The sequence below is a fragment of the Phyllopteryx taeniolatus genome, chromosome 3 (genome assembly GCF_024500385.1).
Source record: "Phyllopteryx taeniolatus isolate TA_2022b chromosome 3, UOR_Ptae_1.2, whole genome shotgun sequence".
Lineage (NCBI taxonomy): Eukaryota > Metazoa > Chordata > Actinopteri > Syngnathiformes > Syngnathidae > Phyllopteryx > Phyllopteryx taeniolatus.
The window spans coordinates 22,438,541-22,558,007 of NC_084504.1; the positions used below are offsets into that span (position 1 = coordinate 22,438,541).

The following is a 119,467-nucleotide window of genomic DNA, read 5'->3' on the forward strand; positions in this document are numbered from 1 at the left end:
AAGAAGAAAGTGCGAGAGAAAGAAAACTGATGATGATGATGACGATGATGATGATGAGCTTTCCCGGATTCTCCTGCTCACAAAAATAAAATTTCTTTGTGTACATTCTACTGTACATTCCCCCCCCCCCCCACACACACACACTTCCTGTAAACCGTTAAAATTACTGCTTGTTTGCATCCTGGGCTGTGAATTTGAAAATCGAAATCGTTCAATAAAAAAATCCTCAAGATATGTAATGATAATATATCAGTCTAGTTAGTTATGTATTGTATTTATAACACATCTTTAACGTCATGTTTACATTTATTTATTTATATGGATCTAAATTGGATGTTGTATTATTATTATTTTATATTTATTTGTGCATTTGCATTTCATTTACATCCTTTCATTTTTCTTTGTAGTTATTTATGTAACCCTTATATCCTATATTTTATGTCAATGTAAACAGATCAAACAAGTTCAGTGTTATATATTATATATTTTTTTACGAAAATTACATTTGTTTTAATTAACACTCAAGATGAAATAAAAAAATATAGTTACAATTCTTAAATACTTAAAAATAATAAATATTTAAAAATAATAAAACAACAGGCATATTAAATAACATAAAATAAAATAATCAGTAAGAAAAATAATCTAATTTAATTACTTAGAAAGTATTCTTTTAAACAATAAATTACAAAAATATTATTCATTATTGGGTAAGTGATGTACACTCAGCTGACTTCAGTGCAGGTAGCGCATCCATTGAAATGAATGGATGGATAAAATGAAAATCCTTCAAGAATAAAACAATATAAAATTAATAATAAGAAAATATTTAAATAGTTTTTGTTTGAAATTATTATATTTTGCTTTTTATCCATATTATTGATTTAAAGAATAAATTCAATTCTAAAAATGTTTTGAATTATGAAAAAAATACAAACCCATCCATCCATCTTCTGTCACGCTTAGGGTCACAGGTTCACATTATAGAACTGTGTCATTTTCCGATAGTTGCCATGGGAGTGCAGTTATACACAAATTACGTTTTTTAAGTGGTTTATAAATAAAGCTATGGCACGGTATTCTGTGGATGCTCAAAACAAGGCATTTAACTTTTTTAATTTTCTCTCCGAAGGTGGCTTTCTGTATGTGGGTTTTGCATGACATCACACAGAGAAGGCATTACTGACAGGATGCACAAAAACCCATACTTTAACTTCCTCTTCTGCATGTGTGTGTTCCACTTTATCACCACAAGCCACATCCCAAAAAAAAATAAAATAAATAAACTAACTCCCCTCCAAGCTGACTGTTCAGTTTCCTTTTTTGGGGGCCGATGAGTCACGCCCTGCCTGGCATTGACTGCATGTGGACGGTCCAGCCTTTGTGTCATTTTGATCTTTTAGGGCTTCCTCTTTCCTCACTACTCATGTGTTTTTGCTTGGTGAGAACACTGTGGGAGGTTTTGTGAGTGTATGTGTGGACATGAGTGAGGAGGCAGTGGGAAACCTAACTTGGGTGGTGAGAAGACACAGCAAGGAAGTTCCACTGCGCCATGATGCCATTTGTGATGCATGGTGCTCAGAGATAAACATGCGTTTCTGTGCTGGAGCTTCAATTATACGTACATAAATTATGTCAGAGTTGTTTGAGAAGCTGTACATTTGGCTTTAAGATGTGAAAAAGGAAAAAAAAAATACAAATTAAAGCTGAATCTATTACTTTTGGTTGCAGGGTCTTGGGAGGGGGAGAGTTTCTGGTGGCTCACTCTTTTCCATGCTGGGGAAAGAGTTGTATAGTGGAAAAAAACAGGAGACATGAATTATAGTTAATGACAACACTAGTACACAAATGACAATCAATATACAGGTAAGTGTCAATATAAAATGCCTTTAGTGTGCTCATCCAATAATTCAGTCTTCAAGAAAATGAATGATAGATTAGGTATATATATATTTATTTTATGAATTTTTTTGTTCATCTATCTATACAATTAGATGTTCTTCCACTAGATGGTAGATGCTACAATCGTCCTATTGCCATTTATTCAACACAGCACATAGACCCATGAACATTTTCTAAATATATTTGTATATATGCTCATGGAGCGAGACTGAAGAAACGCTTTGCTACGATGTAAAGTAATCAATGTACAACACTGTACAATTACTGTCCTCTCAAAATAAGACAACACACAGCCAAACACGTCTAAAATGCTGGCAACAAAAGTGAGTACACCCCTAAGTGAAAATTGGCCCCTTAGCCGTTTTCACTCTGGAGTGTCATGTGACTTGTTAGTCTTACAAAGTCTGAGTTTTGAATGGAAGCAGGTGTGTTAAATTTCAGGTTGTTGCTCTCAGGCTTTCTCATACTTGTCACTGGGAATTCAACGTGTCACCTCATAGCAAAGACCTCTCTGAGGATCTACAAAAAAAAAATTGTGTATAATATGTGACTGCATTATGACACGTGGCAAAAAAAATCGATAGAGGTCATTACTTTGTGCAGGTGTACTTAATGAAGTGGCCAACTTTCTCAACTATTCCAGGCAAACACAGTGGAGATGTTCTTACTGTATTTGGTCATCTTATACGAAGCTCAAAGTTGGACCACACAAATGTTTAGCTCATTTGCTTTCAGGGCTTTTATTTATGTAACCATCTTCTTCCATTCATGTCAACATATTACTCACAAATGTGAGGGAACGATTGCAGTGACTCATCCTGCACGAATCGCAACCTGTATCCGCTCAGCTATGCAGCTGGGCGGGCCAAGATAAACACAACGCGGACACGCAGGAGACTTCAAGACTGGTGCTGGGAATGGATTCCCGGCGGTTACTAGGAGATGAGGACAAACAAAAATCACTTAATACACACCACACACACCAGGATAATAACAACAAGATAATCTTTCGGACACATTCGACGACAGGCCTTTGATCAAAGGCCAGATTATAGGTACAATTTAAGAGAAGGTCTCTGACATTCTTTGGTCGAATTCAATAAAGGATACATAATTCACAGTGGGGGAAATCACTTTGTTTTGGAGGTGAGGGGCAGTTCTGTCTCATGCAAATGAACCACTGTTCACGCTGCCCTCTGTAGACAAGTACGGCTTTTGTTACCATGATGAACGGGTGACGCGGAGCGAAGGCGACAAAGCAAGAGCGACTACGAGCCCAGAGTGTGGAGAAGAAAAAGCAAAGGCCCCCAAAAAGTTGATTTTATTTTCACTCGTGGAGGCAGCCCTTCATCACCATGATGATGGCGAATTACACGAATCAGTTAGTGTAGTGCCGTGGTTCTCAAACATTTTACACCATGTACCCTCTAAAAAAAACCTGTCATGACCAATATTAAAATGCAGTAGTGTAGTAAGCCCAAGTGTTCATAAGAAACAAAACAAGACAGGTTTTAATCCATCCATCCATTTTCTGAGCCGCTTCTCGTCACTAAGGTCGCGGGCATGCTGGAGCCTATCCCAGCTATTATCGGGCAGGAGGGCACATTCACAGCTACGGGCAATTTAGAGTTGCCAATTAACCTACAATGCATGTTTTTGGGATGTGGGAGGAAACCGGAGTGCCTGGAAAAAACCCACGCAGGCATGGGGAGAACAAGCAAACTCCACACAGGCAGGGCCGGGGATTGAACCCCGGTCCTCAGAACTGTGAGGCATACGCTCTAACCAGTTGTTCACCGTGCCGGAGGTTTTAATCAAATTTTAAAAATTACAATTATTAATTATTATTAATTATTAATTTTTATAATTATTAATTATTAATTAAAAATTATATTTAAGATTATTGTAAACCACTGTAAGCTTAAACAGTTTGAAAATTTCCACTGTGCTTAAATATAGGTAGAAATACATAATTAATGATTCAATTAAAATGCGTTGCACATAAAAGGTAAATTAAAATTGTATATAAATAAATGTTTCAAAACAAACCGTGCTTAAAAATTAAATGCAAATGTATTGAATTGAAAAGTTAAATACAACTGAAATGTACTTAGGCATTCTTTTACGTACCAATAGAGGGAGCTACCACAGTTTGAGAATCACTGTGTGGCAGATCCGTGCATGTGGCGCATGCAGCGAACATATCACCAAATACTAATACCCCCCGCCACCCAGTAGAAATACAATGACAACACTGATAAAGCAAAGTTTTAAGGTGGTTATGTAAAATGTTGTCCATTAATGTTCACCTCACTTCCTTTATTTAAACTGTTTTAAAGAGGATTAAAGCAAATGTGATGAAACTACCCAAGGGTGGGGATTTTGTCTGATTTTGTAATTTACAACCTCAGCTCTTTAAATACATCAATAATATATTGTTTACATCAGATTGTACGTGCCTTTTGTGTATATATTTGAAAGCAGAAATGATAGTAACGTTGAACATGACTGGGGTTAATTTCTTTTCCTCATTCAAAAAATATTACACCATTTTCATCAACATCATTTTTGCAGATATATACCATTTTTAGTCATGACAGGACTTGAGTCGCAGAATTTTCAGAGTAAGGTAAAAACTATAAATGGTTGACAATATAGTCATAGTTTTAAGAGAATAAACTTGTTACAATAAAATTGTCATATGATGACGGGGATAAGTTTTTATATTACAAGAATAAAATAAAGTTGAAATTACTAGAGAAAAATATGTTTCTGTTGTGTTTTTTGGGGGTTTTTTTGTTTATTGTTTTGTCATTTTGGTTTTTGAGAACAGCCGTACTAAACATGGCCGTAACTAGAAATTTATGATTACAGTGATGTGCCCATCATTCTTTTTTTTCTTTTTTTTTAGCTTGGAAATGTAATAGTCAATGCCGGAAAAAATATACTTTAGATTTTAGATTTCAGATTGGCTTGATAAAATTAATACAGCGATAACAAATATGTAAAACCCCCAACTACCTTGTTGAGAACCTTTTTTTTCCCCAATACAGCCACTTTTTTTCTAACTTTCTGATTAATACTGATTCTGTATAGCTACAAGTGTATTGATACATCAAACATCATCAAGGTTCCACATTTTCAATCAAGTTCATTTGTTGGAGGAGAGACAGCAGGTACTGACAAATATGTACTAAAGCGCCCTCCTGTGGCCCATTTATATATTTGCACTTGTATAAATTGGTCAACCTCCATTTCGTTTGGATTTCAAAACAATTTATCCCACAGGAAACAATGAAAATCAAAATAAATATGTTAAAAATAACTTTTTGACTATAAAGCCAATGCTATAAGTAACATTTTAGATCCTTCATTAAAAATGTAAAAACAAGTTACCACTATTAATATTAAAATGTGTGTACTCACATAACTGGGATATGTAGTGTCTCGGGGAGTCCACTTCATGCATACATTTTTCTGTGCAAAAAAGTCCTGTATAAAAAAAGTCACCAGTGTATAATAACACATGTGACATTCCATTTTTAGTTCTATGGTTATTACTGTATCACACTTCCGCGTGGCCGTCAATGATACTGATATACTGATCACAATACAACCCAACAGAAAAGCACTTATGCAGTTAGTTGTTTGATGGGGGAGGGATCCTCCTTCTAGGATGACTAGGCTGCAATGGATGCCAAGCAGGCAACATTAATCACGTTATGATGCAATACGATGTTAGTTTAAACAGCATGATGAGAGTCAATTTAATGAAGTAGAGCCCCTCAGGTAGACATCTCCGCGAAAGTGGTTCTCCTCAGGACCTGTCCCGGTCAGTCGATGCAGAATCCTACACAGCAACAGTGTCACTTTACTCATCACCACCTAGCCCGCTATCCGAGCAGGAGAACAAGGGGGGAGGAAAGAGGAGAAGTGGCAGTGAAACAGGCCAAAATCCAGATGTCAGGGGATGAGGCAGGGCAAGAAACTAATTGCATACGAGGTGTGGTTTGACCAAATCCGACTTAAATCAAGATTTAAACATTTCTACAGAGGTAGCCACTCTAATTTCCGTGGGTAGAGCATTCCAGAGTATTGGAGCGCAAATAGAGATTGCACTAGAACCCGCTGACTTCTTCTCTGAGTCAACAAAAGACCAGCATGTTGTGAGCGTAAGGCTCGGGACAGAATACAAGGTACAAGATAGGAAGGTAGGAAGGTGTTAAACCATGTAATAGTTTATAAGTAACACAACCTTGAAATCACATTTCAGATGGGCCGTACCACACTGCACGGTATTTTAATTTTTTTTTTTCTTCTTCAGATCCTCAGAGTTATTAGCTATGAGGTGTCATTTTGAACTCCCAGTGATGAGTGTGCCCATGCACACCAAGGACCTCGCAACACAAACAAGTCATGGCACGGCCAAGGGAACATGTCTATGGGGCCAATTTCTACATTTTCACGTTGGGGTGTACTCACTTTTGTTGCTATTGGTTTAGACATGAATGACTCTGTGTTGAGTTATTTTGAGGGCACAGTAAATCTAAACTGTGATAGAAGCTGCACATTGACTACTTAACATTGTAGCCAAGTGTCAGTTCGTCAATGTTGTCCCATGAAAAGATATATTAAAATATTTATTAAAATGTGAGGTGTGTAATCACCTTTGTGAAATACTTCCAGTGGTGGTTTCTGGTATGTGCAATATGTGCGGCTGCACACGGTGGCTTTAATCTAGGCCCGCCACTGAATGCTGTATATCGTATGAATGGCAGCAGGTGAACACACAGGTTAATTGTACCGCCTGTCATCGAGTGGAAAAGCATTTCATTGCTCTACCTGTCACTATACATGTCGCTGGGATAAATTGATTAACAAGGATATATTATTTGTAGAAAATAGGTATTTTCAGAGCAATTAAGAGAAATTGGATAGTTTCCCGCAGGTACCTTATGACCTCTCACGGCACAGTGGTTTGGAATCACCGTATTACACATTAGGCCTTATCTATTTTACCACAGCCGCGGTCTATTTGTTACAAGCATCGCTTTTATTGTTTTACTGAGGACAATAGCGATAAGAATGTTGCAAAATAACACATTTGTCCACAGAGGGCGCTTACTCTCGCTCTCTTTTCCCCCGCTCATGAACTTAATGCCTTTCTCCTCATTTGGCCTTTGGTGGTCAACCAATCCACAAAATATGGGCAGTTTGTTGTGCAACTTGAGCTGTGATTGGACCAGACAAGGGCGTGGGGGGTAAATAGTGGCTCACAGAACGAAGCAACACTAATAGAACACAATAAACAGTAACTAAGACCCGCTGTGATACATACAGGAGAATTGTGCAGATGCAAAGTGAGATGCAATGGTTGTTTCGTTTGTTTGTTTTTTGCAGGACAAGTGCATGTCTTTTGCTATCAAGAGAGCATGTGACAAGCCAGAAGGCTGAATTTTATCATTCGGGAGTAAAAAGTTAACCACGACTTTATCAGCTTGTCAAAAGTGTTTCCACACAGTCAAACTCTTTTCTGCACACGTCCACGCTTTCTGGCTCAAACTGTGTATTTTCTGTTTTGTTTGCTTACTTGTTTGTTACCCAACTTCAACCCTAACTCCTCCCTTTTCCCTGTAGTGATCACCCAGTGCACCAGCTCACCCATTTCAAAGCTTTCTTTAATCTTTACCCTCTGGCCCCTTTCTAACTGCCCTGGCTTTATCCTTTTCCAGTCACAGCCAGTGATAACTCGCCGTGGCTACAAATAATGATTAAAAAATATCACTCAACATTGCAGCATCAGGGCCAAGAAAAGTAAAACAATACAAAAATAAAATACTACCCAAATCAAAATAAAGCCAAAGAATAACGAAAAGAAAGTTGTAGTTACACAAATAAAGTCAAAATATTACTTTTTTTGGACTAAAAAATTCATAATATCACAAGAATAAAGTTATAATGTGACATGAATAAACTCAAAATATAACAAGAATAAAGTCATAATGTTCACCCATCCATCCATCCATTTTCTTTACCGCTTATCCTCACAAGGGTCACGGGCTGCTGGAGCCTATCCCAGCTATCTTCGGGTGGGAGGCGGGGTACACCCTAAACCGGTGGCCAGCCAATCGCAGGGCACATAGAAACAAACAACCATTCGTAGTCACATTCACACCTACGGGCAATTTAGAGTCTGCAATTAACCTACCACGCATGTTTTGGGGATGTGGGAGGAAACCGGAGTGCCCAGAGAAAACCCACCCAGGCACGGGGAGAACGTGCAAACTCCACACAGTCGGGGCCGGGATTTGAACCCCGGTACCCAGAGCTGTGAGGCAGATTTGCTAACCAGTCGTCCATCGTGCCGGCTTCATAATGTTCATGATTAATTGTAATACTATAATTTAATGAGAATGAAGTCCTAATATCGGAATAATATTATGCGGATAAAGGCGTCATTGCACATGACTAAAGAAGTAATATATATATATATATATATATATTTTACAACGCTAAAATTGTAATATTAGAGGAATAAGAGAATTGTAACTTCAAAATACAAAATCTAGCTGTCTAGTTAGCTAGCTATGTAGCTAGCTATCATATAGCACAGCTAAGAGACGTGAGTTTAGATGTATAATTTATGAAAATGTTCACTCAAATGCCAAATATTCACAATGGTAGGCAACAGTCAACACTTCGTACGAAGTTTATGAGGCCAAAGAGGACTCTGCATCTTTTTGCACAATTGTGAAAATAAATAAATCAATAAAAATAAAATGTACCGGCATTACCAGATAGCTAGCAACCCTTTATTGCTCAGTGACTGTTTTTCTCAATGTCTTTATGTCTCAAAAGTGTTCTCTGTCAATTGACTGTCTGTTGTTGTACTAGAGCGGCTCCAATTACCAGAAACAAATTCCTTGTGTGTTTTTTGGACATACTTGGCAAGTAAAGATGATTCTGATTCTGATTCTGAAAGGAAGATTTCAAGTAGAGGAAAAGCCTTAGGTAGAACCATAAACGGAGTATTGAAGAGCCTCGGGGTAGGTCCATGTGATGTTATATAGGTTGCAGTAGAACTTTGGAGCCTCGTGTCAAGGTTCTCTGCAAACAGAGTGGCCGTTAACCCCGTGAGGACGAGATCAGCGCCATCGTGACCCTTGAAATATCAGAGTCGCCTCTAAAGTTACACATACATGGACGCAAATATCCGTGCCATGTCACACTACTATTTTACACAGGAAACAGGAACTTTGTGCGTTGTGTGCTATTACTGAACAAAAAACAGCATAATGTTCCAGCATTTTTTCTCAACACAAAAACATGAATCAATGACATTTCGATTGCTGCAATACATTGTGCTACAATCAGGTCATTTCCCCGATACATTTAAACATCACGGATGAGATCCTCCCGTTAACTGTAGACTGGAGGTGTTTTTTTCTGGACTTTGACTCTGTTGATAAATTCAGTGGAGGAGGTGTACCGCTAATCTCTCTCGAACTGGATCGACCCAGAACTGACAGCTCTGTGCTGAAGGTCAATAAACCATATCTAGTGTGTGCGTGCGTGCGTGCGTGTGTGTGTGTGTGTGTGTGTGTGTGTGCGCGTGTGTGCGTGCATATTAATGAATTTAAGGACAGGAAGGTGTTACAGGTTAACCCCCCGTGCCCTCCCCCCCCAAAAAAAAACCACAATGATCGAGCAGGAGTGTTAAAGTCTCGTCGAGCCTGACCTCACCAAACTTTTGAAGCCTTTTGCATGTTTTTTAGCACGCTGGTTCACATCATGCTAACATATTATGGCAACTTGGCAGAAGTGCATGTGTCTTTTATTAATAAATAATAATTATTGGTGCTATAATGCGGCACGGTGGATAACTGGTTACAGTGTCTGCCTCACAGTTCTGAGGACCGGGGTTCAATCCCCGGCCCCGCCTGTGTGGAGTTTACATGTTCTCCCCGTGCCTGCGTGGGTTTTCTCCGGGCATTCCGGTTTCCTGACATTCTTATCGCTATTGTCCTCAAACGTGTGGTAGGTTAATTGAAGACTCTAAATTGCCTGTAGGTGTGAATGTGAGTGCGGATGGTTGTTTGTTTGTATGTGCCCTGCGATTGGCTGGCAACCAGTTCAGGGTGTACCCCGCCTCCTGCCCGATGATAGCTGGGATAGGCTCCTGCACTCCCGCAACCCTTGTGTGGATAGGTGGCTCAGAAAATGTTATGGATGGATGGATGGTGCTATAATGATTTAACTGAAAGATCTCTGTGAACTTCCTAACAGGTGTCAAAAGATTTTAATTACTTTATCAATTGGCGTGCCAGACTGTGTGGGAATACGACACTGGCATGGGTACAAAATCCTCCCATTATTCTTCTCGGGTATAAAAAGTGGAAAACAATTGACCTTCAGTGGGATTTGCGATAAACAAATTCAGGGTTTGCTATTGCTGCCACTGGAAGAAGACGTAGCACCGGTCAAGAAGGTCAGGACAGCTTTTGTTTTGTGATTGTTTTTTGTTTTAATTATAAATGACATTAGGTACATCTGAACTCTCTATCTCGGAAGAGCCAATACAAGAACCGTATCAAGAACTCTGCAAACTCTATTGCTGGTCTAAAAGTGTACTGCAACATAGTGAGAGGTGTGCTTACTATTTTGACCCTGTCTCTTTTAGTTAAATACAGTAGAGGTCGAGCTCAAACCACAACAAAAGTCAACTATTAGTTAACAAGTATAATTAACTTACAGATTTGATCCAGCTCATGTATTGGTTCTGGTTTGATTGTGTAAGTGTGCCTGTTCTCATGAGTGAGTTCAATATGTTGACATCTTGCAGTGTAACTGACTAGCGTGCTGACTGTGCTGTTGCAACACGCGGGGCTCGAAGCGTAAAAGTGCCTTTTTTATCATGGCACCTTTGGACCCAGCGCCGCAGTTTGCATTTCTCTCATAAAAGCACTCATAAACATGAAATCTTCACTCCACCGACATATTTGTTAAGCCTTGTATACAAAACCGCATGACACATACACATATTTCTAGGCCAGAACCACCAAAATTGCCCATTAAGCCATTATAACCCATTCTTCCATCCATTTTCTATTGTGTTATGGAGCACTTCTCCCTTGCTGAGATAATCCATCCACATATTCTTGTCCTCATTAGTTGAATCTTGGTTGCCAGCCAATCACGGGGAACATAGAAAATAACCATTCATACTCACACTCATGCCTCTGGATAATTTTGAGTCTTCCATTCCATAACTCATGCAGCTCAATTATATTCAGGGACCCTTGTGTTTACACAGGGTTTCATTGAGCGTCTGAATTCGGGCGAGGTGGTGTTCGGCGATGGGGGCTTTGTGATGGTCCGAGAGAAGCGGAGCTACGTCAAGGCCGGGCCATGGACCCCCGAAGCCACTGTTACCCATCCAGAGGCCGGTAAGGCTCGCCGAATGCGCACACAGATGCATAAAAACTTCATGTGACAATGCTGAATGATGCTCTCAGTCAGGCAGCTCCACAGGGAGTTCTTGAGACGTTATGCAGACTTTTCACTTTCTACTTGAGTGACGACAAACTGGTGAACAGGGGTCAGAGACTACAACTGACGGTGGGCAACCTAACGAAACAAATCCTACGCGATCCCACAGTTAAATGTATCATGCCAAGTCACGTGATTGGCTGGTTCTCAAATCATTCAGGGGGCCCAAATCAACGACGCAGCGTGCGATCTTGCCCGCAAGGTGTCTCAAGACGCCATCCTACATGAGCTGCAAGAGTGAGGCTCACGTAAAGGTCATCTTCAAGAAGCAACTTGAGGTTTTCATTAAGAAGAACGTGAACTTCCTGATTGGTGAAGTAGATAGTGAGTGAACAACTGAGAACTAGAGAGGGATAACTCCATTTGAATAGAGAAAAGGCATAGCTTTCAGATAAATACTGGAATAAATCAAGGTTTAGTTCCAATTTTGACATACTGTATACCACTTGTAGCACTTTTTTGGATGCAACAGTGCAACACTGTGCCAACTCCCATTTTCAAGATGGCCACACCCATGAAACCAGGCTTTATCTCCTGCAAAAACATGCCAGAAAGTGAGATTCAGAAATTAATAGAAGAGTCAGAAAGTAAGTCGTGCATTGGCTTGTGTGCCATTGCATCTGCATGTTAGTGTAGGTGAATGTTATTTATCATCCTTTATGAAATATTGCTAGATTTGACGTTCATTTGGACTTAGATTGCTAACTATTGCGCTAAACTTTTTTTGTAATCTCAGTTTGCTTCTTCTCTTAAGGCAACCTACAGTAGATGATACCTACCAGGAACCAACCTATGAAACTGAAGATGATGACAGTACCTCAGTTATAGAGTGCCAGCAATATGATCCAATATGAATGAATAATATGATCCAAAATGTCAAAATCTAAGGAAAAGCAATTTTTTTCTAAAAACAATTATCAAGAAAATGTAGTCATTGCCGTATAAATCACCAAGCTATAAACCCCCTGATTTTATTGCAGCCATAAAACTCTCACACTGAAAAAAAATGACAGAAACTGAGTTACCCCTACTCAAGTACTGAGTGTCTCTATTGACTCATTGTGCAGCTGTGTGTTACATTCAGTTACCAAACAACACTGAGGCGTAAGAAAGGGAAGTTTTGAACTGAAAACAGATGTAAATGCCGTCGTTTTGGCCTTAGTGATGACTCGTGTGTCATGCACAGTACTTCAAACACGTCGAGGAGGCCATGTGGGCAGTGGAGATGCTGAAGACGAGTGGAAATCTGGTGGCCGACCACGCTGTGTGCCGGTCCTGAGGGCGACATGCATGGAGTCTCGCCTGGGGAGTGCGAGGCCAGGCTTGTGAAGGCTGCTACGCTTTTCACCGCACCTGAACCAGCTCATGGATGTCTAACAATTTAATGTACACTGTGGATAATAATTGACGTGGAAAAAAAATCCCACAGAAACATGCCTACATCTAGCCAGGTGTCTTAAAACTATTGTTTCTGCGGTGTACAGTATTTGGCCATGCATCTACTTGCGGCGGTGCCCAGATTGTGGGTGTCAAAGCCATTTCGACCCACTGACCTGTGTGGAGGCTGTCAAGATGATGAAGGATGGCGTGGAGAAGGCTGGACTGAAGGCTCACTACATGGTGCAACCTCTGGCCTACCACACCCCCGACTGCAACTGCAAGGGATTCGCCGACCTGCCAGAATTCCCATTCGGTACAATCTAAAAATGTACACTCCAAAGCATTGTACCTTGAGTGACCACCGGCTGCTTTAAGCTATGGAGCCCAGGGCCCTGACCCGCTGGGACATGCACAAGTACGCAAAGGAGGCCGGAATCCGCTTCATTGGCGGCTGCTGCGGATTTGAGCCATACCACATCAGGGCAGTGGCGGTCGAGAGGGGGATGTTGTCTGCAGCCTCAGACAAACATGGAAGTGGGTTGCCGGTCTGGGGATGCACACCAAACCCTGGGTCAGACCCATGTAAAGCATCATTAAAAAATGTTTCATGCTTTTAATGGTATACCAATGGGATAAATTGGATTTATAGACTTTTGTCCCCCTCAAAGATTGTTTGTTTGCGCGACATGGGTCTTATTTGGAACGTGCAATTTAATCCATCCATCCATCCATTTTCTATAGCGCGTGTCCTCAAACACCCTAGACTGGTTGTCTGTCCATTGCCGAGCACATATAGACAACCATTCACCCTCACATTTACCCCAATGGAAAATTCAAAATCTTCAAACTTCAGGAGGGCCTGAACGCAGATTTGAACCTTGGAACTCTTGACTATGTTGGTTTTATTGTATCTACCTACCACTGCCATTGCAAATATTTTAAAAAAAATAATAATAATAAGAAGATATATATATATATATATATATATATATATATATATACATATTTTGATCATTATCATGTTTAAATGTGCTTTGCTTTCATTTTTTAGGGTGGTTGGGCGATAGGGGGGTGCGCAATCTCTGCGTGGATGTTGACGGGGGGGGGGGGCATGATTTAAAATGTTTGGGAAAGGCTAACGCAACCACAACACACCCTAACCCTAATTGTACTTTCAGAAGATGCCTGGTTTTCATCCAAGACCATGCATTTCCAGCTAATTAAGTCTAGTAAGTGTGTAAATATTTGTTATTTTTTCAGGGCTCGCCGTGACTACTGGGAAAATCTCTTACCTGCATCTGCTCGCCCCAAATTTCCATCCATGTCCACTCCAGACTGCTGGGGTATGTCGAGGGGCCACGCTGAGCTCATGCAGCACAAAGAGCCTACTAGCGCCCAGGAAATGACACGTGTGACGGAACTGCGAGACAAAGTGGAAAAATCTAAGCAATGAAATGAAACAAATAAGAGAGACGTAGCTTGGTCATACAACAACAAACTGTGATGCATTCTGAAATATTTTGTAAACCTCAAAACAAACTCAAACATGATAAGTTTGACTTTTTTTTTTTAATCATCTCTGCCAATATTACATTTGCTTGTATGGTGTTAAGTTCGGTGGTGGAATTGATTAACTTTTGAACTGCATCTGGATCATTTGTGGAACATTTGTATGAAGGACAAATTGATCAACGTTGTACCTAGATCTAGAATCTGTATCCAGACTATTTTTGGATCTCGCATTAATCTAGATCCAGATCTGTTTTGGAACATGTACAAAACTTCAGTATTACCAAGTGATTGAGCTGATGATCTGAATTTAGATTTCACTCTGTTTTATTTATAATTAAAGAATGGATTGACTTTTCATCATGATCTAGATCAGGATCTGGATGTGATCTCTGGATTCAGATTGTAAGACACACTGTACAGTATAACTAAGGACCACTAATAGATTTTGATGAAATGGGTTGTTTTGCTTTTGAATAGTTACACAAATGAGTTGCTGTGATTGAAAAACACTTTTGGTCATTATCTGGATCCTAAAATCAAGATCCAGATAATTTTGGTAACAAAAACATACAGTAAGTCAATATGGTCATGATTGGATTTTGATTGCATTTGTTGTGTAGCTATTTGTATAACCCTTTTGACTGACAAACACATTTTTGATCAGAATGCAGAACAGAGCAGAGATTATGCAACTCAATTGATTGGACTGAAAACAGACCAGTCAGACTGGATCCAAAATTAAAATCCAAATATTTTTTGTAACACAGAAATGACAAATAAACAGATTGTGTTGTAAAATTGTTTGTGGTGTAGCTTTTAGAAAATATTTTTCACTGACAAATTCACTTGATTATGATTCAGATAAGCCCTTTCAGCAGTATATCATTATATAACACATAAAAGTCAGTACAAAGACTCCAGGTTTAATCATTCTCCGTCGAGTTTACAGTTCTACAAGAATGTTCTCTGTATCACTTGTTTGCATTGAATGACTTCAACAGTTGTGAAGTGTTTTTGTAAAAAACAGCCACGGCTGTTGTGTATGTGTATCTTGTCAAAGTGTCTCGTCAGCAATACTCACGCTTAAAACGAGACGCACAAACAAACCAAAAAAGCTTAATTATTCCGGACTAAACTGGTAATGTGCACTGACAACGGACTCATTCATCTTGAAAGGTGAGGGGTGCAGTTGTTGTGTAACCTGTGCTTTTCCAATCAGAGCGTCTCTGGCTTAGACCCCTCCCCTGTTTGCAATGGATTTAAAGAAGTGTTCTGGCCCAATTTAAGGTCTGTTTCAACCTGTCAAAGTCTGAGCAGTCAGGGGTCCACACAGCTCTAAGAATATGGCACCAGTAAAGAAGGTAAGCAACAGGAAGTATGGCTCTGAAAATGCATATGTGACATATGCATGAAGAATATTTGAAATAGTTCTTTAAAGCGCACAAAAAGTAAAAATCCTTTAAACTGGAGTGGTACAAATGAAAATATTTGGCCAAACATGAAGGGCATTGCATTTTATGGATCATGGTTTTTATTTTATCATCACAAGCAGCTACTCATGTAATTAAAAAACCTTACACAGATTCTTATATTTAACCAGAAGACAACATTTAGTTGGAGGATCATGCGGAGTCAAAGATCCCAAAAACAACAAAAAAATGCTGAGACTAAATAACTGTTTGGAGGTTTATCAGTTTTACACTGCCGTTAAGGTCAAAAGTTGCTTTTGATGATTCAACCATTGTCACCCTGGCTCCAGTGCACAGGAATGCATTAGTATTCATTCCAAGTATCACTTTTGCAGTAAAATGCTGCTGGAAGGAAAAACCTGGATTGAAAAACTTTCACCTACTGGCTACACTTCGACCCCACTAACCCGGCGGGGGTGTTTTTAAATATGAAAGTGGGTCTTGTGTCTGTGTTTGCGTTTTTTATTATCATTCCTAAGATGTCATCCATCCCTTGTTTCTTTCTCTCAGGGAATCTTGGAGCGCCTCAACGCTGGGGAGGTGGTGATCGGCGATGGCGGCTTCGTGTTCGCCCTGGAGAAGAGAGGCTACGTGAAGGCGGGTCCCTGGACCCCCGAGGCCGCTGTCGAGCACCCCGAATCAGGTGAGGCCCAGGAGTGCGCTCAGCGGGCAGAGAGTAATCAGAGCCAATACAATCATTTGATTTTTTTGGGGGGGGGGGGGGGGGGGGGGGGTTCAGGGGGTGGGCAGCGTGAAAAGTGTGAGTGTCAAAAAAGTGATGGGTTGCGATACCTACATCCCCCATGGGCCCACCTATAAATACTATTCCTAATAAAGTGGTTTTATATACAGTAGAGATTTTGTAGATATGCAAAGCCTCCTTTAAACTACAGGGGGCCCCCACTATTCACAGGGGATAGGGACTGGTCCTGAACATCAATAGCGAAATTCATACTCATTTTAATTGCCTTGAAACAACCATACTGCTTTTAAAAAAATTGTCAGCCTCCTACAGATTGCTCCTGTTTTGGTTCTGAATGTGAAGTTGGGATTCAGCTGCTGCTCAGTGCAGGGGCGGATCTATTCTAATGGGATACAGGGCTGCAAGCCATATGAAAATCCAGAGAAATCCTCAACTATTTGCTTTATCATAACTAATATACTGTGTATCAAACCAATATATCACCGCTAGATTAATTGGTTTTAACATGTTTAATGAATTAAAGTTGAAAAATGTCAAGTGGCCCTTTGAGGAATAAATTTGGCCACCCCTGCGTTTCTTTCTCTGGTTCTCTTTTTTTTGGTGTTTGTCTTCTAACGCAATCATGTTTGCCCTTCCAGTGCGCCAGCTGCACAGGGAGTTCTTGAGGGCAGGGTCCAATGTCATGCAGACCTTCACCTTCTACGCTAGTGACGACAAGCTGGAGAACAGGGGCAACAAGCTCACCTACACCGTACGTTCAATAAAACCAGTGTAGTATTTTTGTCTACTCCTCTAACTCCACCAGGAGCAGGTCAATGAAGCCGCATTTTAGCATTGCGTCAAAAAGCTTTTCGGTTTCATCGCACAGGGCGCCCAAATCAACGAGGCCGCCTGCGATCTGGCCCGCGAGGTGGCCAACGAGGGCGACGCCTTGGTGGCGGGAGGTGTGTCTCAGACGCCATCCTACCTGAGCTGCAAGAGCGAGGCCGACGTGAAGGCCATCTTCAAGAAGCAACTGGACGTTTTCATCAAGAAGAACGTGGACTTCCTGATTGCTGAGGTAGAGGCGACTCCGTGTTTCTGCATGCATTGTCAAGTTTCTGTTGTCACACATTGAGGCTGTCACGTTTGCTCCTCCTGCAGTACTTTGAGCACGTTGAGGAGGCCGTGTGGGCTGTGGAGGTGCTGAAGGGGACAGGGAAGCCGGTGGCCGCTTCTCTGTGCATCGGGCCACAAGGCGACATGCACGGTGTCTCAGCTGGAGACTGTGCTGTCAGGCTGGTCAAAGCTGGTTGGTGAAATTTTACACGTAAACAAATGATTCCATATTTGCTCCAGTGGAATTTGTTTCTGTGACCATGCTCGTAATTCAAAACTCTCATCATTAACCACTGAAATGGAAAATGCCACTAATCCGTTCCAGCCATTGCGCTCATTTTGGTGTGCAAACGTTGGCCACCAGGGGTCAGTATAATACAGACAGAGACAAACACAAAGAAGAGTTCACGGCGACCCGGTAAGCTGCAAAAATATTTAGCATTTTTCCGCAGGGGATAAAGAATATATGCCGGCAAATTATTATATTGTCTGTCTAAATGTGTTCCTTCGCCGTTTGTGTTCAAATATCCGTTCATCAAAGGTTTATTATACCGCGACTATCGCTGCTATTCCTTAACCTGTCTATGGTGTTTTTCGTTGTGCGTTAGCATTAAGCTACCGGAGATTCCTAAGGCAAAGTTGTGTGGTTGTTTTAAATACATGTCTAATTTTTCTTTGTTTTGTGTTTACTTTGACAGTAAACTGTAACTGGGAGTAGCATTAAACAGCTTAAAGCCTCTTTTTGTAAGATTTGTTCACTATTTGCCAAACTGTTGCTTGTTGTGAAGTGAGTTGAGGTCAGTGCCACCATTGAGCGCGTGTGTCTTAAATTTTTGTTAGGAAGTCAAGGCAAAATATCGTCCAAACAACAGCTCCTATCTAAAAAAAAAACCTCACTCATATCTCAAGGCACCACTGTGTATTAAATGCTTGCATATTTCTTAATTAGCATGCTACTTCCTGGTCTAAGGTGACAGAATCTAAGCATTTTTTAGCGTGCGGGGGGATGATACCATTTTGTGACTCAAATGCCCAAATGAGTGTTTTCCCATAATTAGCAGGTTACTTCCTGGTTCAAGGCGACAAGATCGAACCATTTTTGATTTGAGAAATGGCGTGCGGGGTTGCATTATGACTGAGAGGCCAAAAAGAGAGAATTCCTCAAACGAAAGTGGAAAAAAAAATATATCCATATTTATGTTTGGGGAGGGGGCATTTCGCAATGATAACTAAATTAACCAATGACATTACAGTGCATTTTCATTTGCCGGAATTGCTCTTTTCTGGTGGGTTCATGAACAACAAATGTCGCAGCAACAAGTTGCCTTCCTGTGAGTTTTGTGAGTTCACACCAGTGTGCCGTGTTTCTTCGCAGGTGCCCAGATTGTGGGTATCAACTGCCACTTTGACCCTCTGACCTGTGTGGAGACTGTCAAGATGATGAAGGAGGGCGTGGAGAAGGCCGGCCTGAAGGCTCACTACATGGTCCAGCCTCTGGCCTACCACACCCCTGACTGCAACTGCCAGGGATTCATCAACCTGCCAGAATTCCCCTTCGGTAGTCACACACAAAAAAAGAGACATTACGCTTTTAACCCTTATTTAATGTTCATTTTCCATGCACCTAGTATGTACAGTGTAATAATTTTCAATATCAAATTATGAACTACAGCTCTTTTTAAACATGTTTTCATAGACTGACTGGTAGTAATAAACTGAAAATGTAATGATAATAGCAATAATTCGGCTTAGACTTAGTCAGGTGACCTGATGTACTGAGCAGGAGTGTGGGGATGGAGCAGCTCAGAGATGCAAGGCCATTTCGAGATTCGGAAATAGCAGAATCTAAAAATGAACTCCAAAGTACAGAGGCAGCAGTGGTGAGAGGCCAGAAAAGGAGTTACGTGTTCCAGTTAAGAGGCGAGAGGCAGAATTTTGAATAGACGTCATAGAATTTGTTGACCAACAGGTGCATGTTTCTCTGGGAATGTGCAAAAGTGATGGAAACACTGTTTTAAGCTCCCTCTTTGACACTGTTACCACTGTTCCATAAAAAATACATACAATTATACAGTACAGTTTTGCAGTTTCTAGATTCCCATCATTACCACCTTCTTCTTGATTTCACACACATTGTAATATCTAAAAATCTGTTTTAATAAACATGACCGAAAAGCTTCAGTGTACACAAACTTTGTAGCAGTTGTACAATGTATTTTGGGTCACTTTAAGAAGAATCTATTCTTCAGGGTGAAAGAATGACATTTAGTTTAGTTTAGTTTTGGGGGTTTTTTTGCCATCAAATGAGAATTACAATTATGTAATGGTCAACAGAGTAAAATGTAACAGCAAAAAAAATCACAAGTCAGCAATTTGCAGTAAATCGTATCCTTGTCTAGCTCTGGAGCCGAGGACCCTGACCCGCTGGGACATGCACAAGTACGCCAGGGAAGCCTACAACGCCGGCATCCGCTTCATCGGTGGCTGCTGCGGATATGAGCCATACCACATCAGGGCCGTGGCAGAGGAGCTGGCGGCCGAGAGGGGAATTCTGCCCACCGGATCAGAAAAACATGGCATGTGGGGTACCGGTCTGGAGATGCACACCAAACCCTGGGTCAGAGCCAGGTAATCCATACTCATGGACTTGTATGCCACTGGGATGCATTTGGATTTATAGTCATTTTTCACCCGCAGAGGTCATTGATCTTATTTAAAACATGTACATCCATTGTATTATTATTTTTTTTTTTTTTTGCTTCCTAGCTCAAGGGTAAAAGGTTTTGTGCTGACAGTAACTGGTATTTGGAACTGTTCATTATAATTCTCTCAGCCTTGACTAAGGTTCCAGTTTCAGCTGAAGAAAAGCAGCCTCAAAGCATGATGCTGCCACCACCATTCTACTCTGTATGAAAGGTGTTCTTTTGGTCAAATGCAGTGTTGTGTTTGCGCCCAAGATAACTTTTGAAATTAGGCCAAAAGTTTCAATGTTGGTTTCCTCAAACCATAACACATTTTCCCATGTGCGTTTGTGAGATTTCAAGTGTGTGTTTTTTTTCTCTCTGTAAGATAAGGCTTCCATCTTGCCACCCTACCTCAAAGCCTAGACATATGAAGAAAAAGTGGGAGATTGTTGTCACGTGTACTAAAGAGCCAATACATGCCAGACATTCCATTTTGCTGTCGGCCTCTTAGCAGCCTCCCTGACCAGTTTTCTTCTCTTCTGTCAATCAATTTTGGAAGGACAGGCAATGTCACTGTTGTGCCATATTTTCTCCCCTTGGTGATAACTGTCCTCACTGCGTTGCATGATATATTTAATGCCTTGGAAATTGTTCTGTACCCTTCTCCTGACTGATACCTTTGAAGAAGGAGATCCCTCTACCAGGGCTTGTGCTGGAAGATGTGACAACAAAAATGTCAGGGAAACCCACGATAACATCTCAACTTTATTTGGGGTTAATAAGAGGCACTTTAAATTGCGGCAGACGTGTACTGATTCTCATGAATTTGGATGTGACTGCCACATTCCCCAGTGTGTTCACTTGTTCAACCACATTATCTCAGTTGTTTATTTTTACTTCCCCACTTTTTTTTCCCCCAATTGAGTACAAATTATAGGTCACATTAATGGTGGAAAATGTTTTGAGATTGTATATCTTGGTCTTGTTGTTTTATATCACAAAAACCTGGCATTTGAACAGGGGTGTGTAGACTTTTTATACCCACTGTATCAGCCACTTTTTAAACCCACAAAAATGTAAAAGCGTCTCTTGTATGCAGCTTAATGTATTCCTGTCCCTTTGTGTGATTTAGAGCCCGTCGTGACTACTGGGAGAACCTGAAGCCGGCTTCTGGCCGTCCACTGTCTTCCTCCCTGTCCACCCCGGCGAGCTGGGGTGTCACCAAAGGCAGCACTGAGCTCATGCAGCAGAAAGAAGCCACTTCTAAGCAACAACTCAAGGAGCTGTTTGACCGCTCAAAGAGCCACTGAGTTAACTGGTGCCGCCCCGACTCAGACCTGACAGTAAAGATTCACGTAAACAGCCGTGGACTAACACACGTGTGCAAATCTCAGCATTTTCACCCTGTTGACCACTCAGGGGCCCTATCCTCACTTGAAACTGCCACTGTTGTGTTCATCTTTTGATTATAAACTGCTATCGAGTTTATGTGAAGCCACAGTGGCAGCTCAGGTTTGGAGCCGGCCCCTTTAAGATCAGGAACTTTTATTTTCCAAGACACAGGACCACTTTGTAAAATAAAAAGAGACCTAATGCAACGTGAATCGGTGTCTTGACTGTGGCTGTGGGATGGGTGCATAAAATAATACACATTAAGAAGACCAAAGAAATGGTCACAAATATAAACATCAGTGGCGGCTGATCAACTGAGAGCACTAGGGGTGCTGCCCCAACACGCACAGTGGTAACAACATTACTTTCCTTGAAGACAGATATTAAATACAAGTATTGATAATAAAATTGAAATAGAGTACATTATGTATATTATTATTATTAATCAGTTTATTTGAAAGGGGAAAATGCAATTTCATAAAACACATGAAGTACACATGGTTAAAAAAGCCAGAATTAGCCAGAAGGCTAGTTTTCATCTGTAGTGGCCATGATGTAAAAAAGCAGTAAAATACATCTACAAGACAATATAATACGGGATACATAATCAAAGACCTACTATACTCAATTTTTTTATTTATAGCTTGCTATCTGCTTTAAGGTAATTACAAAACATTGTAAATCATTATTTTTTTATAATAACACATAATCTATCACAAATATAAACTAGACTGACACAGTAGTCATAATTACAACACGTATTTGATTGGGAAACACTTTTGGGCCATAAATATAAAACAATTAAATGAAAAACGAAGTAATTGAGCGTGCCGTCTTGTGCCGCGTGAAGACGTATTCGTACACCGCTGTGCAAACTACTGCAGAGGTGACGGAACAACTTGTGGAGTGGAGGGGCACTTCCAAAAAAGAGGGCAACTATGCTCACTTGTTCATGTTACCCTTTGATGGGATGCTACATGTAATTATGATACTGACATACTGTATGCTCAGATAAGCACCATCCAGTGCAATGAATAAGGTGTGTGAAAACAAATGTGATTTTTAAAAATTAATAATAATAATACATTATATATATTTTTTTTTGGGGGGGGGGACTTTTCTACTTTATTGACGAGCGACGAGCGCTGCAATTTACCGCGTTGCCTATTGGACGATATGTATCACGTGACGACTGTATCATTTCCTGGGTAATCTGAAAATAAAACATATGGTTTCTATTTTTCACTCGTATAGACAAGTCGGACAGTATTATATCCGACACTAACATTTCCTTTAAATTCTGGACGTCATGTGTGCCATTTAACATCTGAATTAATCCTCTTGGAGCGCAAGAGACTGGCGGATTTAAATCTTTAATTAGGCTGTGTGCCTATGACCGGAAGCTAACTCGCCAGAGTGTTTTTTAGCCTGTGCTTCATTGTTGACACGGAGAATGTTGCTTATCTGACAGGTAACGTAATATCTAGCTAATAGTGTCTAGTTATTTAAACGCGCCCATACATTGTGGCGTACCCTGCATATGTCATTTACCTTGTGGGCCGTGGGCTCGTGAAATCACCTTGCAGGACCTTTCTAGGCATCGCTGCGTGTTGAGGGCGGCGCCATCTTGTGGCGTGTGAGAAGAAGCGCCATTGGCTTTCAACCCGGAAGTAAAAGTGCGCAGGTCGTCATGGGGAGCAAAGTGAGCACCAAAATGGCTGCTCCCACCGCCAGAGTTATTCAGGTACCGTCTCAACAACTAACTTACCTTTGAGCTACTATACATGTAATTTTGGTGTAGGTTTGTAATCCATAATGTGGCTTTTTAGTTGACGTGAATGCTTGAGGAATTATCACGGGGAGGGAAGCCTCTTGCGGTGACTATAGCTAGCTGGCCGTACCCTTGTTGGTGTCCTTCTTTTTCGACGTCAACAATATCGGGTTTTTTGACCACATTGAAACAGCTTTAAAGTATAAATGCGTTAATTTCAATTTCCTTGTTGATCCGAGTGTCTTCGTGCTCGGGAGGCTGCTCTCAGGATAATCACCTTAACCGGGGAAAATGCTTTAAATAATGCCCACAGTTTAGTTATGGGACGTTTCCCTGTCTAAAATGTTTTAATTTATTACGGAATGTCTTTTTTTTTTTTTAAGTGAGCAAGGCTGGAAAAAAAGTTGGCTTTTATTCCTTCCTCTTTTTCCAATAATGACTAACAGGCCACTTAAAAAGGAATAAATCAGTAATTACCATTTAAGTTCCTCAAATAAATAGTGTGCCCCCATGTTTTAAGCAGCAGTATCATTTGAACAATCTGTTTTCCATGACATCGGTTGTTTTTGCGTTCCTCAGGCTGTGCGGCCACATGCGCCCATGATCAAATTTCCGAGCAGACAAGGCATCTCTAAGCCCAATGGTGAGTGGCATTGTCTTTTACCATAATTAGACATTAGAAGAAAAAACTAATTTTTATTAAAAAATGTAGCCTTTTTCACACAGGCTTTCTATTAGACCAGTAATGTGTGGTACTAGTAACACTTGTATACTGGCTCCCTCTTGTGGTATACGAAATAATTACTGCCCGGGTACAGTAAAGTTGTAGATATTTAACTTTTTAGTACAATATATTTGCATTTAATCTTTAAGAAAAGTTCATTTTTAATAGTTCTTGGACTTTTCAGGGGCACAATTGGACTTCAAGGCTGTGAATTTCCTGCATATTCTGATAACCATATTTTGTTTTCTTGCTCAAGACGAAGTATTGAAAACATTATTAGTCAACACCCCACAACCCAACAATCCCAGTTTGGTGTCGGCTTCAGCTCCGCCACAAATATCAAGTCGTGTAACTTTGCCGCCCATCCCTGGCACACCTGACACCATGGCATCCATTCAGCTACTCCCTGCAAGGTATCGCCGGAGACCACTGGTGGTAGAAGAGATGGAGTACATTCAGGTAAATTTGCCAGTTATTAAATATGAGCAGTTATGAGTACAACGGTGTATTTTAACTGACTGTGTTTTCTTGTTGTTCCAGCGTGGTGGACCTGAGTGATGGGATGCATTTAATTAACAATAACTAAAGTCCTCATCTATGGAGGTCATCATCCTGATGTATTTTCCATTCTTGGCACACACAAAAAAGAGACACAATGTAGAATAAAATATACTTTTGCTTGCATTTGTACATATTTTTATTATTCCAGATGTTAATGTGTATAAGACCTTTTGAAGGACATTTCTAATGAACAATGGATGTTTTCTTGCATTGGCATCCTACACCAGACTTCTTTTTGCCTCAACTGACTTAACTCACATGCCATTGCCATGGCCTGTATTTATCATACTGAACACTGAGTCAGTTTGTGTTTGTTCCAATGCTGCATCCAAGCCATTAAAGCAATATTCTGTTGTGATCTTCTGGTGTGTGTGATGTAGACACAAAACAAGAAAACGTTATATTTAGCATAAATGCGGTTATTTATTGTTGCCAACATGCTCTCTATGCTAACACTGAATATTCACTATAGTGTGACATGATCATTCACATCCAAGTAACAGGCTTATAAACAGCGTGTGCTAGAAAGAATTCCTCAAATAGTGGCAACTAAACGAGGAGAGACAGTATTTATAATATTGGCACATGTGACTGACCTTGTATAACGGAGAAAAGATCAGATTGTAGACAATTTGCAGTTGTGAGGTTAGTCCTTTCAGTCTAAAATTAAAAGTTCATTTGATGGTTTTGCTAAAAGCAAAAAAAAAAAAAAAAAAAATTCTCATTCAGAGCTAAGCTCATGAACAAGTGCAATAAAAATGACAAATCACAAATGGCCACAACACTGAGGTATGCTTGAAATTACAGTAATCCCCCCCCCACATTCGCAGTTCACTATTGGAGGATTCACCCATTTTTTCCAACCTAGCCCTCATTTGCTTGAAAAAAAAAAACTAGATTTTTGTGCCCTTTCTGAGACAACCCTAGATGCCACAAGCTACTGCCAAAACTCTCTTCTCCATGTAGGGGGCTAGTATTTTACAGTAATTGGTCCAAGGAAGTATGTTAAACTGAAAAATCTTGACAGAGAAACTTTGTATGTCTGGGAGGAGCTAGTTTTAACCTGGGCTGTTGTGGAGTCTTTAGTGCCTGAGCATGTACACATGCACTTTGGGTGAATTTTTTTCAAAAGCAAATAAACTGTAGGCCATTTTTTTTTTTTTAGAGTAGTGTTGTAAGATCAGTTTAAATTGATAAACTTTGGGGGAATTGTAGTTTGTGGTATATTTTTTTAAACTATGACTATAACCAATTATAAAAAATTGTGTGGTCGGATGTCAGTTTCTTGCACTTTTTCCCCCCGCTATTCGTGGCACGGCTGTCCCGATACCCCGCAAATAGAAATGCTGCATTGGTCAATTGCTCTGCTCTTCCAGTTCCTCAAACGCAGGCAAGAAGTCAGCGATGGTGTCCACCACGTAGTCTGGCACAAGGTTCTGATCGGACGACACCTCGCTATTCCCGTACTGGTGGGCATCCTCCATCTGTGACACCCCGGTGAGGGTGAGCATGGTGTCCAGGCCGCAGTTGGAGCCGAACAACATGTCGGTCTCCAGGCGGTCGCCCACCATTAGGCAGTGTGCAGGGTCCATGCCCGGGAACTGGCTGGAGATGCACTCGAACATGAAGCGGCTCGGCTTGCCGATCACCGTAGCCTTGCGGCCCGAGGCCACCTCCAGGGCTGCCATGAGGGAACCGGAACCTACCGGGGAAGACAAACACTGAGATGGATGAAGGTGAAACTTGCCAACGTTGGCTCTCTGAATGAGTCAGCTGAGAATCTGGGATTCCCCTTATGTTTATGATACTGTATAACAAAACAATCATTATGATACTGTATATGTATAACAAAATCAGGTTCCTATAATAAGGTACTGGTTTTGTGCGTTTTATTTGAAATATTTTAATTCCAAGTGTCTCAATTGGACAACGCCTTTTTCAACGTGTGTGTGTGTGTGTGTGGCTGTACAAGACAAATACAAAGACACGACTAAACTCACGCTTCTGTGGACCTTCCCAATGCAGGCATTGTCATCCAGAATTAAACAACGCCTTGACAGGCGTGTTAGAAAGCTATCGGGGGAGGCGCTGGCATCCTGAATTATATCACGGATTCAAAGAATGACAAGCATGTGACAAATTTCAAAGACTTGTATTCAAGTCAAACGAGTGAATTATGTTGCAATAAGCAATCTTTGTTCTGACTGGTTGCATTTGACCAAGTAATTAACAGGAAGGTCTAGAAATACTGGGACATAGTCAATTCTCATCTTTTTTTTGGCTCTAAACACCACCACAATTTGTGATGAAACCAACGAGATTTGTTTTACCTACAAACTTTCAACTTTAATTTGAGGGGATTTACACGTGTAGGAATTACAAGTTTGTATAAGTGCCCGAAGGGACCAAAAGGTAAGGGGACAAATTAACAATCACAAATCAAGCTTTAAGTTTGTAATGCTACGCTCGTGATGGTTCTAACTATACACAATTTTATGTCGTTGTTTCTAATGAGCTATTGCAATGACGATGCCCGGAGCACCACGGTCGTACCTGGCAGTATCCTTCCGCTCGACAGCGGGTGCCAGGGGTCGTTGTCGGTGGCCAGGAACAAGCAGTCTGGGTCCTTCAGGTAGCACGACGCCTTGGCCAGCTTGAGGAAAGTCAGTTTGTCGTCGTGGCCCACCAGAACCGCCTTGACGTCCGCGGCCAGGGCGCAGTCGTAAATGGTGGCGTCCGGCTCGTCCGCCTCCTCCACGCAGGCGATCCCAGCCTCCCGGAGCTCGTCCCGGAGCCCGTCGCAGCCGACGACGAACACCTGGCCGCGGAGCTTGGCCACGTCCCGCAGGTAGAGGGCCGAGCAGTAGGACGAGCTGAAGATGTGCTCCAGCGCGACGGCCGTGAAGCCCAGCCGGTAGAACTTGTGCAGGTATTTCTCGCGCGGCCTGGTCGAGTTGTTGGTGACGAACACGACGTTTTTGCCCTGCCTCGTGAGCGAGTTGACCACCTGCGCCGCGCCGGCCACCGCCTTCTCGCCGTGCCACAGGACCCCGTCGCAGTCGAACAGGAAGAACTCCTTCGCCTCCAGGAGACCTCGTATCTGCGCACCGCCTATTTTCCGGCAGGTGGCCGCCATGGCGGCGTTGTCCTCGGCCTCTTCCGTCTTTCACTTCCTAGCACGTCGCCGTGCTTGTTAGGAGCCGAAAGTATGCCGTTCTCACATCATTTTTCATCATTTGTCGAGAGGACCTTGGCGACTGGCGAGGTTAACCACGATTTACGTACCATCACAGACAGGAAGGAAGCTCGACGTCTGGCCACGCCCACCTGGTCAAATTCCTACCAATGGGGTTGCAGTGCAGCTTCGCCCAATCAAGAACGTAATTTGAAATAAATCCATCTGGAGTAAACAGTGCACTTAGTTGGTGGTCTGCTTTGCTGGCATAAATGAGGGTTAGGGTTAGCCCTAACCTAACCCTTCGAGGCATCTTTCCTAAGCATTTTTAGATTTGGAACAACATTTCCTCTTGCAAGGAAGTCCTTGCATGATGTACAGTGTTTTCAAAGTATGGAAGCTTTCAGCATTCATGTCCGTCAGAGTCTTGTACATTCAATGTATTGTATCTGTACAATTACATTTTCCTGCATTTGCTTTCGTGTCATTTTTCTGAAGTACACACTGTAGACTGCTAGATGGCCCAATACCCCTCCATTTGAGGATTGGAATTTCTTTTTCAGAGTAAAACGGGCCCCCTAGTGGTTAGCACGTCTGCCTTAATGTTCTAAGATTCTGAGTTCAAATCTCAGCTCAAACCTTCCTGTGTGTAGTTTTGCATGTTCTCCCCGTGCATGTCAAAAACGTCCACATTGACTTCATTGAGGACTCTTTACAAACCAGAACCTGACTCTTAAACATTGTAAGTAAATCATGTCACGTTTTTTCATTTAAAAAAATAAAATGGATCGATCTTGCCTATTCTTGATCCGAAAGGCTGGAAAGAGCATGTCTCTTAGTGGGAAAGTGAAAAACACTTTGGAAGTAACAAACCGTATAGAACGGTAAATATCGGGAAGAATACATATATACAGTGTCTCTGCATTAACATTATTTGTTATTTGCATTCTGTAATTGTTTTATTATGAATGCTTTATGACGTAAATACAGCAGAGCCTCCAAAGTCAAACAAAATCCATAAATCAATGAGTGCTAATTCCACTTCAATGGTTAGTTAAATATACACTAGTTGGTTAGTTAAATATACACTACTGCTTGTTTTGTTTTTTTAAGTTTTCATGGAGTGCAGCTCATCAGAAGTAAAGCTAACACCAATCCGTTCATCGGGGGGGGGGGGGGGGGGGAACCAACAACAACAAAAACGGCTCCATTTACCATTTGGCTTTGATGTAGTGTTTCACCCCTCTGCGTCCAGATTGCAGCTAAATAACGTTTGCTCCGAATAATCATTATTATTTCAGCTCAATTTGCTCACATATGTCCTTACCCAGTGTGAAATCTATCCCTATTCTGTTGTAAAAATGGCAACAGGTGGCTACACAGGTTAACTGTTCCATATGACATCTTATTGGAATTATTTTTTAATTGTTCTGCCTGGCACTATATGTCACTGGCATAGATAGAGGAACAAAAACATAATTTGCCATAAATATTTACTTTATAATACATAATATATATATATTTCTTTCTAAACAACACACTAATGTGCCGTGACATAGTGATTGGGAATCACTGCTTTAGACGCACACTGAGGTCAAGTCTCCCAAGAGTCACGGCATCACAAATGGTGATGCTTTGAACTCCCATGTTTCAATGTTCGAAGACATTCCCCCCCAACCCCACCAGAAAATTCTCTATAAAACTCTATAAATTGTACCACTTTTGAGATGTTCCACTGTCGAAATTTATCAGTATTAGGGTTGGTAACTTAGTGATTTGCACAGTAGACATGATGATTGGGGACCCTGTAAAGTGACTTCAGAGATTTGCTTCTAAATACATTATATGTGTTTGAAGATAATTGCTGAAAGTGTGCAAAGACTGAAAACTATGTAGTCATCAATTGTGGAGGTATAGCTTTAAACAGTTTTTCATCATTTCAGTTGTCCAGATTTTTTGGAGCATCGATAAAACAGTGGCCAGTGATGCACTTTGGAGTCTGGCTTGAGCGTTTACATCACTCGCTTACATCAGTGGTTATCCGGCACAGTTGCAAGTCCCTTAGTTATTATTACTTCACCCATTTCTACCGCTACAGCGTGTAGTTAGCTAGCTAGCTATGCCTACGCCTCAAAAAGGCATCTTCCCTGGATGCAACAATATACAGAATGGCTTGGTGTCATTTTTTTTTTTTAAATTCCCAAGTGAGGAGGTGACACGGCAGACAAGCTCACTGCCTGTCAAAAGTTTGATTACATCACTCTCTTTCATATGATATTGAAAAAACAAGTTGTCTCTTAAGTTAAACACTGTGGGCGTGTCTGCTGAATTTGTGAAACCACTCCTCGCTGAAAAATGGATGATACTTCGTTTAGCAACTTTTTTATGCCTACACGTCCCTACATGTTTGACCTGTGAAAATATAGCCACTTATAGCCTCCAGTGGCTGAAATATAGCCCAACAGGCCATCACAGGGCTTTCCATGGATCAACAACAGTTGCTCGCGAACTAACAGAAACAAACAAAAAAAACTACAACAATTGAGCAGTATCATACAAAAGAGAGTGATGGGAATTACAGTCTCTCAGGACCTGAAGTGGGAGACCAACATCAACTCCATCCTCAAAAAGGCACAGGAGAGGATGTGCTTCCTGCGGCTTCTGAGGAAGCAGGGCCTGCCACAGGAGCTATTGAGGCAGTTATACACAGCAGTCATTTAATCAGTCCTGAGTCCTGTGTTCATCCATCACAGTCTGGTTTGGTACTGCCACAAAAAAGGCCACAAACTCCGACTGCAACGACCAATCAGGACTGCCGAGAAAATTGTCAGTACCTCCTTACCCACCCTGAAGGACTTGCACGCTCCCAGAACTAAAACAAGAGAATGCAAAATCTTCTTGGACCCTCCACATCCTGGTCACCACCTCTTCTAGCTCCTTCCCTCAGGTACGCGCTATCGAACAATGCAAACTAAAACTACCGGTAGCACACATTCCAACAGCTTCTTCCCTCTTGCCATTAAATTGGTAGAGGACTGTGTCATTTGCACAACTGTAATTGTATCAGCATTACCACATTACCGGTAACCTCTCATTGTTCAGTGATTCTCCGTAGTGTGTTTTGATGTCTCAAAAGTATTAAAATGGCTGTCTACTGTCTTACTAGAGGCGGCACGGTGACCAACTGGTTAGCATATCTGACTCACAGTTCTGAGGACCCGGGTTCAAATCCGGCCTCGCCTGTGTGGAGTTTGCATGTTCTCCCAGTGCCATGCGTGGGCTTTCTCCGGGTACTCCGGTTTCCTCCCACATTCCTAAAACATGCATTGTAGGTTAATTGAAGACAGTAAGTTGCCCTTAGGTGTGAATGAGTGCGAATAGTTGTTTGTTTCTATGTGCCCTGCGATTGGCTGGCGACCAGTTCAGGGTGTACCCCGCCTCTCACCCGAAGATAGCTGGGATAGGCTCCAGCACGCCCGCGACCCTAGTGAGGATAAGCGGTACGGAAAATGAATGAATGAATGAATGAATGAATGTCGTACAAGAGCGACTCCAACTATCGGAGACAAATTCCTTGTGTTTTTGACATACTTGGCAAATAAAGATGAATCTGATTCTGAGTTTGATGTACAAGTCTGAGACTGTTTCAAGTTCAAATGCACGTCAATTACAATTAATTTGGTAATACAATAAACTGACACTTTTTTCCATAAATTATTTTGATTCAGTTACTGGTTTGGTCCATAATATGTCAGAAAATATGGAAAATGTTGATCATTGCTTTCCAAAATCAAAACAGATGATTTTGATTGAACACAAAGATAATCCGTCTTCTTTCATGGAGGACTACAGAAATCTGAGAATATTTACTGTTGAGAGGCTGAAATCAGAGGATTTGGAAAACATTAAGTAAAAAAATGCCTCAAACCGATTAATCGATTAATTTGATATTGAATTAGTCGACTAATTGTTGCACTGCTATTAACAATACTTCTCTCTCTTGTGTGTCAAATTTAGAAGACATGTATTTTCACTTAACTGAGACTTAAAATGAACGAGGAGTGTTAATCCCACGATTAAATTATTAGCTGTGTTGTAATGCAGGCAATGAAACACTGCACATAACCACACTGATTTTACTGCCTCTGTAAAGTACCTGATTATAGACGTGTGAATGTGTTGTTTCACACCGAATTGTACTGTTTTCCTTTTTTAACATTTCATGCCAACTGCTCGTCAGATTCTTCCCCTCCTCTCGTCTAACTTGTTTGCTTCCATTCCTCTTCTGCTTCAGCGCCTTCTTCATCTTTTGTGTTTTTTCTCCTTCGCCATTATTATCTGTCCCCTCACTTGCTGTTATATTATGCTTGGTCCCGCTTCGCCCTGCCCACTTGGGATTGCGTGCGAGGCAGAGGAAGACATACTGGCACCTACAACTGCCAGACAAATGAAAGGAAGAGATGGCATGAAGGATTGGACAGCTGAATGGGGGAGAGAACATGCCGTTCTAATTGGTCTTTTCTTTGCTTGCTAATTTATCTTTTCCCCCCAACACAGATGTAAGGGGTGGGAAGAAGGGCAGTGGAAGGGGAGGAGGGAGGTCCTCCAAGACCTTTTCTGCTCTCCACTGCGGAGTGAGCGCTGACCGTGAACATTGCTGAGCCTCGTGTAGGAGTGGGAAGCAGACTGCGCCAACAAGCAGGAGGCCGCGCGGGTCAGAGTTGAGGCCTGCAGGTGTGGGTGCCAAAATAAGACCCTAGAGGCCACAAGGCTAGCCGCCCCCCAAACTCACGTGCACTCATACACAATAGTACGCACTGGTGTGCTTACGTGGGTAATGGCACAATAAGTCTGTTTGAATATGCCCCCCTGCTTGTAGCACAGTCAGGTCAAAACAGCATGGAGGTGTGGGACAATGCGGCAGTGTTGTACAAAGACGTCTGTGTCCAGTAGTGGGAAGAAACAAAACACAAATACTTAATTAAAAGTTTTGTCAAAGCTATCTACAGTATCTCTTAAAAAAACACAACAGCATGCGACACTGAATGTGATTTTTTTTTTTTTTCCCACTGTAGCATTTCATCGATACACCTTCCCATGAGGAAGCAGAGTCTGGGTTCTCTGAGGCGGGCTCTCCTATCCCTGGCGTTGAGATCACAGAGGTGGTTAAAAAGCTCCTCGGTGGCAAGGCCCCGGGGGTGGATGAGATTCGCCCGGAGTTCCTAAAGGCTCTGGATGTTGTGGGGATGTCCTGGTTGACACGCCTCTGCAACATCGCGTGGACATCGGGGACAGTGCCTCTGGATTGGCAGACTAGGGTGGTGGTCCAACTACAGGGTGTTTTCAAAGTACAGGGGGATCACACTCCTCAGCCTCCCTGGTAAGGTCTATTTAGGGGTGCTGGAGAGGAGGGTCCGTCGGGAAGTAGAATCTCAGATCCAGGAGGAACAGTGTGGTTTTCGTCCTGGCCGTGGAACAGTTGACCAGCTCTACACCGTCGGCAGGGTCCTCGAGGGTGCATGGGAGTTTGCCCAAACTTTTTTTTGTTGGCTTCATCAAGCCGTGATCTTCAACTCTCACTGGAGCAGTTCGCAGCCGAGTGGTCGGGGATGAGATCCTGCCCCAAGTGGAGGAGTTCAAGTATCTTGGGGTCTTGTTCACGAGTGAGGGAAGAATGGAACGGGAGATCGACAGGCGGATCGGTGCAGCGTCTGCAGTGATGCGGACTTTGTATCGGTCCATTGTGGTAAAGAAGGGGCTAAGCCGAAAGGCGAAGCTCTCAATTTACCGGTCGATCTACGTTCCTACCCTCACCTATGGCCACGAGCTGTGGGTCGTGACCGAAAGAAAAAGATCCCAGATACAAGGGGCCGAAATGAGTTTCCTCCGCAGCGTGTCCGGGCTCTCCCTTAGAGATAGGGTGAGAAGCTCGGTCATCCGGGAGGATCTCAGAGTAGAGCCGCTACTCCTCTACATCGAGAGGACTCCGATGAGGTGGCTGGGGTATCTGATTCCCGGTGAGGTGTTCCGGGCACATGCCAACGGGAGGAGACCCAGGGGACGACCCAGGACACGCTGGAGAGACTACGTCGGGATCCCCCACGGAAGAGCTGGATGAAGTGGCTGGGTAGAGGGAAGTCTGGGCGTCCCTGCTAAAGCTACTGCCCCTGCGAACCGACCTCGGATAAGCGGTAGAAAATGGATGGATGGATGGCATTTAATCTCCAATCTGCCAAATTACTTAGCGATTAGTAATAAGAGAAATAATGAAGCCCTACTGCATCCATGCAGGAAGGGCAGGCTACGCAGAGGAAACGAGATGAATATTCCAAATACACTACATTGCCTAAAGTATTCGCTCACCTATCATTTAAGTGAAATCCCAGTCTTAATCCATTGGGTTTAATATGACGTTGTTCCACCCTCTGCAGTTATATCATCTAACCTCTTTTGGAAAGGCTTTCTACAGGGTATAGGAGTGTGTTTGTGGGAACTGATTACCATTTTTCCAGAAGCACGTTTGTGTGGTTACACACTGATGTTGAATGAGAAGGCCTGGCTCTCAATCTCCGCTCTAATTCATCCAAGTGTTCTATAGGGTTGAGGTCAGGATTGTGCCGGACAGGCAAGTTCATCCACAATAAACTCTCTCATCCATGTCTTTATGAACCTTGATTTGTGCACTGATGCGCAGTAATTTTGGAACAGGAGAGGGGCATCTCCAAACTGTTCCCATAAAGTTGGAAATGTCCAAAATATTAGCCCCTGAGCTCCAGTGAAAGGAACTGGATTTTGGAAAGTCAAACAGTTTGCGGGTTACCCCTTCCTGTTCCAACATGTCTGTGCAGCAGTGCACAAAGCAAGGTCCATAAAGATATGGATGAGAGAATTTGTGATGGATGAACTTGACTGGCCTGCACAGAATCCTGTCGTCAACCCGATAAAACACCTCAAGGTTGAATCTGAGTGGACACTGAGCCAGGTCTTCAACATCAGTGTGTGACCTCACAAATATGCCCCTGGAAGGATGTGTAAAAACAAAACTTTTTTGAAAGCCTTCCTACAGGAGTTGAAGCTTTTATAGGTGCAAAGGGTAGACCAATATTATGATTAAATCATATGTATTCAGAATGGGATATCACTTAAAATCATACGTGTGTCAAGACAGGTGAGCGAATACGTTTGGCAATATACACTAGTACACTACTGTACTACTACTGTATCACATTTACAGTATACAGAATAAAAACAATCAAATTTGTTATGGTTAGGGTTAGAGTTACATTAGGTAATGCTAATCATAATAATGGCACCACACTGAAGTCAGAGTTCTTTCCTTGCCTGGATGCAGCAGGGCGTGTCCTACTAGAACTCTGCAGATAACTAAATATTTGATAGTTTAGTTTCACATGTGATGGATGGCCAGGGACACCACACAGAGAGCTATATGTAAACAAGGCATTAAAAAAGTATATATTTTTAATTGTGAACCCTTCAAAATGTTACTTAAAACATTGCCTCTGCGTAACAAATAGTTTCCAATTCCAAACAATGTCAACCACAACAAATTGTGTCGAAATTTAGATGTTCTACTGAGACTTTGAATTATTTTATTGAAAAATGTGCTTGCAGGAGTTTTGGTCATGGAAAGATCTTCTACATCAACATGTTGGTCTTCTTTGAACACAAATTCCCTCCTATGGTTGCAGTAAGGATGGTAATTGTGAAAAAGTGGTCACGAATGCAGCTTGTGATCAAAAGGCCCTGGGTTCAATTCCCTTGAGCAAGGCGCTTAACTCAGGCTTCACCAAGACAACACAATAGTGCTCCTATTGTATTTTCTTGCTGTCACCTTTGCTCGTCTTGCTCTTGCAGAAAATCCAGCAGAGAAGGACTGACCCGGCAAGGCCCATCAGGACGAGGAGAAGCAGGTCCAGCAGGCATCTCTGGTACCACGGCTGCTGCAGCGAGGCCAGCCTCAGGTGAGCTCCCCCTCCGCTGTGCAGGATGTGCTCCACCCATCGCACAAGTCGAAGTGCGGGGGGCATGGGCTGCGATCTATGGATGCGGCTGAGGGACAAAGCTGCCGACTTGAACCTAGAAAGAGGGGGAAGAATCACGGGAAGAATAGATGGTAGCGATATCACCACTTTGTATTTGGGTGTTGTTTGCCCACAGCTGTTCTACACACATTACAAATGAAGCGAATCCCACGCACACACCTGACGTCCTGTATGACAGTTTGGATGGTGGCGCTAAGCAGCTCGCCAGTGATCCGCGTGGGGCTGATGGCGAGGCCCAAGCCCTTTGCTTCAGCCCTCACCACGTTGTCAAACTGATCTCCAAACAGTGGGATGCCCAGCACGGGGACGCCGTGATACACTGCCTGAAGAAGACTGTTCTGACCTCCGTGGGTGATGAAGAGGCGCACCTTTTTGTGTCCTTGGAAGAAATGGAAGTATTTGATTGGTGGAAAAAAGATGATTTAAGATAATAATTCAAATAATAGTAATGAATTACATTTATAGAGCACTTCAACAAACCCAAACATGTTTGTTTTATACCCATACTGTATATATTACAGTCACCAGACACTTCATTAGGTACACTAGCTCAGTCTACTGAGGGGTACACGCTGGACTGGTCGCCAGCCAATCACAAGGTAAATATAGATAAACATCCACACTCCCATTCACACCGATGTACAATTTGAGTCTTCAGTGAACCTAACATTCATATTTTTGGAATATGGGAAACTGGTGTACCTACAGAAAACCCACAGAAGAACGAGGAGAACATACAAACTCCACACAGGAAACTGAAGCCCCAACCTCAGTACTGTGAAGCGAATGTGCTAACCACACCATCACAGTGCTGTCATTTTTGTATCTATTGGTGAAATTTTATACAAAAATATTTTTACATTCATACCCAATGGAATCCCCTCACGATATCAGTTGTTTTATTTTCTATTACTTTTACATATGGTAATTTTTTACGTGATATCATTTTAAAACCTAATTTATGACACAGATACTGTTGTTTAGTTGACTTGAGCAGGTATTTTACATCTTATATCTAATATAACCTATGTTGGCGGCACAGTGCATGACTGGTTAGCACATTTGCCTCAAAGTTCTGAGGGCCCGGGTTCAAATTCAGCCTCGCCTGTGTGGAGTTTGCACGTTCTCCCCGTGCCTGCGTGGGTTTTCTCTGGGTACTCCGGTTTCCTCCCACATTCCAAAAAAAACATGCATGGTAGGTTAATTGAAGACTCTAAACTTCCCATAGATGGGAATGTGAGTCAGCGGGGACACTTTGTTGGCTCAGTTTTGACTGACACAGCTACAGCGGTATTAATTTCACAAGTAAACTCAATGTGATGCAGTTTTACACCAGTCACAGTGTCCATCACAAGTGACTACGCCTATGTACTAATCCATCCATCCATTTTCTGAGCCGCTTATCCTCACAAGGGTTGCGGGAGTGCTGGACCCTATCCCAGCTATCATTGGGCAGGAGGCGGGGTACACCCTGAACTGGTTGCCAGCTAATCACAGGGCACATATAAACAAACAACCATTGGCACTCACATTCACACCTACGGGCAATTTAGAGTGTCAATTAACCTACCACGCATGTTTTTGGGATGTGGGAGGAAACCGGAGTGCCCGGAGAAAACCCACGCAGGCACGGGGAGAACATGCAAACTCCACCCAGGCGGGGCCGGGGATTGAACCCCAGCCTCAGAACTGTGAGGCAGACGCTCTAACCAGTCGTCCACCGTGCCGCCTTGTACTAATCCAATGAAGTGTTATTTATTGTACAATAATGTGGATAGTCACCAAGCAAGTCATTGAGAGGCAGCCAGTCCACAAGTAGGACATTGGAAGGTTTACTCAGGTGAGGCGGCCAACGCTCGTGGTTGTACCTGAAAGCAAAAAGAAACATCAAGATAAAAAAAAAAACTTTTTGTATGACTGTACACTACACACATACACACACACACACACACACACACACACACATGGATATGCTTCTACCTCCAGATCACGCCTTGGGGAATTACAGAGAAGCCATCTACCAGCTCTACCAGAAGCCGGTCTACAGAAACAGAAGAGACCATCGATCCCATGGTCACAACGATGAAACCTGACTCTCCAAAACTGGAGATCCACAAGTCAAGATCCTGAAGGATACAGCGGATAGACCTGGTTTGACCATGTTAATAGATACCTATTATACATTTTTTTTCATAATTTAAAACAGTTCCCTGTCATATTGATAAGATGACTGTGACATGCTTTTGTCAAAATAAATTTATAAGGATAAAAAATTATAGCACAATTTATACAGCATTTTTCTAAAGCCATTTTAGGGGCCAGCCATCTCATACACGTGAGCCAGCCTTCATCCCCAAGTTTGTTTCTAGCTTTTTCTGTTCTTTAGTAATCAAACTATAAAAATACACAAAAAAGACTTGAGAAAGGGCTTTTGATGGCAAAATAATAATTTATTTACAGATATACAAGAAATGCGCCGTGATTGATGCTGACTCACCACATGACTCGAGTTGAACGTCATTGGCTATTGGCTAGGTGTTCGCTATTTATTCCATGAACTGCGTCATCTTTTCTCACGATCGCAACACACATTTTCGGCGACCTACTGCGACACATATTTTCTATCCCATATTTGCATGCCCTGTTCGAGTGTGAGGGGCCTAAACTTGTCTGACTTCCAGCGTGTTGGCATTTCTCTCCCTTATAATCGATGTGACAAGCCCAGATTCACCCTCTAATCTTTATCTTCTACTTAAAAGCTGCGCTGATCTCAAATCTAAAGCCGATACAATGCCACCATCTACAGGAGTCTGTTAGTCAATGTATTGTTATCAAGAGCACTGACCTGATCCAGAGGCTCAGCAGGTTTATTGAGGAGACCCCCGATCAACACGGTGGAAGGCAAGAGAGGCTGGGGGAACTCCAAGGAAAAATCTGTGTTGAAGGCCCAGAGTTCAGCCTTCTGGAGGAACTCGTCCAGCCCACCCGGGGGGGATCCCGAGTTGAGGTGGCGCTCAGCTACGTCCTTGAATATGGACCAAACAATTTGCTGGCCTTTCCACAAAAAGGTGGGAAATGTAAGGACATTGTCGGAACAGTTACAGTCTTCTATGAGAATGTTAAGAACGTGCAATGGAAACTTGAAAATTAAAATGCCCCAAAGTTTGTACAGTACTGTTGATATCCACATACTCCAGATGAGCCGAAATCATGGCGTGGCGTCAACAGCTAATATTAGCTGCTAGCAAGCTGACGACTAGCTATACATGTTGTCACTTGATATACTCTTGTCATTTTTTTGGGGGGGGGGGGGGGGGGGGGGGGGGTTACATTTGTGGTAAACATCTTTTTCAAATTGTTTGACAGTAAAAAGGTGAGATGTATCCGTCATGCAACTTTCAAGTAAAATAGTACAGTAAATAGTACAGTAGTTTTTTGTTTTTTTTTTACACATTGTATGGCAGTAACATCTACTGTATCCATCTATAGCACTTATCCTCTTCAACCTGAGAATTGTGAAGTGGATGTGCTAACCACTAGTCCACTCTGCCATCAAGAATTTAAAAATGTTATTTTAAATAAGACATATATTCATGCCTTATTCAAAATACCCCATTGAATCAAGAATTAAATCACAATTTTCTTGTCTTGCTGAAATTAGCCTATTTTGAATGGTTAATCCCGTTTAATGCAAATGTGACCGGCTATTTGTATACAACTAATCAAAAACCAAATGTTATGTTATATATCCTCTTAAAACATTGTCTGTACAATTGATAAAGATTTCATGAGGTCAATAATTTGACTCCGTAACGTATCAATTGAATTTTCATTTCAGATGACCAATATACTGCAACGTAATGTGTTAGACATTTAGGGTTCCACTCTAATATAATGAAGCCATGCAGTTAATACAGTTAACAAATTGTATCTTTACCTACAGCACCCAGGAGAGAGTAGATGAAGTTCTTCGCACGACCCCAGAGGTCCATACGGTCAGACAACTGGGAGCTGAAAGCTGGCACTGAGGAGATGGAGGACGGGATGGCTATGGCCAGCGGTCCGTTCAGAGGCCCGGGATAGAAGGCTATGTAGGGGACACCTGTAGGAGGTCAAACGGATGCGGAATGAAGGTTTCCAAGTATCTACCGTCTAGTTTTAATTGAGAAGCACAATGATCCAAGTACCAAGTTTGTGTGCTATGATGAAGGAGCAGGGGTTAAAAGCATCCAGGATAGCGATGTCATATTGCTCACTCTGGAGGAACGTTATTTGATCGCTGTCTCCTAAGAGCTTGTCACACTGATAGGAAAGGTGGCCCATGAAGTTCAAAAAGCCATTAAAGCTGTCCCTATTGGAAGAAAATAAGTCTGACTCCAAAACATAGCAGTGCTGTACAAGTGGTCATGTCTACCACTCACAAAACCAACGTAAAAAGGCTTTCAAAAGTACCGTCCCAGTAAAAACTGTGCTTGCTGCTCCAAGAACCAGCCGTTGTATTGTTTAATGTAATCTTCTCCTAGGGACCAAGTGGTGGTCTGGTAGCTCCCATTGCGACTAGCATAGGACAAACCTGACAGACATAATTTTATATTAAAAAGGATAATTCAGAAGAATGTTGCCGACATTCTGGAACAATACCTGTAATAAGAGGGTTGCCCAGTTGCAGGAGCATGCGGACCTCGTGGCCGTGCAGGTGGAAGTTATGGGAGATCTCGTCAAACAACAAGTAGTGGCTTCCTCCTGCAGGAAAGACGGCATTGTCAACTGCTGGGCTAGTAGGGCTACGCTCATGAGCCACTTCGTTCGGTACACATGCACTGCTCAAAATGACATCCAAATAAAGAGGCATATGAAATATTCTCAATAATACTAATTAATAAACAAATAAATATATCCATCCATTCATTTTCTTAACCGATCTATCCTCATTAGGGTCGCGGGCATGCTGGAGCCTATCCCAGCTATCTTCGGGCGGGAGGCGGGATACACCCTGAACTGGTCGCCAGCCAATCGCAGGGCACAGAGAAACAAACAACCATTCACACTCACATTCACACCTACGGGCAATTTAAAGTCTTCAATCAACCTGCAAATAAATATGTACTAAACGTAATAAAATTATAACTACATATAGTATTCCAAACTATACCACTAAGAAATTGAAGTGTAGCATGTTGATATTTATCGGTTTCCTACCTTGTTAAATTGTTAATTATTGTTCAAATCATTAACCTGATCAGTGTGTTTACATAGATAATAACATAATTAAAGGTATTTTGGTATTAAATGAACAGCGCTAAGAATGACGCAGTGCAGTTGATTATTATCTTCATAAAAGGCACAATTTGACACAATACTTATTGTATCGGATTCTATTAGATGTGCAGTTCAAACCTATTAACCCCCCCTGTTACGTTGTGTTTCTTTGGTCCGCCCAAAATGCCAATGGGAACAATGTGACCCACTGCATGTTTATACATAAAAACTATTCATTCAATATATTGTGTTAAATTAGCGTGGAATAGTGTGGGGATGTGTGACAAGAGGTGACCATAAAATAGTTCATCCATCCATTTTCTGAGCCGCTTCTCCTCAGAAGGGTCGCGGGCGTGCTGGAGCCTATCCCAGCTATCATTGGGCAGGAGGCGGAGTACACCCTGAACTTGTTGCCAGCCAATCGCAGGGCACATACAAACAAACAACCACTCGCACTCACATTCACACCTACGGGCAATTTAGAGTGTCCAATTCATGCATGTTTTTGGGATGTGGGAGGAAACAGGAGTGCCCGGAGAAAACCCACGCTGGCACGGGGAGAACATGCAAACTCCACACAGGCGGGGCCGGGGATTGAACCCTGGTCCTCAGAACTGTGAGGCTGACGCTCTAACCAGTCGTGCACCGTGCCGCCCATATAATAGTTGTAAAATTAAATAATGTATAAATTTGACATTTTTGCCCACCTTTTTAGCCCTTTGTGTCACTGCTAGGTCAATATATTTATACCATGTGCAGTAAATTAAAAAAAATATTAAGCATGATTAAAAACGAAGAAAAGAACAAGGCAATTAACTTTTACTTTTTTAATTTAGAACTTTTACTATTTTTTTTTTTTTTTACTTTTCCCCCCCCTTAATTTTTACTGTTAAATGGGTCAGTTCGACGCGCACAACATAATTATTTAGTTTTTAGATAGTACTTATTCATTACATAGAAAAATACATCTTCTCTTTCTATAATTATATAATTTCCTGTGTCATTTTTCCTCTGTTCTTTTGACGGCTAGTTAAGAAAAAAAATGAGGGGGGTGAAGCATGACAATGACTGCTCCCCTACTCACCAATTAGGCAGACAGTCAGGATCTTGGCAGACTGGAGCAGTGGGAGAGCCAGCAGCCAGCACATCCAAACCACAAGCCCCATGTTGTTGGTGCCACCCTGATCTGCAGCCAAAGTCCCGTAAATAGTCTTCCAGTTCAAAAATAAACTAATGAAAGTGGTCTTGCGCAAGTGTCTGCCTTTTAAAACTCACAATAAATTTATAATTGTTGACTTTAGCAGGTAGAAGTATAATGGGAAAACATTCCCACGCACAAAAACTGAGTTGAGTAGAAAAAAAGAGAGAATATTACATTCAGAGTCAAGCTGATGAAAGGGAGAAGGCACCTACAATGTCTGAGTGTCACTTTGCTTGGCTGTCAATGTAGATTAATGGAAAAGTTCCGACCTTAAGGCGCTGATCCTTTTTCATTCAGGAGCCTGCATGCCAGTCTGCGTGCGTGGTTCTGTCCACATAACACATTAGCCCCTCTGTTTTTCTAAAAGTCAGACACTCACATGTCTACCAGCATTGGACCTGCAGTGTTAATGAAAGGGAGGGACCAGGAGGAGGGGCGGCAATAAAAGGGGGGCTCACGGTCCCCCAAAGCACTTCTTCGATCAAACTGGACAAATGGGAACGTTAACTGAAGGCAACACATTTATAATTCAGTATTAAGTGACTTCACCTAGACTTTAATTTTGTCTAAATGTAATTTGTTGGGTAATATTATCTTACTGCATTAAAGAAATTTTTGTTTTGCTGATTACTGGATTTATTGGAAGGAGCGCAGCAGTAGGTAGGACAGCGCATCCCTGCTAAATGAGCTACAATAGGGTTGCGGGTGCTCCGGAAGGTCGCTGCTGGCAAGTGAGGCTTGACATGTAGGTTATCCTGGACAATGCGCTCATTGTGGACGCAAACCGATGCTCCCCTGTGTCAGAGAGGTCATTAGAAAAACAAGTGAATCAGAAAAACTGCTGGAGGGTTTCAGGAAAAAGAATGCAGAGTCAGAGAGGTCAGTCCTGTCATGGCTGATGTTTTCAGTCAGGCTGCCTCGACACTTAACTCAAGTCTACATGTTGAAACTATAGAATTTTCAACTGATTCACTACTGGCGTCACTAAACAAGAATTGTGGTTGTTTTTTAAATCTATTTATTCTCTTCGAACACTATTTTTCAACATAGAAGACAAAGTAGATGTAGTATAAATGTGTCATCAGTTAGGACACTGTGGAGGCTCTCCTCGTGGCTGATGGGTCTGTAGCACATTATGAATGTTCTGAAACAAAACAAAAGAAAATGTTTGAGAAAATGTCATATTAAGGTTGAAAACACTGGCACTAAAGAATTTGGATCAGTGTCCACCTTCAATGAGATGCACCTACACGTAGAGTATGTCTGAAAAGTTCATGGCTTATTGTACAATAGGAAAAAAAATAGCCTCTTTGATGGCGGTAAGAAAAAAAATGTATGGGGAGTAATACTGAAAACCTCATATACAGTATAAACGTTAGATGTAAAATTCAACATGCTACCCAATATATATTTTGTCACGGTGTCCTAAACCACCTACTTTAGCAGCTTAAAATGTATGTTGTGTTATCAATGTTAAAGTCCCTGAAAAATTTCCCCCTCCTCACTATTCTGCTTTTCTCTGAGTGACAAGCACGCACTCACAACCGACAAGAAGGCGCTCTAAAGCGATTGTACACACAGCTAGCTAGCTAACTGGATGTCGCAATTGCGCCAGACAATCACAGATGCAAACAGGGGAGGTGCAACTCATGCCAGACTGCAAAGTGGTCACGTGATGTCGTTTCAGCCACGCCCCCCCCAAAAAATCAGGAAAACTGAAATGGTTACAGGGTCTTGAAAGTTCAGTGCTTGTACAATGTATGCTTTTACATTTATTTTGTCAAGCTATTAAGTAGCGAATGTAAATCCAATATGAAACTAAACCTCTCAACTTCAGATGGTATGTAAACAAATGCAAACTTAATTCAACAAAAGGAGGAGGCAATAAAAAAAAAGAATCCTTCCTTCTGCTTTTAGATTTGAGAACAGCGGTGTTCAAAGGGTGTTTGTGTATGTGAAAGTATCTCCAACACGACAAAAAATATGAGCATTGACTTACAACAAATAGGTGGTGGTCAGTGACCTCTATCAGGTTATGAAAAGAAGGATGCTCGGAGAGGACCGAGAATGTAACAGCATCTTCTGGAGTGTAGCCCAGCTCTGCGAATATCTGCATCAAATGCTAGAGGGCAGCGGGGATGGTGATATTGTTAGTTTTATTTAATGTCACATAAAATTTAGTAAGGGCAGATGCTAGTCAAGGGTTAAACAATCGTCACAAGCAAAATAAATGGTGTCATCATCAGGGCTAAAAAGCCTAGGGCAACAGGTAGTAAAACATTTGTCACAAGAAAAATAAATCAAAAGTCATCATCATCACACCAGGTGCTAAAACATTGGTCAAAAGCTAAAAATTATCATCAGGGCTAAACCCTGAGGCACCAGATACTGTATTTTGCAGGACGCCCACATGACCACTGCATAGTAAAATGTGATTAAATCGTCATTGGATGGAGTAAGTTTAATTTAATGGGCCACAATGTTTCAATTTATTTTATTATATGCAAAATAATAAAATAAACTCCGTAATAAAATCAATTCTAGCCAGGAAATTGGACACGGACACCAAAATGGACAAATCCAAGGTGATGAAAACAACCTCCTTGGCAGAGGTAATAATTACGTCACAATGCTTTGATTTAGAGAAAGGCCTCTTCTCGAAACCCAAATCTTGCTAAATATGAAACTGGCCTTGTTATAGCTTTTGAGCAAGTTTATTTATTTTGGGTTCCATCATACCTCAACACTCTCCTCCTGGGTCAAGCAGCCTGATGGAGGATGGACGCCACCTTTCATCTTCCCCACTTCGGGGCCCACTACGGAAAGGAGAGCTGGGATGGACACAGTCTGTGCCGCGAACGAGCTGCTCATCGCATATTCCTCTTCCTCCTTGTGCTTTTCTTCAGGCACCAAGAGGGCGAGTGCTGTGGTCTCCCCTAAGCTGGTATCAGTCTGCGCACATCAGGTGGTATCACAGGGGATCAGTCTAACAAAACAAGTCCGTGTTACTTAATCATCTGACGAGATGTTGCCATGCTGTGCAGAATGGCATTTAATGATGAGTGCCACTTTTTCCTTGCACACCAAACTCACTGTGTTAAGAGGGCTCGAAGCAGGGTACTGGAGATAATGTCCTGTCATTACACTCAGCGCTTTAATGAAGCCCTGCTTGGGATCAGGATCAGAGGCGAAGCACAGTAGCATGGTCATGTAGTCCAGTTGAGGCGGGGTGGTAGAGTGATCGGAAAACAGCTGGAAAAAGAACTAAGAAGGAATAACAGAAATAATTTTCAAAAAACAAGGTGCTATTGTCATAATAGTAATAGCTGTCAGGCATTGGACCCTTTGCTGGCACATTACCTTGCGAAGGTTAGCTCGACGATTATTAAGAGGCTCAAAGGAGTCGTTGGATATGGATTGCTCACGCTCACTGGAAAACCACAACTCAGTCTGGTGTTAGGAGAGAAACAGACCAGTGATTCCCAACCACAGTGTGCCATGAGCGATGATCAGATATGCCATGGGGAAGTGCACATCTTTCATTTCTTTTTCACAAAAATAGTTACTACATTATTATGAATATTAGTGCTTTACTACAAATAATGTTAAATGCTATTCCACAAAATGCCCCTTGTTGCCATTCATACAACAGAATCATAGCTTGGTGTTCGTCTTAACAGGCAGAGATTTCACATTGTGTAAGTACATTTCTGAGCAATTATTTCACGATTCACACATTTTTGTGACGTGTTTGTTTGGTGGCGTGCCATGTGATATTACCAGTGTTAAAATACATGTCTTGGCAAAGTAAAGGTTAAGGAAAAACTGGAAGAGACAACCACTCATGTTGGTTCAGGCAGATGAAAAGAACGGAGAAAACATTTCAAGAGGGAAGATTTGTTTCTTTCCTGTTGTAGAGACAAACCTGCATATATTGCTCCTCACTTATATACCCGGTGTCATCAGTGTCTGCCGCCTTGAAATTCTTGCGCACAAGCAACAGTTGTCTTAAGGAGGGAAACGGCCAAGGGATGGCAGCACTGAGCAGGAATCTACGCCAGTCTATCTGTTTGTATCCATCAGTGAGCAGAGAAATTATCTCGTTCAACTACAAACAAGAGAGGAAATGTAATAACATCAATGATTGGATCTCACCAAATCAGACTTGACTCACCAAATTATACAAACTCAGTCCACAACATTACCATTACCAACACAAGCTCTGTATTACCAACATTTTGATAGACAATGTCAGAGAGGCATTAATTGTCATTTGCACATGCATCATCCTGGCAGGTTCTCTAAAATTTGGCTTGCCTTATATACCTAATATGTACCTAATATTTTTCAAGAATTGAGCATACCTGTGCTTCAGTCATGTTCTCCCATGGTTCGGGCAGAGTGTTGAAAGGGAGGATGTCCCTAATCAGATGGAAGAACTCAGAACTGGACATAACGCCTGAAAATTGAAAGAGGAATGATCTTAAAAAAGAATATTAGGAGAATGATAACGCAGGTGGACAGACTAAAACGCTCAGCTCGTTTACCTGTTGGAGCCTCATTGCAAAGACAGTGGTACAGCGAGTCCAACTGAAGGATGGTCAGCATTGAAGTTGTTGCTCTCTCCGACGCAGGCGGACTCAGCTGGGTAGGTGAACTCGCAACCAACTGTGCATCTCCATTGAAATAGAAATCAATGCTTTCCTGTAAGCAAGAAAATATGGAACATATGAAAAAGCCACAATTGTTATCCACTATGATGCATCCCCTAATGTCATTCTCTAGGACCTCTTGGGCTGGGACACACAGCTTCCATCGATTTTCCATAGTACTTGTCCTCAAAGTCACAGGTGAGCTAGAGCCTATCTAAGCTGACTGTAGGTGAGAAGCGGGGTACACGCTGGACTAGTCTCCAGCCAAACGCGGCGCACATATTTTTACAAGCAAACATTCACAATTACATTCACACCTATGGACTTAAATTAAATTTAGAGTCTTGAGTGAACCTAGCATGCATGTTTTTGGAATGTGGGAGGAACCTCAAGTACCCGAAGTAAACCCACGCATGTATGACTCTACATGCTAAGTCCGCACTGGAAGGCCGGAGCCGAGATTCAAAACTCAGAATTGTGAGGCAGACCTGTTAACCACTGGGCACACAGTGCAGCCCAGACACACAACTTAATTTATGAATTACAGAAGGTTTACATGCTTCATCTTTCCCTTAATTTGTAACCTTTATTTTACCACAAAAAAAATATTAAGCTCTCAAAGTACAACCATTTTGACCAAAATAGAAAATACTGTAGCGTAGTAGGCCTAAGTGTTCATCAAAAACAAGGCAGACTTTTTATTCCTAAAAAGTATATTTAAAATTATTGTAAACCACTGTAACATAATGCGGCTTTTGAAAATTAGCACTGCACTTCAAGTCCCCCTCAAAGTGACCCAAAAAAAAATCTTGTGAATTTGACACACCACGGAGAAGAGTATCGTTATCAAGCTGGACAAATTTGAATGAAAAAAAAAAAAGAAATTAAAATTTAAAAAAAATCACAAAGTGGGTAAAATCTGGCTTCAAAATAGTCAAGTATTGAGACATTCTTTCAGCTTCCAGGCGCTGGAAGCGTGTCACTGAATGTTCTAAAACCCCACCTCCCCGGAACTTTCAGCTGTCAATTAAAGACCTGTCTTCTCTCCCGCCTCCTAGGTGAGGATAGGAGGATTCCCAGTGACTGCCATTCCCAGCGATGCAGATTGCAAACGTTCTCATGGGCCGCAGAGAGGAATTCTGTGGCGGCCAGGCAGCCCCAGTGTAATGATTGGCAGCAACACTGAGACCACTTTTCCTTCCTTTGCTGCTGTAGGAATTCATCGGGCCATTAATTGCTGCTGTGGCTGCCGAACGGTGTGCCATATGCTGCCACAGCGGTGCAATGCACAGCAGTACCCCTGAATGTATATGCATATGTATATGTCCCAGCCCGCTTTCATTAGAGGGCTAGTTTTTAGCCCCGCCCCAAACATCCAGCCAGCTGAGATGGTGGAAAAGAGTTTTAAGCTTTAGCTCAACAAATCAGGACTACAGTAGTATATTGTTGTCAGTTTTTGCATGTTTTCAGTACTTATCTTCAAACATATTGAATTTGTTTAGAAACAAAACATGTAAATGACTATAAATATAGGGAAAATAAAAACTGTACTTAAATAATGATTAAATTAAAATGTATTTCACATAAGTTAAATACAAATTGCACCAAAATAAATGTTTGAGGTGGCACGGCGGAAGACTGGTTAGCACATCCGCCTCACAGTCCTGAGGACCCGGATTAAAATCCAGCCCCACCTGTGTGGAGTTTGCATGTTCTGCCCATCCCTGCGTGGGTTTCCTCCCACATCCCAAAAAGATGCATGGTAGGTTGATTGAAGACTCTAAATTGCCCCTAGGTGTGAATGTGAGTGTGAATGGTTGTTTGTTTACACATGCCCTGCGATTGGCCGCTTCTCACCCAAAGACAGCTGGGATAGGCTCCAGCACGCCCGCGACCCTAGTAAGGATAAGCGATACGGAAAATATGGATGAATAAATGTTTGAAAACAAACAGTTCGCAAAGGTTAAATGCAACTGTATTCTACCTTAAAAGTTAAATACATACTGTACCACTATGGACACTAGGCACCACAATTTGATCACTGCACTATATAGTATAGTTGTTTGGTTGGAAAGGGGGAATCAACTACTTTGACTTTTTCCATTTTCAGACCCCAATGAAAATATTTTTGTATAAACATGGTGATACTTACCAGCACCAACTCATTCTGAAGCTTAACAGCAGTCTCTATGAAGTGGCGCACCGCCTCTGCAAGTTGGTCAATACTGGAAGAAAAAAAAATGTGTATATATATATATATATATATATATATATATATATATACACACACACACACACACACAAAAGAGACACTGACCTCTTCATTTGTGCAACATAATGTGCTTCCAAACTGTCTCGCATGTCGCTAAAGATCTGTTCGGCTCTGCGTTGCAGAGAGTTGACCAACACCAGCCCATGGCCTTTCACTAGCTTAATTCGTACCTTTGATGCACTCTCTGGAACACACAAACACACCGATAACCTATGCAGATCAGAAAGGTAATATTTAAAAGGCGCAAAAAAAAAAAAATGCCATGCCATTCCTTGTGTAAAGACAATAATAACTATCGTTGAACATGTTCAGACTGAGCCAATGAACTGTATTAACGGGTTACAGTTTTTCGGAACAATCACAATGAGTTTATAGCGTTTTGGAAAAGAGTTCTTCACATGTGAATACGCTTAAAGAACAGCATAGAGAAACACGCGTAATTTGGATGTTAGCATGTAGTACCTTCATGCTTCAACGCAGCTGTGTATTCTCTGATTATTAGTTTCTGTTTGACATTTTTAACAGCTACAGGGGTCTTCTCCACGGCCTCCACAGCTGGTGGCGGGCTGGGTGCAGGAGGGGGAGATGGAGAACCTGAACACAAAAAGCATACCATACAAGAAGCAATACGTCTGTATTATGAAATAACATACATAACCTGCTAAATCCTCATGCTAAGCTAATTCAGTTTTTTTTCACATGCCTTTCTGTTTTTTATCTTTGTCTTTATTCTTTTTGTTTGCATTATCCTTCTCTTTATCCTTTTCCTTCTCTTTTTCCTTTTCCTTCTCTTTCTCCTTCTCCTGGGCTCTTTCCTTCTCTTGGATTCTCTCCTTCTCTTGGATTCGCTCTAAGTCTTGTGTCTTCAGCTCCACCTGTTGAGGTTCTGTTGACACCTAGGCACGGACACAAGTCAGTCAAGTGTTTAAAATGTGCCCTTATATACACCTTGCTAAATTCTGTATTATGCATGCTGCATTACCAGTTTACTTATGACTACGAGGGCATCGTCATGTTTGCCGATCAAGATCTCACTAAGTACCTGTGCGCAAACAACAGAACAAGTATTATCTTAAATGATACGACTGTGCATGATTATCACCAATATTCGTTAGTACAGTATGTTTTGGATTATTTCCATAACATTTTGAATTTAAACTTAGAATTTGCAGTTGTCAAAACATCCATCCATCCATCCATCCATTTTCTGTACCGCTTATCCTCACTAGGGTCGCGGGCGTGCTGGAGCCTATCCCAGCTATCTTCGGGCGAGAGGCGGCGTACACCCTGAACTGGTCGCCAGCCAATCGATACAAAAAAAACACAAGAAAAATCTTGTATATGTTAAAACTGTCTCTATGACCTGACAGCAGAATATTATTACAATTATGTTTTGAAAAATCATCTTTTTCTGGCCCCATCTATTGCTGGGACAAGATTAGCCAAATCAGCGGGTGTAGAGACAGGAGGCGTGAGAGATGAGATGTCAATCATTTGCTCACGCGTACCTCGTGCCACAAGCCTCGTGGGGGGACAGAGCAGCCTCGCGCAAAAGGAGACCATACTGTAGTTTCTTGGCCGGATTATTTAATTCCGGTCCGCAACAAAAGATAAAGAGAAGGAATTGGACAGCTCTATACTTAAAATCAAGTGTAAAAATCTATAACAGTGGTGTCCTATATATGGACAGCTGCATATTGCTAGGCTTGGAAAACAACCGGTACCGACATATGATCAAACGGTGACGTCACCATTCTCAATGGGTCGGCAGGTAAATTGATCATCTCTCTTATATTTTTAATTGTTTGGAGATTCCAAAAAATAAAACATCAAACCGGCAACATTTCAACTAACGTTGATACTCGTGGTGCACTCTGAACTATGAAGCCACAGGCGAGCAGCATGCAGATCCCATCCTCGTTCCTCCAGCGGCTCGTTGCACCCGTCTGGCCGACTGAGGAGCACTCTGAGGCGGCCAGCCGAGTATGACGAGACACTGCCTTCCTGGTTATTTTTCATGAAATGAGCTGGGGGTGTTTCTTTGTGAAGACACGCGAGGCGGCGGGGGCGGTAGCGGGGGCAGGGACATGAAATTAGGATAGATTAAAATCTTGCTAGCATTTTGAAAACTTGCATTCCCTGCCTTAAAATTTTTCTTTTTTTTCAACGTTTTGCTGAATATGTACAGTACATACCATACATACAGTATACTCTGCTTAACTCATGGAAGCACTTGTGAAATACATTACAATAATACAAGAAATTGGATTCCACGTGAATACCTTTGCAGGTCCTATATCTGCGATGTCAAGGAGGGGGATGGAGTCCAGGTGTTCCTGTTGACCCGCATTCAGATAGTAGTCCCGCAAAATATTGCGTGTGTTCTGAAAACGGCTCATTTCCACCTATGCAACGCAAAACTGTATCTTAAAGGTTTGATGAAAAAAAACAGTGATGGGCCAGGTATTGTACTGAGTGTGATCATTAACAACATGGATAGTAAATAGTTGGCCCTCTATATAAAAAAGTGTTGTTACCTGTATGAGTCTTAAATGATGGTTGACTAGAATAGTCGTGTGGTCCTCCAACCATTTCTCACGTATGAGCACTGCTCGTTGTGTCTCATCATCCTCCTTGTGCGTGTCGACAATGTCCCACAAATGCTCCCGCAGGTCCTACGCAGCAGTCACAGCACCTCAGTTTCAACTCTTATCCCACTTTAATGTTCTGTCTTTTTTCTTACATCCAGGCGGTGATTCAACTCTGCTTTGGTCTCCTCGTTTTTTCTCAGGTCGTCAGGTATGCTGTTGTAATCCTTCTGCCACTGAGACACTAATTCCTGCTTCAGGTCTGGTCGCTCCAGGTATTGCTTGAACTCCTCTCTGGAGATGTGTTAGGAATTAATGAAATCCAATGGGGGGTGGGGGGGGATCTACATTCATTTTTTAAATCTTAAACCTAGACATTTATTGAAAAACTACTTTTCCATTAGTCAGTGGGTTTCCAGCAAAAAATATTTTTGTTATAATAATCACTAGTGTGCGTGTATGTGTATATATATATATATATATATATTTTTTTTTTTATTTTTTATTTTTTTACCTGATGTCATACAAGTGTTGGTCAATAACAGTCCGTTCTAAGCGGAGCTCCTGCACCACAGTTTTTACACTGCTCACATACGAATCACATATTGACTCCCACTGTTGGCACAGATACTCTGCTTTATCCTAAAAGGAGACATGACACATGACACACGTAAAAAGGACAAGTTTTTACATGCCAAGAAGGGAAGTTTTCTACACTACAGTCTTCTGATAACACAACTTGGTTCCTACTGTTGACAGCGGCTCATCTACGTAGACCCAGCCGGAAGAACCCGGGCAGGGCGAGGAAGGAGTAGGTGGGACTCCTTGCGAGTCCTCGTCGGGCACTGAGTCAACTGACGGCTTACTTGCTGGATCTGTGGATTGGACAAAAATATCTATTAAACTCCAATGACTTTTACTATTTTGATTATATTCACTTAAACCTAGTCAGTCATTATTGCTTACAATATAATCACATGGCCAAATAAGATGAGCTTCATCAGTTAAAGCTGGCTTTTTGCAGCAACGTATCTAATTATCTAACTAGTACAGAGAAGGTCAGAAGGAGCTACATTGTGTTTTTGTAGATCTAGAGAAACCCTATGACAGAGTACCCAGAGAGGAACTGTGGTACTGCATGCGGACGTCTGGAGTGGCAGAGAAGTATGTTAGAATAATACAGGACATGTACGAGGGCAGCAGAACAGCGGTGAGGTGTGCTGTAGGTGTGACAGACGAATTTAAGGTGGAACTGCATCAGGGATCAGCCCTGAGCCCCTTCCTTTTTGCAGTGGTGATGGATAGGCTGACAGATGAGGTTAGACTGGAATCCCCGTGGACCATGATGTTTGCAGATGACATTGTGATCTGCAGTGAAAGCAGGGAGCAGCTGGAGGAACAGTTAGAAAGATTCTCTGAAAGAGTCTCTGCTACGATGAAGGGCAATGTTTATAAGACAGTGGTGAGGCCAGCCATGATGTACGGATTAGAGACAATGGCACTGAAGAGACAACAGGAAGCAGAGCTGGAGGTGGCGGAAATGAAGATGTTGAGGTTCGCTCTCGGAGTGACCAGGTTGGATAAAATTAGAAATGAGCTCATCAGAGGGACAGCCAAGGTTCGATGTTTTGGAGACAAAGTTAGAGAGAGCAGACTTCGATGGTTTGGACACGTCCAGAGGAGAGAGAGTGAGTATATTGGTAGAAGGATGATGAGGATGGAGCTGCCAGGCAAGAGAGCTAGAGGAACACCAAAGAGAAGGTTGATGATGTCGTGAGGGAAGACATGATGGCAGTTGGTGTTCGAGAGGAGGATGCAGGAGATAGGCTTACATGGAAAAGGATGACGCGCTGTGGCGACCCCTAACGGGACAAGCCGAAAGGAAAAGAAATATCTAATTATCTAACTGGGGGATGGTGTGTCGCTGTGTGAAAGTTTACGCGGTTACGACAATATACTGTTTTGCTTGGTTCTGCAAAAAGGGCACAGACTGATAAATTCCGGATATTCTGTTATGTCTCTGATACACAAAGTTTGCAGGATCTGTGCAAAAGATGTGAGTAATCTAAGACGATTAAGCAGCATTGGCAGCCCAGGCCCCACTGTTTAGCACATCAAGTCCAGAGTTCAAATCTCGGCTCCAGCCTCCCTGTATATGCGTTCACCCGCAGCCTTAATGAGAACAAGCGCTATAGAATGGATGGATGGATGGATGGATGGACGGACGGACAAAAGTGGAACTTTACTGAACAGAAGTGTAATTTGACAAACTCCTCTTCTGCCATTGTACCTGTTGGGGTGGCTGGGTTGGATTTGTCCTCTGTAAGGTTCAATTGGGATTCTTCATGTTTGTCGTCTTCATTTGTGATGGTGGGCGTTTGAGTGGAAGTCACAGCAGGAGGGGGTGACACTGCAGGTAGTGGGTTGTCCAACACCACTTCCTCAACAAATAGTGCCCTAGGAGCTGGTGCAGCAAAAAAATAAAATATAAAATAAAAGTCAACGCGTTCGCTCTAAAGAAGGCATGTTGTTGTACATAGAGGCAGGGAAAAATAAACTATAAATAATATTTCCAGTTCATTCAATTTCTGTTACCTTCCTGTTTTTGCACTATAGCCTTCTGCAGGATATTTTTCATGGTCATGTAAAGCTCGTCCTTCGTTACATCTGCATTCACAGGTGTCAAAATACTTTTCCTGCCAGCGTTCCCAAACCATTCCTCAAGTTTGGCCCAGGTATCCTGAAACGATGTGATCCTAAAAGAGAAAAATGTAAGTTAGACAGGAGTTGTTAAGGCCTTATTCATCCAAAGTTATTACCTGTGTGGAATCTGTGCCACAAACAACTTGCTGTTTATGTTTGGAGAAGCTGTGGAAGCGGTAGTTTTAGTGCCGCCATCTTTACATGGAAGAAATTTCACATAATTATAAACAATGTAATGAAATCCAGTTTAATGGTTGTTTTTAAAAAATATCTCCCCACAGTACTGTGTAAAGGTCTTAGGCACCATTAGATGTTATTTGCTAACCATGGGTTAACTACAATAATAGAGCTCATTCAGTAGAGCCTAAGCTGGTTGAACTGTTAAGTGAAAAGGTAAAAACCATTTGTGAAGCATCATATTTAAGTTTGTTTGTTAGTTATAGCACAGTACTTCCTGGTTCATGGAGGATGAACCTTTCCTATGATATACTTTTCTTTACTTTTACTATAGCCAAACGACACTGTAAAAAGGGTCATTAAAACCACGAAGCTAGCACCTGCCTAAAACCTTTGCACAGTATTGCACAGTATATCTATTTTGCGACATGACAAGGCCAAAGTATTAATAATGTGTCACTTCACTGATTCTTTAAAACGTACCAGCATGATTAATCGCCCGCTTGGCAACACACTGATCAGGAATATCTAGCAGTACAGCCAAGTCCAGTGCAGGCGGTGCGGGTGGTGGTGGCGGAGGATTCGGATTGATGGCGAGGTCTATCTTTCGGCCCACTACTTCGTACCCCGTGTCAAGAGAGGCGATCGCTGTCTCAAGTAGATGCGCCTGGTCTACGTTGACTGGAAAGCCATCCAGGATCCAGCCTGACTCGAATGGAATCTGGCTGCTTACAAGATTGAAAATATTTCTGTAGTGTGTGTCTACTTATGATCAAACAGTGACTTAAAACATCACGTGAACATTCTACCACTGAATGCAGTCCAGTGATACCTGATAGCCTCTACCATAATGTCCACCAATAGTTCATCTGGGATGACCTTGCCTTTGCTCAGCTCCTCTGCAGCAGCTCTTCCCAGCATTGCACGGATTGACAACTGGGATACAGAGAAATTACTTTTTAAAGACACTTGCGTCGTGTGAGGAAGATAACATTTGCTACTCAAGGAGCACGAGCTGTTAAGCAACTGTTTCTCTTACATTTATGCACGATCTTTCATCATTACCATCCAGATCTGAAAAAATAAAGGACGTCAATAAAAATGACCTGATACCATTATAGAGGTTACAGGATTAGGGGTATAACTGCATCAACAAGTGAACCCACCGGTATTAAGAATTGTGCCTAGTTCATTCTCATTTTCTTCATTTTCTTGTGTGACCTGCGCGTGTGTTTTAAAATGGTTATTGATGAGCTACTAAACTCCAGTATGGTCTGAGAGGTGATTATTGACTCACCACCTCTCTTCTTTGGTGAGCATTCAGTGCCTCCTCTACTAGCCTGTCCGCTGATAGGATACATATTTTGAGATCTACAATGAGAAGACAACACGCTGACTTAGAAAGACCATAATAAATCATTGTGTGTTTTTGCAGGGACATGCACTGCTTGAATAGACGATGTCAGGTACCTTGAGCAATCTTCTTCAGGCAGGTGGTCTTGCCAGAGCAGAACTTTCCCAGGACACATGCCTTGAGCCTGTAGCCAGGAATTGCTGACGGGCTCGGTGGCGGGATCATGCTCCTCATCCTCAAGAAAACATGTCTGAGAATCATGTTGTGGCTCGGCACGACTGCCGAACTGGTCTCCCCGGATTCCTCTGTCCACGTCCATTCTCCCACCATGTTCTGACACACCCCACGTTATCAACACAACAAAGTCAAGTCAAAACTATAGGTTCGCTTGTCCCATCCCAGCCCCATTCCACATGTACCCAGATGCACTGAACAAAAATATAAACACAAAACTTTAGTTTTTGCTCCCATTTTTCATGAGCTGAACTCAAAGACTATTTGTGTGTACACAAAAGGCCTATTTCTCTCAAATATTGTTCACAAATCTGTCTAAATCTGTGTTAGTGAGCAATGCTCCTCCTTTGCAGAGAGAATCCATCTACCTCACAGGTGTGCCATATCAATATGCTGATTGACAGGCTGCAATAAAAGGCCACTCTAAAATGTGCAGTTTTATCAAACAGCACAGATGTTGCAGGTTTTGAGGGAGCGTGCAATTGGCATGCTGACTACAGTAATGTCCACCAGAACTGTTGCCTATAAAATAAATGTTCGTTTCTCTACCATCAGCCATCTCCAAAGGTGTTTCAGAGAATACAATAAAACTGCACATTGAGAGTGTCCTTTTAACGTGGGCAACTTAAATCACACCTGTGCAATAATCATGCTGTCTCGTCAGCATTTTGATGCGCCACACGTGTGAGGTGCATGGATTATCTTGGCAAAGGAGAAGTGCTCACTAACACAGATCAAGACATCCGCCATCCATCCATTTTCCAAACCGGACGGGCTGGAGCCTATCCCAGCTCTCTTTGGGCGAGAGGCAGTGTACACCCTGAACTGGTCGTCAGCCAATCGCAGGAGACATATAAACAAACAACTATTCGCACTCACATTCATACCTAAGGGCAATTTAGAGTCGCCAATTAACCCACCATGCATGTTTTTGGGATGTGGGAGGAAACCGGAGTACCCGGAGAAAACCCACACAGGAACGGGGAGAACCTGCAAACTCCACACAGGCGAGGCCGGATTTGAACCCGGAACCTCAGAACTGTGAGGCAGATGTGCTCACCAGTCGCACACCGTGCCGCTACAGCAAAACAAAAATGTTGCTCTTATGTTTTTGTTCGGTATATGTAACTCACAACGTATTCCTCGTAATCCTGGATGTTGAGTAGCTCCTGTTTCTGGATTTCTACTGGGTCGGGTGATGTGGGCCGCTGCTGGTCGTAAAGGGGGAGACCGTTTAGCAGCAGTTCCTTCCATTCACGCATCAGCTTCGTTGGAATAAGACTACAAATGAGAGAGCCTTGACTTAAACACAATCCAAAAATACAGAAACAAAGTATATCACACCAGTGCTTTGCTTACTACTCTGAGAAATACAATTACAAGTGTCATTCAACCAACTTTGGAAACACCATTATTTTTATAATTTCATTTCATGTTTATCTTTTTGTGCATGCCAATGACAAAATAGCGGTTCGCATTGCCGACCAGGCAATTGACTCGTGTGCTTTGTGCCCTAAATCAGCTCGGAAAAGCTTGAGCCTCTGCTCTAAGCCCTCAAAAGAATAACCAGTATCGAACATTATTTGGGGTGAAAATTTGGAAATTTACCTTGATTATTTTTGCGCTATTGTATATGAATTTAAAATTGAGAGGTAAGAAATAAAGTGCAATTAGTATTGGTCTAATTTTTAAGGCCCGATGCCACATGTACGGTGCGGGCTTGCTACTTACTTTGCGGTGAGCAGGCGATATTCTCCAACCTTGGTGGCCAAATCCACAATTTGCTCCAAAATCTCCTTACAGTTCTCAAAGTGCTTCTTGGATCTGTTCCGAGCGCACTCAGCAGCCATCTTTTTACAGAATTCCAGCTCCAATTGGATCTCCTCTGCCCGGTCCAAGTGAGCCTGTCGGGTCAAGGCCTGAATCCCAAAGACACAATGAGTGTATATAGCAGGTCAGAAATAGCTACATAACATCTAGAAATGTATAGGACTGCGACATCCTGTCGACACTCACCGCTTCCCTTTCCAGAGCTTCCCGGAATTCCTTCTCTCTCTGTTGCTGGAACTGCTGTTCAATCAGTAAACGGTTCTGCCGGAACGCATCCTTCTGCTTGCGCATCTGGAGTAGCTGCACTGCCAAACGCTTCTCTTGCTGAGTCTGGCCTGTCAAACACCTTACCAGCTGCTCTTCTCGCCATCTCTCCTGCAAGGGGGAATAACACATTGCCAAAAAGTGTGGTGTGTTTAAGACTAAACTAAATAGCAAACAAGAAATCCTTAAGTCTGTTTTACCAATACCTAATGTCTGTCGCATTAGATCTTTTTAAGCTCGCTGTAATTGACTCACCTCTTGAGCCACGTGGGCCTTGAGCTGCTCAACCAAGCATCTGATTCTTCTCTTTTCTCTCTGCTCAGAAGCGGCAACATTCTCCTGCAACCTCTGGCGGATCTCCTGAATATAGGGGCTGCTGGACTGGAGTGTCAACTCATTTTCACCTCCACTGCACTGAGTGCTACCCCCAAGTGGAACATCTAGACCACTAGTGAGAGGAAAAGGGTTCAAATACAACAATAACGAGTGGAGTAAACCTCAGCATATTGGATGTTCACTTTTTACAAATTCACCTATTTGGATTTTTTCTGTGAAAACTATCCTCAGCTATTTGGTGAAAAATGCACTTGTCTTTTTTGTTCTCTTTCTGAAAAGCCCTAAAATGCCACAAGATGGAACTAAAGTCTAAAAGGAAAGTAGTACACGGGTGTCAAGAAATTATGGGGAAGTTATACAACTCAACTGAGAAACACATTTGTCAGGAAGGAGCTCAGTTTAGCCAGGGTTGTTAGCGAAGGAAGTTATAAGGAATCTTCCCTGCATGCGCATTTTAAAAAAATCTAATAATATGTTATTTATTTAGTTTAGTTCATTCAAAATGTTATTATTGTTGATTATTAGTATTATTATTTATTGCTTCTCACTATTACTACGATTTGCATCATTATTTTTTCTAACGTGTAATCGCGTTAAGTTCGTTCTCTAAGCCCTGGCGATAAATGGATTACTGTATTTTGGTTACTCTTTGAAAGCAAATCAAAGTCTGTAATGATAAACATATACTGTCCCATCAGTGAATAATAAAAATATTCCTCTCACCCTGAAGAGGAAGCCAAGCCTGAAGTGGTAAGCTTCTTCTTGTTTATCTCAAACTCTGCAATTTCAGCCTGGACCATCTGCACAGACAGAAGTATACGGACACAACACCTTAGTTTTATATAATTTACAGACTTGAGTCTTTGAAGGGCAAGTTTAAGTGAAGTCTAAAGACTTTTCTAAATTACAATTATTTGAGCTTGTGAAATTAAGTGCAAGTCTTCTTGAAAGCCAAATTATGTAGCCTTTGAGAAGACTTTGCACGGCAAGCCAAAGTCTTTTGAGCCTTTTAGTCGGGGTGCAAGTGTAGTCTAATCTGAAATTTTTAAACCCGAGACCAAGTTTAGTCATTTTGCAAGGCAAATTAAAAAGCTGGTTTTAATCCTTGTGAGTTCTGACTATATTTAACTTAAGTGTGACCTCTGCTTGCTGATCTCTGCGTTGCTGATGCTTCTGCCTCCTCATGTTGACCAGTGAAGAGTAGGGAGGCGGCTTTGGTACCTGGACGTCAGTGGACTGGTTTTGACTTGACATGACATCACTGTACTTTGGGCGACAAAACTGCAACACATACAGAATAATTTTCACTGGTCAACAATGACAGCGGCATGTGTTTTTTATGATTTGATTGTAAAGCAAATAAAGCTGTAAGGTATGTAATGATGAGAATTGGTGTTGGGGAACTGCTTATTTTAACTTTGTAATGGGTTGAAGGTGATATCCATGTTGATAAAATACACTGGAGACAATAATGAGTTTTCTTTGGCACCTTCCTCATGTGGGTGGCTCTTTTCTCATCCTGGTCTTTGAGTTGACTCTGCTTCTGGGCTGCCTTGTCAAACTGAGGGCGTCTCTTCTCTAAGTCTTGATTAACCTTCTGCAACTTTAACTCCGCATCACGTTTCTTCACCACAAGATGTAGACGCTACATGAAAAAAAAAAAAAAAAAAAACAGATACGATAGGATTCATATTCAGATTGTTTGTACTTGGTAGAGGTCTTCGTTTTCCAAGGTGCCATACGATGAATCTCATCACACTTACATCAGAGAAGATTTTGTGACCTTTTTTCTGTAGGGCATCAGGTTGCATGATTTCAGATTTCTTCTTCTTCTGCTTTTCTAGTGAGACATAGAGCTGATAAAGGAGATGTGTCGCAGCGCCCGCCTTCTCCTGCATTAATCCCTGAGCTGTGGTCAGGTCGAAGGAGATGCCCAGCCGATGGAGAGTTGGTTCGAGGCGAGTGAAATTGTTCAGTTTGGATGTGGAGGTGCTGTGGGCACATTTTTTTTCCAGATTAAAACGAAGAAAGATTCAAGCAAAAGCAACCAATTTTGAGAGTTCAATTTGAATAGAGGAGATAACAAAGTAACTTACTCTGTCTTCATAAGGATACTGACATCATTAAGCATTTGGTATTTTTGTAAAACTTCTCCAATTAGATAACCATTGGAGAAGTCCTTAGCAAACGTCTTTGGTTCTGAAAGAATGAACATGTCACCACTAACATGCATGTTTCTGGGATGCGATCACACTGAGAAATGCACCGTAGATAATGACTTTACAGCATTGATTAATTTACCATTTTCAAATGGCGATGCAAAACTCATCTGGTAATATAAGTATATAACATCAACAATAGTATTTATTGCAATGAATCTCATCCACTGTTACATTATTTTACTTTATTAATTTTATTATTTTGGTCCTACTTTAAATGTGTAGAATATTTATGGATTCATTAATTCACCCTGTATAAAACGTTGTTGATAAGCGCAATTTAAAAACATATTACAAACATTCAATTAAAAAATCTGTTACCATAATTTATGTTAAAATATATAGGTGCATATCAATAAATTAGAATATCACAGAAAATTATTCATTTCAATAGTGTAAATAAAAAAAGTGAAACTAATATTATAATCATGACACATATACTGACATATTTCCTGATTTTGTACCTTGAGAGATAATCGGGTGTGCTGCAGGAAATTATACAGTTTCACTTAGTTGGTCCGAAAATAATTGAAAAAAACATTTTTTGTAATGTAAAAGTGTTCCTTGGATCAATATAAGTCGGGAAAAACTGAATCATCCTATTAGAATATGAGTTTTATTTTTTCATTGAATCCTGTACTGAAAATGAAAACAAAGTTTTCTATAATATTATAATTTATTTAGCTGCACCTGTATATAGGCTAACATATAGACAGGCGTCTAAAAATAAAATGTTTTATAATTTATTCATTCAATTTACTTGTTTGAACACCGGCCTCTGACCTGGAGAGATAAATCATTTTGTCTCAACTTGAAGGTGCAAAGAGAATTAATAGTTGGCTATAATCGTATAAATACATTCAATTGTTAGCTGATGTTATCTGTTGTACTCACCAAAATTACCTACTATTAGCATTAGCATAAATGAGCTAGCACACAGATACTGTCAATACATTTCAGTTACACTTACCGACGACTTTTGACAGCCGAAGCTCCTCGTTGAGCCACTTGCACAATATGTCCGACATATTCTTTTTTTTTTGTCTCTCTTTAATTGAACAAGTTTCTGGGTCCCTCGCCACTATTTTTTTTTTTCGAACGTGGACCCCGCCGGCCTTGATTCGAAGTCACAGGAGTGTTGGAACTCTTTTCCCCCCGAGGAGACAGGACACATGCACAAAGTCCCGTTACGTCATCGAGTGTCGGTCGACAGTACGTAAACAGACGCGAGGAAGTGGTGTTGCCATGGTAACCGGCGAGGGCTAACTCAAGTTCCCAGTGGGTTTGTCACTTTCTTCTATTGATTGGTAGATCCGTCACGTCGTTGTACAGTTCGATGAACGACTGAGCTACTGGATACTTCTAAATATAAAATCATAGTAACTAAAACTACTTCAAAAAGCGTGTTGTATGAGGGAAAAAAAATCAAAAAGTGACTCAATAAATGAAAACTTGAACACATGCGGAGGGAATCCGAGATTTTGTCGTCGCCATGGCTACGTGACAAAAGAATTGAGCGATGTGATGTTGACAGCTCTCGAGGGGGGGGGGGAGACGGGCACCTGTACCTGGATCCGTTTAAACGTCAGCGCTTTCAACAGAGTATTGGGGGACAGAGTTCACTCACTGATCCAGAATTGGTTCTTATTCGTTACGGTCTACAGGGACGTGCTATTTTTAGCAGCTTTTTATTTGGATTTTATTTCAGACATCCTTCATTAATTAGGTATTAATTAGTGAAGTAAATGCTAAATATTATTTTCTTTTAATGCCATTGTTCGAGGCAATGTAAAGATTTCCAAACTAAAATCAATAAATATAATGATAACAGACAAGTAGCCAGACAAATTAGTTTTTTATTGGTTTTACGAGTAACATTTCACTTTGTTATTACTGTTAACATTCAGCATTGGTTCAAAAGAAATCCAAAATTTCTTGTCCTATCCGCTTATTTCCCTCATCATCAGAAATGACAATCATGACAATAATATTCTCTGAAAGATCTTAAAAGTTAAAGCAGCATTTATAGGTGCACATTTAGTCATGCGCAGCATTAGTCAGTGTTAGTTTTTAAAGCCATAGGAGCTCAAGCCGTACAGGGTATCGTGATTTTGTAGTGTTGGCGTATTAAACATGCATTTACAAATCAGGAAGAGTGAGGCGTGCAAGGCAGCAAGTGAACCCTGATGTCATCTACAAAAGCACAGATTTCTGCTTTTACTCGAGACCACATCAGCATCTGGCAATGCGACACAATGCTGGGAAAGCAGACTAAGACAGAATCTGTTGGTTAAAGCATAAACACTTATATGTCCTGTGTAAGACCGCAAAGGGACCGCACATCTAGTTTAGTATAAAACTATATCTGTTGACACAAACCAGCATAACATCTAGTAACATACCCTGCCTCCTTGAAAATGTAGGCTTTAAAAGTAGGGAAAAAATGTGCAGCAATGTTTAATTCCTCAAAACTATATCCTCTGTTTCATATGATCTCATACCGGCTTGGACAGTCGTTTGACCCTCCACTGTAGCTTTTGGATTGAATCCAGTCAATCGATATTTCTTGTAAAACAAGAATAGCACTGCGATATGACGACATTTTTCTCAGTAGTCAAAAGAGGACTGCCTGAGAAGTAGACCAGCAAAGTCATCCAGTTCCACCCATGTTATTCTTCCCACCACTCCCGTCACAGTAGTATTACTTAAAGCTTGTCGGCTGGAGGCACTGAGAAAACTGACTTTGAAATTAGCATAAAATTCCAATCATATGTTATGCAAATGAATATCAACGGATAATTGGAGCATAACACAATTTGTGGAACGGTATCATAACACGAGAGGAATATGGAGACAGCAAAGCTCTCCAAAGTGAAATAAAAACTAATGCTTTATAAAAACAACAACAATATACTATTACCAGGATCATTGTGTCTCATACATTGCTGATCTGTTCTGAGCTACTGTCATTTTCCATAATGCCTAACATTTGATTTCGAAGCAAGGCAGTCTGTAAAAGGTGACATGGTCCAAATGACTGGAAGCATTACAAGTATACATTAAACAAACACTATGACTGACTCCAAAGTTCATTCTCAATATTTGCATGGAAAGCCTCTCACTAGCAGGTAACATTCTAAATGTGAAATTAATAACAAAAAGACTGGCCTGTAAAATATTTACTAAACAATTCTACAGATTAAACAAGAAAAATGTAAACAATTAAAAGTATGATAGTCTTTGTTCAGAACATGACATTGAATTCATGTTCTAGCTTATATCATCAGTGTCATCATCCAGACATTTCCAGAGTATAAAATGAATCACCTTTTGAATGTGTGTAAAATAATGACTCAAAAAGTGCATAGGACATCATCTCATGAGAGGGCCACTTAAAAGACAACAGACATGTTTCACTCTTACTAAACATAAAAAAGATGTTCTTTTGTAGTGTTTCAACAAATACCTTTGTAAATGTTTGATTTGAAAATTACTTTCATTCTCTAGTGTTTTTAAATTCACATCACGAGTAAAACAAACAAAGTAAAATACAAACAAAAAGCTGCAACAGTGGAATACAACATCCTGTCAGTGCTGAGTGCCCACAGTCATGAACAAAGCTAATACACATATCGTATTTCCTCAAATAATGGCCTCCGCTCGCATTGCCAGTGTCATCCACTTAAACAATAAACAGCACTGCACACAATTTTGATGCCTAATGTTTTGCTCTCAGGGATTTTTTTTATTTTTTTTTAATTAATTTTATTTACTATGACTGAAACCCTTGGCCACTATATGAGGAAATAGGGGATCACACTTCAGTCTCATGTTTGCTTTTTGTTTTCTAGTCAGAATAGAAACTGCTACATTAAATGAAGCTATTACGTTTTAGCCTGATGGGTGAAGCCTTTTGCAGTTTGATTTATGTCACTGGTAATATTAATGAATGTAAAAGGGTTAGGCCAACCTGTTGGCCTGGCAGCTTCTAATGAGAGGATATCATGGTTTTGCAGTGGAGAGCAGGTTGGTGAACCAGCCCGGTGCGGAACTTGAGAGCGGACGTTTCGCTTCGCCGTCCTCCTCTGACTCGTCGTCAGGGAGGAGAAACTGGGTGGAAGCCACTGAGGTGGGTGAGCCCAAACAGGGTGCCAGGCAATCCCGCTCCTCAGCTTCTCCAGGCGACTCCAAATGCCAAGAGCTTTGGGGTTTGTAGCCTTCAGAGCAGGCAGCTTGAGGCTCTTGGAAAGACTGCGGCGGAACCGGGCGCAAGTCGTCACTTGGTGCTGCAGGTTGCGTCTGAGGGTGGTAACCACCTCTGCTTGCAGCCATTTCGACCTCAGAGGAACCCTGTTGATCTATCTGGAAGACCAGAGATGACCCTGAAGTTTGGATCCCTGTGTAAGTCACATCGGTTTGCCCGGAGTCCAATGAAGACGCAGAAGAGTCTGAGGAGTCTGGGTAGCGTGGCCTGATGGGGCGCTCATCAATCATTGGGTTGTAGTAACGTAATGACGCTGGCTCATCTGTGTCGACTTTCTCATCTCCAATCATCTGATCCTCCTCATCCTCATCCTCTTCGGGAATGACGACCAGCACTTCTTTAAGGGAGTCCAATTCAGGCTTTTCTACAACATGGACCAGATTGTGGTGCGATGGCCTCACATCCAGCGGACCCTGTCGGGTTTAATCAAACAATGATCAAAGACGTAAATGAGTTACAGTATAGTAAAAAATTATAACAATACATATCAAACAAAATTTAATAAGAATTAGACCCAATACAAGAGCTGCATCACAAGTTGTCAGTGGCATTGCTTTATTAACATTTATTTTTGTAGTTTAAAGTGGTATAGAACCGCATTATACAGGGGAGAGGGTCAAAAAATGTTGCTAATCAGTATGACACAGTTCTACACCACTGCAAACTAAAGTAATAAATTAATATCTCTCTGAAAACTCTTGCTTACATCAGTGATTCCTTTTTTTTTTTTGGCCTGTTCGGCTGTTAGGTCAAGCAAAATGGAAAATCTGTATCCCTTTTATGCCGCAACAGTTTTACTGTGTCACAGTGGAGTTTTAGATCAGTGATTTCTAACCACAACACATTCATGTGTCATGAGAGATGAAGTGTACAGCAGGAAATTATCCTATTTCACTTAATTGGTCTGAAAATGATTATTTATTTAGAACAAATAATGTAGCCATCTATTCCAGCAATGTATTGTGACTGGCAGAACAATTAAATGCTCTTCCACTAGATGCAGCAAGTAAAATTAACCTGTGTATCCACTTGTTTCCATTCATAAAAGAGAATAAGACTTTTTATGTTGGTGGTGGGATTTTTCTAATGTAAAATATGTACCTTAACTCAATAAACAGTGGAAAACTCTGATTTAGATTTTAGCGGCGTGGTTAATATTGTGGTCAGACAAACTGACACATACTTGCGTTCTGGTCCATTCGTCGTCCAATTTGGGCTGAGGTATGTCTGGGTAAAAGGCTGTCTTTACCCTGATGAGAACAAAATGGCAAATGCTATTGTAAAGCATGCAACAATGAAGACATTACTTCATTTGAGTTAATAGTATTATTCAAGTAACATGCCCGAATAAAAGGTGTTTCAGGAAGAAAAGTGGCTGCACTGACTTACCATTTTCGTTTCTTATAGCAAAGTAAAGTGACAATGGCAAGCGACAATGCTGTAGCTCCCACAGATGCCAGTATTTCCAGGATGAGCCAATCAGCTTGAAGGAAGAGAACACATATTACGTTAAAAAAAAATAGAAAGAAATTACTGCGCAAATATATTTACAGGGAGTAATACAGTAAGGGGATGCACATACCGAACAGCTCCACTGTGATGGAGATGGTGGCACCTGTGTCCTCGCCTGCTGAGGTGTAGGCTTTGACTGTGAATTTATAGGAGCCGTCGGAGACACCCTTAACTGTGTATTTCCTGCTTCCTTCTCCCAATAGATTGCCTACAAGGATGGATAGCGTGGGGAACAAGGTGTAAAGAATGCACAAGAGTTTTGATTGATTTTGCTGCACTCAAACACCGCTGAAGTGTTGGAAGGGGCCAATGCTTACCTAATTGCACAAGCTGGGAGTCATTGCTGAGGTAAACATTGTAGCCCAGGATGTATCCTCTCCTGCTGACTTCCGGCATGGCTCCCCATGTCAAGAGAACATCCGAGTCCTGCTGACTGATTGACAGGTGGGGCACGGATCTGGAGGGAGCTTGGGTAGGGAAGGGAGTAGTTCAAAATTCAAAGACAATTTGAAAAGAAATGCTGCTTTAGTGGAAAAGAATTTGGTCGCATTTACCCTGCTCCTGCATGTAGCCCTGCCAGCGCCGCAGCAGCTCAGAGGAGCAGCTGAACAGGGAGATGTTGTACCTCACACCAGGCTGGAAGTTGGCTGATGAAGAGATGACATAATGTCGTTGATTTGAACATACCAAAATGTACCAATGAAAGCTTCCAAAGGTTTTAATGAAATGCAAATGTGTATAATAAGTCAGTCCATCCATCCATTTTCTATAGTGCTCATGGTCATTAAATTTGCGGTTTGAGCTTGAGCCTGTCCAAGCTGATTTTCGGGCAAGGGGCAGGGTACACCCTGGATTGCTCGCTAGTCAATTGCAGGGCACATACAGTACATATAAAAAGTCTACACACTGCTGTTCAAATGCCAGATTTTTGTGGTATCAAAAAAACTTCAACATTTTTTTCACCATTAATGTAAACTAGAACTTCTACAACTCAATTAAATGTTTTACAAATCTTTTGGAGAGGAAGTAAAAATAAACACCTGCAATAATGTGTGCACACCCTCTTATAACTGGGATGAGGCTAAATTCAGAATCAACCAATCACATTCAAACGCATGTTTAATGAATCAGCACACAGCTGCCACCATCTAACATGCTTTTGATTAGCACCAAATACATTTAAGCTGTTCTAATAGGTTTTTCCTCACTTTTATTTTTTGCCATCTATCTGATACCTGAAGGTTTCATGGTAACACTGATTGCTATTTTGAACTGTTCCTAATTCCTTCCACCTTATCTAAGGCCCCAGTTTCAGCTAAAGAAAAATAGCCCCAAAAAATTATGCTGCCACAACCATGCTTCGCTGTCGGTTGGTGTTCTTCTGGTGATTAGCAGTGTGCCAAAAAGTTCAACCTTGGTTTCATTGGACCATATCATATCTTCCCACGTTTGGGAGATTTTGTTATGGTCCAATGAAACCAAGGTTGAACGTCTGAGTCATAATTCCAAAAGTTACAGTATAATTAGTGCTAACACAATATTGCTCAACACCATACCTACACTGAAATATGGTGGTGGCAGCATCATGCTTTGGGGCTGTTTTTCTTCAGCTGGAATTGGGGGCTTAGACATGGTGGAAGGAATTATAAACAGTTCAAAATAGCAGTCAGTGTTACCACCAAACCTTCAGGCTTCTGCTCAGAGGCACTTTAAATGGTGGTGGGTGTGTGCTGACTGCATTCACACTTACAGTCATGCCTCAGGACAATTAAGAGTCTTCCGTGAACCTAACATCCATGTTTTTGGAATGTAGACGGAAGCAGAGAAGTCTGTAGGGTTTTTTAATACTAAAAGCTGTGAGAAGTCGAAGAGCAGAGTGATATTACGTGTCATTTAAATGTACAGTAGATGTCAATGCACTTGCACCATAACAGATTTGAAAATTCCCACTTGCAGTGTTAGTCCAGGCACATTTAGCTTGAAGTACCTGACTCAATAGTGGCATTTGTGTTTCCCATTGTGAATTTGACCCATTCGACGGAGCAGTCTTGATGGCAGAGTCCGTCATGCCACTCTATGACGTAACCACAGCTTGAGTTGGCGTCATCCTGCCAGACCAGGGGGAAACCTCCGTCCATATAAACCACCTTAGACTCAACAATAGGACTCTTGTCTGGGAAAAATATGGAAATAGTTTTTAAAAATACATTTTTAAAATGATACATAGTCTGCACCCCTCAATATAGGCAATACTTTAGAAACGGCTATTTCAAAATATTCAAAACTGAGTATGATCCAGTGGAGTTTTACCATAATCACAATAATTAATGGTGTTCCAAAAAAAATAATAACATGACCTCAAAAGTTAGCGAGATGTGTAAAAACTAAAAAGGACACATATTGGTCATGTTTTCAGATGTCTCAATTATGTATCTGTGATTTGCTTTCATCAAAGAATCCTAAGGATCAAGAATAAGTGAATTTGTCAAATCATTCATAAAATCTGTATATAGTATGCTGTTGGAATTTTCATGAATCTCTTTTCATCATGAAGCCTATTTAATTTCATTTGCATAGGACGTAGTTATTCTGAATAATATTTCAAATGATGGAAAATTTTGGGGGACACCTTCTATATTAATTAATACATCTCGGACAGTGTCAATCTGAAGAGACAGAATCTCTTGTAATGTACACATTAGATTGCATACTGTAAGTACCAAATGTTGTGGTTATTTATGATTACAAGTTTAGTCTGTACACCTGTGAGGTTACAGCACCCTCCTGACGATCACATACCTGCGACACGTAGAGGTATAATTACACTTGCGGGCAGTGAATGCCCAGCAGCGTTCTTGGCAACAACAGCTGCCATGACCTGGTTGTCATTGGTGAAGGCGTTGATTTGGGTGAGGTTGATTGGGAGCACGAAAGTGTCGGCAGGAAGCATTTCAGTGTGCTGCAGGCTCTCGTTGGGGCTCCACAGCGTCACCTCGAAAGACGTGATCTGGCCGTGGCTTTCTCGTGCTGTCAGAGGCTAAAGAAGGGAAGGTTGAGCAAGAGTAAGATATCTTTGTATTATTTGCATATTTCAGATGTTTATGGGATTGAAACTTCGTGACCTGCTGCAGGACTAATACCTGTATGTCTGTTACAGTGATACAGTGGATATAGAAAGTGAACACAGCCCAGTTAAAACAAAGTAAAAAGAAAGACATGACAATAGCAAATTCCAACTTTTTTTTTTTTTTTATTTTATTTTTTAAATTAGACAACCAAGATTAGCAGTCACCAAAATGGTGCCCGTGGGCACTGGGTACCACCCAGGGACCACATAAGGGGCCCAAAGGCCTGTTCAAGAAATAGCTCACCAGTGAAGACATTGTTATTTCCTATGAAAGTTTTAGAAGTGATCATTTGAAAATGGAAACAGTTGTAGAGCTCTGTAGAAATAGTGTTGCATCTTGATACTGATCTGTTTCCCATTTTGCTCATTGTTGATATTTATTGTGTGAAATCATTAACATGCTAAGTGTCTTCCTAAATAAGATATTAATAACAACATATAATTAAAGGTAATTTGAGAACATTTATTTTAGAAGCATGTAAACTGATAGCGCTTCACATTTATCAGTGACCAAGAAGTAGGTGTCTGTTTCAAAAAGGGTGGTGACCCCTGACCTAGATCATGTACAATTCAACTTATCAACAATTCAATTTTCATTATACAAAAACGCATTCATTACATTCATTGTCCAGTTTATAAGATAGTGCATATAATTTATACAGTGGAAAAAGTAGAACACAACATCATGAGCAAACACAGCTAAATTTGAATACACACAATCAGAAATCCATCCATTTTTCCACACCGCTTATCCTCACTAGGGTCGCAGGCGTGCTGGAGCCTATGCCAGCTGACTCTGGGCGAGAGGGGGGGGGGGGGGTACACCCTGAACTGGTCGCCAGCCAATCCCAGGGCACATATAAACAAACAACCATTCGCACTCACATTCACACCTACGGGCAATTTAGAGTCGGCAACTAACCTGCCACGCATGTTTTTGGATGTGGGAGGAAACCGGAACTATTTGCACTCACCTTCACACCTATGGGCAATTCAGAGTATTTTCAATTAACCTACCACGCATGTTTTGTTTGGAATGTGGGAGGAACCCGGAGTACCCGGAGAAAACCCACAGGGAGAACATGCAAACTCCACCCAGACAAGGCCCGATTTGAACCCGGGATCTCAGAACCGTGAGGCTGATGCGCCAACCAGTCGGCTACCGTGCCAACCACGGGAAGAAATCATCCAGTTAAATAATACTTGAATTAATAAAAATAATAATAATACAAAAATAAAATACCTTCCAAATGATCTGACCAGTGTTGTCACTGTTGATGTGCATCCACACGTCAGGCTGATCTGGAACTATGAAATTCAATGATTCAATTCAAGTTGATACAATACAACCAAATAGCAACACAAAAAAATACATAAGCAGTACAGTTCAGTGGCAATATATTTAATTTAGAAACATTTATCTAAATACAGGCATATCAAGAGGTGGTTTGTAAACTGTACATGCTTCCTTACCATCAATATTTGTTTTGATAGAAAGGGGTTGGCTCCAGTTTCCCCACTTCCAGAAATTCTGCTGCGCTCCACAGCGGACTTTAACGATGTAATCCTCATCAGGATGAAGCTCCAAAAGCCACACCGCCCTCAGACCAACGCCTGTGAAGGTGCGCTGGACACATACATCAACATTAACAGATATAAGAAAGAAACAATGGTGCTGTAACCTGTGCACAAAGGAAGTAACTCACCTTTGTTTTGTTGCCATGAGTGCTGAGCTCTACCTGGCAGACAAGCGCCAGGGAAGTATAGCTCTCATATTCCCACTTCCACTGTAAGGTAGCATTCCATGCATTGATGACAGCGCTCGGATTTGAAGGTGCCACAGGGCGTACTAGAATGAAAAATGGGAGAAATTCAAAATAAATGCTGAAGATACGTTTACATTTTATCTCTGGACTTTTGACAGTTACAAATTTGTTTATGTGTTACGCAATAAGGTGGCACTGATCCACTCACCTCTGTGTCGGATTTCAGCTGAATCCAACACGCTGTACTTGCCCAGAGGATTCACAGCTTCCAGCGTCCAGTTACCCTCCCACTGCTCCACACTACATTTCCACAGCTTTTCAACCAGAGAGGCGTCAGCACATTTCCTACAAAAATAATTTTTAAAAATCATCATATTATACTGTGAGATGGTATTTGGTTGAGAAGAAAAAAAGGTTTAATTTTCTCTTTCTCCTCTGGATGAACTGTGCTTAGGATAGCGCACAAAGTACCTGTTGTTCAGGGAGTAGACTGTTCTCCGTTTTCCATACAGTTGTGTGTCTCTCACTTCTTTCCACCGGCACACGGCTGAGGTCAAATCTCGAGTCTCGCACTGAAAGGCACTGAGGAGAGGAGGATCTGGGGAAGTGATGGAAAAAAAATAAAGTATGAAGTAACTTAAGTATGACACCAATATGCATTGAAAACCACAAACTTCCTAGATACTCTGAAAATTTGAGATTACCCATTGTCTGATGGAATATTTTATCCCTATATGAATATAAGTGAATGGGCGAAAAAGTAGCTTACATTAAATAAGAATTACAACTCTTTCATGTAATACATTTTGCAGTAACGTTTTGCTGAAACTACAGCAATAAATAGGAGGATTTTGCAACGGGAAAAAAAGTATAAAATTATGTTCCAAATTTTAACTAATAAATAAGTTACCTGCCATTCAATAATGTAGCCAGATAAATTACATCGTAGAAATGTATTCTAGTACTGCTGTTCAAATCAAAAAATGGAACTGATTTTATTAAGTCTTTAAAAACAGCCTTCTGAAAAGTATTTCCCTAATTCCTAATGAGGTGGATAATTCTGGGTTTTCGTTAGCTGTAAATTATCATCACCAAAATTATAAAAAACAAAATCATGAATTATTTCACTCTGTGTAGCGAATCTATATACTGTAATGAGTTTCACTTTTTTGCCTTGATTGGTGGAAATTAGTGATTGAGATGCACCTGTATGAGAAACATATTGTGCATAAAAACTAAAACACTTTGATCAATGCGTTTCACTGATAAGCTACAATGTATAGTAGAGTTGATGCTGCTTAAGCAATAGCTTATTCTCAGCTTTCACATTTGACTAAATAATACAAAATACGCCAAATAAGGTCGCAAAAAGTGTCAAGTTGCTGTGAATTTTTATTTTATGGTTTGCATTCAATTAACCAAATGTAAGTATTTAATACAATCTTACATCCAACAAATACCACGGCTCCAGACAGTTTGTTCTTTTCGAGGCTGTCCTGGCATATGACGTTGGTCCCCGTTCTGTTGGATGGGGCCTGGTGAGTCACAGTGATGCTGTAACTCCGCCGACTCAGCCGCGTGGCGTTCATGGCCGTGTCGCCGTAATGGATCGAACCGAAAAACCGCCCTTCTGCCACAATGCAACAGAAGGTGGTGCTGCCCCCTGCAGGCACAATTCTATCCTGGGGGTACAACTGGAAGTCCACATTGGTGGGAAGATCGCTTCCTGAAGAAGGAGAAACAATTGGAGGAGGAGGATCATTTGAGTGCAGAAAGATATAAATAGACATAGTTCTGTATAATCAAGCACAGAGGAGACATACTACTAAAGTGGCAGTTTTGACCTACCTTGGATGATCTGCGTGCTGCTCCATTCACTCGTCGCTGTGCCCTCTCTGGAGCGGATTTGGACAGACAATGAGGTACATTGCAGTGGTTCTGCTGAGGTCCAATTCCACTCGTACCGATCAGTTGTCTGGTTCAGAGGCACATGCAGCATGTCCTAAAACACAGGGTGAAAAAAAAGCGATGAGATGTCTTCTTGTCAATTGATTTTCCTACATTATGTTAACAATTGCACATTACCATAACATTCACACTATTATATGGATTTTCGCTATTCGCGGTACGGCCCGGTCCCTATCCCCCACGAATAGCTGGGAGCCACTGGGGTACACTTATTACAGGGCTTTGCCATAACTTAGAGCTGTGATTAAAAAAAATAATAAGAAGAAGAATATATATGAGGCGGGGTACATCTTTGACCTGTCGCCAGTCAATCACAGGGAAAGACATTTTTTTTCAAAAACCTGTGTGTATATATATAGACAGGATTTTGAACAATTTTACAGCCCAAACTATCAAAGTGGAAATGAACGGGGAATTACTCCACAGCACGAGGTCCATGATTAGTTGCAAACACTGTTAATTCTCACTGTGCAGATCCCGTTGTTGTGGTGGGCCCAGACGGAGGCCAGGTTTCCCCTTTTGAGGCACTGCTAAGTCAAGGTGCCACTGTATAACAACGCTCAACGCCATTTTAGAATGAGACTCTGGCAGCGTAATTCAAAATAAGAATGAAAGAAAACGAGAACGGCCCTCACATAGAAGACTGTTTCATTGAGTTCCGTCCTGAGGATCATGACATCAAACGTTGTGGCATTGCCTCCCAGCCAGGATACGGATATTTGCTGCGTGTCCGTGTTCGATGTCAGGCTCACCTGCTGGGGTGCAGTCAGGTCTGAGGAGAGACATAAGCAAGCACACAAAATCCTAAATCTATCACGACTGTTTCAAGTTCAACCCATTGCGTGCGCTGTGCGCATAACCGACTGTTGAAAGTTGGATGAAGATTCCTACCATTTTGAGTATGAGTATGTACCACTGAAAGGAGACAACAGATGAGCCAGACAGGCCAGCAGCTGGATTGTAATTGAGGCATGGCGAGTGACTGTTTGTGTTCCTTTCCACTACAGCAGCACCATGGTGTTGGTAGAGCACCCTGTGAGAGCCTAAAAAACACAAATACATACATTTAATCCAGTGAAGTCATTCATATACACTGGAGCGTTGCTGTTTTGAATGAGCTGGATGTTTCAGAAACAACCTCCGGTTCTTCCCGCACGTCAACTCTTTATCTTGTGCTAACTGGAAGAGCCATCCCTAAACAGCACATGTGCCAACCTGAAGGAATAAGCAAGCCACAGCACAATACACCAGCCACAACATTTGTACACCTGCACAATGAGCTCTCCATCCAAAATGATTTAGAGCAGGCCTCCAAAGCCAAACAATCCTAAGCATGTCTGTCTGTCAGTTTAGTGACAAAAATATATACGCGCCACATGGTACCGTTGCACTCCAGTCCAGTAGGTAGCAGCATTTCCCATTATTGTTTTTCATTGCAGCTCCATCTGTTGAATTTGGTGCTACTAAACTGAATATTAATATAAAGTAAGAATTTCAACACATCTCTCAGATTGGCTCTCTTAGAACAGGTGTACCTAATGATGAGGTTGGTGAGTACAAAGAAAAACTTTCTTTCTTAGAAAGATTTAATCCATCATCATAATGGAAAATCACAGAGTACTGTAGTTTTCTTTTCAAAATTCCATTGCCACTTTTAGCAAATGCATTTCATGGTCCAAAGAAGAAGAAGAAGAAACAATGTTTTTGCCATATTAAAGAACTATAAAAAATATTGCTCTGCTCCATTTACTGTAAATCAAGTTGCTCAAGAACAACAAAACTGCATGCCAGTTTGGCTGATGTCAACATTTGCTTAAAAATGCACTAAAAGAAGACAAGAAACACAGTCGCACTGGAAAAGGGAGGACAACCAAGTTAGGAGTAAAGTCAACATTATGGTTGACAAGAAGCACAAGCAAAGATGACATATTTAAACCCTTGAACTCGACAAACCTGAGAGTTTGTGTATTCCAAATCTCGGATTTATTGCATTCAACTGTCACACAGGTGTAGCAGTTTCCAATGGGACAAGCTTGGACATGCACGACAAGAAGGTAAAAACAAATCTCGGGAACTACTCAATCCATTATTGCAACACACAACCTGGAATGCACTTGTATACATTATCAACTTCATTTTTTCATTGAAAAAGCAGCACCTCCAGCTGAAATTCAAAGTCATACTGTAGCTCCACATAAATACAGCTGACTTGACACAATGTTTTGACACTCATGTGTCGCCACCAGGATGGTTTCCGAACCAGTTGCAAACTTGGTGGGCCCCTTCACATAAAAAACAGAATACGCCTTACAGCCCCCACCACGTCCTATAAGCTGAAAGTCCAGTGATTGGAAGCTGGACAATGAGCAGATTCTGGGAAATGCACCCAAGAACACTGATAGCTCTAAATGCTCGCCACACATGGACAAATCAATACTTGTTTGCAGGGCAGCAGCCATAAATGCGACCACAGAAGAGGCAAACAACAAGAACGTGGTCGGCACTTAAAAACCAAGCCGGAGCTTCATCTGTATGCCAGCAGCGTTCCCGTTTTAGACAAGACTTTTTCCTCGTCTCACCACCTCAGACTTTGCCTTTTTTGTCCTCAGTCATTCAGAGCTACGGGAAAATATGTCCAAATGCCATGTAAAGTACAGGACTGCAAACATTTCTCAGAACCCAAACTTGTTTAAAGAACATTTTGTCTTGTCAGTCCATTTCTGAGAAAAACAGGACAACAGTAAGACCTTGTGACCACCTAAGAGTTTTAAGCCTTTTCATTCCATTCCCACAAAACTTCAATTCACTTAGTCAAATTATTTTTTTTAACAAATTACTGAACATAAAGAAGGGAAATGTTATAAAGGTGATTTTTTTTTTTTTTTTTTTTACATTATCAACATTTTATAGATCACTATATATTCCCTCAGGTCTCCATCCAATTGTTTTTGATAAATTTGAACACAATCAAATCCTGACCACTGTTCGACTTCTGATTTCTTTAGATTCACAACTATTTTTCCCAAAGGAAAAAAAAGGAAACAGTAGGAATAATATGTTCCAGGATCAAACTGGCTAGCAACAAAAACAATTGTTATACAGGGAATTGAAAACATTTTAACATCCTTAACATTCAAATGTAAAGATAAGTTAGTTCAAATTAACAGAAACCGACAAAAGAGTCCCAACCATAATGGCGATTGCACAATGTCATTTTTGTGTAAAAAGGTGGTGCTTCTTTTGGAATAAATTATGGCTGCCTGCCACCATCGAATATTTTTAGAATCAATTAGTAATCGTATAAAAAATTATTTTGCATGACAAAGCAACAATGCCAAATAATGCATGATGGAAATGACAGGCCTGTTGAATAGACCAAGCAATTGGATTTTATTCCTGAAAAAAAACAAAAAAACAAGTATTTATATTCCAATTCCAACTGTTGGCTCCAAAATACAATTTATCACAAATTAGTTTCCAGGTTTATACAATACAGAATCATACGGACATGAGGCTACAGTGGCTACCCTCCCCGTGCGTTCTAATTAGCGATGGCAGGCTATATTCAATTAGTTAACGTTGATGTTTACATTACCTTGTGTCGCAAAACTTCTTGAGCTGCAGTTAAAACTAGGTGTTATGATGTTGAATCATCATAGACGTGCTGTGTGAAATGAATGACCCCAAACTTTGAACCTTCTCTGTCTTTTCGACTATTTTGTTGGCTCTTGGCAAGCAGAAAAGCCAAGGAGAAAAGCAGTGAAATCTTAGTCCAGATGAGATTTTTTTCCCCTTTGTGATCATGAGAGGAGGTGCTGCACCCCGTAACACAACGTCTCAACATACTTAAATTCTGCTGACAAAATAGGAAGACAACAGAGAGTAAACAGAGAGACAAGGCACATCCAAGTAACAAACAAAAGAACGATAACTTCTAAAAAGGTGGATGCGTCCATGATTCAATGATCCTATTTTTTGAAGAGTCACAGTTCGTTTGAAAACATTTTTATGTTTATGTTTATGTCACCACATAACATGGGTGATAGTAATTAAACAAAGCCTCGAGGCAGAAATTTTGCTTCATCCTTTTTTGTTATCGAATTATTCAAGATACTGGAGTCATTGTTTCAGTCTTAGAATAAATGACACAAAAAAAGCTCACTAAACTAAGCTCCATTGAGTCTTGCGACATATGCTGACCTCTCGTGGGACATTATGCCACCATAATGGTGGTCCACCATTCATCCACGTTCATCCTTAGAGCCTAAACTGAGGTAAACTGATGTCTCTCACAATGGTGGTTCAAAATATGTTTTGTGGCGTTTTAGAGGCCCACTTCTGAATTGTGAAACGGGGCCGATTAACTTCAGCGGTTCCGCTGATTTGTGAATTCATATGTTACACCAAAGAAGTGCAGCACAACAAATGAAATTGGGATACAAGGGAGTGAAAAAAAGGCCACTTCCTCGGATATGTGTTTACATTCTGAAACAAGAGCCTCAATCCTGATCCTGACCTTTGAATGGGAACTAGAGGACAAACGGATGCTTTAGGAACAAAATATGTTAACGGATGCGAGTGTGCGTGCGTGCGTGCGTGCGTGCGTATGTGTCTGTGTCTGTGTGTGTGGGCCCGTGAAAATGCCAGTTCTATGACATCACTTGCGGAAGGACATTCAGTCCTGTGTGTGAAGCTGTTGGACTCAATCAGTCCTTCCTTCCTTCCTGTTCTCTGTAGTTCTTTATGCATTTAGCCCTACAACACGTAGGCAACAGGAAGAGTGTAAAAGAGTCACTTGCTGATTATTTAAGGAGGTTTAACAGGCACCATTCTCATCGTAACTCGACCATGTCATCCGATACGAACATAGCTACAAGTGAGTAGGGAGAAAGAAGCCACGGGTTGGTGTAACAGGAGCTCCTGTCTGTAATGGTCATTAACTTCTCCCAGTTTCCATTACCAAGACACACCAGAGTGCAGTATAAGAAAACCTTACTGCCTGATTCAACGAAAACAGACTGTACCTAATACGAGGGCAAAGGCACTCAAGTCATTCTGCTAGGGATAATTAAAGGGGCGATTATTATATTTGAAGGGATCAAGTACCTTTTTCCTATGAGAGATCAGTCATGTCAGTCCTCCGCGGGACATATTAAATGTATGAAGAAATACGTTGCAGCAATCAAACATGTTTCTTTAATATATATTTAATATATATTTAATATATCTTTTTCGAATTGCATGGTGGGGCAGATCAAATGGCCCACAGGTCATAGATTCCCTCTGTTTCAAAGGATACAGTCTATACAAAGTAATGCAACCCCAAGTTTGTGTTTCGAGAGTAAAAAGAATAGGAAAATAAATGATACAAAAAACACACTAATCAAGACTAAATTATGCAGCACACCATTACATCTTAAAAAGCATGCAATAACAATAACAATACAGCTGATCTTATTTTGTATGAATATTTCCACTGCCATCAGTAAATCTTATATTGTTATTGTAAAAGCTTAATCGCTTAGGTCATTTTAACGTACAGTCACAATATCAATAAAAAAAAATACTAACGTCCTCGCTAAAAATAGTGTTTTTTCTTTATGTCTGTGTAAGATTTTTAACCCTCAAGATCATGGGATTCTGCAAAGGTTGAATCAAGGCAATTAGACTCTTCTTGTGTTTTTTCTTGTTTTCTGAAAGTGTTTCAAAATGACTTGGCAATTACGCTAATAGGCTAAGAATTTGAAAGCTTTTGCCCTTCTTGTGTAACTCAATGAGATAACCAAACTACTAGTGGCACCTCTCAACATGGTGCACTGCAGTACTACACCACCAATGTTAAAATGAATTTGGACTTTGTTAATCATAATTGAGAGCTATTTTATTTTTTGTAAAGGCATATTTTCTAGCCATGCGATTGGCTGGCGACCAGTCCAGGGTGTACACCGCTTCTCCGCCAAAGTCAGCTGGGATAGTCTCCAGCCCACCTGTGACCCAAGTGAGGATAAGCGGGACAGAAAATGAAGAATGGATATTTTGTAAACAGTTTTTGAATTGGATCTCATTACACGTGTAGTGTGCATGTGAACCTAATGCCGTTGCTGATGGGTGCATTAAGGCCTGTTGTGTGACCATGAGGAGTATTAATATTTTAAGATTTATAACTGTACAACATCGTTTAATGGAAAACAGACAGACATAAGACATTGATGCGCTCACAATTATTTAAATGATGATGAAATGCCATTATCAAGCCTGAATGTACCAGTATTGTCCTTTTTATTGTCATCACTTTCTTTTAAATGTATTATACTCATAATATTCCCTCAACGGAAAATTCAACCCACACTCCAATGCTCCAATTGATTGATTTTGCAGACCACACAGAACTACTGTAGATCACACACATGCAAGGAGAGCTTTGGAGTAAAAGAGGTGCCCAAAGAGTGCTACGCCACTTGAGCTGGGTTGTTGGTTATGATGCCTTGCTCAAGGTCACCTCAACAGTCTCCAGCAAGCATACTTGCCATTTTTACACTTTTTTTTTTTTTTTACACACTAATGACTTGACTTGAGTTACCTTAATAATTTCTTAATGTGTGGATGTCACTGTGCAAAAATACACTTTTAAATTCTTTTTTTTTTTAATCTTCCATAACAAGTGACAAACAGAGAAGTCTGCGTAGCATTGTGTCAATAAGGTTAGCATTAGCATGTGGTCAGCATCAATGTCAGCAGCAAAAGATCTCATGACGTCCTACATTCACGGAGGACAGTGATGGCATTTGGGGTTTCACTTTTTTTTTTTTTTTTTTGGGGGGGGGGGGGTGGATATCGTGAAATATTAAATTTATCAGGGTTGTTGAAGAGATTTAAATATTAGCAATGTCCTATACACCACATGCGTGTAAAAGGGCTGTTGTTTAGAAGGGGGGGACACAGTGGGCCAACAACAAGCGGACACCAGACATATTATGAGTTAACAATGGGAAAGAAAAAAAAATACCTTATCTGTGGCCACAAATCCTTTATGATGTCGTGAATCACGTAATCCAGCGAGTAAACGATTGTCGTAGTGATTTTGATGTATTACAATCGTGGGCCCGTGCTGTCTGGCAAACCCAATCCCAATGGATCGAAACAGTGTGGGTTCGGATTACTGGAACCCAGTGTTTTTGATTGGCACTTGCACGGACCAATGGGATTCGAGAAAAACAGCCCGGGACCGCAAGAAAGGGCGTTGTCGCGTTGCGTTCAAATACAACTGGAAAAGGGAGCTGTTCTCTCTGTAAATGACGCTGTATAGAACCAGACTGTGAATGTCTACAGCATGGGTTCTCAAACACAAAATTGCCTATTTTCGGGAAAAGGACTTACATCAGTGGCTCTCATAAATAAATAAATAAATAAAACATTTAAAAAAGTAGGCCTAAATAACGTAGCTGGCCTCTGCGATCATTAAAAAATGAGGCGGAAGTTTTAGTATTAAAAAATAAATTTATAATTGTAAACAACTAACCCAGCGGCTATCACTGTGCTTACTTTCTACACTGGGACGCAAAGCAAGGAAAGAGAGGAATAAGGGATTTGCTCAGATTTCTTGCTCAATTGTTTTCCACCAATCACACGCGCGAATCGTGGTTGTTTTGCTCCACTTTCTGCTCCGTGTCAAGGGCATTTTAGCACAGTTTGCTCGATCTTGTTTTGGTTCTGAATGCGGAGATGTGATTCTGACCTTGAGTGGCTTGTAAAAAGTCTATAAATTATATATATATAGTGGGGCAAAAAAGTATTTAGTTAGCCACCTATTGTGCAAGTTCTCCCACTTAAAAAGATGAGAGAGGCCTGTAATTTTCATGGGAATTTGGTATACCTCACCTATGAGAGACAAAATGAGGAGAGAGAGGGAAAAACAAAAAAAAGAAAAGAAAAAAAACAAACAAAACAAATGTTCTATTTTGGTTGGACCATATGACATTCTCCCAATCCTCTTCTAGATCATCCAAATGCTCTCTAGCAAACTTCAGATGGGCCTGGACATGTACTGGCTTAAGCAGGGGGACACGTCTGGTACTGCAGGATTTGAGTCCCTCGTGGCTTAGTGCGTTACTGATGGTAGCCTTTGTTACTTTGGTCCCAGCTCTCTACAGGTCATTCATTAGGTGCCATTGTGTGGTTTTGGGGTTTTTGCTCACCGTTCTTGTGATCCTTTTGACCCCACGGAGTGAGATCTTGTGTGGAGCCCCAGATCGAGGGAGATTATCAGTGGTCTTGTATGTCTTCCACTTTCTAATAATTGCTCCCTAAGTTGATTTCTTCACACCAAGATGCTTACCTATTGTAGATTCAGTCTTCCCAGCCTGGTGCAGGTCTACAATTTTATTTCTGATGTCCTTAGACAGTTCTTTGATGTTGCCTATAGTTGAGTTTGGAGAGGACAGGTGTCTTTTATACAGATGAGTTCAAACAGGTTCCATTAATACAGGTAACGAGTGGAGAAGCCTCGTAAAGAAGAAGTTACAGGCCCATGAGAGCCAGAAAGCTTGCTTGTTTGTAGGTGACCAAATACTTATTTTCCACCATAATTTGCTAATAAATTCTTTAAAAATCAGACAATGTGATCTTCTGGATTCCCCCCCTCATTTTGTCTCTCATAGGCGAGGTATACCTATGATGAAAATTACAGGCTACTCTCATCTTTCATCTCTCATCCATCACTATTCTTCCTGGAATCCACATCCACCATCGTTATCTTTACATTGCAGTACACCATTACAAAAGCACAGAACAACAGCAAAACAACAACAATGACAAAACAATTCACAACAGTCATAACAATAAAACTACACTTTCATGTAGTACAGGACCAAGTTCAAATGAACAATATTTCCAGATATAGAAGTACAAGCACAGTTCATAAATGGTCAGATGGTTAGCTGTGTATCAACATACATTAACTTAATTCCAGTATTTTACATTTTTCTCTATGAATGTGGATGTCCAACAATTTAAATTTTGATTAATTGTTCATGATCGCTATTAAAACAACATTTGTTATTTTCTTGAATGATATGTCCTGGCAGAGCATTATATGTTACAATTTGGCTCTATCTATTACAATACTTTTAAACTTGATTTTTTTAACCTTAGGTAAAGTAAATCTGCATTCAGTAGCAAGCCTTGGGTTGAATACATGTTCTTAGAACTGAAAGAAATGTTTATTTTCATACCCTCATGGGCAATTTAGTCATTGATATTTTCCTTATCAAATTAAGCAACGAGGCATTTGTATCATATTTGTGGAAGTTGATGCAGGTGTGGATATTAGGGGAAAAAAGCTTGCTTGGTATCACTAGAAATAAAGCAAATTCCAGACGAATTGGAAAAAAGCAAAGAACAAAGCAGTTGTTATGAGTGCTTACCCCCCCCCCCCCAAAAAAAGAGATTGCGTATTCCGTACAACAGGGGGCGCTCGATCATCTACCATCGTAGACTTGAGTACGACGAAGAAGTGTGAGTCACTTTTTTTTTTTTTTTTTTTTACGACAACAGATATTTAAAGTGGCCAAACATTTTCACCAGTGATCCAAAGTGTTTACTGAAGCTTCAGGTATGCCTAAGTCATCTAATGCCTTCAAATATCATGTTTTATGTCATGTAAGGGCGTGAGACCTTCCCGTTCAGCATTAGCAGCGTTTTGTTAACAACCCTGCTTTTATAACGACGGTTGCTGGGAGAATGGCATCCAAGCTTTGGGTCTCAAATTTGGATGCAGGGATCCCTTGCAAGGGAGATATTTTCCAAGGACTCCCCTCATAATTCTAACGCCAATAAAACACAACAACCTTGTGCATCCCTAAATGCAATGGGACTTATATATTTTTGAACGTGTTTTCCTAAATATTCTTAACCTATTTAATAGGAAGGAAGTAAATCAAATTCAATTTAATTCAATTCAACATTTATCCTTAGTCGCTAGCTGCTTTTGTTTAAGTAGCTCCTTTTGGTTCTGCCCTGTTGATGGTGTAAGCAATGCACATCAGTAAGGTTGGACCTAAGTTAAAAACAAACAAGCGAACAAAAATTCGTCCTGACAAATGAATTAGAAACGAACCACCCAGCCGTATTCCGGATCACATTGGAGTGAATGCAATGTTCTAATTATGTTCTGATTCTTCTTCTACCTTAAGCAATGGTCCAGGAAAGTGTTCAGATCAAGAGGCGTGGTGCCCATGACTTCACGGAATACTACACTTATGCCTGCACTCGACAGGAATCCATCCCCCTCACTGCTGTCAAAATTCACATCGACAAAGGCATTCTGGACTTCAATGGAGACAGGGTCAAGTTAGCAGATTGGCCTCCCATCCTGGACTCCATCTCTATCAATAAGCACCTTCACCACATTGCAATTACTAGTACATACCAGACAAGCCACGGGTGTGGAGATGCAGGTAATGCTTACAAATTATATTAAAAAGACTAATGGTCCAACTTTGCGTCTGAACCTCTGTCTTTAATGTCATAGATAGAAGGTACTACAAGCCAGTGTTCAGGAAGAAGATCCCATCGATCCGTTCTAAGGACATGACATTCAAGTTGTGTAAAGCTCTGAAGGAGTGTCTGTCTATTTCTCCCAACCTGAAGACTTTAAAGCTTAATGGACTTCCGCTGAGGGAAAGAGACCTTGTCAACTTGACAAAGGTAAGAATGGACAACCAAATTGCAGCTACATTCTTCAGTGTAGTGTTTCATTGTACAGTGGTGCCTTGAGATGCGACTGACCTGACTGATGAGATTTGGCCGTTTTTTTGCTTTGACTTGTGACCAGATATTTCAGATCTGAGCGCTGTACAGTGGCAATGGATTTAACACACTTCACAACAAGCACCAGTTTGGCAGATAGTGAACACATCTTCATAAAAGAGGCTTCAAGTTGTTTTTTGCCACTCAGTTGAAGTTTACTGTCAAACTAAACATAAAACAAAGAGAATCACACATTGTGTGTTTAAAACAACCACAAAGCTTTGCTTTATATAAATCTGTTTAGCTTGATGCTACTAAATGATGCAAGATGCCTCTGATGGGTTGTATTGAGACTGCGTATGGCTGTATTATACTACCCCCAGGTGACCAAGGTGCACACACCAAAAGGAGCAGCACAATTTCCTTTGAATTGAAACATAAAATGTGGCCAAAAACATCTTTATATTCTATTTAATTATGTAATTACTCTATATTTTTATAAAGTACAAAATAATAGTGTGCTATTTTTTTCTTTTTCTTTTTTTTTTTTTTTGGAGGATGCTGGAAACGATTAATGCCATTTCCATTAATTTGATGTTCCATTTCAGGGTTTAGCAAAAAGTGTTTCCTTGGAAGCTCTTTCCCTGGCAAACTGTCCTCTTGCAGATGAGGGCTTGGAGGGTAAGTGGTTACTTATTTGTAATGTATATACAGTGGTATAACGGATATCGGAGAAAAAGGACCGTCGGGACTGAACGATACGTCCAAAAATAGTTTCCATTTGTCACTGTTGTTTACTGGTGCTGTGGCGCAATGCAGGCAGAGATTTGGACTGGTGTTTCCGGGTCACAGATATACAATATGACTAGATCAAATTCCACAAGACGTGCCTACGTAGTGGGCATGTTGAATGTGGTACATTGACGTGGCGGCCATGTAATGATGGTTATATCTATTGTCTATTGTTTCAGTAGTGTTATACAATCTTAAATTGGGTTCCATTTTATTAACCATGTTTTTTTTTCATATATCTTTCAGTCATTTGCCAAAGTGTGAAATACTCTACAAGAATCAAAGAAATAGATTTCACCGGATGCAATATCACATGGAGAGGAGCTGAGCATCTTGCCAACATCATCCAGGTGAAGTTTGTTTCCCGTAACACAGCCTTTCCAACTTTTTAGGTCACTCACGCCCACCCCTTCAACAACATGACTGCGTTTGCACACTCCCCACCTCCCAGCACACATCATTAAAAGAAAAAAAATGAAGTCAAAACACAACGTTAGTTCCAAGGAAATACCACCCACAGGATGGGATTGTATAACTACTTTCAAGTGCATTTCATGTAGACATTTTTGCCATTTGTGTTTTACATACACGTACGCGGGTGTCCACGCAGTCAGTTTACTGCACTAATGCACAAATGAGAAAGAAACTAGTCAGATTATGACCAAACTACTATTTTCAGGAGTGGATGGCAACATTTCCATACAAATGTAAGCAGTAGTTACTTCAAATTTAAATCAAACTTTATTTTTGTCAAATTAACAGTTTTTTTAAATGTAATATTATGACTACTCTTGTGAAATTAGGACTTATGAAAAAAAATTCCCTGCCTCCATTTTCTGGAGTAAGAACTAGATTTCCTTCACCATGAACGCTTTCCTACCCCTTCATTTTTATATTTGGTTATTTTTCCCCATTTTGCTTTTTATTTAGACCATATTGTTCACATTCTACTACTTCAGTGCCTGACCAAATTTTATTCAGACTTCAGTTATTATGTATATTACAAGACTAACCTCCACAGATGACGGTATTTAAAAAATTGTAAATATATCTAAACACAAAGATTTTGTTAAATCCATGTCCATGACAACACAAACAAACTCTATTGTATTTCAGCATCAGGGAATGCAGAGGCATGGCTGCGTATGGGCACAGTCCTTGCGGTATCAACAACCCATATATGAGGGTATGGGAGGTCTCCGCCGCCTCACCCTGAACTGTAACACTTTGATTGGGGACCTGGGTGCTGCTCGTCTTGCACGTGAATTGGCTGAAGACCTCTGGGTTAAAGGTTAGTTAGGAGGTGGCAATATGATGACGGCAAAGAAAAGTATGTATGTACTGTATATCATGTTATCCCTCAAGATCTTTCTTTTGTGTGTTTGGTGTGATCTGAGCAGCTGTGGACCTGCAGAAATGCGGTCTTTCCAATCGAGGAGCATGTCATCTGCTGGAAGTCTTGAAGACAAATTCTACTCTCCGCGTACTGGACATCCGTAATAACCCTTTAGTTGGTAGGAAGCTGTCACAACAACATATTGAATTTTTTTACCATACCATTCGCCCCTTTGTATTAATTGCAGTCCATGTTACATTTGGTTTTACAGTCCATTACATTCGCTGTCACAGAAGTTAAAAAACGGTCACATTATGTGTGGTTTTAGCAATACATGTATTTGAAATCTCAGCATGGGCCAAACTGTTATCTCTTCCCAGAATTTTTATGAAATTATATTTTTCACCAAACCCAACTACAGCAATCTAATTATGTTTTGAATCCACTTTCATATCTGGTGAGATACTTAGGTTATATTTGAACATGCATTTCTAGTCGCATAGATTCTCTTTTAGCAAGCACTGCACTGTGGATTAATAGACAAAACCAAACACGTTTTTTTAAACAGATGATGTAGCAGAAAATTAAAAAAATAATAAATTAAAACACAGGAAACAAAAACACAAATTTTAATGACATTCATATTTTCACATTGTAGTGCTAAAGATATATTATTTTTTCCTCTCTCCATTTCAGACAATTCCCTAATTAAGACTATAATAGAGAAAATACTAATGAAGGCTGAAGAACGAGCACCAGAGGTGAGTTGTTTTGGCTGGCCTACATTAATAAAGCAATTATTACAAAATATGATGAATACATAATTGCTTTGTTTATTTGTTTCACTGCAGTACTGCTGGATCAACAAAGAGTCACCAAAGGCTTCTGCTACTAAGCGGCGAGTGGTGTCCAGTGCATCCACAGAGAGAACAGGTACAATTAATAGGGTCTCCTCAGTCAACTCATGCAAATGTACCATACTCACCCCACCTTCAATAACTAGCCTAAGAAAACACTTTAATCTTGCTTGTGAAAAAGTCAAACAGCAGATGTGTAAGTTGAGTGACATCAACTTGCCTACATTATGTGTCAAATTGTTTCAAGGTGATTGTTTTGTTTTTAAGTCCTCCCAAACCTCTGCATTGGCATGAAATTGTCCCCATTTTTATTGTCTATTTTCTGGCTTTTTAATCCACGTTTAAGAGATTTCAAATGCATATGCTTATTTTAACATTGGCCTGTATGCTCAGGTAAAGTAATCAACACAAGTTAGGGAGACAAAGATCTTTATTTGCACATTTTATTCATTTTCCATGAGAATGAATGCAATATTTTAACAGTGGTAATAATATTACTCTTCCTTTTAAGTCTCCTTTAGGCTACATTCACATTTCAGGTAAAAGTGGCCCAATTACCAATTTTCCCCCCTCATATGTGACACACACCTGTTTTTCATGGCAGTCTGAACAGTAATTATCAGATTTATTTTTTTAATCCATCCTCCACCACTTACTAGTCCTACATCGGATACATCTGGTGTAGAAAATGCATCTTGCCATGCACCCTTGAGGCATTCAAGTGACATCCTGAAATGTTGGATGAAACCTGTGTCCGTAAAGCCCCTCATTCCACATTCCTGTCGCTCCTGTCTTCGACTCCACATCCACGCACACCTGTAAACAAGTAGCAGCTACTACTCCACAAAATGGAATCAATAAAAAAAATGCACCCCTTGTATGTTCACATGAGAGTCTGATTGCAGTCGCGATTGACAAATGTGTAGAACCACCACCCCCAAAAATTGGTTTTGAGCAGAAAAACCTGCTGTGTGAACATAGCCTAATGTTATTGTTTTTGTTTTGTTTTGTTGTTGTTGTTGTTGTTGTTTTACCTGGAGGACTCAGCGCAATATCCATCCATCCATCCATTTTCTGAGCCGCTTCTCCTCACTAGGGTCGCGGGCGTGCTGGAGCCTATCCCAGCTGTCATCGGGCAGGAGGCGGGGTACACCCTGAACTGGTTGCCAGCCAATCGCAGGGCACATAGAAACAAACAACCATTCGCACTCACAGTCATGCCTCCGGGCAATTTAGAGTCTCCAATGAATGCATGTTTTTGGGATGTGGGAGGAAACCGGAGTGCCCGGAGAAAACCCACGCAGGCACGGGGAGAACATCCAAACTCCACACAGGTGGGGCCGGGGATTGAACCCGGGTCCTCAGAACTGTGAGGCTGACGCTCTAACCAGTCGGGCACCGTGCTGCCCTCAGCGCAATATTGGCATGAAAATCAAGAACGCTTATTTGGATTATATTAAACATTTTGTGCTGCATATATAGAGTCCATTAGATTATTGCCAATCTTTGCCAATAAAATGATGGATAATTAGTTTTGAAATCAGAAGTTAGGGGAAAATACTGGTACATTTTTAAGTATGGATGGGATACATTTGATATAGAGCAGTGATTCTCAAAACATGGTGCAGCAGTATTTGGGCTCCCTCTAGTTGTACACGATAGAACCACAGAATTAAATTTCAAACTTCACCTCTAAGTACAATACATTTGTGTTTAATCTTTAACATTTATTATGGTACAAGATTTATTTAACTTTGATGTGCAATGCATTTTAATTAAAGCGTTGTTTAAGTACAGTTGTTTTCCAATATATAAGCTTCGTGTTAATGTTCAAACTGGGTCCTGCTCCAGTGGCTTCCAATAATATTAAATACATTTTTATGGAAAAAAACCTGCCTTGTTTTTGGTGAGCACTGATCTAAAGTCTCGAGTCAGTCTCATTATAGACTCAATTGTATGACATGTGTTGTGTGACTGCGCTGGTGACATGTTGCGTGATCCCTTTACTTTGACGTCCACGCCTCTCGCTGATGTTGCCCTCTGTGATGCAGCTTCTCAGAAAAGGACCTCCACTGAAGATGAAGGCTCAGTTGCTGTTCTTCATCACCAATCCACTTCCCGCTGCAGACAAGTGCCCCATCATTCTGCTGCACGTGCTGGACGCCAGCGGTGAGGAGACTGTTGAGTTAGTTCATTGCAATGTTAAAAACACAAAACATTGCACTGGTTACAGATGACAATGCAGCAGATTCCACAACCTGAGTGAGAATTTACATCAGTTTACATAAGAAACTAAGCTCCTCTATCATGACAGTTGTGACAGGCCCAATTGGAGTTAACACTGAGTGTCCTACCTGGGATGGATGACCCGGGTTGTGCAATGACACTCCACTGTGTTGCATTCATATGTTCCAGAGGCTTTCCTCCTGCAGATGCGAAGGATCACAGTTTCCCGGTAATGCAGTACGGAGCCAGTCAGCAGTATCTTCAAGGCCAAGTATGGATTTATATTTAGCGTTTTACGTCTCATTTTACATGTGATAAATTGTACTTCAAACACTCTTCTGACCCCATAAGGCTCCGTCCACTGTGAGGGTTACGTTTGCGTCTGATTCAGAGGAAGAGGACGGTAATGAGGAAGAGGGCAAGGCAGTGGTGGCGGGGGATCAAAAGCCATTTAATCGAAGCCACCAGGACAGTGTCAATGAACGACGGCTGGAATGTATGCAGGTCAGCCACAGCGAGCCTTGACTTCACTGCTTGAACTTTTTTCAATGCGGCTTGTCTCATATTCCCTGCAGATGGCGCTACATGAATGTCGTTTGCGATTGGGAGAGGAGCGCAGGGCTAGACTTAAAGCCGAATCGTTTCTCAGAGAGGTACTGTAATCACATTATTTGTGTAATGGCTCTTTTTTTATCTTGACTAATACTTAAATTTAGTATTGTGTTAAGAGAAACTCAATATGGCAGCAGACTGGCCTAATGCTGAGGACACAGTTCTGAGGCTTGGGCATTCCTGTGTTAAGTTTGTATGTCCTCCCCATGCTTGCGTGGGGTTTCTTTGGGTAGTCCACTAGTTCCTCCCACATTCCAAAAACATACACATTAGGTTCATTTCATGAAGTCTCCGAATTCTCCATAGTTGTGAATGTGAACGTGGATGAATGAATAATTTTCTCTCAATTATTACTGTTTTGCGCGTAGATATTGGTCCATTGAGTCATTATGCGATGTAGGAAGGATAATCATCCTTTGTCTTTAAGATGCTGTGTTTCCGTATAAAAAAAACAAAAAAGAATGATAATAGCATAGCTACTCGTTTAGGAAAACAACAACTCCCAAGTGACTGTCTCTCTATTGTCTTGTTTTCATTCAGTTTGAGTTGGAGAATGCTCGTCTGCGTGAGAACAACCTCTCCTTGTCCAAGGCGCTCGAAGCCACGGGCTCTGCGCTACCGGACCGCCGCGGCCTTGAAGATGAAGACGTGCTGGAGAGCATCGAACGCTCGTTCACCAAGTTCCACGCTTTCCTGGATCTCGTCAAGGATGCTGGGTGGGTAATGTACTGTTACTACTCGCCATTTCTATTCCCATAGTGCTCTGGCACGTTAACATAACACTTGCCAGCCACTTTGTGATGAATTATTTCAAAATACGGTTCCAGAATGGCAATAGATACATTTATAAATACATTTAAGTCAATTATGAATGCTGGCACAATCAAATGAGACCCAATACAAAAGCCTTGTTTAAAAAAAAAAAAAAAAATAAATAAATCTGCTTTTGCAAAGATCATGCTCAATTCTTTTGAAACCTCATTTATTTCGACACATACAGTGAACATATACGAGGCAGCTGTCAGTATGATGAAGTGCAGTTTGACCTCACTATGAACTGCAATGATAAATGTATTGCATTTGACCTTTTGGAAAGGCTGTTTTTGTGATTTAGCGGTTGTGTTGCACCTCATTAGTCTGCAAGTGGATATGATTTGACTGGTTTGGGAATTATTTTCTATTACTGACTGTTTAATCAATTTGCTTCTATTTGTTTTAAGTACAGTACACCAGTTTGCCTAAAACCTTTGGTGTTAGGAATTTCCAATTCACTTAATTGAGAAAATAGACAATCGCGGCGGTAGAACCTCTAGATTCAAATGCCTTAAAAGTTTAACAATGTGGCGCTCAACCAATATTTTCTGGAAGAATATGCATTCAAAGTCAGTCAACCTTTAGTTTTGTTTTTACATTGACATTGTTTCTTTCTTTTCCCTTCGGGTTGTTGGTTTCTCCTACCGGGTGACCGCAGCGACCTTGGTCTTTGGTGATTCAGTTGAGTGTTGGTGAGGGCAAGTTTTGTAGAAGGATATAAGGTTGTTTCTTTTTGTAATAATTTTACTTAGCATTTTTTATGCCTTTATGAAATGTGCTATACAAACAATGATAAGATTAAGAACAAACAATACTAACCATAATAAATGGAGCATAAACCAGGGAATTACAGTAAGACTTGGCATAAAAGTGATGATGCCAAAAATAATCAAACATACAAAATGATTCTCAGCTGCTGTCGGTGTACTCAAAATGAAACTCAGGGCACCTATTCTAGGAGGGGGTATAAAGCACTTCCTTCTTGGCGTGATCTACAGTAGGTGATACATCAGACAGTATTTGCTTTCATTATCCTTTACTGGCAGTGACAGATGGAATGAAAGTGGAACATGAAGCTTGAGGTTTCTTTTTCATTCTGATGCCTTGATGCCTCTTGAATATATTATTATTATCCATCCATCAATTTTCCATACCGCTTATCTTCACCAGGGTCGCGGGCGTGCTGGAGCCTATCCCAGCTGACTCTGGGCGAGTGGCGGGGTACACCCGGAACTGTTCGCCAGCCAATCGCAGGGCACATATACACAAACAACAATTCACATTCTCACCTATGGGGAATTTAGAGAATTTTTCAATTAACCTACCATGCATGGTTTTTTTGGAATGTGGGAGGAAACCAGAGTACCCAGAGAAAACCCATGCAGGCACGGGGAGAACATGCAAACTCCACACAGGCGAGACTGGATTTGAACCCAGGTCCTCAGAACTGTGAGGCATTCGGCCACTGAGCCGCTTATTATTATTATTATTATTATTACTACATTTTAGTTGCAAGCGTGTTTCAAAGCAGCAAAGGATACTTTACAACAAAAGCACAAATGGGGTCAATGCTACACATACTGTAAAAGGAGGGTTTGTTAGAGCTTATTACTTTTCAGATAGACAGACAGACAGATAGAATACCACATGCTCCGCCGTTATATCTGCCTAAAGTGGCTACTTTAAATGACACTCAAAAGTTCAGAATTTGGTTTATACATGATACATTTAACCTGAATTGTTAATTGTTGTGTGTTTTCATTTCAAAGTACAATGAGATAGTGAAAAACATTAATATGAATACAAATAAAATAAAAAAAATACAAATTGGGTCGTTGACTGGTAAAACTGTTGACTGGTAGTGTATATGTAAAATTGTTTATTTTACTGATATTTTGTATCTTATTATTTACACTAAATCAATTAATTATTGTTGTAATTTTATTTTTCATTTTAAGGTTATTAAATGAGCTGAATGAATAAAAAGTAAATAAAAATCAATGTATTTTAAGTCAATTTGTTGGGGAAAAACGGCTAGATTAATGCCACAAATATTACGGGTCACTTGATAATATAAATGCTTGGTGAGCTGGACTAAAGAACGTAGTGTGCCATATATGTCCCGTGGCCGCTTGAGTTTTGTTTTGACACAACCAACTCCTACTTTTCATTACCCTAATTTCCCCTCTGAGGATCGTTAAAAGATTACATTTGTATCTTAACTCACCTCCTTTTTATCTTTAGGTGATCAGCAAGTCATTCCAATGCAATAAATCCCCACTTGTGTTTTTGCTGATCATTTAAAGTGTTATAGATATGATAAAGCCATGCTGACTTAACAGAACAGCAAACCCATTTATCAGCGGGATACATTTTAGACCAACCTGCAATAGGTGAAAATCTATAGATAGAGAAACCCAATTCAAAGAAAACATTTTCTCAGTTCATTTTTCAGTTTTACCCTTCCCACACACTTAACCCCATTTAAACTTTTTAAGACACACTTTTTAAACCCTTGAATGACATTGTTAAACGTATTTGAACACAAACAAAAACAAAGCATAAAATGTATTGGTGTCTGTGTGTTTAACTGTTCTCCTGGCCTTCAATAAAAGGCTTAATTAAAAGTGCAGCAGCAAGTAAGTATACTATAACAATGAGCACTTGAAAATTGTCTTTATAAGGGGAGCACGAATGATGAACTGCGATAGAGCGGTGGAACAAAGTGCAAGAGATGCTCTTTTACTGTAACATGTAGTCAAAGTCATTTGCTGCTTGGTTCTTGTGGTGTATGCCTTGCACTTAAGTCAGTTTCACTTTGAGCAAGTGTGTTAAGTGTGCTGGTGTTTCTGCCCTTATCTCGTCTTTTGTTGGTTTTTGTTTTTATATATACACTGCTGCACCGTGCCACGGTGATGACTAATAAGGGAGGAACTCTTGAAAATGATCTCCATCACTGATGACATTTTTTTTTTTTAAATTTAATGATTAACAAACAACATTTCCAATGTTCTCAAACAATTTTCAGCATGTACATCTGCAAAAAAAAAAAAAAATAAGTTTAATTGTTGATTACATGACTGATCAGCATAGTATATAAAATTATCTAAAGATAAAATGAAAGACTAGAAGTAGAAAATAGAATGCAACATAAAATAGGTAAACCAACTCTGGATATATTTCAGTCTGAGACGTTGTACACTCACCTACTTTTCCTATTGTTAATGAATATGATACAGCTGAAAATAAGGTTCAATTCTCATTGGAAAGGCACAAATCTGTGAGTTGATTTGGAAAACCTTTTAATGGTGACCGAAGAACTTGGCATAAAAATGATCATGTTAATTAGATATTCAAAATTACTGTCTTTTGTGTTAACAGCGAATAACATCTTTCAGATAAAGAATATGGGTGGCTTTAGATTAGAAGCTTTAAAGAAATACACCACTTGAACCTTCATCTCTTATTTTGTACTTCTCTATCTTGAACTACGGTGTATTTAAAAAATAAATAAATAAATAAAATTACACGTACAATTTGTAAATTTGAAGTTCAACAAAGTTTTTCGGGAAGAATATGCCTCAAAAGTCAAACAAAACTTCGACTTCAAATCGTTGTCTGACATGAGATGTGAGACTTCACAAAGGTTTAGGTTTAGGTTTGTGTTTTACCTTTTATTTAAGCTTGAAAGTTTTTTTAACATCACTATAGAGGGGGTAAAAAGTGAGAAAATTACTATAGAATCGGAAATGAAACTTATAAGACAAGGGAAAGGGTCTGGCTACCCAGTACTCGGTACAGTATGAGCAATATTATGAATTAAATATTATTTACATACTCAAATGAACTTTGCATACTAGGTGTTAACATAAATACATGTATTATACACTGCACAATGCTTATTAATTTTAGCAGTAGCTATAAAATGCCAGTAGGAGACAGTATTGCTCTGCAAACTTCTTTTTTTCTCCCTATAGTAAATGATCAAATGATAAGGGATTAAAAAAAAAAAAATCACCTGTACAGTTTTGTAATGGTCACAGTTTAAGCCTGGAACAAAATAATTGGGAAACATTGTTCTGAAAATATTGTAGAAGAACTTGGAAGTCAACTAGCATCGACAATTGTGTTTGACGGTACATGTTTGAGTCACATCAGCTTGCATTTAAGATCGTACTTTTCCACCGTTTTGCTAACATCGTCTCTCTTAGCCTTGGTCAGCTTGCATCAATGGCTGGAATCGACACGACAGATTTCCTGCCTTTGGGAAGACCACAGCTCTCTTCCACACTGGGACACGGAACCCAATTGGATGGAGCAGCATGCGGTGGACACCATTGTCATGATATTCCGGCGCAAAATCCTGTTTTGGTAAGCATTTAGAAGTGATTGTTACGGTCTTATAAAACTTACCTCAACATATGAAACTGAGCCAAGTAGTCATTAAAGTATCAGTAAAGGGAAAGCACAAATCGATAATAATAATGTATGAGGCAAGGACGTTTTGGTGAAAATCTGGATAAGGATGCTGATACACAAATAATATTTTTTAACCACTTGAACTGCTGTGGAATCACCCCCAAAGTCATAATGGCACTTCCACGTCTGTTCATAATTCTCCATGAACCAGCGAGTAGCCTTCTAACAAACAGATGGACCAGCTAACACAAATAAGATGTAACATGGATTGTTTATACTTTTCTCAATTTTGTAGTTTTGGGTATGGTCTGCTTAGTGGCTTTCTAGTTATGTATGATCATTATGGCCTTAGTAAAATAATCCATCTAATGTTGCCTGAAGACTTTTGAACAGCACCGTATATCCAAGGTTAGATTTACAATGCGTGGTTGAAGTGACACGATTCAGATTTATTTCCTTTTTTGCTGTAATTTCAACATAAATAGAAAAAAAACTGGCATTTTCCAAATATTGATCAAAAAATCAGATGTGCATTGGATACCTTCCAGTGTGAGATCAGTGAAAACATGCGGATCAGATGAACTCCGTCAATGCAAGCTCAACTCCATCGACATACAGTAAACGTTTTATTGTTTTATTGTCACAAGCAATCATTTAAACCAGGGGTTTCAAACTCATTTTAGCTCAGGGGCCACATGGAGGAAAATCTATTACTAAGTGGGCCGGACAGGTAAAATCTTGGTTCTGTATATAACTTAAAAACAACAACTTCAGATTGTTTTCTTTGTTTTAATACGGTCCAAAATAGAACCTCAGTCACCAATCAAGAATAAGTTAAATATACAAATCAAATCAAATCAATTAAAAACAATAGCACATCAACATATAAACATGAAGCTGGAGCCTGAGGACAGTGTGTCTAAAATAGTATAAGCACATCATCACAATTCATCATAAAATACTTCAAGGTATTTGAAAATTCTGAGGACAAAGAACACACGAATACACAATGCCTCAGTGAATCACAGAAGTCTTACACAGATCACAGAGCTATATCATGCAGCACTTAAAGTGGGGTTGCATTGTTTATTTGACTCCTGATACCTGGCATCTTTTAGCTTTCACCGGCACATCAACATCGGGCATCACATCATGAGTAGCAGCCAACCTCAGGATGTGATTTAGGTGCTTGTGCGTGAGCCTTGAGCACAGCGTTGTTTTAGTTATGCTCATTACAGAGAGAACTTGCTCACAAAGATATGTCTGTCTGTATATGGGCTGTCAAGTTGGGGTCACCTGGCAAGAGAGTCTGATCAAATGTGTCCAAGACAGCTGCGACAAATTTGCCCTTCAAATCTGAGTCACACTGCAAGTCTATTATTTCAAGTTGGATGTTGGCAGGCAGATCAGAGGGATTCACGGTGATTGGCGAGCAAAAAACTTTTAAGTCTTTCTCCAGTTCACCAAAAATCTGAAAGCGTTGCTCAAACTCCCGTAACAGTCCTGTTATTTTATCTTTGAACCGCTTCGTGTCTATGAGATGTTGGGTTGCGGACACATTTTTCAGACAAGGGAAGTGAGCTCCATCACCACCGGCGAGTTGCGTCTCCCACAATGACAGCTTCAACTTGAAAGAGCGTATGCTGTCATAATACAGCATGACAACTTTGTTGCGGCCTTGCAGCTGTTTTTTCAAGTTATTCTGGTGCTCTGTAACATCCACCGTAAATGCAAAGTCCTGCGTCCATTCTGCGGAAGGAAATTCTAACACTGGTTTGCCCTTTCCATGAACTGTTCAATTTTTTTCTCGTAAATCAACGAAATGCCACAGCACAGCACCTCGGCGTAACCACTTTTACCTCAGTGTGGTACGGCAGGCCAAAAAATGTGGTCTTTCTCTCTGAGAAGGCTGTCAAACTGACAGTGAGTCAGGCTTCTGGATCGGATGAAATTAACAGTTTGGATGACCACCTTCATGACGTTATCCATCTTGAATTACAACACAAAGCCTCCTGGTGCAACATACTTTGGCACCATCTCCACGAACACTTCGGGGACGGTCAATGTGTCATCAACTCCGCGGATGAAAATGGCCAGTTGTGCAACATCTTTACAAATAAATGTATTAGATGATTTCATTTTGAAAATAAAAATGCATTGGAAGTGCATGAGTACTTGCGCGTGTGGAAAAGACTCACTGTAACAGTTGAGATGTATCACCTCAACATACACTCCTTGTGACATTTTGCGCATTATAGAAAGATCACAAAAAATGTGAGCAGGTGAAGTTTTTCAGCAGATAGCGAAAGATAGTTCCCACAAAAAAAAATGCAATTAGGTGGATTTGTGAATAGCGAACAGGCAGGAGGTCACTGTACATCATAAGTGGGCACTTAGACCTGCATTTGAAATCCAGCCTAAATTATTTGACTCCGCCTCCATTTTCTTTTCAGGCCGCCAGTGCTCATCCTGATGGCGTAGCTGACATCAGCACTTCTAAATCTCCGTACTCTGTCACTAAGCCTGTGCATCAAGAGGGGCCGCTCGATGTGACCTTCCAGCAGGCTGCTGAAGCACACGTGGACTTAAGTCTTCTGAGAGAACAGGAGCCAGATGAGTTCTCTAAACCCGAAACCCAACGTGACTCCGGTTCAGAGCAGAGCTTCGCTAGCCAGAGATCCCACCGTGAAAGTCTGACTCGGGGAAATCGCCCAAGCGGGACCCTCTGCGGCTCCCATCGTAGTAACGGCTTCACTTCCAGTCACAGCAATTCATCCAATAGCTGCAGCTCCCATGGCAGATGGAGCGCAGGCGATATCATGAGAGACATTGTAAGTAATAAGATGCAGTCAGCAGGCTCGCGGAAGCTAGTGGTCATACAAAGGTCTGGGTCAGAGGGCAAGGCCAGTCCGGGGACGGAGATTCTGGAGAAGATCAGATCTCTGGCGGCTCTGCAAGGATGCTCGGATGGTGAATATTTCTAGCATGACAGACTCTTTGGCAGCTCTTTTTCAGGTTATTTACTTGAAGAAATTACAACTCTATATTTTAATTGGAACTTTAAAATTTTGGAAGACTCTCAGGCCTCCAGGGGAACCTTTTCATCAAGTGTTGATCTCAAATGTGCATCAGACCAATGAAAAACACAAATATTTTACCCTTAGTAGTAGTTTTTTTTATTTTTTATTTTTTTGCCAAAGCGTATTAAGACAAGTTTTGCTATTACAACACATATTTTTTTACAGCAGTTTCAGAATTCACCAACAATAGTATATGTCCTTAATTATTCATTATGTTCTAGATTACTGTTATAATTCTGCATTGTGAACCTAACCAAACCTCTTATCACTCACAAAAAAAACCCCCAAAAAAACAATGAATTGCTTTTCATTTGTCCTTGTTGTTGCTGTTGCTGAGTGAAAATTATGTCCAATAAATCACCACTTTACTATTTTGAAATCCACATTATGCATTTCCCCCCACAATTTAAAACAGATCCCAAATGCCCTACTAACATGTCTATGACAGACTTTTGTCAAATTCCTCATGGATCAAGAATGATCGTACACATTTTATTCGATTTTTCGTGGTGGTCCTATCTCATACAAATAAGCCACCCCCACACAGCAAAACTGCACATTTTGAAGTGGCCTTTTACTGTGGCCAGCCTAAGACAGACCGGTGCAATACTGTAGTCAAGCGGTCTAATCAGCATCAGAAGATGCCACAACAGTGACGTGGATGGACTATCACATCAACGGAGAGGGGCTCACTAAAACAAATTAAGACAGATTTGTGAGCTATATTTAAGAGAAACTGTGAATGAGTGTTCCACTATCAATGTACAGCGACAATTTTGAGAAGTAAATTATCAAAGATCCTGCTGTTGTTTGAGTCATAATACTCGTCAAGCTTACTGTTATCATGAATGAGCGCACACACACACACACACACACATCGTCTGACAGATCGATCAATTGAAGCAACATAAAAATGTCTTTTCACAGCAATTCATGCAATCCAAAGACGTTGATGAACTATTACCGTCGAGCAATTTGCAGTTCAGAATTTCAGTCAACATAATGTGAGCTCACTTATTGTGTAGTGGTACACTCGCCTGACTTTGGTGCATGCAACGCGGGTTCAGTTCCGACTCACACAGAGTGCGTGTGAGTGTGAGTTGTCGTCGGTGTCTATATGTGCCCTGCAACTGAGTGGCGACCAGTTCAGGGTGTAGTCTGCCTTTCGCCCGAAGTCAGCTGGGATAAGCTCCAGCGGCCCGCGACCCTGAACAGGATAAGCGGTGTTGAGAATGGATAATGTGAGACCAGTAAGTATCTAAACTCCACAAGGTTATATGGTCTTTTCTTTGGCATTTGTGTGTGTGTGTGTGTGTTTTCTAATGCCACCACGGAAGTGTGCCACCAGACTGCAGTACAATAAGTCGAGATCTTGGATAAATCAAGTGCTTCCTCCCTGTCTCCCTCTGTGCGTTCATCAAAATATGGGCGAGTAAGCATATTGTTAATACTAAATAAAACTTATTCTTAACAGTGGTTCTTTTTTTTTTTTTTATATTTGTATGATGTTAAAAAATGTTGCTTAAAACAGTTGAATTTCCTTGTTACATGAAAACAAATTCAAATCAAACTAAGGGCACCTTGGCGTACAAGTGGTTAAAATGTCTGTCTGTGCCATCATATTATGAGGAGGAAAAATTTGTAGGTTTTTTACAACAATTTTTGGATTGGAATTGGTTGGCTATCTTATTAAAATACAATAACAGATGGCTCCAGGACATAGCTTTGAGGAACAAAATGATTACATGTGAAACTGAACATGCCAGGTTCAATCTCTACAATAGATATTTTGGGAGAAACCAAATGAACAAGTAAATGAGTCTTCAAACCTCAAATCATATTGAGCAGATGTTTCAGACTGACGTGTGAAACACATGACAATTCAGAAATAACATCAAAGGTGTTTAAATTGTATAGCAGCCCGTCTGTACCTTAACTCAATAGTTTAATTTATTGCATGTTTTTTTACATGTTGGCATCAACAACATTTATAGTCTACAGATAAAAACAACTGAAATACATCCCTCCTCCAAACCAACGATTGGATAGCCTGCACTAACTACATTATGTAATGTAATATTGGGACGCCATTCTCCAGGAAGGTCTTATCGTCGTCTGGTGATAAGAAGTTTATGTTTGAGCCTCTAGCCAGTGTGAACCTGGTATTTTAAAAAAAAAAATGCCATGTTGAAAATTGAAGGCTGTCACTTTGACCTTATATAATACTGTACTTGCTGTCGGCTATCCCATGGGTTCCCCTGAGAGTCATTTAACAAATGACCCTCGTCGTACTCTGTACTTTCAGCAAACTGTAATGAAATGAGATGATCAAAGGTTCCCTTTTTCAGGGCTATGTCCCCAACATTGAACAGTGAACTTGTACAGACTATTGGCGTTCCATGCACATTGTGAACTACTGAAAAGATACAGTACATAGTTGCCTTCGACCTCCTTGTCCATAGACAGTTGTTTTTGCACTGTTTAGTTCCTTTAAAATGTAAGTAACAATATGGTATTTGAAATGATCATGTCGACTGATTGAGCAAATATTACAAAATATATATAGTAGTCAGTCAAACCATTTTAGGATTATTTGGGCCACACTTCAATGAAACAAAAGCAAAATTATGAGGAAAAAGACCTGAAGGTTATGAGAATAAAGCTGTATTGCTTTGAGAAACAAGGCAAAGTTACGAGAATAAAGTTGTATTAAGAGAAAAACTTGTAATAATACAAATAATTTACTGTTACAGGAATAAAATCAGCAAATTAGAAATCAGAATATCATGAGAAACTAAATGTATTATGTTAATTAAAAAAAACAAAAACAAGTCACATTTCTCCATTGAAATTACTGGAAACTGTCTTGAGACCACTACCTATTGATCAGGTAATATCATTAAATACTTTTTTTAAAACACTTCTAGATGATGACGCATGAAAGATTATCAGGGTCAAGCTGAAAAGAAAAAAAAATTGAACATTTACAAAAATCTTGGCTAAATCTTCCAAGAAAAAAAATGAAATGAGAAAAAATGCCTACAATTGCGAGAGAGAGCATGTCAAGCTTTCTGCTTCTTGCAGACTCTTCCCAAGCTTTAGAATCAATCTTAAAGTTCTGCTACTGGTCTATAAATCACTAAACTGTTTAGGTCCTGAATACATGAATGAAATGCTAATGGGATATCAACCCAGTAGGGCTCTGAGATCGACAAACTCGGGTCAAATAGTGGAGCACAGAGTCCAACGCAAACATTGTGAAGCAGCATTTAGCTATGATGCTGCACACAAATGGAATAAGTTGCCAACAGAAGTGACGTCAGCCCCAAGTGTGCATGTTCTTAAGTGCAGGTTAAAAACTCTTCTTTTCTCCCATGCTCTCTGGAGCAGTTCCACTTTTAAAAGATATTTCTTGCACTGTACGCTGTTTTAATTGTTTTTTTTTTCTCTTTGTTTTAGTTTATAAGCTGTTTTTCTTGGTTTTTAAATGCTTTTAATCATGTTAAGCACATTGACTTACCTTGTGTATGAAATGCGCTATATAAATAGATTTGCTTTGCTTTGCTTTACGTATAAGACAACATTATATCAGACACACTGACCGCTTTCATTCAGTCAAAATAATAGCCAATTAATAAATCTCCACATTGTGGACAGGTGCCAGACAGAGAGCTTATCTTTTATTTCCCCAACTACTGTAATTTTACTCCTATCAATTGTGTATTAACACAATATAAGTATGTGGAGGCCAGGGTTTAAGTTAATGTACAGTAGCTCTTTATATTGCCAAGAAATCATATGAGGCCCCTCAAACTTTGTGGATGCACATACACTTCACTATTAGGCAATATCCTGTGATATCTTTCAGCCAATCAGCAAAGAAAGATGGCGTACCCGGAGAAAATCCACAAAAACATGGGGAGAATAATGCTAACTCAACACCTGAAGGTCAGAGCTAAGATTGGAAACCGAACCAATGAACCGTGAGGCAGGGTTTGCCCAAGAACGCAAAAATGTACACCGATGCCGCTATCATCCATTCATCTATCTGTCCATCCATCCATATTCTATAGCGCTTGTCCTCATTCTAATTGCGGGTGAGTTGGAGCCTATATGCCAGCTGACCTCAGGACTGGGCTGGTCGCCAGTCAATCCCAGGGCACATAATGAGATGAAAATGATATTAGTATCATAAATGTTTTCAAAATTACAAAACTAATGAGCCAATCGAATCAGCATTGTCAGTATGCAATAATTAATGGCTCCAGGACAGATCCTTGTGATATACCATAATTAAGTGTGAAATAGAACATAGTTTGCACAGATTTTATGATTTCTGGAAAACCATAGTAGAGGTAGCACAGTTGCCTGGTAATTATAGCACATCTTCAAAGTTCAGAGGTTCTTGGTTCAAATCTTATATGTCTTCCGCAGTGGGCTGGCGACCCCGCCTCACCCACGACCCAAATGAGAGAAAGCATGATAGTAAACAATGGAAAATCAGAGTTAAGTGACCTGGTGTAAGCAGTTTCAAGATGATCTCAAATATTTTTGTAAAAAAAACTAAGAAACCACAGAATGCAATCATATTTATTGTTCAATTTGATATTTTTTTTGCATTAGACATCAGTGCTACAGCAATTTAAAAAATGACTGCACTACACAAAGTGAATGTACTAGCTACAAACATAAAATGTAGAATCCTGAGAATATACAGGGTAATTGAAAAGTAACTCCCTATTTTAAAATACTTACTTATTCAGATGTTGTAATAGTTTTCTCAATTTTTTTGTGTATGTTCCATGATTAAAGGAGCAAGTCTATTCTACCAAACCGACGTCTTTGGAAGGACTTGAAGGGCGAATACGAGAAGTTATGTCTTCCATCCCACAAGTGTTTCTCGTGAAATCAGTTAATGCGGTTCCCGGGTGGCTTGAGAAACTGGTGGCTAATGCTGGCACCCATATCGAATTTTAAATAAAACTCCATGCAATACACTTTCTTTTCATGTTCATTTATTGGAATCATTGCAGTTAAAAATAGGGAGTCACTTTTCAATCACCCGGTATACGAAGTTAAGATGCACATACTGTCCACTAATTATAATTACTGGAATTGCTGTTTGTTTTAACAACTGGTGGACCGCATCTATATTAGCCATCTTGGATCAGATTCTGGACGTGACACCACACAGTCTTTGTCAACACGTTTACAAGTAAGGCATAACAATGTACTCAGCGAAGACAGATCTCTGGAAATAAATGAAGATCCTTCCTTAATTTCCCTCACAGGATTGATTAAGTATATCAACATATACCTATCTAAACAACTCGTTTACATTTTTACCTTCCACAAAAAAACAGTTTTTTCCTTCATCAGACTGTACAAAAAAAGCCTGGAATCAGCAGATAGTAAGACAACTGTTTGGGGCATGAATGAAAAATATATTGCAGATAGAAAGGTCCGCATCATTGAAAGACATTTCCTAGTTGTACATCCATTTCGGGACATATAATTTCAAAGAAACTCCGGAGGGGAAAAAAAATGTTTTTTCTATAAAATGCCAAAATACGTGCACCAAAGCCTAGTCATGTGTTTAATCATTTGCTGCTCATCAGAATTTGGCAAGCAGTGCACAATAAAGCCAGCCTATAATTGCATGAGTGTCCTTTTGAGCTTGCCGGAATTCCAAACAAGCCGCTGCATGATCACTATACATCTAAAATAAAATTGAAAACAATAATTTTTCAAACATTCTTGAAATAAAAACATCTTGATGCTCCGGAGTCTTCTTTTGGAACGTATTAGTTGTTCTCCTTTGACACGGCGGTCTGCTACAATACAAAGCGAGAAACCACAGTTAGGCTCACTACTTCTTCACTAGAAATTACATTTAAAAATATTTTCTTTCTATAATATTGAATAACAATTCTTTACTCCTGTATTTTTCTCTCACATTTGTATAATTTATATTAAGAGTAATATTTTTGAGCATGAGGGATGTGGCCTTGTTTATTGTGTAGTAACTCACTTCTACTGCCGCTATCTTATCTTAGTGTCGCAAACTAAAGCACTAAAACACAACAGTGTTGTGGTCAAGGTTTACTTTAAACAGCTTGTGGATTTAAGAATGTTTGCATACGCCTCACATGTGGTGATGCCCTTGTTTTTTTTAATCTAAATCACACTTGACAAAGTTGTTTTTTTCTAAGCACATAATTACAGTGTTTTCCCCTACTTAATCACCAGTAACTATTCTTGTCTGTTTAAAAAGCTAAATGTCTGTTCTTTAAGCAGCATTTCTGTGGGAAGGGCATAAAAACGGGTAGCATTGCAGCGTTAATTGCTTTTAACCAGCATTGAAATAAAAACGACCCTGTAAAAATGGCCAATTTCCTGTGCCTGTGGAAATTTGGTTAAGGGACTGGGTGTTGGTACTCTGTGTTCAACTTGCTGTGTAGGCATCTCAGATATGGTAAAAATTAAAATAGCACTACAGTGTTCTCATGAGTAGGGACTGATGCCTGCTGTGAAAAGTAAAAATCAGCTAGTAACCCCCCCGCAACTCACTCCCACGTAGTTCCTCGCGACCAAGATGCCACAATATGGTGTTGGTCATGATGTGAATTTTCAAATGGCGAACCTTGAATAAGCAGGGTTTCACTGTATCATTTATTATCATTATTCATATTTGCTAGGAGAGATTATGTGGTTCTACTGAGTTGTAGTGAGACATGCAGGGTCCATTTGGGCCTTTTTAAATATAAGCTTTAAATGTTTTCATTTTGATATGATATTTTAATTTAAAGGTATACTATGTTAACTGTTTGATCATTATTTTCCTTCGCTAATAGGTTGGGAGAAATCTGTTACTGTTCTTATGTGAGAAATACGGGGTCCATTTACTGCTGCTATTTTTAAACTATCAGTGGATTCACATTTGTGCACAATGAACCAAGGTTCCTTACAGCTGGAGTCCTCTCTCCGTATTTGCTCCAGAAGGTCATCTGGGCGGTGTTCTTGTGGCTGGTGCGCTGGTCAAAGACGTTGCACGTCTGGAAGGGTGGGCTGTACAGGTGCAAACTGACTGAACCCTCGGTGTGGCTGACATTTTCTACACGGTGCAGGCCGATGGAGTCTGGAAAACATGCACACACAAACACAGGGCAAATGTCAGTGAAGGCCACTGGAATGTTGTGAAATGTGTTTCATGGCAGACAAGTGTTGGAACCATTGAGTAGATCGGGTGACAAACCTTTTCCTAACAGAACAGTTTATATAAAGACCTCTGGGCCATGGGCCATACCAAATGTAGGAGAAAAATAATATTCAGCGACCACTGTTTATTATATTATATATATACTATGGTTATCCATCTCGCCATTTTGTGAAGGGCCTGTGCATCATTATGGTCCCGGGTGAGCTGGAGTGTATCCCAGCAAGAGTTGAGGTGCCCCCTGCACTGGTCGCCTGCCAATCGTACGGCGCATATAATTAAATGAAAATTACATTATGGTAATATTAAACTTTTTTTTTAAAAAAGTTACTAAAGCAAGTGAGCCAATAGAATCTGTGTTGTCAACAGATAAAAAAAAAATGTCTCCAGGGTGGATCTTTGTTGAACACCACACACACCTTTGACTAGTCGCCAGACACTCACGGAGAACATATAGACGAACAACAACTTACACATGCATTGACACCTATGGACAATTTATAGTTTTTGGAACGTTGCACAGTATCTGGAGAAAACCCACGGAAGCACAGGGAAAATGGAAATTTGAACCCTGAACCTTATAACGCTGAGGCAGAGATGCTAACCACTACCCCAGAGTCCTACTGTAACATGAGCATTTGTAGGTCAAATGTTTTTGGGCTATATATACTATTTTCCCCTGCAGTTAAATGTGCTTTCTTTTAAGAAGAACATGGCATTCACCAATGTACTCTGTTTTCTTAAGAACACGCCACAGAATTTTTATACACATTTAAGTGTTTCACCATTGGGCAAATCAGATCATAGGAATTAAAATAGCAGTATATCTCATTATAATAACTTGGTTTTTTTAAATGTCAATTTTACTCTAAACCAAACTCAAACGGTCTATATGAGATAGAAATGACGTTTGCTACGAGTCATGTGGGCACATTTTGAGCGGGAAATCACATAACTGCAGGTCAGACAGAGATTATCTCGGGAGCAGAGCATGCAAAAGATGTTTGTTTTGTCACATGCGACACGATAACGCCCCAGGAAGAATGCAGACACCTTCCAAAAAAAAACTGGTTTTCTTCTTACCATTTATGTAGGCCACCGAGTTGTTCTCCAGGATCCTGTGTGATCTCTCAGTCATCTCACCGTCTTCGCCCTTAGGCCAGTCGAAGAGCGTCTCCTTGAGCTCGCCCTGCAGCATCTTCATGAAGCAGTGGGAGTCTGAGTGGTCGTGGATGCTACTGCAAGGTGGTCACAGCACACATACGTGCACAGCAGTGTTGGTAGGCGCAGTACATTCCACATTGTCACATATTACAAAACTATAAATGTAACATTTTGCGTGCCGCCATGTGTGGACCGACAGAAGTAGCAAATATTTACACAAGTGCTATGTCCACAATGTCTAATAATTACCCCAGTCAAGGAGTCTATTTGTTCAACATTATTCGCACGTTATTCAATGTTCATGTATCCGGAGGCATAATTTTTTCCACAAGTCTTCTATTTTCCAGGGATTACTGAAGTGGCTGTCTATGAAAGTGGTTTGGTCTGTACCTTCGACTGAGCACCTTTCTAGGTTTAATATCATCTAATATTGTATGTAATGACCATCTTAGGTTTACTGCAACATTTTCAATATTTGTGTTTACTTTATAGTGCAGAAAATACTATTTCACATACCGTAGATGTCCTGTATTTATTTCAAAATATATAGATAATTTTTTTAAATACAATTGTTTCAATTTTTTTTTATTCTACATAGCCACACCCATAGCCAATAGCATGTTATTCTTCAGGCTATAAACTAGATGTGACTGCTCACAGTCAGATACCGCACTCTATTAATCCTCCATTGCTTTAAGACACGATTAATCCTCAGAATTGTTATGTCTATTTAGCGATTTATCGATTATTATACCATCCCTAGTAGTAGTAATAATAATACATTTTTTTTTTTTTTTTTTTTTGCTACAATCAAATGGTTGTAATGAAAACATTTCCGACTCGACACTAAAGCAAGGATGGGGAACCTAAGGCCTGTGGGTCATTTGTGATGAGCCTAATAGCACAATTGCCCAAGTCATTTTGATCTTGTTGTTACAATAGCAATGAAAATGTAAATGTGCAGCTAAAAAAAATCCGTTTTTTCTTTGTCTGTGCAGATTCTCAGGCATCCAGGTCATGGAAATCTGCAAAAGATGAATCAAGGCGTTCCGGACTCTTGTTTCATGAATTTGTATTTTCTTGTTTTCCAAAAAGATTTAAAAATTAAGCAATTTTGCTATTAGGCTAACGACAGCTGTTTATCTGGTCATAGGATTCTAAAAACAAATAAAAACCCTAAACAACACAAATGCTCAAAATCTGATCGATGATTACAGCATATTTTTTCATGAATTAATATGGCCCCCTCCCCGGTTAGAAAAAGTCCCCCACTCCCTACAATAAAACATCAACAGTAGTGTAGCAGCAAAATAGATTTAAGCCAAATAATGATACACCGGTAGAAAACAATTTTCTTTAACTACATTGTTTTTATGCGTGTGGTAGCCATTTTGACTTGCCTTTAAGTAACCACATATTGTGACGCGTCTTTATTAAGCCAAAGCACATATTTTACATAAGAAAAATCTCACGGCACACCACCAAACAAAACTGTCACAAAAATTGGATATGCATGTTAGTTATGTACCTTTTGTGATGAGGTCGAAGAGCATTTAGTTCTGCCTGTCACTACACATTGCTCGCATAGGTAGATGAATAAAGATATGTTATTTGTAGCAAATTAATCCTAATTTTCAGACCAATAAAGTGAAATTGGATAATTTCCCATGGCAAACCTGATGCTCTGTCACAGCACAGTGGTCGAATTTCACTAAAGGGCTACTAAAGGTTTATAAAATGTATTACACTGCGTGAATATTGGCATTCTCCCACCTTCCATGGCCTTCTCCCCAACACAAGATGATCAGGTTAAACTTCCCGTTGCCTTCATCCACCAAGTTCCTTGTGTATCTGCAAACAAAAAGGCAATCACTTATGTGTGAGCTCGAAATTCCAATCCTGAAATGGTGACGTTCCAATATTCAGCTCTAAAGTCATTGGAAGTGATGTAAATGCATATAAAACGTCTACACGCCCCTGTTAAAATGAAAGGTTTTTAATGCTATAAAAAAATTAAAAAAATGAAACCAATATAAATCATTTCAAAACCTTTTCCACCATTGTGACCTACAACCTGTACAAAGCAATTGAAAAAAAAAAATAATAATGTGGTTGCACAAGTGTGCAGACCCTTTTATAAATGGGGATGTAGTAATGTTCAGAATAAACCATCACATTCAAACTCATGTTAAATGAGAGTCAACAAACACATGCCACAATTTAAAAAGCCATCGATCGATTAACCCCAAATAATCTTTGGATGTTCTTGCTTTTGTTTTTTGGGGGGGGCTTTCTAGCAGAAGCCTGAAGCTTTCGCACTAACACTGACTGCTATTTGGAACTTCCTTCCACACTGAAAAAAGTATAACAAAGCTGTCATTCATTTATTTTTTGAAATTGTTGAAAAATATTAGTTTGCTTGTTTCAGGTGAGGTAAATGTATTTCTTTAACGGTCGATGTTTTTGTTTCAATTGAGTTGTGCATGTTATGTAGATTACATTAATGATGGAAAACGTTTTCGAAATGATTTATCTTTAAATCACCCCCCCCCCCCCCCCCAAAAAAAAAAAGGTATTTGAACAGTGTTGTACTCTACATAGAGAAAAGATGTAGTGATGCCATCCCCTCAGGTATATAATGAAGGAGAGAGGCTAAGCAAATACTGTACAGTTGATCCACGTTTGCACTTCCCTTCCCCTCGCATTCCGTCAGACGGCAAATATTTTGGAGGCAGCTGCGGCGGCTCCCTGGTGATCTCCACGCTACCAGAGCTCAAATCTCTGCACACACACGGGCGGGTGTGTCCTTTGCTGGATGTTTATTGGTTAACCGTACAAACCTCACTACCTCCTCCCCCCCTTCCATTGGAACATCAAAACACTGGCAATGGAACACTAGCGCAATATATAGTAGGTCAGCGTGGTCCATATAGGACAGATAAACATGACTATGACGTCACTATCTTATAAGAGGAGTCATTTTAAACATATTCAAATGAGGTATGACGAAAGCTAATGGTTGTCATGGGGAGAACTAATTTGAAAATTCACATTTGAATACGCTAAAAAAAACGATTTAATCCCTTATGTCAGCCTGTCCCACGCAATAGTTTTTTTCTTGATGGGGGGGGGGGGGGGTAGTTAATCCAATCATTATTTTTGTATTTAAGAAAAGAAAAAAAAAAAGTGCAATTGTGGTGACAGGTTAACATGAGGAAATTGTTGATTTGGACTTAAATGCATTCCAAACTTTTAATAACTTTTTTTAAATACTAAAACCTTATCTCAACTCATTGTATACCTCTTAAAACTAGCAACAACAACTAAATGCTGGGAGAAAAATATATATATATATATAAAGAGTAATTTCAACAAAATCTGTATGAATCAAAACAGACGCACGGACACGTCTTTGGAGGCGTGCAAAGTGCAACACTGCTCTAGAAACGAGTAATAATTCATCATAGACTATTCCTAGTAGTACATAATACGAAGAGTTTTACTTGTGTTGATCAAATATGGCATATTTCTTCCAGTCCTGGATGTTGCTCTTATATGACTCCATGAGTTCCTGCACCTCCTCCACATTGATCATGTCCCCCCTGAAGATTCTACGCAGCATTTGGATCAGCTCCTGCAGACTTTTTGGCTTTTGCGCGTCCATTGTTTTCTTTGCGGGTCTGTGTAGCAGCAGCACGGTTTTGTTCACCCGTCAGTAATCTTTGTCGTCAAGAAGATGCGTACTGACTTCGTCGCAGGCTTCATTTTTATACGGACCTAGACCGTACCACCGCGTAGGGGGGGGGAGGGGCGTATGACTGAGTCGGACGGGGGTACGAGGTGACTAAAAACGATACTGGATGTTTTCACTTTCGAAGTGACTACCCCGCTTGTCATGCTGACATGAATTATTTGAAATTCATCACGTTTCAACGAAACACCAACTCCACCTCACGCTTTAAAAAACAAAAATTGGACCGGTCCTTTTTGAGTGCTTTTCTACCACGTTGTCACAAATGCAACCTTTCTCCCTGGTCTCGCTCATTGAACTATTCTTTGGACAAAAGCCGTGCAGCCTGTTGCTGGCCCCCACCCTGCAGCCACAACACCCCCGTTCAGTGCACGGTCCAAAAGCAAAATCAAAACAAGCGCATTTTGCTAATAATAATCAAGATAAAACACCAATTAGTGTATAATTAGCAAATAAAACCATGCATTTAGTAGCTCATCTTCTGCGGAATGGCACTAATTTGGCTGTAAAACTGGTGCTGAAACTAAGAGTGCTAAGTACCCAGATAATGCTCATTTATTTTCCCGTCATGCATCTCTGGACATTTTTAATATTTAAAATGTTATTATACGAATCACAATTATTGTATTGTTAGTAAAGTATGACTTACCATTATTTATTCTATTCATATATTTTTTTTCAGTTCAATATTTTTGGTTTAATACGTTATCATTATACAGTGGTGCGTTGAGATACGAGTGCCTCGACTGAATTTTTTTTAGATGCGAGCCGCCGCTTGGCCTTTGTTGTCTTGAGTTAAGAGCAAAATTTTGAGATAGGAGTGCACTTCACAACATGCAGCCACCATCAATTCACGTTGGTTTCCCTGCAGTGGAAGTATAATATCAGTTGGTGGCGGTCATGTGCCATTAAGCAGGTTTGCCAACTGCCAGTAAGCCCCACAAAAAGAAGAAAAACTAGGAAAAACAAGTACAGCCATGTTTTGTACTCACATTTTCTGTGTCTGCAGGTTATCTGTTGAGCAAATGTTTTTACTGTGTGTTTTTATACAAGACTGCTGAGTCCAATTTTCTTATTAAAAAAAAAAAAAAAAGTAAAAGTAACGAATGTTTGTGTTTGGGGAAGCTGGAACATATTAATTGTATTTCCATTCATTTCAATGGGGAAAGGTGATTTGAGAGATGGTGTTTTGAGATACAAGCATGGTCACGTAAAAAATTAGTTGTATCTAAAGGCACTGCTGCACAGTACAGTATATACAGATACTGATGTAAACATTTAAGTAAAAATTAAGTATGACAATATTTATTTATACAGTGCCATGAAAAAGTATTTGCCCCCTTCTCAAATTCCTGGTTTTTTTTCTATAGTTTCCGCACTTTAAGATCATCAAACCAAACGTAAGTATCAGACATAGATAACGCAAGTAAACATAAAATGCAATTATAAAATGGTGATTTTCTTTATTAAGGGAAAAAAACGATTGAAAGCTACCTGGTCTTTTGTGAAAAAGTAATGGTCCCCAAACCTAATAACTGTTTGGGCCACCCTCAGCAGCAACAACTGAAATCAAGCATTTTCTACAACTGGATCTCTGTGGAGATACTCTGGCCCACTCTTCCTTGCAGAATTGTTTTAATTCAGCAACAATGGAGGGTTTTTGAGCATGAATGGCCTTTTCAAGGTCATGCTACATTTCAAATGGATTCAAGTCTGGACTTTTGACCAGGCCAGTCCAAAAACTTCATTATTATTATTTTTTTTAAGCCCTTCAGAAGTTGACTTGCTGGTGTGTTTTCAATCATTGCCCTCCTGCAGAACCCAAGTGGGGTTCAAACTGAGGCCACAAACTGATGGCCAAACATTCTCCTTCAGGATTTTATGTTAAAGAGCAGAGTTCATGGTTCCGTTAATCATAGGAAGTTGTCCATTTCCTGAAGGAAAGCACCCCCAGGCACTCACACTACCACGCCCGTATTTGACAGTTCGTATGTTTTTATTGTTTCTATAAGTTTGTGTTAAATTTACACCAGACGTAACAAGAAACACCTTCCAAAAAGTTCAACTTTCGTCTAGTTAGTCCACAGAATATAAAACTCTTGGGAAACATTCAGATGTTGTTTTTTTTTTAATTTATTTATTTTACAAACAAAAGTAAAACGAGCCTTTATGTTCTTTTTGGTCAGTAGTTGTTTTCGCCTTGCAACTCTGCCATGGATGCAATTTTTGCCCAGTCTCTACCTTATTGTCGAGTCATGAACACCAACCTTATCTGAGGCAAGGAAGGCCTGCAGTTCTTTAAAAGTTGTCCGGAGTTCCTTTGTGGCCTCCTGGATGAGTCATTGCTGTTCCGTTGGGGTCAGTTTTGTAGCCCAGCCACTCCTGGGGAGGTTCATGACTGTTCCATGTTTTCTCCATTTGAGGATAATGGCAGCATCATGTTACAGGGATGTTATGGTGGCAGCATCGTGTTGTGGGGTGAGAGTGAGAAATTGCAAAGACCTGATCTCAATCCTATGGAAAATCTATGGGCAGACCTGAAAAGGCATGTGCAAGGCGGCCTATAAGCTTGGCTCAGTTAGTTCTGTCAGGAGGAATCGACCAAAATTCTTGCCAAAAAGCTTGCGGAATGATATCCAAAACTTTTGACCCAAGTCATAAAGTTTGAAGGCAATGGGACCAAATACAAATGAAATGTATGTAACTTCTGACGCTGAAGAAGTAATGAAAAATTGTCTAAACAATCCTTCTCTCATCATTCTGCCATTTGGCAAATAGAAATAATTTTGGTAATCCTAATTGACCTAAAATAGGAAAAGTTTAGTCTGATTTCATGTCAAATAGTGAGGGGAAGAAAAGGTGTATATGTTTTTATATTGTGTATGTAAACTTCTGGTTTCAACTGTACATAATATATATATTTTAGTATATTTTGCATCCCTTCCAGTTTATCATCCCTGTCCAATAAAATTCACAAAACTCAAAATTTTGTGATTTAAAAAAAAGTACATACACAGTGTTATAAAATATAATAAAACTTTCAGATTAAAAAGAACACAAAATGTGGAGATCTATTTTTTTATTGAAAAGTGCGTGCATGTTTTTATTGAACATTATATTTCACACTTAAGTTTTGGCTTTCATGAATTCATATTGCCATTTCAATTCTTTTAGTTTTACCTTTTTGTTTGTATATAGTACATCTTTTGTGGAGGAAATTGAGCAAACCTTTCTGTAGCGCATCCTCCAAAAGTGAAAGCAAAGCAATGTTTAGTTTCATTCTGACAAACCCATATACATACAGTACTCTGAATTGTGTTGTTTGTGTGTCAAGTGGTGCAGTATTGAACATAACTCAACCAATCAGTGCAATATTGTCCAGTTGTAGCTTTGAGTCAACTGTTGTCAAAGTGACACCACATGAGAGGAGAAACAAGTGTTTGGGGGAAAGAAAATGTTGTATTAATTATTGTATTAGGCTATCCATCCATCCATTTTCTACCGCTTATCCGGGTCGGGTCGCGGGGGCAGTAGCTTTAGCAGGGACGCCCAGCCTTCCCTCTCCCCAGCCACTTCATCCAGCTCCTCCGGGGGGATCCCGAGGCGTTCCCAGGCCAGCCGAAGGACGTAGTCTCTCCAGCGTGTCCTGGGTCGTCCCCGGGGTCTCCTCCCGGTGGGACGTGCCCAGAAGGCGTCCGGGAGGCATCTGTACCCCATACTCCCGAAGCACCCTCCACAGGACTCCCCGAGGGACATGATCGAACGCCTTCTCCAAGTCCACAAAACACATGTAGACTGGTTGGGCGAACTCCCATGCACCCTCGAGAACCCTGCCAAGGGTGTAAAACTGGTCCACTGTTCCACGGCCAGGACGAAAACCACACTGCTCCTCCTGAATCTGAGATTCGACTTCCCGACGGACCCTCCTCTCCAGCATCCCTGAATAGACCTTACCAGGGAGGCTGAGCAGTGTGATCCCCCTGTAGTTGGAACACACCCTCCGGTCCCCCTTCTTAAAAAGGGGGATGACCACCCCAGTCTGCCAATCCAGAGGCACTGTCCCCGATGTCCACTCGATGTTGCAGAGGCGTGTCAACCAGGACAGCCCCACAACATCCGGAGCCTTTAGGAACTCCGGGCGAATCTCATCCACCCCCGGGGCCCTGCCACCGAGGAGCTTTTTAACTACCTCGGTGACCTCAAACCCAGAGATAGGAGAGCCCGCCTCAGAGAACCCACACTCTGCTTCCTCATGGGAAGGCGTGTCGGTGGAATTGAGGAGGTCTTCGAAGTATTCTCCCCACCGACTCACAACGTCCCGAGTCGAGGTCAGCAGCGCCCCATCCCCACTATACACAGTGTTGGTGGTGCACTGCTTTCCTCTCCTGAGACGTCGGATGGTGGACCAGAATTTCCTCGAAGCCGTCCGGAAGTCTTTCTCCATGGCCTCACCGAACTCCTCCCATGCCCGGGTTTTTGCTTCAGCGACCACCAGAGCTGCATTCCGCTTGGCCGAGCCGGTACCCATCAGCTGCCTCAGGAGTCCCACAGGCCAAAAAGGCCCGATAGGACTCCTTCTTCAGCTTGACGGCATCCCTCACCGTTGGTGTCCACCAACGGGTTCGGGGATTGCCGCCACGACAGGCACCGACCACCTTACGGCCACAGCTCCGGTCGGCCGCCACAGCAATGGAGGCGCGGAACATGGTCCACTCGGACTCGATGTCCCCCGCCTCCCCCGGAACATGAGCAAAGTTCTGTCGGAGGTGGGAGTTGAAACTCCTTCTGACAGGGGATTCTGCCAGACGTTCCAAGCAGACCCTCACAATACGTTTGGGCCTGCCACGTCGGACCGATGACATGTCCACAAAGTCGATCATCGAACTGCGACCTAGGGTGTCCTGGTGCCAAGTGCACGTGTGGACACCCTTATGCTTGAAAATGGTGTTCGTTATGGACAATCCGTGACGAGCACAGAAGTCCAATAACAGAACACCGCTTGGTTCTGATCGGGGGGGCCCTCCCAATCACGCCCTTCCAGGTCTCACTGTCATTGCCCTCGTGAGCATTGAAGTCCCCCAACAGAACAATGGAGTCCCCAGTGGGAGCGCTCTCCAGCACCCCCTCCAAGGACTCCAAAAAGGGTGGGTACTCTGAACTGGTGTTTGGTGCATAGCCACAAACAACAGTCAGGACCCGTCCCCTCATCCGAAGGCGGAGGGAGGCTCCCCTCTCGTCTACCGGGGTGAACCCCAATGTACAGGCGCCGAGCCGGGGGGCAATAAGTATACCCACACCTGCTCGGCGCCTCTCACAGTGGGCAACTCCAGAGTGGAAGAGAGTCCAACCCCTCTCGAGAGGACTGGTACCAGAGCCCAAGCTGTGTGTGGAGGCGAGTCCGACTATATCTAGTTGGAACTTCTCGACCTCACACACCAGCTCGGGCTCCTTCCCTGCCAGAGAGGTGACATTCCGCGTCCCTAAGCCAGCTTCTGTAGCCGGGGATCGGATCGCCAAGGTCCCCGCCTTCGGCCACCGCCCAGCTCACACTGCACCCGACCCATATGGCCCCTCCCACAGGTGGTGAGCCCATGGGAAGGGGGACCCACGTTACCGTTTCGGGCTGTGCCCGGCCGGGCCCCATGGGTGCAGGCCCGGCCACCAGGCGCTCGCCTTCGAGCCCCACCACCAGGCCTGGCTCCAGTGGTGGGCCCCGGTGACCCGCGTCCGGGCAAGGGAAAACGAAGTCCATTGTTTGTCGTCATCATTAGGGTCTTTGAGCCGTGCTTTGTCTGGTCCCTCACCTAGGACCTGTTTGTCATGGGTGACCCTGCCAGGGGCATAAAGCCCCAGACAACTTAGCTCCTAGGATCACTGGGACACACAAACCCCTCCACCACGACAAGGTGACGGCTCAAGGAGGGGTGTATTAGGCTACTTGTTTTATTATTTATTTTGTTTACTTGTTTAAAATATGTTGCTTCTAACGTCTATAACACTTACATACAGCTGTTACGAGGTACAAATGTCTTTATTTGTTAAAAAAACAACATTATAGCTTACTGCATTTGCTACTGTTGTATTTGTTTTTATTGGTTTGGTATACATCTTAGATGGGGAGGCCACTGAGTCCACCTTTCCCCAGTGCATCCTGCGAAAGTAAAAGCAAAACACTTTTAAGTTTCCTTATGACGGACCTCAGAAAATAAGTAGCCGCCCTTACGGAAAATAACCTACGCTCCCCTCCAAAGGTATTGGTACAGTGAGGCCTATTCCTTTATTTGTGCTGTAGAATGAAAACATTTAGGTTAAATACAAGACAAGAAATTGAAATTTCTGATTTTTCCCCCCCCCCTGGGTATTTACATCTGGATCGGATGCACGACTTACAATATAGCATTATTTTTTAATGAAACACCGCATGTGAGAAAAAGTATTGGAACAGCTATACTTCAAATAGATTGAAGTGCTAAGATTTAGTTGAAAATCCTTTTCTTACAATAATTGCATCAAACCTGTGACCCTTTGGCATCAGCAAACATTTACATACTTCTTTTGTGATGCTTTTCCAGGTTTAGTGTCCTCTTTAAGGGGTAAAATGCCAGCTCCAAATGGTTTAAGTCTGGAGATTAACTTGGCCAGTCTCAAACCTTCCACTTTTTTCCCCTAATGAGTTCCTCTGTTGCTTTGGGAGTGTATTTTGGGTCATTGTCCTGCTGCATGATGAACAATCTTCCAATCAGTTTGCTTGCGCCTTTTTTAAAATTAGTCGACAAAATGTTTTGTAGACTTCTGAGTTCATTTTGCTGCTGTAATGGGTTACATTATTAGTGATATTTAGTAAGCCCAGCCCAGAAGAAGTCAACACCAAGCCATGACATTACCTCCACTGAGTTTCACAGATGACCTTGAATGGTTGGGTGGATGCTGATGTCACTAAAAGTGGTGACAAGGTCTTTTGTTCCCCAGCTCTCAAAATGTTTCTGTCTTCAATTGCTGTTGCTTTCCTTGGTCGACCTGTTCATGATTACTTTGTACACCACTGGTTTGTTTTTTCTTATGGGCATTCAAAGTAGTTGTACGAGCTAGGGCCACTCTTTGTGCAATGGCTCAGATTCACAATTGCATGTTTTTCCACACATAGTCAGCTCTCTGGTTTTCATATTGGTTACACTTGTAACCCATTGTCTTCACAGGCAAACCCCAAATCTGAAACTATTTATTGTTTGAAATATCAATGTCATAGGACACAGTTACATGCGCCAATACTTTTGCTCACACAAAAGGCGTCTTAAAAGTCAGTGATTCCCCACCAGGGTGCCATGGCACACTAGAGGACATCACGTGGGAAATTGTCCAATTACACTTAATTTGTCCACAAATGAATATTTATTAATTATAAATACACGTGGTCAGCAATCTATGCTAGTGACATATAGTGACAGGTGGAATAATAAACGCTCTTCCACCTATTCCCATTCATACAACAGAATAAGTCATGAAAATGCACTTGTGCTTGGCTCAATAAGCGTTGGGAAATGTTGGTCTAAGTTGTGAACCCTGTCCAGATGAAAAGCTAGTAGTTTTTCCCACTTTCCCTTCTTAGGTGCCATGTCATCAAACATCAGCTGTACTTGTTCTCCACCTTGTGGCTGCATCATTCAGTTTTAAAATAGGGGCCTTAACGCTTTCCAAAGGAATTTTAGTATACTTTTATGGGCACACTGCTTCGGTGCTGTTATGTTAGTAAATATGAAAATATTTAAAGTTTTAAATAAAAAAAATTACAATATTTAAGTAAATATTTAAGAAATAGAAAAGCTGTACATTCAATACAAATCAATAAAAAGGATTTCATTGCCACTTTACATCACCATTCAACAGTACTTATTCACCTGCTTCCTCACGATTCTGTGATTGGCCAAATGTGTTGGAATAATTTGCCACGCTACTATGGTGAAGAGTTGGCACGCTTGAGTATGGTCAAAATGCTGGAAATGTTGAGGAAATTGTGACTGAAACACTAAATTATTGGGGGGGGGGGGGGGGGGCTTAAGAATATTTTAGGAGGGCTAATAGCCTCATTTGATGCCACAGGTGCTTACCTATTGTATACCCTAAACCAGTGATTCTAAAAGATTGGTGCTCGTACTAAGTGGTACGGAGGCTCTCTTTAGTGGTACACGGAAGAAATCACTGCCTAAGTACAGTTCAGTGTATTGAATTTAAAAGTTCAATACATTTCATCTTAAACAAGCGTTTGTTTTTAAACATTTATTTAGGTACCATATTTATGTACGTTTTATGTGCAATATATTTTAATTTAATTATTATTTAATTACAGTTTTAAATTTTCCCATAGTAAGCACAGTGTCAATGTTCCAACTGTGCATAAAGTTATTGTAGTTTACAAAAATATGAAATACTTAAAAGAAAAAAAATAAGAAGAAAACCATTCTTGTTTTTGATGTAGGCCTACTATCCCACGAACTGAATTTTAAGGTGGGTCATGGTTGTAGTACTTTTTTTTCAGGTGTTAATTGGCATAAAAAGTTTGAGAAAATCATAATCATGCATAAACATAATTATCCATCCATCCATCCGATTTAAAATGACACTGATTTTTGTGCCTATCTATTTCCCAACTATATCAACAGTATTGTTGTTATTATTATTATTTATTATTACTAAGCTTCAACGATCGCTCATGTTTTACACATCCAACATGGCGTCAACGTTGACGCGT

General features: G+C 40.8%; 8 protein-coding genes and 1 pseudogene across 12 annotated transcripts; 4 read left to right on the forward strand and 5 right to left on the reverse strand.

The window, feature by feature from the left end:
- The first annotated feature begins 10,162 nt into the window (after positions 1 to 10,162).
- LOC133475186 (betaine--homocysteine S-methyltransferase 1-like) lies at positions 10,163 to 11,865 on the forward strand (annotated as a pseudogene).
- Positions 11,866 to 15,546: 3,681 nt separating this feature from the next.
- Positions 15,547 to 21,901, forward strand: LOC133475179 (betaine--homocysteine S-methyltransferase 1-like). Its single transcript, XM_061767656.1, has 8 exons — positions 15,547 to 15,704; positions 16,323 to 16,455; positions 17,154 to 17,266; positions 17,384 to 17,575; positions 17,659 to 17,806; positions 18,989 to 19,171; positions 20,013 to 20,241; positions 21,430 to 21,901. Exons 1-8 carry the CDS (start codon positions 15,687 to 15,689, stop codon positions 21,605 to 21,607), a joined length of 1,194 nt encoding a protein of 397 aa, XP_061623640.1. The 5' UTR covers positions 15,547 to 15,686; the 3' UTR covers positions 21,608 to 21,901.
- Positions 21,902 to 22,890: 989 nt separating this feature from the next.
- Positions 22,891 to 24,868, forward strand: kgd4 (alpha-ketoglutarate dehydrogenase subunit 4). The gene is made up of 5 exons (XM_061767670.1): positions 22,891 to 23,160; positions 23,276 to 23,433; positions 24,040 to 24,103; positions 24,441 to 24,643; positions 24,725 to 24,868. The coding sequence occupies exons 2-5, from the start codon at positions 23,380 to 23,382 to the stop codon at positions 24,740 to 24,742; spliced, it is 339 nt and encodes a 112-aa protein (XP_061623654.1). The 5' UTR covers positions 22,891 to 23,160; positions 23,276 to 23,379; the 3' UTR covers positions 24,743 to 24,868.
- Positions 24,869 to 25,143: 275 nt separating this feature from the next.
- pdxp (pyridoxal (pyridoxine, vitamin B6) phosphatase) lies at positions 25,144 to 28,089 on the reverse strand. The gene is made up of 2 exons (XM_061767666.1): positions 27,299 to 28,089; positions 25,144 to 26,447 (listed from the first exon to the last, which is right to left on the reverse strand). Exons 1-2 carry the CDS (start codon positions 27,879 to 27,881, stop codon positions 26,101 to 26,103), a joined length of 930 nt encoding a protein of 309 aa, XP_061623650.1. The 5' UTR covers positions 27,882 to 28,089; the 3' UTR covers positions 25,144 to 26,100.
- Positions 28,090 to 28,514: 425 nt separating this feature from the next.
- LOC133475178 (UDP-glucuronosyltransferase 3A1-like) lies at positions 28,515 to 42,852 on the reverse strand. Of its 3 annotated transcripts, none has more exons than XM_061767653.1 (12): positions 42,713 to 42,852; positions 42,327 to 42,428; positions 40,625 to 40,726; positions 40,436 to 40,556; positions 40,171 to 40,334; positions 39,921 to 40,085; positions 38,829 to 39,037; positions 37,964 to 38,109; positions 37,766 to 37,851; positions 36,143 to 36,362; positions 35,820 to 36,017; positions 28,515 to 34,087 (listed from the first exon to the last, which is right to left on the reverse strand). In XM_061767653.1, exons 2-12 carry the CDS (start codon positions 42,406 to 42,408, stop codon positions 33,883 to 33,885), a joined length of 1,698 nt encoding a protein of 565 aa, XP_061623637.1. In that variant the 5' UTR covers positions 42,409 to 42,428; positions 42,713 to 42,852; the 3' UTR covers positions 28,515 to 33,882. The 3 variants fall into 3 exon arrangements, with proteins under 3 accessions (XP_061623637.1, XP_061623638.1, XP_061623639.1); XM_061767654.1 differs by having other exon boundaries at positions 42,656 to 42,792; XM_061767655.1 differs by lacking the exon at positions 42,713 to 42,852 and having other exon boundaries at positions 38,829 to 39,008; positions 39,925 to 40,085; positions 42,327 to 42,459.
- A 601-nt stretch (positions 42,853 to 43,453) lies between these two features.
- Positions 43,454 to 62,573, reverse strand: spef2 (sperm flagellar 2). 3 transcript variants are annotated; one of them, XM_061767651.1, is made up of 37 exons: positions 62,043 to 62,572; positions 60,950 to 61,052; positions 60,617 to 60,845; positions 60,343 to 60,498; positions 59,994 to 60,134; positions 59,577 to 59,653; positions 58,773 to 58,965; positions 58,440 to 58,628; positions 58,155 to 58,342; positions 57,557 to 57,704; positions 56,306 to 56,522; positions 56,133 to 56,206; positions 56,002 to 56,056; positions 55,875 to 55,909; positions 55,668 to 55,771; positions 55,319 to 55,560; positions 54,775 to 54,853; positions 54,551 to 54,711; positions 54,246 to 54,419; positions 52,706 to 52,830; positions 52,470 to 52,597; positions 52,111 to 52,249; positions 51,905 to 52,042; positions 51,650 to 51,772; positions 50,350 to 50,409; positions 50,071 to 50,263; positions 49,830 to 49,961; positions 49,413 to 49,551; positions 49,248 to 49,320; positions 46,991 to 47,147; positions 46,808 to 46,902; positions 46,369 to 46,551; positions 45,804 to 45,893; positions 45,537 to 45,695; positions 45,183 to 45,395; positions 44,443 to 44,565; positions 43,454 to 43,587 (listed from the first exon to the last, which is right to left on the reverse strand). In XM_061767651.1, exons 1-37 carry the CDS (start codon positions 62,098 to 62,100, stop codon positions 43,525 to 43,527), a joined length of 4,956 nt encoding a protein of 1,651 aa, XP_061623635.1. In that variant the 5' UTR covers positions 62,101 to 62,572; the 3' UTR covers positions 43,454 to 43,524. The 3 variants fall into 3 exon arrangements, with proteins under 3 accessions (XP_061623635.1, XP_061623634.1, XP_061623636.1); XM_061767650.1 differs by having other exon boundaries at positions 45,537 to 45,707; positions 62,043 to 62,570; XM_061767652.1 differs by lacking the exons at positions 43,454 to 43,587; positions 44,443 to 44,565 and having other exon boundaries at positions 45,253 to 45,429; positions 45,537 to 45,707; positions 62,043 to 62,573.
- A 339-nt stretch (positions 62,574 to 62,912) lies between these two features.
- On the reverse strand, positions 62,913 to 80,874 carry lifra (LIF receptor subunit alpha a). Its single transcript, XM_061767671.1, has 18 exons — positions 80,716 to 80,874; positions 74,601 to 74,752; positions 74,345 to 74,481; positions 73,590 to 73,743; positions 73,189 to 73,467; positions 72,213 to 72,339; positions 71,950 to 72,086; positions 71,682 to 71,824; positions 71,449 to 71,602; positions 71,219 to 71,283; positions 69,648 to 69,885; positions 68,836 to 69,021; positions 67,403 to 67,495; positions 67,166 to 67,315; positions 66,919 to 67,056; positions 66,726 to 66,819; positions 66,520 to 66,586; positions 62,913 to 65,749 (listed from the first exon to the last, which is right to left on the reverse strand). Exons 2-18 carry the CDS (start codon positions 74,680 to 74,682, stop codon positions 65,075 to 65,077), a joined length of 2,919 nt encoding a protein of 972 aa, XP_061623655.1. The 5' UTR covers positions 74,683 to 74,752; positions 80,716 to 80,874; the 3' UTR covers positions 62,913 to 65,074.
- A 2,348-nt stretch (positions 80,875 to 83,222) lies between these two features.
- On the forward strand, positions 83,223 to 98,886 carry cep78 (centrosomal protein 78). Its single transcript, XM_061767672.1, has 16 exons — positions 83,223 to 83,319; positions 83,900 to 84,163; positions 84,238 to 84,413; positions 85,064 to 85,136; positions 85,494 to 85,597; positions 86,364 to 86,538; positions 86,648 to 86,761; positions 87,280 to 87,344; positions 87,435 to 87,516; positions 89,492 to 89,609; positions 89,856 to 89,937; positions 90,018 to 90,170; positions 90,242 to 90,319; positions 90,819 to 90,994; positions 95,303 to 95,462; positions 97,964 to 98,886. Exons 2-16 carry the CDS (start codon positions 83,902 to 83,904, stop codon positions 98,492 to 98,494), a joined length of 2,349 nt encoding a protein of 782 aa, XP_061623656.1. The 5' UTR covers positions 83,223 to 83,319; positions 83,900 to 83,901; the 3' UTR covers positions 98,495 to 98,886.
- A 4,276-nt stretch (positions 98,887 to 103,162) lies between these two features.
- cdo1 (cysteine dioxygenase, type I) lies at positions 103,163 to 110,724 on the reverse strand. The gene is made up of 5 exons (XM_061767673.1): positions 110,474 to 110,724; positions 108,744 to 108,821; positions 106,890 to 107,044; positions 105,559 to 105,728; positions 103,163 to 104,424 (listed from the first exon to the last, which is right to left on the reverse strand). The coding sequence occupies exons 1-5, from the start codon at positions 110,632 to 110,634 to the stop codon at positions 104,395 to 104,397; spliced, it is 594 nt and encodes a 197-aa protein (XP_061623657.1). The 5' UTR covers positions 110,635 to 110,724; the 3' UTR covers positions 103,163 to 104,394.
- Positions 110,725 to 119,467: the final 8,743 nt, after the last annotated feature.

Excerpts from the sequence above, each read along its gene's own strand:
- kgd4 (XM_061767670.1), top strand. The coding sequence starts at position 23,380 with ATGGGGAGCAAAGTGAGCACCAAAATGGCTGCTCCCACCGCCAGAGTT. Across the intron at positions 23,434-24,039 it reads CCACCGCCAGAGTTATTCAG|GCTGTGCGGCCACATGCGCC; the intron begins GTACCGTCTCAA and ends TGCGTTCCTCAG. Across the intron at positions 24,104-24,440 it reads AGGCATCTCTAAGCCCAATG|ACGAAGTATTGAAAACATTA; the intron begins GTGAGTGGCATT and ends TTCTTGCTCAAG.
- cdo1 (XM_061767673.1), bottom strand. The coding sequence starts at position 110,634 with ATGGACGCGCAAAAGCCAAAAAGTCTGCAGGAGCTGATCCAAATGCTG. Across the intron at positions 108,822-110,473 it reads GCCATATTTGATCAACACAA|ATACACAAGGAACTTGGTGG; the intron begins GTAAAACTCTTC and ends TTTTGTTTGCAG. Across the intron at positions 107,045-108,743 it reads TGGGGAGAAGGCCATGGAAG|TAGCATCCACGACCACTCAG; the intron begins GTGGGAGAATGC and ends ACCACCTTGCAG.
- LOC133475178 (XM_061767653.1), bottom strand. The coding sequence starts at position 42,408 with ATGGGGCTTGTGGTTTGGATGTGCTGGCTGCTGGCTCTCCCACTGCTC. Across the intron at positions 40,086-40,170 it reads CATCATAGCACACAAACTTG|GTGTCCCCTACATAGCCTTC; the intron begins GTACTTGGATCA and ends GACCTCCTACAG. Across the intron at positions 39,038-39,920 it reads CTCTCTCCTGGGTGCTGTAG|GCCAGCAAATTGTTTGGTCC; the intron begins GTAAAGATACAA and ends TTTTGTGGAAAG.
- pdxp (XM_061767666.1), bottom strand. The coding sequence starts at position 27,881 with ATGGCGGCCACCTGCCGGAAAATAGGCGGTGCGCAGATACGAGGTCTC. Across the intron at positions 26,448-27,298 it reads GAGCGGAAGGATACTGCCAG|GTTCCGGTTCCCTCATGGCA; the intron begins GTACGACCGTGG and ends CTTCCCCGGTAG.
- lifra (XM_061767671.1), bottom strand. The coding sequence starts at position 74,682 with ATGCCTCAATTACAATCCAGCTGCTGGCCTGTCTGGCTCATCTGTTGT. Across the intron at positions 69,022-69,647 it reads TATACCTCTACGTGTCGCAG|ACAAGAGTCCTATTGTTGAG; the intron begins GTATGTGATCGT and ends TATTTTTCCCAG. Across the intron at positions 65,750-66,519 it reads ACGAATGGACCAGAACGCAA|GGTCCGCTGGATGTGAGGCC; the intron begins GTATGTGTCAGT and ends TAAACCCGACAG.
- LOC133475179 (XM_061767656.1), top strand. Across the intron at positions 16,456-17,153 it reads TGTCGAGCACCCCGAATCAG|TGCGCCAGCTGCACAGGGAG; the intron begins GTGAGGCCCAGG and ends TTGCCCTTCCAG. Across the intron at positions 17,576-17,658 it reads TGGACTTCCTGATTGCTGAG|TACTTTGAGCACGTTGAGGA; the intron begins GTAGAGGCGACT and ends CTCCTCCTGCAG.
- cep78 (XM_061767672.1), top strand. The coding sequence starts at position 83,902 with ATGGTCCAGGAAAGTGTTCAGATCAAGAGGCGTGGTGCCCATGACTTC. Across the intron at positions 84,164-84,237 it reads CCACGGGTGTGGAGATGCAG|ATAGAAGGTACTACAAGCCA; the intron begins GTAATGCTTACA and ends TTAATGTCATAG. Across the intron at positions 90,320-90,818 it reads CCGAATCGTTTCTCAGAGAG|TTTGAGTTGGAGAATGCTCG; the intron begins GTACTGTAATCA and ends GTTTTCATTCAG.
- spef2 (XM_061767650.1), bottom strand. The coding sequence starts at position 62,100 with ATGTCGGACATATTGTGCAAGTGGCTCAACGAGGAGCTTCGGCTGTCA. Across the intron at positions 54,854-55,318 it reads GCGGGCGATTAATCATGCTG|ATGGCGGCACTAAAACTACC; the intron begins GTACGTTTTAAA and ends TTCCATGTAAAG. Across the intron at positions 49,962-50,070 it reads CAAAGATAAAAAACAGAAAG|GTTCTCCATCTCCCCCTCCT; the intron begins GCATGTGAAAAA and ends TTTTGTGTTCAG.